At 34.4% G+C, this 144,179-nt stretch overlaps 2 protein-coding genes across 5 annotated transcripts; one reads left to right on the plus strand and one right to left on the minus strand.

The window, feature by feature from the left end:
• Positions 1-3,388: 3,388 nt before the first annotated feature.
• On the minus strand, positions 3,389-120,580 carry LOC112683505 (heterogeneous nuclear ribonucleoprotein C-like 3). Of its 4 annotated transcripts, XM_025554557.1 has the most exons (10): positions 120,461-120,580; positions 84,386-84,532; positions 64,872-64,979; positions 46,022-46,100; positions 33,550-33,567; positions 21,861-22,084; positions 19,552-19,698; positions 17,573-17,760; positions 9,392-9,733; positions 3,389-5,091 (listed from the first exon to the last, which is right to left on the minus strand). In XM_025554557.1, exons 1-9 carry the CDS (start codon positions 120,507-120,509, stop codon positions 9,503-9,505), a joined length of 1,191 nt encoding a protein of 396 aa, XP_025410342.1. In that variant the 5' UTR covers positions 120,510-120,580; the 3' UTR covers positions 3,389-5,091; positions 9,392-9,502. The 4 variants fall into 4 exon arrangements, with proteins under 4 accessions (XP_025410342.1, XP_025410343.1, XP_025410344.1 ...); XM_025554558.1 differs by lacking the exon at positions 3,389-5,091 and having other exon boundaries at positions 9,503-9,733; positions 120,457-120,519; XM_025554559.1 differs by lacking the exons at positions 3,389-5,091; positions 120,461-120,580 and adding an exon at positions 104,411-104,550 and having other exon boundaries at positions 9,503-9,733.
• Positions 75,193-78,943, plus strand: LOC112683504 (glutaryl-CoA dehydrogenase, mitochondrial). Its single transcript, XM_025554556.1, has 4 exons — positions 75,193-75,330; positions 77,328-77,674; positions 77,736-78,175; positions 78,252-78,943. The coding sequence occupies exons 1-4, from the start codon at positions 75,325-75,327 to the stop codon at positions 78,707-78,709; spliced, it is 1,251 nt and encodes a 416-aa protein (XP_025410341.1). The 5' UTR covers positions 75,193-75,324; the 3' UTR covers positions 78,710-78,943.
• Positions 120,581-144,179: the final 23,599 nt, after the last annotated feature.

Consider the following 144,179-nt stretch of genomic DNA (forward strand, 5'->3'; position numbering starts at 1 on the left):
CGTGGAGATCGAACACGTCAGCGTTGAGGGGTGGAAGAACTCCTCAAACGCTGTTCTCTACCTGGAGAGGTTGAGCGTGGGCGAGGGAGCGATCGAACCGACCGTCTCCGAAGTGCAATTAAATCCGACGTCGGTAGTAACGCCACAGAGACCATATGCGTAATCGCATGTTTAATCGGCAGTAAATGGAAGACATCGCGATCCAGAACGTTCTCATTTTATACATTTTTATACATTTTTTACAGTATTATTTACATTTTTATACTTTTTGTACATTTTTATATATTTTTTATATATATTTTTATACCTTTTTTTGCATGGAACTACTTTTTTCAACTACCTTATTTAGTTTGTCAATTTTTTTGGTTTTTTCCCCTCATAGGGTTTTTCTTCTTTTTTGCCATTGTTATAATTAAAGACTTGATATAATTGCATGAAAAAATATCTTAAAATTGCATTAAAGATGTATCGAAATTGTAGTATAAATATGTTGAAATTGCAATGAAATGCATTAAAATTACATAGTAAAATCATATCAAATATATAATCATTAATTACTTACTTAAATAATATTATGGTCATTTATATAATATTTACAAAATATATCATTTTTTTGAATTCAAATTTATAATTATATACATCATAAATTGTGTTCTTGAAAATTGTACCGTCTGTTACTTAAAATATGTTTTTATAATGAAAAAGTACGTTCAACGTTGACACTTGTTATCGATACATATTTAAAATAGTTTAAAAATTGGGTGTTATATCTAAATAAACATTTTGATTTCTTGCCATAACCTCAGAGTAAGTTTTAATAGTTATATATCCTTCATTTCTTTCTAAGACATATTTTAATTTATCTTTAACTATTTTTCCATTAGGACTGGGAATATTTATAGAAGTATTTATACTGAGTATATTTATTTAATATTTGTTTAGTATTTATAGTATTTATACTAAATATGTTTAAACTATTAAGTAATTGACTATTTTATTCTTCTAAACTTCTTGTGAGTTTTGTGGATAACCCAGATAAATATAATTTTAAAAATCCTAAACTACATTTAATTACATGTAAAAATTTACGTCGTAGTTATATTTTTTTTGTAAAATCACTTTGGAAATAATAATTTGTATAATTATCACGTGAAGTATACAAAAATTGCAATAATTGCAAAAAGTTGCAAAATCGTTCAAAATTGCAAAAAATTACATTATTAAATTAAATAGGAAGACTGTAATTAATCTGATTCGTATGAATATTTGATCAGACTTGATTTACTGGGTATCAATAAAAAGTAGCAATATCAATTAAATCCGCTCTTTAGTTATAATATATTTATTTTTTTAAACTACCAAGTTTTCTCTTTTTTTTTATATTTTCATAATTTTTACTACATAACCTTTTTTCTGTGTAGAAATCTTATATTTTTATGATGTCAATATGTTTTAGTAAATAAATTATTATTTAATGATTTGTCATTTTTTGGTTTTTTTTTCTTCACAGGGTTTTTTCCTCTAAATCTATAAACCTTTAATTTTAAGATGCTAATTTTTTACTACAATATTACATATTGTGTTATATATTAATAATATTACAATATAATTTACAGTATTACCGAGTTTTTACCTTATTTTTTATATTAAATAATTAATTTTCACTTTTTCTTAAACGTGGAGTTTTTTTTTAATATTTTCTTTACTTCTACTACCCTACGTTTTTTTTTTATATAGACATTGTTAATTATAATTGCTTTGTGATATTAAAAAAATAAAACTACGGTTATGATAAAAATTGAGAATAATTGTTATTTTGTCATGATGTTCGAATCGTGTTGTTTCTCGATTTAATTTTTTTTTCAGTTTTATTATTGTAAAACTTTTAAATGTATGCCAAGCTCATGTACCTGAAGTTGGCTTCCTGCCTATGTCGAATCGAATTCGGACTTATCACCAAATGTAATAACCTTTTAGTTACTCAAACAATTTGTAATTAAACAATTTACGAGAATATTCAATTTTAATTCTAAGTTTTTATTAACTTCCTATAGTAATACTTATTATAATATAAACTTAAAATAAAAGATTTTAGACTATTAAAATTACACATAAAATATGATTTGTTAATTATAATTTTCTATTATTATTATAAATACAAATGAAGGGTTATTTACAACCATATGATATAAATTAATGTTATTTTTCTGTGTACTTACATACCTATCATAGTTATTTATGACTTTTGAAGCTTTTTTTTTTTTTCTAAAGGGCTCTAAACCCAGGAACCCCTCCGAAAATAATACCACTGCTGTCAGATATTTAAAGTAAAGTTATAACGTACACGCTTTAAACGTTTTGTAGTTCAATTTTTAACATTGTAAACTATAAAAACTATATGAGATAACTAACATATGGTATTATTGAAATATGTTCTAGTTAACACCTGTACGATAAGAGTGTTCTTTTGGTTCAGTCTTCAGCGACTATTTTGAAACGGCGCAAACTGTGGTCGTTTGCGATTTTTTGCAATTCAGCCGACCACCGCCATTCGATAGCGCAGCACTGCTGTTCGAGTGATCCGTAGCGATACGGCAATATACGCGGTATAAGCCCAACGTGTTGGCTACTCAAACTGGACGTGCCATGCGAATATCCGTTCGACGACGGTACGCGCGACGGCGAAAACATATATTTTTTACGAACATCAAATAATGTCCGTTGCACGACGAAGAGATAACGGTGTGATAAGAGGATTTCGATGTAACGGGTAACCGTTACCGCGGGTTTCGGTGCACGTCTGCAGTCATTACCACCGGGCCGGGAGTGCATTACAATACGTAGAAACGTTGTTCATTAATCCGCACGGAGCAAAGGGCAAAAATAACCGACGAAGAATCTCAAGGTTTGTCGAATACGCGGTAAAACCGTTTAACGGTTAAGTGCCGAATTATGCGCGCGGTCGGTAAATCGTACTCGCCACTGCGTCTCCGTGCCATCCAGCCATCATCGTTACGAGGGTATTTCGTTGCGTACACAAAAATACAATTAATGTACACGATCGAACACGATAAATCGCATCGTTTTGAATGCCCGGCACTGTTTCCATTTTCCTTTTAGGCTTTTACGTAAAACACAGGTGATCGCAAAAGTCTCCCGCGGCGGTAGGAGGAAAAAAGAAAACGATTAAATATTGCCAAACAGTATATTAAACGTAATAGACTAAAATATTAGACCGCACAATGTATTTATGCTAAGTGGGTATAATATGTTTATATTATAGTATACATAATTATATGATATATAAATAAATTTGGATACATAATGGTCTAACCGTTATGCGTTTAAACGTAATGATATGTATTACTTAACATTATAAAAAAAAAACTTTTCACTAAAATATTATTATTATTAACGCGTATAGTATATGCTAGTCGAGTGAACACCGAAATATATTTTGATTTGTATTTTTTTTTTTTTTTTTCACGCGTTATGTGTACTATCGGTTACAGGGTACGGATAAGGGATGCACTGCGGTTATTATTGTTTTCCTTTGGCCAGTATCTGAACGAATACCTCTACGGAGATTACGGTGTTTCCTAGCACTGTGATTTGCGAGACCGGGCTTTTTCCCAAGATGCGTAAGTGTACGAAGAGATCAGACACGGGGACTGTTTTCTCGAACTCGGAAAACAAATTTAACGTTTCGATTTACTGACACTATTCGTGAAAAATCGGTAAAAATCTGCCGGAATCCTATTCGACACCACGACTAGTGGAAATATGACGTACGGATGGTCATATTTTCTATTCACAACAACAACGTATAACGTATTATTGTGAATATTTTTACGTGCGAATCGGCTTTGGACATTTCTTCGTTTGGTCGCCGACCAACTGATCGAATCGAATCCTCGGCACGCCGTCGAGAGCTCACCGAACGTATAGCACAACAATGGGATGGCTTAACTTTGATCGAACGTTTATTTTTCGACAGGAAATCGGCATGAAATAACAATGGTTCAACGGTCGTTATTGTTCTGTATTAGGCATTAAGCGATGTATGCATACGCTGGTGGCTGCAAACCGATAACAATAATTTATACGCGCGGAACACAAAAATGTGGCAGCCATTTTCCCAATAAATCATCAAGTCTATATGTTTATTCATAAAATATTTGTATGCAATGAGTTTTGTTTTTTATCCAATCTGTTTTACTGCGTGTCAAGTTAACATTTGCAACCGGCTAAAGGATTACTGGTTTGTAGTCAATTTCTGTTGGTGTCGATTCGTGCAACAACTAATATATTACCGAAATAACATCACCGCCAAGGCATGAGACGGACGGACGGTTTAAGCCACCGTCAACATGCATGTTGATGACCGTAAAGGAAAAACATTTGGACAAGCCGAATAGATAGACAATAATCGTGGTGATGGGAGGGGGAGACTAAGAACAACCGCAGGCTGCGTCGAAAATCGTCCGATACGGGTTTTAAGCACATATAATGTTTTTTTTAATATAACTATCGATTTTTTCTTTACGTATAGTGATATGTACTGTGTGTTCACGCGAACGCCATGATATTAAATGATATTACAGTATACAGTTATGTACATTTGACGTTCACTCTACAAACGAAAACAATGTGTACAACGTAGAATTTTCATAGTTTTACGGTGCATCGGTAAACCGTTTAAATTTAAAAAAACGAAACCATAAAAAAAAAAAAAAAACATTTACAAGGTTCTAAAGGAATACATTACATTTGTGTATGCATGATACAACTTCCGCACGGCAAGTAGGTGCACATCATAAAAATTATATTTTCCAACGGAATCTGATCAATCAATGTCGGTGTTTGTAGAATATCGTACGACAACAATATTACGTTAACGGATACAACGGAATAATGTAGTTTTCGAACGGAATATTGAAATCGCGATGCGTTTTTCCGTGCAGTGCAACAGTTGCGGCGGACGGAACACGCGTTCGACGATTGACCAACAGACGGACGTCGTGTTCCCGGTCGAGACGACGATGCGGAAGCTGTACCATTATTCGGGCGGTGTTAGTTCGAGAAGCGGATCTGAAAATATAAAACAGTCGGCATCAGTTAATGTGTGTACGTATGTACGTGCGCTCACGAGACCAATGCAATGTTCTCGGCGGGAAAACCTGTGACCATTAGGATACGTTTATAGTCTGGGACGTATTTTGCTTTGCGTTTATCACAACCAGAGACGCTGTTTAAATCTAGATCGAATACAAGTACATCACTTTTCTCCATCATGATTGATAACTAACCTAATACGTCACACTCATGGGCGTCCCCAGACATTTTTCTAGGAGGGGGGGGGGGGGCAACATTAATTAAAAAAATAAATGAAAACTGTTTTTATACATTTTATTTATAGTAAATTATTATATTTCGTCATCATTAAAATTATGAATTAAAACATTACAATCAGGTAGGTATTATTATTACAATTAAAACATTAAAAAATATTATTATACATCATTCTTTTTCATTAAATATAAATTTCAATCTCTGCGGACATTTTGAATTTTACCAATTTCTGTGGAAATAACATTATTCCAGGGGGAGGGGGCAAGTGCCCCGTCTTGCCCCCCCCCACCTGGGGACGCCCATGGTCACACTAAATAATTGTACGTTTCGCGCCCGAGGTTTATGATCGCGACGAGATTTATTCATTTTAACGTCCGCGCGGGCCCAAGAAATACATTAGAATCATAACATAATAAAACGTAAGAAATATAAGACAAAAAAATAAAAAAATAAATGATTTATTCATATTAACTTATGTAGACGCTAACATTTGTGGTGGTCGGAAGTGCAAACATAGGTAAATGTCGGTGGTTCAAAATAAGACACTATAGGAATGCCGGTCTTTCAGTAGTGAATATGTCGATATTTATTAACTTATTGCAATCGTTTCATTGTATCGTTATATCCATACGATGTTCGGTGATCTTTTACGGAGAAGAAACGAGATACGGTATCGAGGGACATGAGACTGAACTAGTCCGAGAAGGACACGATGTAGTTCCGTAGATGATACTGATGATATTGTTTTAATAATATTTTCATAAGATATTTGTGGAAAACGTTTCAGTCGGGCAATTATTGAAGAATAATATTATATTATTAGATATGTTTTACGGGAAACGTCCTACGATTAAATCTCTTGACTGTTTACCTGTTATAGAACTTCGCGGAAGTCGAAATGAATAACTAAACAAAAAACATAATACGAGAAGTACAAACCGTCTGCTTATGTTTATAATTGTACTCGAATAGTTTTACTCTGCACGGGTTTAATGTATTCAACAGCCCGTGGGTTCAGGAAATAAAAATAAGTACAAATGTTAAAAAAAAAAAGTAGCTCTTCTGTCTTCTGTACAACGCTTATTCAACGTATTGTAAATTATATCGTATTTGTGGGAAGCGTGGTTTTGTTTTTATTTTTGCACCGATGTTATGCTTAACCACCTACAGTTATACGCTATCTGTCGGGAAACGTCTGACACGTTTCAGAAATGTGTTCTCTGAATCGATGGGAAGGACAAAAAGGAAAAATAATAACAGTAATACGCCTATCAATATTATCCACGTAGAACTTAAGAAGTAAGGGCAATCAGATACTAAATCAGATTTCACGATGCACGCGTTTTTCGAAACGAACACATATCCCAAGCGGGTTAGTTAGTTTTAATCATTTGAAATATATTTATTTATTTTTTGAAATTTAAATTCCCAACTGGTGCAGTCTGTATTATTAATAATTACAAAAAAAAAACAACAGATGTATAGAGGAAACAAACAAAAACAACACTCCACGTAATGGACGGAAGCAACGTAGTGAATTATATCGTTCCGATCAGGGGTGCTTTTCTCGCGATATTGTACGGATTAATGGCGAATAAAAACTGTCCCGTTGCCTAGTGTCATATATAGTATTCCCGGATTATTAAGTTGCTCTAGAAGACGTAAAGCATTTATTCGGCCATTTAATTGTCCCCAAACAGATACATCCAGTGGGCCTCATCATATTAAATACAAAAGCATATTACTAATGTGACATGATTATTTCAAGATGTTGTTTTACCGATAGTAAAAATTTTACTTTTATTCGTGTATTGTGAAATAAGTATAGTACAGAATTCGTTTCTACAATTTACTCGTGTACCGCGCACACCGTATTATTTATATGGATATGGACGACGAACAGTTTATAAGGAGAACGTTTTAACTTCAATGTAGTATTTTGAAACGTTTTTGTAGTTGTTTTTACGCATGGTTGTACACGGTTTATAAGAGTATATACAATGCAATCCTGGTGCACGCGTTGTGTTTTTATCATATTTCATATAGCTTAAAGTGCTCAGTTTTACCTTCGTCAAAGAATTAGAAATAGAAATGAAAAACAGTTCAAATGAATACTTGTGATATTATTATTATTAATATTATAAGAATTACGTAAGCATGTAAACACAATAAATTGTAAAAGTACGTTTTGAAAAATTAGTTTCATTCTAATACCGGGCTTGAAGTGTATAACCGTATTAAAATCTTATCATTTAAGTGCATAATAATTTGATTTTTTTTTTTTAGAAAACAATTCTATCAGGATCTCCGTGACCATGAAGCTAACGATTGAATGATGTAGTGTTGGACGTTAAGTTGCGAATAAATTCAAACCAATTATATAAATTTAGTAGGTCAAACGACAATTTGACGGATCAATCATTTGGAGTACGACTATTCGAATAGAATATTATGAAACAAACGCTGTGTAATTGTTACAAGGAAAATATATGTACAAAGATATAACGTGCGCATTTAATACGATGATTATTAACGTCTTCTAAGTTATTACAATACTTTCGTTCAAAGGTGATTAACTTAAGGACAATGTATTCAAACTAAGATTCAAATAATCCGCGAGGTATATTTACATCATTTTCCGACCGGTTGTCCGCGGTGGTTTTTTCTGGCGCTTTTTATACCGTAAACGAATCGAGAAAAATGAATTATTTTTACTACAACAGGTTAAAAATATAACGCATACGAGAAAAAAAGTTATTTGGTCATCCGGTATCTTCACGGGACAGGTTTTTTTTTTTTTTATTTTATTTATTTATTATACTTATTTAGATAAATTTGTTCGGTCCATTCGAAAATTTTCCCCGTTACAGGTGCAACGCGCAGTCCAATAGATTACGTTGTAAACACTGACCTAGTCGGATAAAGAGTTACGGGAAATACAGGAAAAATTGTTTTTTACTCAAAAAAAAAAAAAAATGCTCATATTTTCTAAAATAATTATTAAGCATCAAAACAATCAGGTTTTATTAGATGCTACCGTGAAAGCTTCACAAATATTACTGCTTTAAAATCATTATACTGTGCACTAGTCCGATCATGCCTTGAATATAACTCCATTCTCTGGGCACCACATAAGTTCGGTTTAATTAAAGAACTAGAAGTTATCCAACATTGACTTTAGGATTTATTTTAATTTATTGTTATGTATACAGAGAAGTACACTTAATGGTGGGCCGAAGGGGTAAATTTTGACGCAGCTGCGTCAACTTTTTCAAAAGAGGTTAGATTTTTTATTTTATTAACTATGGATACTTTTACAGAGAGAAAATTGTATGCATTAATGTATTATACTTACACAATAGTTTTAATTTCAAATTCAAATGCTTATTGCAATTATTACATGAAAAATTGGCAAATATTTACCTATCTATTACGTAAAAAGTAAAATCTTATTTTTATCATAATACAAGTAAATTTGGAAACCGAGGGGGTGGAAAATAGCTCAGCAGATTTGTGAGGTTAGACATCAGGGTGGTGGTGGTGGTTGTGGTAAGTAATTAAATGTGTTAAATAAATTAAATTTACGTGCAGTCCGCCATCAGTACACATCTTACGTGTCATTACTTATACGAAATTACTTGGAATAACTTAAATTCAAATACTTTAGAAATAAAAAGGAAAACCTTGCTTTATTAATGTTGTATGAATCGCTTAATAATTAAATTGAATGTTTTGTATCGGTATGTTTGATTAGTTTCTGGTACTTGAGATTGATTTATGAATCGTTAATTTGTTTTACTTGTCTTTATTTCGATTAGTATCGAATGCACCGATTAATCGTTTAACGCGTTCAAGTTAATTCGTATAACATCGATCCTTTGGTCCTTGCGAATTTAGCTTTTAGCCGTGGGAGCAACAAGACAATGCGAATTCGCATCGCGATCGGACCGTACAGAACACACGAACGGACGAACAAATAAACGTGTACAAAAAAAAAAAAAAAAAACCAGTGCAAGGTGGACGAAATCGAATGGCTTACCTAAACGTTAAATGCGAACGTGTCGTACACAATACTAGTAACAATAATAATTATAATAACGGTATAATATTGTTATTATTATTATTATACAATAAAACTACGACGATGCGTTCAGTGTACGCCCATGAGCGCGTGCATGGGCTGCTGGATGAGGCACGTCTGACAGGACGAAGCCATCGGCGCGCCGTCCGCCAGCTCTTCCTTGTCTCCGAACCTGAGCGCCACCGTGTCGTCGGGCGCGCGATCGTTGTCGGCCGGCTCGTACTCGTTGCGATCGTTCAGCGACTCGTCCGCCGACCCGTTCGCGTCCTCATCGATGTTCACCTGAGCGCCCACGGAACACTGAAATCCGACAAGCACAGTGTATACATTGTATAATCGCATCGCGTAAGCCGCGCGCGTCGTTTTCGTTGTTTTTATCGAACCATTCGATCGACCGTCCTCACCCGGCTCCTAGCCGAAATCCCTCTAAACGTACCAGCCCACAAATCTTTGCTCCGCGATTGCACTTCATACGCGACCTCGAAAAGCAAACTTTAGCCGTTGCGCTCATCCAAACAGGATTATGTACAGTTATAACGAGTCTACAATAAAGCGAACACTACAAAGTTCTAAGACGTAAACAAATAATATTTTCAAGATAGACCCATAGGCTGTAAATAATTGTTTTCATTTTGTCTGCGGAATAACCATGACATCTATAAGAATAATCCATACATTATCCCTTTGGTATACTCATTTTGAAAGAAGGCACTGGATGTCAGTGGCAAGTTTAATACCTCGTGTGATAAGGGCCTGGCTGGGGCCCTTGATTTCTTTCCACGGCCTTGCCGGCAATTCCATTAATAACTTTGAATTTTTTTCGGTCCACCGATCGAGTAGGAAAAAATATCTATTAACCCATAAATTTGTACACGTCGCGTTAATATTTAACAAGAATTGTTCACATTGCATTCGATTTGCTTTTAACTGCTCACAGAAATCCATTTCGCTTCTCATTGAAATGTAATTTAATTTTAAAAAAAAAGAAACGTTATAATGTTCCCTGTTCTTCGGCACGTACGTCAGAGGTCCGCCACTCTTGAGCTAAGATAACCAGATAACTTTGCCTAATCGCACAGATGTGTTATGATGATGATCGAACATCCGAGGGTTATAGGTAAGTTAGGAAGTCACGAAACGCACGTGTTGGTTGTTATACTATACATTGGTGATGAGACGTAAAATAAATCGTTTGCGAGAACAATCACGCGTAGATCGTGTAGAGAAGTAGAAAATTAAATTTTATGTTGCATAATAATAATAATAATAATAATAATAAGAGTGTGAATAAAAATAATCTCTCAAACATTGAAACGGGGATCGCGTATACAACGACAACAAAGGAAACGAGTCACATATGTATATTCATGCAACGGAAATAATGTTATAACATGATATGCATTATACATATGTGGTGATCGAAAACTTGTTTCGATGTAACGTCATCGATTATAATTTATATTGAACGCCGAGTGAAAGCTCATCGGTAACATATAAATAGGTTGTATTTGATCAAAGCTTTCGGCGATGGAATAACTTCAAACGGCAAAAGCAATTTCGAACGTGTGTAAAAACGGTCTAAAGAAAAATGCTTTGATTATAAAACAAAAGAAACCTAGAGAAGACTATATATACAACTTAAAAATAGTTTCCGGAATGAGAACTAAGGAAAATTCATTGAGAACCCGTATTTCTCTTGTGGAAATCTCGAAGGGAAAACTATGGATAACTCAAATGTTCTGTGTTAAAATGTCGCTTTCAAACTTCAAGTCAAAGTAGGATAACAAATCATCTATTTTCAAGTTGCAACATTATACACATTTTTATTATATTTTTTAGTAATCATTTTGAAATAATTACAATAGTAATACACACTGAAATTAAAAACTCTAAACAATTTTTAAAAAATCTTTGAGTCAATGTTTTTTTTCCTAAAACCTTGATAACTTTAAAATTAAAGTAAATCGAAAAACTCTCGACAAGTCAAAAAATCGCATTTCTCTTAAATTTAAACTTATCAAGGTTCCACTATTGAACGAAAAGTTTTGTCATATATATGTATATATAATCACGTTTTATTCGCAATATATTAACGGTAATACAGTTATTATCATATCGAATACGTTGTAGGCGAATCGAAGTGAAGGTGTACCATCGTGGAAGAAGAAATAGCGATATTTTAGAGAGGATTTAAAGCGACAAATACGCGAATATGACGAGTGTTGGTTTATCAACGAAACGTATTAAAACCGTATCACCATAATGGTTAAAATATTTGTCGTTACGATGTGTACTTTATTTACGTCAGATTTGGCCGATTATCATAACATACATAACAAGACGCCAAACACAAAAGACCGCCGATACCAAATTTTCGTCCAGGTGATCTTATACATTGTTGAACCACAGATTTGTATCACTACAGGTTAGCGTGTTACCTATGGTTCGTAGGAGATATGACGGAGGGAGCTGGTGTTTTTCGAAGAAGTTCAAAGTATTTTTCCACGGACAGGAAATTCGCATCCGAACGACGTGCTATACGCTATATCTTAGCCGTCATTCGAAGAAAAACAATTTCTAAACTTCCATACACAGCGTACGAACAGTGGACGTTACTGCGAACGTATTTGCTACCATATCTGTGAAAAGTTGTCGTGACAACAGCGGTGTTGTAGAACCTAGGAAATTTTTTTACCGGCCGCGGTTACGAAATACTCGTGACGAGAGGGGGGGGGGGAGGGGAGCAAGAGATGGTATAAAAATTTTGGTCGTCCCGCAGAAAACGACCGTTGCAACGCGTGTTCGCTGCACGTAAACGCGCACGCACGGCACCGGTGACGTCAGTCACGGGATATTGTTTTTGTGTTCACGATTTTTTCCACCCCCTTTTCTCTTCATAACATTATGGTAATACAGTTGTGTAGTAGCTTTAATAACTTAATGTCAGAGACAAAGTTCTAGACACGAAAGCCGGTCGTCACGCACCACGCCCACGATTGATCACTTCCGGTAGTTATCATTCCTCCGATTTTCAGGGTGTGGCCTCTCCCTCGTTTATACCCGTCGCTGCGTTTGCTCGTGTTTATCTATACACGCACACACACACATTCGCGCACAATATACATAAACGTACATTTCCCAGAACAAATGCGTGCGTGCATGCGCCTATGGTGTGAGTGTGTGTTTTGATTTCGTTCCGTTTTAATTACGATTCCGAGCGACGGTGATAGTCGTGAGGGTTCCGAATGGGGGACGTATATTATCGCACGCGCAAAGTTCGAGAGGGAAAAGTAACGACGGCTACTTGCGGGGTGTAAGAGGAACGACGAGTGGAAAGAGTTCATGTAACAGGGACGGACGATGCGATGTGTATAAGAGACGCGCGACGTGAAATCAATCGACCAGAAATATGTTCTGCTCGTCGGCCAACCCCGCAGCAGTTCCCTGCGCTCCAACGGGTATACGGCCGCGTTGTTCGAAAATAATATATTTATATACAACATTTGTTTTCGTTGAAAGTTAGGCCGAAACAAACTTAGGTATTTAGTAACACTACGGTTATAAATGTAATCGTATAACGTCCGACAACATACCACGGTGAACTGGACCTTGATAGTAAAATCGTGTTGTTGAAATTTCGTAGGTTTCGAATTCTTTGAAACCTAAAGAAACCCGTGTCCGACCAGCTTCAATGTATAGTCTCAGCACCGAAAATCTGGTCATTTTCGTATATATATACACTTCGCTGTACGGCCGGAACGTTAGGCGTGTGGAGTAATGTTCGTATTAGGATGTGCCGCGCAGAGAGAACAATAGTTGACAAACGTGCGGGGAAAATATTTTGTGGGTGGATGACCAGCGAAATGCATTTTTGTCATATTCGCTATTCCTTAGGGTATGCCGAACAGGGAATGGCCATCACATTTCAGAACTATTATTGTACCGGAATATGATGGTCTGCATCTTGTTTCGATAGAACCGAGAGGAATAGAAAGACCGAAGAAAAGTCATTATAACGTAATATAATATCGTATACGTCTATGGTTTTAAAACGAATAGATTTTCAATAGTTTTCACACTTTAATAATATTATATCAGTGTCAAATGTTTCCGATGCGTTGTCCAGTGGCGTTTTGCCTCCCCCCCCCAGATAATCCAACAGTACAAATAGCACCTTTTATTTATGAACTTTTATGGATATTATTTAACAATATTGGTACCTAGTACATGCTACCTACAATTTATGTTTATCTAAACCATAAAATGAGTTAAAAGACTCATGTAAAATCAAACAATTAGATATAGTGTATAAAATACATACAATTAAAATATGTTTTAACTGGCGAGGGGGAAGGATGTCAGGGTTATGGTAATAATAAATATATTATATTGCCCCTCCCCCTAGGTTATTTCTCAGTTACGCCACTACGTTGTCCGAAGTTCGATTTACATTGCAACTAAACAAACATGTAATACGTGTGTACATTAATGGTGCCATGCTAACAACTAGTCAATATGTATGGCCGTTAAACTATTTTATACACCATTAACAGGTAGAGCTTGCAGGATGTACATCAAAGTTTGAACAGACCGAGAGGAATTTTACATTTCTTACCCGATAATAATTACGATCCGACTAGATGGGTGTATTTCAAATGCGAGGTTTATTCCAAGGGGACGTATCGATTGAAAAAACTCGAACGAAACACATGCGGACGCGATATAAACGGTACAACGTGCGAAGGGATGACGACTCGCTCCCACGAAAAACACGTAACGTACGCCGGACGGGATGCGATCGTACGGACGTTGGCAAAATCTCAAAACAAATAGAAACGAAACATCAGCTCGCCGAACGTGTCCCCGGGGGATTGGACTTAATTGACGTGTACCCCTTGCGCGTGCACGTTTCACTCGAACGCATTTGTTAAATTAGCTGCTGACCTTATCTGGGTCCGTCCCAACGAATCGGCAGCGCGAGCCGCAAGAACGGACGACGGACGGATAGCATACGTTTCACGTACGTGGACAAACACTTTCAGCGGTGTCTGACCACGGTAGCTTAACGGGGGAGGGAAAACGACGGTGAGAACGGGCCCGAAAAAGCGCTCGTCCGAATTTCAATGTTTCGGGAGTGCAGTGTATTGTTTACAGCAGGATAGCCGCGCGTGTGCACATCGGAAATGTTGTAAATATTTTTGCGTCAGCAGAGTTACGGTTACGGGCACGTGTTTTAATTGCCGTGGTCTCGCTCAAAAAGCGAATTATCGATTTGGAAAATTCCTCAGGAATTTCACCCGTCACATCGGTTGTATTGCACGTCCTTCGGTGAAACGCTGTACGTTCCGCGTGGTCATTATCCAGGATGAACCCGGATTGAGGCGGGCGTAAAATCATCAAATTTTTTTTTTTAACATTCAGCTGCTCTCATGGCAAGATCTGCGAAAGTCCACCTTTGGTTGTCTCGGATTTGTATCACAAAGTATACCGATCGCCGTTTGTTGTACGCGCAACTTTGGTGTAAGCAAAACAAATCGAAAAGCAACAGCGGGTTGTTCAAAAGTCCTGTTTAACACAAACGAGCGGTGAACGAATGTTTTCAAAAATGTAAATTTACAACCAGAAAATTCGGTTTTTAGAAATTTATCGGGAACTGACATCGCATCGGAACGGGAGCGTAGAAAAATAAGTTTCGCCCAAATCGAATGCTTAAACATCGGAAATAATGTACTCCCATGTATTTAACTGGTATTCTCGTGTGAGTATTCCGTACGGGCGACAACTAAGCTAGAGACAATGCTCTTTTTTCATATTTTCAATTTTTAAAACAAACACCGGCGAATACTACGTATTATTATCATTCTTATTATATTTCAAAAGTATATATATTGTTGCACTAATAGATTTTTGTAATTATAATCATTGGGCTACGTACTGACCGTACGTTTAATAAATAAATAAACCAATAGATTCTTCGTCAGTTGTACTCTAAATAATATTACTCGCATATTATTAGACCAGTTAACAATAATTGCAATCACGTAAGATATTACTATGATGTCGCAGTAAAAAAAAAAAAAAAATCGACGACCGATTGGAAATAATAGTCGACTTTTTGGGCTTGAAGTACACCGTTCTTTTCGTTATGATATTAATAATTATAACTTAATCAACCCATCTCAGAAAAGTAACATTTTCTCGCAATAATGACCAAATCTTTCTCGATAAAATATCTTCGATTTTTCGTTTATAATTCAATAATATTCTCGTATTATATAACAACAAATATTAAAAATTATTGCCGTTTTTGTTTATTAAAATTTCATTTAAGAATCCAAATTTAGTTGATGAGTAAAAATTAATTTTCACTTAACTCGTTAAAAACGTTATAACGACTTAACCCTATTTGACTACCCGAGTTCATTATGTACATCTTAACACTTTCGGTTCGAAAGATTCTAATACCTGCCCTTGCTTCCTATACATTATTCATGCGTGCATGAATTAATTGTCTTTCATTTTATTCTAGACACATTAAACTTTTCAAACGAGGAATTTAAATGCACCTTAAATACGCCTTTTCACGGAGAAAATTTAATTTCTTATTCTTTAATGATACTTTAGACAGAAAATGTATACAGCAAAATGATTTATAAATAATTAACATGCACAAATATATATATATAAGTCTAAAGATTTTTAAGAATATTTGAAAAGCTTAATATTGGTTTTGATTATCAACGTTTTAAATTTTGCAGATATAACGTATCTGGTTAAGCATGGACATTCGAAACAGGAATTATATAATATTGATTTCATGTTTTATTTGTTTTTGAATTCTCGCAAAACCATAGGCAGTTTATTTCGATGTGCAATTAATTGTTTTGTTTATAGCACGTTCGGATATAAAACGCGTTTTATTAAGGGATACTGTAAATGCAACAAATCGGTTTTTGATTTGGGTCGATGCAGTAATTGCACCACTAAGCTGTGCACACGCTTTTAATTTCTGATATTTTTCAGCAAAAACGGGCGATTGGCTTCGATTGCCGAAAACTAATAAATATAGAATTTTACCGCGGTGTCGAGCAATAATTAATGATCCGTTCAAATCCTTATGAAATAAGTCAAATAATGTTTTAACATTGGTCTCGAAGGAAAAACTAATGAAAATCGTTAATGGTTTTAGTCCGATAAAAACGCAAACACTAAAAATAAAAATAAAACACACGATAATTTATTAAACTCCATTATGTATATGAATCTGTGAACGATGTATTGAAATTTATATAAAATGATAAATGCCAACATCGAACCGTAACTACATGTACACGCATAAAGTATAAAAACTATCACCTTTCATCGTATATAAACTTTTTTCTCCAGATCAAACAGGTGTATAAATTATCGAATCCAATTAATGATTTTTAATTATTAATGCAACAGCCATCAATTTAACTATTAATGCATTTCTTTTTTACTTTTTCAGTTTTTTTTTTTTATGATAAAGATCTCATAACCTATAATAAATATTACAACTTGAGTATATTAACGTGGAAATGTTATAATTAGTTATAATAATAATCTGAAATTTTCGCGAAACCACGGTAAATAAATGATAAAACGTTGAGTAATAACGCATTGATACAAGCCATTTAAATATGTATGTCACAGGGTAGATAATATATCGTTTAGTCGGTCAAATGTCACGGAATTATGCTCCTTCCTCGTGATACCAGATGCCCGTGAACACGAATAACGAATATCACAGTCTAACGGCGTCATTCCCCTTTACAACTACTTTCACCCCTGCCAATAACGACCGAAATAATGCGTCTGAAAGTCTAAAAAAGGTAATACGCCGATTCGGTCAGATACGCAACTCGTTCGGAAATCAACAGCCAAGCATGAGCTTGATAAACACGCGGCTAATCCCATTTCTTAGCGATTCCGTTGCTTCCATTTAACTAAAGCACCACGTGTAGAGACGTTGGTCCTAGGAAAATATCATTGTGTTTATAGTAACAACCTGTCCAGGTCATTTTCCGTCGCGCTTCGTTCGGACTAACCGATTTTTACCGTTCGCAAAAAAAAAAAAACTATACGTTATAATTTATATCATGTGCGAAAGTGACTCACCGTCGATCCGTTTTCCGATTCTGTGCCCACGGGCGAAGCCGTCACCTGGTCCCTGGTGGCCAACTGATAGACGTTCATCATATGAGCCGCTTGCGCGTGTACCATGAGGTCCCAGGCGCTGTCAAACGATTCCTTGCACTGGACGCACATCAGGGACACGCAGCCGTCGTTCAAGTTTCCCGGCCATTCTGCAACCGTGTGCGGTGATTAGAAAGAAATAAAATAAATATCCCTGTTATACGTATCGTTATTCGACACACTTACGCGCGATTGCCATGTATCATATAAATCAAGAAAACGGTACAACGGCATTGCAATTATTATTGTTCACGCACATATACTTACACATCATTAATCGTTAATTAGTTAAACCACGAGTCAGATACATGCTGTAAAAATACAATAAAGTTTTCACGGTACCGTGGTTCGTAGCGATCGAGTGGAAGAAAAGAAAAACAAGTCCGCCTTTCCTCCCTCTTATCGGATCGTATTCTGTTTTGCCATGTTCGTTCTAGCCGATTGGTTTTCTTGAAATTATTATTACGTAATAATATAATGTTTATTACCGTTTTAACCATTATGACAGTATAAATATCGATCGTTTCGAAATGCGCTTTTAAATTAATGTAAGTGACTCGCGTTCCCCCTCAGTCGTAGAGTTACCATAAATGTTTTACGTTTAAACGTCGCGGGGGTATTTTCGCCATCTACAGGCGCGCAGATTTATTTAAATTTTTTTTAATTTATTTTATAAGAAGATTACGGTAAACGTCATGACGACGCAGTGGCACCGGAAAACGAGACTTTTTTCCTGTCGGATATCCACGACATAACGATAGTTGAGTGTGACGTTAAACGTAATGAAATTATACACGATACCACCGCCGCTACAGCTACGTCAAGGTTTCAGTCGCACTTCACTTTGGATCGTATATTTTTTTTTGTTTGTCTAATCCGGACCGAACACAAAATAGGTTAAGCCTGTTGCCCCCAACAGACTAAACCTAAGGTTTTTTTTATGGTTTAACCGTGCATGCAATGTCGTGACTTTGTAACAGTGTCCTACCGTCATAACAATAAATCTAAGTCTATAAGCTATCCGCATCCAAATGTCTGTTAATATAGTACACAATAATACATTCGAATACCCAATGAGGTTAAATTATAAAGTAAAGGTTAACTTTTGAGATGGACAATTTATTTTAAAAGTTATGGTTAAAATGCCGATGATATTTGTTGGAAAATTTCGGGTGTCGTCTTAAGCATCTCGATCAAAACTTTAGTCGCGGTATTATTTAAGAGTTTTTAGTCTCTGACAAGACTCTTTGTATTAGCTCTACAAAATGAGGCTCTACAAACTAGGCTCGAAGAAAGAAGCTTTTACCATATTAAATTATCAGTGTAAGAAATTTTATTCCTGCTCTCCACATATATTTTTTTAAATTTTTTTTTTATTTATTGGTACATACACAATCTGTGCCTTACTGGCACAATAAGAGTATTTGCTAAGTAATTAATGACACGAATAAACTTGATAAAGAAGCCACCCAGCGATGAAACTTTAATTTGAAGATTTTTTTTTTAGTTCTATATTTAGTTAACTTATTAGTTTTTTTCTCTTATTTGTTCAGATTAAGTTATAAAAAGTCTGTATACCAATTGTGCTTTAAACACCTTGGAGGATTACCAGAAATAAAATTTGTTGAGAAGCCTTTAATTAAGAGATTGGAATAAGAGGTTAGACAATTGTGTCCACATATATTTGATCGCAGTAGGTCAAACAGAGATGTATGTCGGTGTTTAAAGACTTGAGTTTCTTGGACATTTCGAATACCACGTAAACGTATTGTACTTAAAAATTACTAAAACTACACGAGTAAATTTAGTCGCTACGAAGACCGAGAGATATTACAATACCGTATTGAAAAAACGTTAATCACTGTTCTTACCCGGTTACTACATCGGCGCACTAAACTTACTGTTATTATTGTTGACATTTGGCTTGATCGAGTTGTTACATTTGCAGGTGAATCTAAGCTTGCAGTATTCCTTCTTGTGATCCAACAGGCCTTGCAGCTCGGTGAACATCTCTCGACAGTTGCCGCATATCAGTATGTCTGGATTGCCTATGCGTTAACGGAACATTATAATATCGTAATAAAAAAAATCTCAAAGTCGTTTTTCGTCCGAACAAATGCGCGCTATGGAAAACATTTCGAGTTTAAAAATATAATTGCAAATTCAAATAAGAATTGAAAAAAAAAAAAAGGTTAAAATCGAACAGAAAGATAAACAACCGTTTCGTACACGGTGGAAACGATCGTTATCGTTGTTCGAAACAATTGTTCCTATTGCCGGACGATCGGTAAACAATTGCTGGCGGTAAAGCGTCAGGATTGCGCTGCCGAAAATATGAAATCCACAGCGTGGTAACGTTTTGATCGTGACCGTTTGTCAATTTGTCAAGCGATCGGCTGCATCCGAATTGGGTCCCGAATTATTTTAGGTACTACACCAGTTGAGTAGTACCATTTATTATATTTATATAATATATTATATATAATAATTTTAATATTTTTACCAGCACAATTCTAATAATTTATATTTCAATGGAAAAAAACTATGAAAAACATTTTTAACCATACCTGTGGTCTAAATAGATCATAGACAGTTCTAAGTCTGTTAAAATAGGAAGGAAAATGTTAGTATAATATAGTACTTACCAAAAAATATTCAGGAACTAGTGTAATACATAAAATAATTCAGGACCCAACTAGTTTATTACCTATAATAATCTGGGACCCAACTAGTGTAGTACCTATGAAAATCCGGGATCCAACTAATACACTACCTGCGGTTAGCCCTTAGTACTCAGGACCCAACTCGGATACTTTGAAGCGATCGTGTGAGGCAGAGCTGTATTCAGTGCAGGACAAGAGGCACAAACTTTAACACTACTGACGTAATAATTTTCACAAAATATGAAAAAGATGTAGTTAAAACAATTTAATTTGATAATTTCGTTGAGAAGTTTGCCTTTATAAAAGCGAGAAAAGTGCCATTGTAATATTGTATTAAAATAAATTTAAAATCATCTAACACAATTGTATAACAAAAAAATTTGAAGAAAATTACATGTTTTTATAATGTATTGATTGAAGTAATACAAATAGTTATTAAAGTTTATTAGTAATTATTACCTTGTATATTAGATATGTTTTTGTATATTTTTTTTATACCTATCTAAAAAGATTTTTTGGAAAAATGCAAATTTCCCGTTGGGGGATAGGGGGGCGCAAATAGAGTGATTTGCCAGGGGCGCTACCAGACCTCAATACAGCCCTGGTGTGAGAAGTAAACTCAATCGTTTCCGGTGCGCGCGGACATAAACTGCGCTCGCGATTGATCACCTATGCAACACATGCGCGCCCAATTCACACACCCAGAAGAAGAACGATACAACTCAAATTGTCTCAATTGTCGCCAATACACAGTGTCGGCCTGGCCATGACCACTACCCAACGGTCGCCAACGTATCCTGGAAACCAGATGAATTTATGTCGGGGGGCCCTCATTTCTAAAGATTCATAAATCGTCAAAATACCTCTTTGTTATTGATATTTTTTTATGATCAATATTTATAACTTTAATTATCAGCAGAATTTTGTAATTTAGAAAAAATTCTATTGTACAATTTGTAAATCGTTTAAAAAAAAAATGAATTTTTACATGATATGGTATTATTTATATCATATAGTTGTGTTATAAATAATGACGCTAACTATGTAGTTAATTTAATTGTTTTTGCATTTAAAATAAAGTACCATTAAAGGGATTCTGATATTTTACAATATTTACGAGCACTTTTTTATCACTTTACGAGATGACATTTTTGTGGACCATTCTGAAGAAATGCATCTGGGTCCAACACTATATAATATATACTCTATAATATATATTATAGGTATATGATAACGAGTATAGAATACACTGTCATACAAATGTTTGGATAGTGATTTACTTTAACCGCCGGGGGAAAAAAATTAAAACATTTAATCGTATCGCGTTTCGCGAGCTAGTTGCATCCAGAGTTCTAATCATGGGCCAGAAATAAAAAAAAAAAAAAGAGAGAAAAAGGATTATTACGACTTATTAAGACTTGGGATCAAACAGTGGATAAATGTCCCTGTACTTGCGGGAACGATCAAGCACATATCTATTCGAACCCGTTGCCTCTCGGAGATCGGTAATTGGTGGGGTATTCGACGGTATATGTTTCGGTACTCACTGTAGAGTTTCAGCTGGTCCGGCACGATGGCGTGATGCGGCTGTTGCATCCCTTGACCGGCGGTCGGTTGACCTCCACCGCCGCCCCCGTTCTGACTTCGGCCGCCCTTCGCCGAGAACGCGTGGCTGACTTTCTGACGTTTCGAAGACTTGGCACCGCCGCCGCCGCAGTTGTTGACCGCCGCGGCTGCCGAGAGCAACGGCGACGACGAGGCTGCGTAGTAGCTAATGCGTGTGCGGGCACGCGGGAAAACAGGGCACGAGAAAAAGACGATATGTATTACACTGTCATCGTTGTTACCGTTATCGTTTTCATCATTATTATTATTATTGTAATTATCGTGTAAGACGTGCAATATTTCCCGATGCCGTTGTACGACGTGTATGCACGCGCGGCACGTCGACTGGCTGGGTTTCTTTTTTCTCTCTTTTTAGTCGGTTCCAATTATCCGACGAAATCGATTACACCGTATTCTCTGCCCCAACCCCAAACCCCTCGTACCCTCACCGCGTACACCACGGAACACAATGGGTTGTAATTCATCGGGTTTTCGAAATTGCACTCGGATATCACGTAGTCTGCCCCGTTTTCCGGATCATAACTCTTAGGCCCATTAAAAACAATCCCCTCCGCCCTCGCGCCCACCATCACTCGTATTGATTTAATTTCGTTAACGCCAGCTCCGAGGAGAATTTCATGTCCTGCTCGGCGGCCGCGTGTAGGTACGGACGACGGTCCTTTGCCGGAGCTCGACGGTTACTCGGTCGTTTTCTTATGGCCTTTAGGTGGATTTTTATCGTTCTCCTTTGTTCGCGCGAGATCGATTAGTGAGAGGAAACCGACCAGGGACTTGGTCCCGTCTAGACGTTTTCTAGATCGAAACCATAGTGTTCAGGATTAAGAAAAGAAAAAAAAATTCATATTAAAACACCGTAGGATAATATTGTTTGTATTTGTTAATATACATACGGAAAGAAACCATTCGACTTTCGTCGAAGTATATTTCGCGTAATCGTGGTATTTTTCGATGTACGAAATCGTAGTGTAAATAGTCGATTATTTAAATTTCAACAAATATTTCCACATCTATACCTCTACCTGACTCCACCCTATTTAAGTTCCTAAAACCGTCCCTGCGATCGGGTTTTACGTTCTTCGGGAGGTACCCACGGAGCGACGACGAAATTATACGTGTGCATGAAAACACCGCGCGCATTCAACCGTTGACGACACGCGATTTTTCTCATGACGCGCCACAGTTGAGACGTGACGGGCACCAAAGCTTAACCGTAATACCGCCTCATCGGCTTATGACACGCGAATTTGCATTTGATGAAAACGAAGTACACACACACACACACACACTACCTCGACACACCTTCGTAATATACTTGTGTAATACGAGATCAAACTTAGAGGTTACTGTCATCCGCAGCGTTTTGATGCGCGACGCGTTAAGTGATGTCGATGGGTTTTCGAATGATTTTTATTGGTCACGCACATGACGCGATCGCGATAATGTTTAATATGATTTATCGAAATCGCTAAATATTAATGCGACGTAACGAGCGTAAAATACAATATGTTTAAGTATTATGTGTATCAAATCACTTTCATGACCGTTCGAACATTGTTTTGCTGTTAAGCCGCGAATTGTGTTTCAATACGTTCGTCGTCACGTATTACACTACACTACGTTTTCCGTTGGGAATTTACAGTTTAATATTATTTGATACACGCATGCGCTTCCGTAGTATAACCTCATTGTTCACACACGTTACGGCACAGAAAATAACAACGTGACAATTTTAATACGAGTTAACCCTGTTGTGTAAATTGTCGAATAATAATAAGTGATACTACATTATGTACACGGGTTTTTTTTTTTTATTGACTTGAGAAGTTTTCAGACTTAACTCGGGTAGACACATCTTCTTTTCTAATTTATCAAGAATCAATTTTTTTAGCTATTGTTTTGTTTAAAATATCTGTATGTTCCTCGTTCCTTAGTGCACAACACGGAATAGTGTGATAATTATTATTTGGTTTATTTCCGTTCAGCAGTAGTTACGTTATTCTGGAGTTTTTCCTCGAAAACAATTATACTTTTTGTACTCTAATCGTGGCATATGCGTTTACTCATTACGCACACATAAAAAGCTTAAAATTAAAACACTTAACTTCGATCTATAACTACAAACAAATTAAAAAATATCTTAAGGTTATCCCGTAATGTGTTGGGTCTATGGTGTACATAACTTTTTTTTCGTTTGATTATCGTTCATAATACGCTGTTATAATGTTTGTGACTTCTGGCACGTGTTCACGTGGTACCTATTCCGCAGACGACTTCTGTTTAACGTAAATAACAATAGACGTTTTCGGAATTTTCGTTATGATTACCGTATTAGCAATATTTTCCTCTGGTTATACGATCTCGTTATAGCGATGGCTGCATGTACGTCTTTCTTTCGTCGTCGAGAATAATAGAGAGTAAAAGATTAACGCGTTTCCACCATGAGTAGGTGTACTGGTGTGAAATAAAGATGACTTGTATAAGAGGGGCATATAATACTCCAAGCTTATAAAATATTTGTCGTATTTTTTGTATTTATTATGTGTGCTGTTGCCCTGAATTGGTTTAGGCTCCCTCCCCCGGGATAGGAATGTTTCAACTAAAATCATAAACACAAAACGTGTACTGAAAATTTCATATACACACATGACACGTATAATACATACACATTTATTGTGATTTAATTCGTTTTAATTGAAACATACAGATCATTTTCGATTCAAGTTTTTTTTTTTCAGCGATCAATTTTTTTTTGATCGAGCAGTTCATAAATCCGCACCAAAAGTCTTAATCTGCACCACAGTGAGATCGATGATCGATATAATAAATCGTTTTTTTTTTTTTAGTAAGTGTAAATCTATTCCAGTTATAGAAATATATAAAACAACTCGTTTCGATGAACGCATGTGAAGTTTGGCGGACTCGTAAAATGGTATATAATAATATAATCGTTCGACCTTGTTCGAGTAATATTTAAAAAATGCCATACTTCGCTACTCGTTCGGAACTTGGACGTATACATAAAACGTGTAGCATATACGGTATAACAGGATATATCGTACATGACCCTTCGTGGTCGTAAATATCCAAAATCGTCAATAAATTCTTGTGGAGTTCATTACCTTCGGCTACGCGTGCGGTCACGACGGATTTCATCAAAAATTCTATTCCTCCGTCACATGTGTACGATACAGCGTACAATATTTAATATATAGTAATATTAGCAATACATCACACGTGTTATACGACTACGGACCAACACCCGTTGTACAGTTACTTAATTTTTAAATTATTTAAACAATAATGTATGCTCGTACAGTATGTATCGTATGTACGTACTTCCGACGGTGCTGTGATATCGAGGGTAATAATATAATCACTTGATCTGCACATTTGTCAGGTTTCACGTTGCATAGGATTTCGTTATTTTGTCCATCAACACTTTTCGAAAAAGTTTAAAAACGTATTCCGAAGCACCTCTGCGGGCGGATCATAGCTATGTCCCACCACGGTGAACCGTTTCTGTATACTTTGTGAGCGCATAATTGGATTTCCAGTCAAATAAATTTCGCGAAAACTGTTAATGTTAGAATTATATAGCCACGAATAAGTGTTGTGCTGTAATCAGAGCTAGAATTTGGAAAGGACTGCGATTACATTACGTAAACACCCCTCTTACCTATTCATTATTTCCCGACCACAATGTGTAAATCCGTCCTTTTGCGTTTTATTTTTTTTTTAATTTTCAAACTTTGACTCTTTCTTAAAAGTACGTGGAATTGGTAGTTTTTTTTTCTTGAATTTTAAAACTTTTAAAATTTAAAATGAACCGATGGCGCCGAGGAAAAAATTACCAGAACGAGCACCGGTAAACGAGTGTACCTACGATATTACTAGGTCGGTTATTGGCCATCGCGTCAAAAGAACGTTCTCAATAATATAACTAAATGATTTCGGTTTTCGTTTACTGCGATAATACTAGACTTGGAAATAATCGCAGTTTCGGTTATAAGACGACGCTCGAGTTGAAAAAAAAAAAATAAAAATATTTAAATTAAATTGAAATAAAAATCCATCATTCCTCGTGTAGTGACAACGTAAGATGAGTATTTAGACGGTGTTACTTGCACTGCAGCGAACCGATGTTCTTTGTTGTCGTTACACTCGTTCGCCCCGCGGCGGCCTTCTAATGCAAAATCGTCGTGGTCGTTAATAATTGCAGAAGTTGCACGTGCACGGTCGTATAATAACGCGAGTTTTAGAGTAAATTTGTGTAGAGTTTTGAAACGGTTCGCGCGCACCTTCATCGGCTACGGAAGAAGACACAACACGAGTACGTTATACACGCACTCTCTCTCTCTCTCTCTTTCTCTCTCTCTCTCTCTCTCTCTCTCCCTCTATCTATCTCTCTCACCACATACACACCTCACACATACACGCACACACACACACACACACACACACACGTACACGTATGTATGTACACGATGGTGCAGGATCCGCTAACGAACGTCGTTTATCTGGCTCGACAGTCCGTAACTAATGTAACGTAATAGCGACGGCGGGGAATTTCGCCGTAATGCAGTGGTGGGCCGTTGCTACCCCATTGTCGTCGAATCCACCGCGCAAACCCTTACGGCCGGCGCGACCAGACCCCTCCCCCCACTGTGGTGTTTTATCAATTCGTTTGACTCCGAACTTTTGTCGCGCACAAGTTTTGCCGCCGTCGAGTGACGTGCGCAAACAATGCGCGCGTACGGTTTACGATAATATTACACGCGGTAGGTGGTTACGGGCGGTTTGCTGAGAGAAAAAAAAACTAGCCGTCCGGTCGGAAACCGTAGCGCGTAGCCGGGAATTATTTTCGAAAGCCACGAGCAGTCAACACACAATCGGTTTCGTTCGTTCTCTTCAAAAATCTAGTTTGTTGCACAGTACACCGTTTACGTTACGCCTCGACAAAATTTATGATAATATGAAGTGGCGTGGTCAGGAGATAATATGGAGGGGCAGAATTATAAATTCTTTCCTACGCAAGTAACAACATTTTCATTTTTAGTAAGTCGATGGAACACATCAATGTTAAAATGTGTTATTATTTAGTATACTGAAATTGTGAAAATCGTTTAACAATATAACATTGTACCTATGTTTTACAATTATTGTATATTTTACGAAATAAGAGATATATTTCGGGTGATGGGGTATAGCCCGTTAATCCCCCCCCCCTGGATTTACTACCGACAATATGTGATCGAATTACAATGACCGACCCAACATGACTGAATCAGCATCACGGTATATCTTATACGTCGTACTTCTAACCGAATACGACAAAGCGTCACCAAAATCATCTTTAGTGTATCATCACTTGCAGTTGTGTGTGCGTGTGTGTGTGTGTGCGTTCGTTTACGTACAGTTAAGACAAATCATTTCTTCGCGAGCCTGAGAAAAAATAACTCAAGATCAGCTCCTCCGTCCGCCAGTACGTTTTTCGCTCGCGACACTTTTTGTAATTATGTATTGGAGAATATTCATGTCCAGATTTCGGTCCACGAAAAGTTTTTTTTTTATTTTTACCGCTTTTGGTATTGGTTTTGGTTTATTCTTCGCGACGTCTCCGGACCATTAATATTTTTATTTTTTTAATACGAATTTGTCCTGAAAAACTTCCAAACGACACTGCGCGGGATATTACTTCCATTCGAAAGCGTCCGTATGCTCTTAACGACAATAATTGACATTCAGCAGACCCGTCAATTTGAGAAATGCACCGTTACAAACTAATAACATCTCGGAAATATTAAAATGAAATATAATTTACTGGTACGCGTGGATCGATTTTCTCGCCCGAGAGTTGGACGATTCAGACGTTTCCGTTCTGCATAATATTGTATCATGTTTGACAACCGAATGAAAGTTTACATGGCAGAACCGACGGGATGTTTTCTGTGCATCTGTTAAAATGACGGCTCGCAATAAACGGCGAAATTTTAATTTACGATTTACGTGCACGTTCGGTCTGTTTAAAGATCGCGACGATCAGACTGTGGTTTTTTTTTTTAAATTTTCAAAACTTCTTATCTCAACCTTGACCCGTGCATATTAAGAGCTTTTTTTTATAAATTAATTGATTTTTTTTTTTTTTTTTTAACACAGCGGTAAACATATAACTGAGCACTTGAGGCCTACGAAAAAAAGAAACGTCAGTTGGAAAAACGGTTTCAGAATAAACGGAACACGTGATCAATACGCTGCTCTGTTCTGGTCGGCACACGTTGAGCGACGATTTTCTCGACGATTGTTGACTTCGTTCGTCCGGGCGATGACAACGCAAGGGTTGCAACGGGCAGAGACTTATTTCGGACGAACTTCGGCACCGCATCCTAGTCGGAAACGCTGTCGCAAGCGATTTAGTTTCGCAAATACCCGGATCGCGTTCTTGTTCCGGTGAACAATTCTTGTTCCGTGCACGGATTTCGCGCGCTCTTGGTAACGCGTCAACTATTCCGGAGGCCGCGAAATAAATCGCCGATCAGCCGGTGACATCTGCCGCGGTCATTTGTCGTACACGCGGCCAGCACTTCGTTTAGCCGCTAAACGTCCGGGACCGATTGACGGTCCGCCGGCCGTGTATGAGAAATTTTGTACATTCAGTAGTATTAGGCAATTTAGAAATATTAAAACAAATAAAACAAACGTGTATTCATGTTACAATAGAAAAATAGCTTATCATAACATTTTAGTGTATAAAAAGATAAATGTGAAACAACATTTTTTATCCTACGTTCGAATTAGCATGTATTATTTTCACACTGTCGTTAGTTTACGAAAATATACCGCACTAGATGATGATTATAATATAAAATATGAGGGCATTGCAAATTTACAAATTAGCGTGTTATCAATATGTGTAATTAGGTTATATATATATATATATATAAGAGAGAAGACAAAAACCAATAAAGGAGTTCTTCTATAGTGATCGTGTGACTCGGCCACGATAGGAAGCTTGTTAACTTTTTCTTTAAGTGTTGCCTTAATTTTTATATGTGATTTTTTGGTGTCTATGCGCACAAGTCAATCGGCGTATACGACAATTCGCTTTCGGTCGAGCCAACGAGAAATCTCATAACTCGCCGGTACTCGGACGTGCACCTCCGTCGACGAATCTGAACGCATACTCGATTTCCCGTCCACCGCGCGCGGTACTAATGACCGATTCTCGTTGACCATAAATCTCGGTGCGAGAACAGGTGCGCCTCGTTGTCTTGCACGCGTTGCACGTACGATTTATTTAATTTTTTTATTCCGCCGCGTACATTTGTAATTTAAAGCTGTAAAATAACAATTATCCCGCTCGCGATGTCGGTACCGTTAGATTAATGTAGTATAAATTATGTGTTTAACAACGCAACGTGATTGCGTACGTACGTAGGTAGAATTACCTACGATTCTAAACGCGTAGAAATGAATAGCAATTACAATTTATTCAATTTGAAACGCGGAATTCGATCGGAACTATGTTTTATCGTGTCGCAATTTCTAACTAAGCATTTTCTTTTCGAACATTAATTTTCGTATTTTCTTGATATGGTTTTTTTTCAACCTCAATAGTATCCCATAAACATCGCAAAATCACTAAAATGTATTTATTTCTATTCTTAAACGTAAACGTTTGAAAGATACAAAACTGATTTACAATATTAGTATAATTTATTATATTTGTTGTAATTAGATCGGTCGCATAGGTCATCCTATTTTTAAACGAATCGACCATGCTTCAAAATCTGTTTCGGAATTTAATTTCTTCGGACTGCTTTGACGGAAACTAATTCGAATCGGTCATGGTAATAAATGCTGAACAATGTGTACTTAAGTCTAAAACGTCATTGAGTCAAGTTAGGTTAGGTTAGATTATTTATCTCAATTTATGATTTAGTATCGCGATTTGAAAGTTTCTCGATATTTTTACGACAGCCATATTTTATTCAATAACCAGACTATAATTCGTTTGTAACGCGCTGGACTTCCGTTTTTTCGTACATGCGGTTCAGAGATAAGCTGTTTAGATTTTTTTTCATAAAATCCAAAACCACCAACGGTACCGCTTGTCCTCGGCGTGTGGGTATATTTTATATTTTCCTCGTGAATTCCAACAATGTTGATCAGTCACTCATCACTTCATCAGTTTCGTTTTAGCACACGATTGAACGATCAAAGTCCACACTGCAGCGCTGGACTCGGAGCGGCGACGGTGCGCGTTCATTATACGCATCGTAGTCGCCGGAATACATGAAAACGCGATTCTTATAAAAAAATAACAATGGCTCATTTATTTTCAGGTCTATATTGTTTCGTATGTGAAATTTAAATACATCGGAATCGCTAAGTGGAACATAAAATATATGGCACGGCAAAACGGTTGTATATGCAGTAATGTTTTTTTAAATTTTTCTTTCGTAACATCTGGTCGTCGTAGTAATTACAATAATATTTGTGCACTCACGCTGCTCCAACACACGTATACGACGTATCAATTTTCGTAGTCACACGGCGTGTAGGTACTTATTGGCGCAACTAGACCTGCAATATTGTTAACAGTGTACAAATCACGAAGAGTTTACGAATTCATTGGAGTCAAAAGTTTTCAAATCCACCACCCTCCACACAGGGCCGGCCCGAAGATGAAAATCAAAGGGGGTGAATAATATGAAAAATTCCGACTACAATTTTTTTACTCAATGTATGTAGTATAATTAACTATATGTAGCCGTATTATTACATTTTAACATGTATATATGTGTCAGTGTCGCACATTCTTAAAATTGACAGTTAAATTATATATATTGTAAAATAAGTAGTTATATACATTTTATTCGTGTATACACTGTATTAAAAAATATGTAATATTTGTTTTCCTTAAGTAAAATTAGATCTTTCTAGGCTATAATGAAAAGAGTCCGACTGCCGACTGGTGTTTTTGTTGGGGGGGGAGGTGAGACACCCTCCCCAAGACACCCCTTCAGGACCGACCTGCCTCCATCCATCACACTAAACCATTTTGAATACCACCAGAAGGTAGGAGAGGTGAGGCCTGCACATTTTAAGCTTGGGGATGCACGTCTAGTTACGTCGAAAATTATATGTACGCAATAAATGTATGTACGGTATACACCCTCATTGCAGTGCACACCTTTTTCCGCCGCACAAGGGAATCAAACGGTTTTTTCCGCAAACGTGTATCACTTAATATTTACATTACAGACGTCTCGATTACCACGGTGGCGTTTTTTGAATGCGCGCACGGACAAGTGCCGACCGAAAAGAGAAAACGAGGAAAAAAGTCGACACCTTTACTGCCGCTACCGCGCGTCACCACACATCCCCGCGTCAGTAGCGTATTATAATATCGGCTTCGATCCATTAGGGTGGTACAAAGGCGTCCGTCTTGCGAATTCAATTAAGTTTAAATAATGTCTCGTCAGCACTTGGAGCGGAAAAGACCGTTTTCGGGTTGTCTGTTTTGAATAATAGATTTTTATTATTTATTTATTATTTTCCTTCTCAAAAGAGAGTGCGTTCTCGTCCGTAATTCGCCCTTGGTGCACCCGCTCGCTCGCGCCCATAAAACGGCTGCTGATGAAAATTCAATGTGTTGTTTCCTTCACCTTTTTGCATATTTACCGACTTCCGCGTTCACACCCTTAACGACCGCATTGTTCTCATGGATATCCTAGCCCACATTCACTATTACACCGAACCGCCATACTCTTCTATCGTCTTTACCTTGACGTTTTCTGTGCGTTTTGCTATAGTATCTTTGTACAATATAATTGCGTATATACATTCACCCGAAAACGCTTTGTGACTTTTAAAACGATTTTACATTCATCGCACTTAAAATAAACATATTTTATGAACACACTTTACACACACTCACCTTTATATACTTGCAGGTACGTAAGTAAAAATTATGAACTTCGGGTTACGGCCCCTTGTTATTAGCTCGTAATAAATTATCTATAATTTTATCATTGAAGTCTGATATAAGCACTTGACAAATTTCGTATTCGAAATGTTAAACTGAAGAAAATTATAGTGCGAATCTTAGCTCCATAAAAGTACTTATTTATACAAATACTAGAAAAAATATGTGATTTTTTACAATATATTTTATTGGACAATATTGTTTGTTTGTAACCGGTTCGAATTGATGAATTCTGGTCGTGTCACACGGGCGTCTAGATTGGTAAGAAAGACAAAAGATTCGGTTTTTGAATAGTATTAATTTTTGTGACTTTTTTTTGACATCGCGCGGCAGCTATATATAATATTATCAAAATCGTAGTAAAATAATATTCATAGTATAAGTATTGTTAGAATAATGTTGTAGACGCGTCCCTTTGGACTTGCCGTCATCCATCATCGAACGAAAGAGAGAAACTCATAAATATTCATACGTATTTCTCAGGTCGACTTTTATTACTGACAGCGTATCCGCCCCATACGATTAACATCAAATATTAAACCTCTTGACATAGGTGCGGTGTACGGGTGTGTGTATGAATATGTGTGCAAGTGTACTAACGCATACTTATACGACAACAATCGTACGAGACTTATTGCCAATTTCTCATCTCGACATTACTCAAAGTATTTATTATTATAATGATTCTCTATATTTTTCCTTGTCGTCACAAACAAACTTAAACGAACAAGTTTTTGATTTATCGTCAAAACCAACTCGGTTCATACACCATGTACGTAGATGGTGGAGTAGGGAGTGAAAAAAATCTCAGAATGAAAAACAATTGTACCGATAAGCCACCACATAAGACATTTATACCAAAGAGTTGCTAAAACCAAATGATTTTGTAACTTCCCTGTAATTGAGTGGTGATGAAAATACGACACCATAAGAGGCAGTAACGTAACGATTGAATTTTGCAATGTGATTTAGCTATACAATGCGTTTCTTCTTCGTTTGCGAACTCGGAAAACCCAACGAAAATTGTTTGGTGCTCATTTGTTTCTATTATTATTCCCGGTGTCCATCAGCATCGTTTTCAATGCAATTTACTTATTTTTACAACGAACAATTTCAAAATTCAATTTAGCGTCTTCATTATATGACGAAAAAATATTTTCTTCCCCTTGAATGGCAAAAAAAATCTCGTCAAAAATTGATTTTGTTCTTGACAAAACGCCACGCGAGGGAGAAAAAAAAGTTAGTTGTATACGCGAGAAGTGCATGGAATTATTATTTTCGCTATGATAAAAAGTTGCCTCCGGAGTATTTTAAACGGGTTTGTGAAAAAAAACTACTCCTAACAGAGTTACTATTTAAATTCCTTGAAACTTATATTCGGTCTCTCGCTTTTTATTTATTTATTTTTATTATTATTATTATTATTTTTTTTTTTTTGTTGTAAAACTTCAATTTTATCTCGCTTACCAAGTCCTATGATACTTAGTTCTCTGTATATATAGCTGGTAAGCAGACCAACGATGTAATCGATTTATTTTAAACAGCCATATACACTATTCAAACTCTAAGATTAGGTTATTTTTATTTTATAAAGTATACAAAAATATAATATTATATCCTACCTGTTGTAATAATATTCCCTGAAACAAAAAAAAAAAAAAAACAAAATAATTATAATCACAAATCAATATATATATGGTATGTTTACATGGACTATATTATGTAATTATGTATTGTGAAAATTAACTGAGTGGTGTGTACCTATTTATAATTCAAAAGCTACATTTTTGTCACAATCAAATACGAATGTAAACTAGTGATGTATTATAAATCTGAATTCTTCAATAATCCAAAATATCAGGATTTTCAAATTTTGTATTTTTATAAATAATTGAATTTAAATTTCTGGAACTACATTATGCATAGGTTTTGATATTTCGTCGGTTGTATTAGATAATTTAAAATTAAATTCTACTAATGACTATTTTGTGAATTGAATATACTCACTTTAAATGTATTGATTTAATTTAAAAAAATGATTTATTTATTATGACTTTATTATAATTAATGCATAAACGAATAGCAATGCAATGTTTCAAAATTCGAAATCCGTATTTAGAGCAAAATTCGAATTTTGAAATCTAATCAGGAACTTGGATTTCGGAAACGTTAAATTTGAATTTTCAAATTTAGGTGAATCCGGATTTGTCCCATAAATAGTGTGAACATGATCAGCACATGACACGTTTCGTACAACGCATGTGATAATGTTATGGTTGTACTCAAGAGAATTACCACGTAATCGCAGTAAATTTTAATGGTGTGAATAGATGGTCATCGGAGGTTTACAAGGGTTCGCGGTATACAAATCATAAAATATCAGGCATATTATAAAGGTGGGTCCACATAGAGTGCAGACATAAAATACAGCACATGCATTTGAACCGTGTGTAATGTTTGTAATTATTAAACACTTCGTACATTGTAAGCATAGTGTTTGCTGTTTTTGATTTTACTGTTGTCCACGAATAAAGAAATGAAGATTGAAAACTTACAGTTCAATTTTGGTGTTTATGCCAAGTGGTCGTGTGTTATTTGTTCAAAATGCTCGATACTGATGATGAAATTATTATTGCTAGTGCTGCGTACATAGACTAGTATGTATTTATGAAAAGTATGATATAAAAAATATCGAAAATTAAAATATAGTCACCAATTTAGGGTCAGTGATATTTATAAAAATCCCGTTTGTTTTTGCCGGACCAACTTATTAAACGATTTAAGAATAAACGAAGCTGTTAATTTTTCAGATTTCCTTCGAATGAACAATAGTGATTTTGAAATGCTACAGAATTCTATTGGATCTAAACTTGTAAAAAGCGATATGCGCTTTAGAAAAATTATACCTGCAGACGAAAGACTCCTGGTTTTAATTTTAAAGTATCACCACCGGGCGAACAGTACGCAAACACGATTAACCCCGTCCAATGATCGTCATAAATATCTTTGATGTGTACCCGTTATTATCGCGATCATGAAATACGAGTGTGTGCTCTGTGCGTACTATTTGTAAACACGTCCGCATTATGATTACGCGATGAATTTGCGTATCTCGTGTTTGCGTGTTACGTGGACGCGCCTTTAAACCTGATAATTCGCACGCGAGGTTTACCTGTATTAAAATGGATATGGCCGCGGCGGATCTGTCAACGGTTATTGCATTAGGTAAGATGGTATTATGAAACTGTCGAATTGACGTGGGTCGGAGTTCAATCGGTTTCGACCAGAAAATTATGTGATAAGTTTGCACGATATATAGTTGCGTATATTATGAGTAAAGACGGTCGGGAGGTGAACAATATTAAAATCAGCTCGACGATTCATCCGCACGGGCAACGTAGGTGAGGTTGACGTGAATGCAATACAATTTCGCGCATTAATTCCAACGTATACGTTTAACATAATATTATTAAGGGTATCGATAGGCTTTACACGCGATCGCAATACACTTATAAATAAAATAAATAAAATATTGTCCAGTGCATACACGTAACTGCTGCACAATCATAATGACGTGATTTAGCGGGCCAAAAAAACCGTTCTAAACTGCATTTGAATATTATCATTATAATTACCATGCGATGCGTCCCATGGGAAGAACGCAAAAGCCGATTTCAGTGCCAACACGAAGTTTCGCGAACGGAACACTCATAAATCAATAGAAAGTATTCGAAAAACATAATAGTTTGTGTCTAAATGTATTTAAGAAGTTTGTGCTCAACGGTAATTTGATTTATTACTACGTGAAAACTACAGTTCATGTAAGCGGTAACCAATTATATCATGTCAAATCGAAACACACAGATAGCTAGTCAAGATTGAAATAGCGGTAAGCTATTAGAATACCGAATTATACCTAACCCATCTGGTCGAAGGTATCCCTAGTAATATCAATCACAGAGCGGATTGAAAACTACTCATATGAAACATGGTTGGATAGACCACTGTAGGTAAATTGATCAATTAAAACAGCATGCAAATGTAAGGTTTTTTCGTCGCTCAAACTAGTAAAATCATATTTACTATCTACCATGGGTGATGAAAGACTAAACAATCTAATGGTACTTAATGTTGAAAAATAAAAAGTTAACAATATTAATATAGAAGAAGCTGTAGATGAATTTGTTAACTTTAAAAATAATTTTTTTTTAACGCTTTGCTTTTACAAAAGTTAAAATTATAAAAAATAAACAATGATTTATAAATTTAGATGTTAAGTACTTTTTTTTTTATTTACTGATGCATTTCTTCTTTTAGTTTTTTATGCATCAGTTATTGGGTTTCACCGTTAAGGTAATTAATTAATTATATTTTAGTTTTTGAATTGATTTTTAGAGTTTTTATTTTGGTACAATGATTCGGTTCATGATGTATAGAAATAACTGAAAACAGAACAATGTACGTATACGTATATCTATTTTTATATGGCTTGGTGGAATGGCCAAAACGGCCCGCTTAAAACTTCACACACCAGAAAAAAAACTTGAGGTAGTGCTCCATTATGTCAATACGACTAATTATATTTTTATTATTTTATCACAACTCGTAGATTTCTTGGCTATTACATAGGATAATAGGAAAAACCTAATGAAAAACCGGCTCCTGCATTTAATTGTATTAGTTTACCGGTAAGTTAGGTTGAAACGGTAACGGCTTCGGGGAGTGAAGGGTTCGCGTATTGCGTTCGGACGTGCATTTAACGGGCCAACCATCGCATCGGGTCGGTTTTTCTAAAAGCTAACCACGAAAATCCTCGATGTTTTTCATTACGCATTATATTTATCACCTCACTTCTTTGCCGTCTGCTACATCGACATGTTTAGCTCGCGCACGTACCTTCATGCGAAATGCGTAAACGATAAGTACGTGACCGGGTGCGCTCCTGGTATGTGTGCTCGCGCCTACGTGCGCGCAAAGGCGTCCATCATAAAAAGTCCAGATGGGGGACATGTATGATCAGTGGTGTGGCGAACTCAAAAATTTTCAGAGGCAAGTACATTTTATCGATACTCACACCCAACCGGTGATACGCGACTGAGCACGGTCGTTATCGGCCGAACTTTTTGACGACCCGATTGAGCAAGATAAAAAAAAAAAAATTATGTACAACGTTGTCAGATTGAAAACTATTAGGCTGGAAACATACTAGCGTTATTTTACCGCGCCATAATTTTACTGCGCGTTTTGTTAAAGTACTGAATAGAGCTCAACACACGAGTGTCGTGCAGTAAAATTATGGCGCAATATTTCGAAAACTGTCGCGTGCACTTTGACTTTGAGCGGCCTAGCATTGACCGTAATAATCGCACGGCAGTCGGACGGTTTGTTAAAAACGGTTGATACCGTTAGTCGAAAAAAATTCTTTTTCGATTGATAAGTGCCAAGGAAGTAACGATAGTAACGGTAAAGTTATTTTAAAGTACCAAGGAAGTTTAAAATAACTTCTACCGTTGCTTTTCCGTATTAAATTACTTTAATAACCAGAATAATATCTACAACGATTGCACTGTTATTGTATGTACCTACGCTGTAAATAATAGCTAGTCTGTTCTGTTTCGTGTGCTCGTGTTGAATTAATAACGTGTATTTTGAATTAACCCAAACGTATATTTTAAATTAAAATGGAAAATAAAGAAATACAAATTATTTTATCCGAGAGAGGTAAAGAACTAGCTAATGTCGGGGCTTTCAAATATAGATTTTTGGAATAAGAAAAAATGATGAATTATTGAAATGGTAATGTACAAAAAACGAACTTAAATTAACGTAAATCACGTAAACCATAACAATAGTATACGAATAAGTATAAAATGTGTGTATTAAGACTGTGGTACACAGTTGGCTCCAAACATTGACGTGTAAGCGTCGGCCGAACAACGGGACCGATGTTTGACTCACGGATGCAACCACACGTTGTAGCCGACGTTGGATCCACTGTAGTGTTGGAATGTTGGACGCGTGCTTTCATCCAGAGTACGTCTGTGCGCGAATTCGTACGCGCTTGAAAACTTAATTTGACTTAAAAAATAAAGTAGAAAACTAAAACGGATGACGTGATCGCAGCAGCTGCCTCTGCGATCTTGCAGCGAGTTATTGATTCCGAGGGAACAGTAAAAAAATACGTGCGACGAGGCGGTGGTGGACGTCGTCTTTGAACAGACGTGGAGAACGGTGGTTCAAGAGGCAGGATACAGGACTGCACGCACGGTATAGCCGAACGGTAAGCGCGACTCGCTTCCGACGTGGCGAACGTTCGTCACCCGACGTACGGATTCAACGGACAATCCGAACGTATCGGCGCGATTCTCGTCGTTTTCGGGTTAGGTACGCGTGCGGTGAACGCGTTAAAACCGCTTGTGCGACCCCGGCCCCGATAACCGGTGCGCGCGACCCTTCAACCCTCCCCAGCCGTACGCTCGGTTTTATAACAGGGACGAACGTCTCGTCGACACTCCGCCGAAGCTATCCCTCTACCCTACCCTGGAGGCGTTGTCTGTCAACAACGGAGTCGCTTCGGAGCTGCTCGGGGCAGATAAGACGCGCAACGACGACCCGCTCCGGGGCGAGCGCGGGTCTCCGTGTGTACACACCTGGCGCACGGCCGTAACAGATATTAACGAGTGTCGTTTGTCGTGCCGGAGGTAACCTCGCGCCGCGCTACCGCAACGAGCAGCGATTTCATTGCCGTCACCGTAGCCACTGCGCGTTCACACCCCCAACCCAGCGTTCCGCAGAGAGATAACTCGGGACGCGTTTCCCCGTTCGACCCCCGTTACCTCACGGACTAATGTAAGAGCAATGTTCGACGGCGAGCGAGGTGGAAAAAATCACAAGGTAAATGTGTCTGTTGCCGTGTCGGACGTCGTGCGTGTGCGTTTTGAAATCTCGTCGGACGGCAACAACAGCGTACGTAATACAAACGATATAAACGATAGGAGCAATCGTCGAGTCGGCGGCGGCGCGAACGCGCGGGGAATAAATTACGAGTGAGATGGAAATGGTTTTTAAAAATTTTACGAGTTCGGAACGAGACTGGGGCGCGATAAAGACTGCGGACGAGTGAGTGTTAACGAAATGCGAAACAGCGGAATACATGTAAAATATTCATAGCCGAGGGGAAACATATATGTACTTACGCGTGTACCGCCGGATGAAATGAAATTTCTTTATCGCGGAAGATACGCAACGGCGTGCGACGAAAGGGTCGAGGAGCAAAAGAACTTTTTTGAAAAACTCGCATCGGCGCATTGCTCTGCCCGCGGTGCATGGCCGTAATGATGGCACGCGAATAATATCGAAGCCACGTACGAACGCGTGATAAGACCGAACACGGGCCATCACGAATTCATTGGCATAAAAGTACGGCGGCGAGTGTGTAAAGATTTGGTCTCCGCGCTCGTGGTACGGTGTACGGTGCAGTCGGGTTAGGGTTTAATGCTTTGATGACCCCGTGCGATCCCGTATTTAAGGCACTGACACTAACGATTTCATAAACAATATCGTTGATTGTATTTTTTTTTTTTTATATTCCGAGAGAAAACTTTTTTGTTGCCGAACGTCGAGAAAACTTTATGATGTTACCACAGCTGGTATAGGTACAACGGTGCACCATGTCGAATGTGTAGTGCGATTGTTAAGGATATGGCACGGTTACCGTGGCGGACATTATGAAGGAGCGGTATGAGACTAGGGAATGTGTCGCACTAATACAGAACCCGTAAAGAGTTCTAATGGTTTGGTAGTTGGGGAATCCACTAGGAAAATTTACCGAAAACTTCGTAAGACATATTGCATTGTTCTGCTTATATACGTGTGGTGTACTACATATTTATACGTAAATGTATTGTGCGTATTGGCAGCAATACGAATTCAATTAGGAAAAATCGTTCATGGAATGAATGACGTTCGTGGTTGTAGCGGTCGTTCGATTCGACAGGTTCCGGATACAAAAGTACGTCAAAAATCCTGAATGCTCGATATCCGATGACTTCAATAAATCGTTGAAAGTTCGTCCTTTTTAATCATTTTCAATTCGATATAGCAGAAGAAAACTAAAACATATGAATTAATACGTAGTATATAATTCTATGTGATCATGTACTCCTGTGTTTCGAAATCTCTCTAATTTCCTTAGCCAATTCATCAAATGTATATATTATACTTCAGAAGAGCTCACATTTTTCGACTTGAATTTCAACTGATACAAATTCGAGTAATATTGCACTATAACTACAAGTGAACATATTTTTGGCTCGCGCATTTTATCGAACAAATAAACAACTTAACGATAATTACTCATATAAATTCTAGCCCAATCATAAAAAATAATTATCTTTTTTATAATACGTTGTGTTGATATACTAATAACTATGACCAATCCCGTAAATAATCTTCATAGATAACCGTGCTTAATAATTAAAATAGATTATCTTAGTGTAGAGGGGAGGTGTTTTATCACATTGTTACATTTAAATTAAAAAAAAAATATATTGGCTATTCTATCAGTAATTGAAAAATTACTATCAAAATTAGTTATAAAAATACGTAAACTGACGTTGGTTGTGATGAATGATGTTGAACTACAAATAAAAAATAAAAATTAAATTTTTTTTATATTTAATAGTTTTAATGTTTTACTTCATTGACTTTATACATAAATTCATAAATATATTAATTTGTATATATTACCAAACAACGTAATTTTCAGTGTTTAAGAAATTTCAAAATTAAGTTTATTCATAGTTCAAGAATTTTAAAGAAGTATTAAGTTATTTTATTATTGTTATTACTATTAATATTATGTTCTAAAATATACAATGACTGAAAATAATTTTATTAAAAAGTGGAAAACGTCGACATTTCTATGGGATATGTTTCGTTGTCAAACATGTACGAATTTATTGATTTTAAATGTCAAAAGTAAGAACAAATGATTTATCGTTTAGCCATTAATTATAATTATGCACATTTTAACCTCATTTTCTTGTATGACTCATGTATGACATCAACAAGATCAACGTATTTCAATGTTTAATGAGCTAAAGGAAGAAACTTTTACAGATCTAAATGAATTCAAGTATTTCTTTCGTATCGTGGTATAAAGCGGCTTCGACTAAGTTTTATTGTATACATTATGCCAATCATTATTTGTAATATTATATTTCATATGCATTTTTTTTTTTTTATAATTTTGCAAAATGTATAAATATTCAATGTTGCATTGAAAAAAGTTTTTAATTGAACAGTCGTAGGATTTACGGTATAATTATAATTATAATTTACGTACTAATGTCCTAAAAAACCACGCGTACCAGTTGTTGTAAACATTAAAAACTGATTATCAAAAATGTCATATTTTATTTTTCATTGCAGATGGTTTCGACGAAAAATTTGCAGGTTTTGTCATTTCAATGTATTGAACGATGGACGACAACGAAATGACTATATTTATAAATAAAACTTCAAGCGTTTCAAAATGATGTATATTATATTGGTGTAAAATGTTTATGAAAGGAAAAAATTGACGTGTTAGTACTATTGAATGTTAAAATTCCGATAATTTCAAACCACGGATAATCGGTAAATATAATAGATAATTATTGTCCCGCAACAATAACCGAAGGAAAAATAATATCAAGCGATTCATGGCGGTAATTTGAATTGATAATAACTGATGATAAAAGAAAAACTTTTTAATTTATTCCGATTGATGATTGAACTCTTGACGGTTAACAAGTTGACATTTTGACGGTTGGCATACACCGAATAATGGAACTAGAAAACTTGTGCAAGTTAACTCGTTAATAGTTGTTTACCCTTGCACATTAAATTCCGGTAAAAAAAGTTGAACTTCGCTTATTTATTTATTTATTTTCGATTTTTCCGGCCGATGTGAAAACGAGACTTTTACGGAGCGGTTTTTCGATCGCTTGCACATAAACAAAAATGGATGGTTTTTTTTCCCAGTGTACTATTTAATAGACCAACGATAAATATTTGTAACTTCGAACGAAGATTTACCCGCAGTAAAGTTACAGTACGTCACATTTGTTCGGAAGAAATCGAGACTTTTATCACGTTCGATTTGTTCACGAGGAATTTTAATTATACGTACACGGTTTTTCGATATTTCGGACACAAACTATTTGGCTCGCAATCAAGTCACGGCGTGCAAATGACCTTTTGACAATACCTCGTCACTCAGCCGACGGTACCACGAATGTGTACGCTTCACGTGGATTTGTCGATGTTTCTCCAACCATGCAGGGTCGTGTCAAAACAACTTATGACGAAAATCTAAACGATAGAACCGCACAAAACGCGCACGTAATGCCACCCGAATTTTAGTTTACTGTCCGCAAATAGGTTACGCGCAGGATGTTAATCCGAATCGGTTAAATCATCCTCGTAGGTCTTCTCGCACGTTCGTTATCGCATAATTTGTTTTCCCGTTGTGCTCGCAGCGATAATAAACTATGATACTCCGGAAAATTCGCACTTGGAATGAAATTCAGTTATCCCGTTCCGGGTTTTGCAGTGTCGGTGCGAGGATTTTTTTTTTAAAGTTCCAGTCTTTCAGACTAAAACAAAAAAGGAAGGACGATGAATGAATTAAAAATCCCTCGGTACATGGCCTCGTGGGAAATCACAGTTGCCCTCGAAAAAAAAAAAACGGATTTTTATTTTTTATTTTATTTCATTTTGGAGGTTGGTTTTATCTTTGTTACATTATTTACCTATGGAATTCTGTTCTGCAGAAAACGCGCACCGCTCGCACAATGCCAGCCCGTGTAGTAATTACCCAATGTAATGACACCCATCCAACTCTCTTTTTTTTCCCTCCCAACAAGTGTATATAATTTGGACTTCATCTGAAATTGAATATACAAAGTCATCAACGAATGGACGGGATTTACACAAAGAGTTATCTGACCGCAAAATTATATCTCGGGGAGTATATTATACGTATACGGGAAAACCAAGGTTTTTTTTTCTTTTACGAACGCCTATTATATACCTACGATTATATTTTATTCCATAATATTTTTGCAAAAGGGTCTGAAAGAAGGGACTCATGTTGTTGATAAAATAATAAAATAGAACAATAGTAACGAGATTATACAGAAATTGAGTTGCAACAACCATGGCGTTCTAATCTTCAGATCGTTTCTATACATGTTATATTTATTTGAAACGTAATAATTGCATTTTGCATACGGCGCTATTATCACTACAAAACAAATACAGTCATCATAACGTTCGAAGATTAAAACGAAATGGTCACCGATAGATACTAATAAATATATGTACGGCGTTTATATGTTTATAATTACGTTGACTCGTTATATTGAATATACTTGTGTGTAAATATTTGAAAATATTTCAACAACTATAAAAGTATAAAAATTGATCGACAAAGCCAAAAAGTTATCATCGCTGGCAATTTCCAGGGGACGAGAAATCTATTAAAACTTTTGCCACCGATAGCGTCATATTTCTACGATGGTCTGAATGAACATCATTTTCATTAAAAGACAGTTTTTGCGACGACAACATGGTCGACATAACAATACATTTTTCAAAAAGTAATCGTTATTCGCGATGGAATATTTTTTCGCACATTCGAGTTTCTCCGTTTGTGACATAATTAGTGGATTCAAATAATTTTAGTATAAAGGTAGAGTTAATTAAACACTTATTTATAGTTGTATAACTAATGTGACCACCTACATTAAGATTTGGATTTACATCCGTTTGAATAATAATATCACACAGATAGGGGTAAAAGTTTTGTGTTAAGCTATACACCTAAATTTGGCGACACGTCGTTGTTAACACACAAAACTACAAGGTCGTATTATCCAAAATGTACACACACACACACACACACACACACACACACACATAGAGCCACAGTTAAGTTTATTATATGTATAAGCTGGTGTGTGTAAACGAGATGTGGGAGACCGAATCTATATAGTTGAGACAAGGCTTAGGCAAAGAAGAATATAACAATTTATACGTGTACATAAGATTTAATTAAAACTATCACATGCATTTGGTGTAAATGTCTACTTGGAAAAAATAACAACTAAAAATAAATAATGATTTCTATTAATATTTTTGATGATATAAGTAGAAATGATTCGTAACGTTAAACACTAAATTTTTGAGTGAGTTTAAGTGCATTCACGAAAAAATGAATTTCGTCTACTGTAATTATACAGTGTATATATATATATAATTTAATTATTTTTCATAATAACATTGAACTATTTGAACTTTTGATCTTTTAAATGGTAACCTTAATTTTTAATTTAATATTCTAATGCACAAAAATCAAACAGTGAACTAATATTATAGTTAATTATTTGCTGATATTAGATATTTATAAAGAACTATTCGATTCCGGACTATAAAGAAAAAATTATTGATTTCTTGGGGATAGCTGATCTCATCACAAATATTTAGATTACCAACCATAGATACTCAAAATACCATATATACAGTAAAAAAATCCTTATAACATAATAACTATTGTAATAAAATAACTATTGATGGCCAATGAACTATTTGTATTTGAAGCCTTAAGTTTATAAAAATAAAATAAAAACTAAGAAAATATTTATGCATGAGTGGAGTGCACAAAAGGCACGAATATTTTGCGAAATATCCCTGCGCCCAGGCTCAGATCTTTGTCTTATCTACCTATAAAGCATATCAATCACAATTACTCTAAGTGTTGAAAGATATCAGGACCCTTATAGGATTCGTATAATTCGAAACGATTAAAAATTATATAAATGCCGAGAAAAAATGGTTTTTCATTATCCATTCCACTGAGTATTAAGCAGAAATTTGTACATTTTAATCGGTTCGCTATTTGGTTTTCATGTATAAAAATGTTCAATCATGACCGATAAAGTGCATGTTTGACATCCAAAACTCATAATATTGTAACACGCACATTGACCGTATACTATAATATTTGAACTGTAGCATACAATAATCACTATTAAGTCAGTATGATATTGACACGATTGCGTTATTAATCGGGGAGTATCATTGGATTGCATGGAATAATTATATAGTTATGATACTCGAGTTAAGTTTTGATAACGTGTTGATTACATTATCTGCTTTTTATATTTCATGCATTCATATTTGAATCAGGTGCTGTGAACAATTTGAAAGATTCTGTGACTGAATATCGAATGCAGAAAATTGCATTATCCCGTACACACACACACACACACACACATATATATATATATATACATAATAGTCTTTTTTATGTTTCGGTGCGAATCCGATTGCGAATATGTATTTGTTTTTCTATCAGACGTTTTCTAGTCCGATTGGATCACATTTCACAGTCGTGAATACCGTCTCATATCCATGCCTACACATAGTAATATAATATTCACGATCGAAATAAGAATGATGAAGATTATTATTATTATCGTTATTATTATCAGTTGCTGTGCATTAGGGATGAGGAGGGGGGGAAACGCGCTTGCGTGAAGATTGGCCCTCGGATTTATAATGTGGATCACGGATTGCGTCCCTGTGGACGGAACCTCCACGATTTGATATAGGATATCCGGTATAATATTTCGCCGAGTTTATTACGTTGTCGGTGGGAGCCCGAGTTGGAGGTTTACTGTACAGCAGCAGGTCGATAAGCTATTATATATGGAGGGAAGGGGCAACTCCGTAGAGAACGAGATACTAATAAAATATCGTAGAAAAATTGGCCAACTTTTGTTATCGTTGCAGAAGGTATGTAGGGTGTATACGTCCATGTATATGTATACAGATACACGCAAGAAATTTATATTGCCCGTGATTGGGTTAGGAAAACATTATTGTCGACGGTAACCGCGGTATATAACATAATAATATATAATAGTATGTCGGTAATAATATATGACGTGCGGCACGTGGAGGAGGAAATAGAGAGTGAGTGAGTAAGTGAAGAGGAGAAAAATAATAATATGAAAAAAAGGACAAAAACCAAATTACTTTACTTACCAGTCGTTTCCGGTTTTTGATAAGTTTTGCCTTTTCCTACCGGTCTGATGTGGTTTCGGTTCGGCCACTAGGTTAACGTCTGAAAAAAAATCGTGAAACAGACACAAAAATATATATAAGTCTGTCTCCAAAACACGGTTTCGAGATGATGTACTAAAGTCAAAAAGACTTAGACGTTTAGTTTAAACAAAAACAAAAAAAAAAAAATAAAAAAAATAAAAAAAATACTGCAAGAATAACATAACAAAACAAATATTATGTGCATGTATTATACTCCAATCATTTATGATATAGTGCGAGCAATAAATACAAAATAAAAAAAAATATACTATTCATTCTATGCGTATTTGTCAAAAGAATTCTAACATAAAAAAAAAAAAAAATGTTATTCGTTTTTAATTTATTTCAAGTACATCTCATGTTTATAAAACGTTAAAAAGTATAAAATTCAAAGATTTATATGGTTCACCCAAGATTTAATATACTACCAACATTAAATTTTCAATTTATCTAAAAGTTCAAATGGATGAATTTGCCGACAATTATTATTTACAATTAAAAATAAAAAAAAATCTCGCCACATTAAGTTGAGGTTAAATATATTTTGTCTGTTTCTAGGGATGATGTTGGCTCTGCTTGTAACAGTACAGAGTTTGGTATCTCATTACAATATTTTCGTTTATTATCTACTTAGCGAAATCGTTTACATAAAAGCTTTGAAAATGATAAAAAAAATTATCATACTGCTAGAAAAAAATTCCCATATATAAAATGATGATATAAAGGAGTATAGTGAAGGGGTGGCAAATCTTTTTTTGGGCCAAGTGCCAAATTTTTCCTTTCAAGGTTTTGAAAATTGTTTACGTGCCCAAAGGAAATTATATTTTCTAAGAATAAAAATAAAATTACAGACTCATTACATTATTTTTATTAAGTAAGTACATATATTTTTTTTAAAATTAATAAATTATGTTTTATTAGGTATCTTTAAATTTGGTGTTTTATATACAGTTATTTTACTCTGTTTCTTAATGGATATAGTTTTTATTTCAGGAATGCACATTGTAATATTTAGTGAAACACAAGCCATAATTGTTTCATTGGTCAAATCATTTCTTTCCTTCTATTTAATTAAATTCGTTACGGAGAATAAGCTTTCATAAGCATAAACTGACGAAAAAATTGAAAGTATAAGTAATATTATAATTTTTAAAATGTGTTTGATTTGTTTATTCGAATTTCTTATAACTAAAATTGTATAAACACTGTTATTTTTTTTTTTTTTTTAGTGTACAATTTTTAATAATTTCAATTTTTTTTGCGTTCTATTGAAATTTGGTCAATAGGTTTGTCATTCCTGATATACTATATTTATAAGTTTCGTAAGACAGAGGGAGTGGTGACGTTTCACGTTATGTCAATATTGAATGTCGGTTAATGTTTAAGGTCAAATGAGTGCGACGGTCTTGCGTTCGCTAGTGGAGATGTAGATATGCACATGTATAATACTCACCTTTAATCACGTCCGCTTAAAATCAACAATAGATATTTCGCATTTTAAACCAAAATCACGAAAACTGCTGTGCACATTATACGTGCACATTTACCTATCTAAATATTTTTATTTTCAGCCGTCGCAAAAGTTTTATGAAAATCCCTTTGGTAAACATCCGTTTAACACGAAACGTCTTGTTTTTTTAATTAAATTATACGTTATGAGTATGTTGGGCACGGTCGACTTATCGTCGTCATTGCTTTTCCCCTTAAAACCACCTTGATACTTCCTCCCTTCGGTAGACGTACAACGACACATATCCTCTGAAGAAAATCAACGGCAAACACCGATTCATAGAAGGAAAACGAAGAATTCGATAAATGTGCTCGGGGGCTATTGGCCTTTTTGGATATTTTGGAAAATTCCGTAAAATCGTTGACGTATGAACCCCAAAAATGATTTTACAGAATATATAATATGTACGGTATCAACGGATGACTCGTGAGAACGTTGATATTTAGAATTAAAAAAAAAAAAATTTTCATCCCACCCGGAATGTTTCCATACCCATCTGTATATAATACACGAAGACCGAATAATTTAATACTTTTGTAAAAAGCCCTATGCACCGTAAAATGCACATAGATTACAGCTGACTGGTGTTCACCACTCGTCGGGATTGTTCGATAAAAAATATTTCTGAATAAAAAATATAAATCTCCCTAAATATATATATATATGTATAAATAAAAATGAGCAAGATCGTCGGGCGACGCGTTATTTGCACGGCGTCGCGGAAAATCGTATACGGCTGTAAATGCGAGGAGAAACCGTAAAAACTTATTTAACATTGTAATAAATTTGCCAGTATTATTACGAGGTCTTTAACGTTCTTATGTATGAGCTGATTTTCATTGAAACAAAAGAATATTATAATATGTATAAATAAACGGTGACGAAGAGAAGGGAAAGTAAGTGGGCATTAAGAAAAAATTCAAAGGATTACGAGGTTTTTTTTACGAACCTTTGGTAATAATGCGGAAATAAAAACTAGGAGGAGACCGTCATGTAATTTCACATCTCATTCTGATAATTCTTTGAACCGCGTACACGAACTGCTTTAAACAGCATATACGTAATTGTAAATTCAAGCGTCTGTTAAACCCATTTAAGTATACAAGAGCATCAAATCCCTTTTCCAGGAGTCCTCCTGCAAGAGACAGCAAAACATCAAAGTGTATACATATTATTATAATATTTTTTTTCCTTGGAACCGTAATTGAAATGTTTGTTTGTTTCCCCCTTTACTCATTAATATGCATTTTCTTTTAATTAATTAAACAACCTAATCAAAAAATAAAAGGGTCACGTTATAATATAATACTGTTACGACAAAAAATAATAAAACTGCAGGGCTTGTGAAGTAACAAGTGAACACGTGATTTTACAATCAAAACCGATGGACTTACAATTCTCGCAACGTGAAAGGAGACCGCGTTTATAACTTTGTATTTCGAATCGGTTGTGTTAATATTTGCTATAAGATAGAACGAAAAAAATAAATAAACCAATGGGTCTTGCGTTTCTACACTCGTTTGTTTCGAGGAATTAACCAGCTCCGACTTAAGTTTAATGCTGTGTTCAAGTAATACCACAACTATTACGTAGTACTTAAGGAGATTTTAGTAAGTCACGCATACATTTTGAGTTACCACACCACTGTAAACAATCGAAATCACACAGAAAACGACATAAATGTTTACCTTCTACTTTTGTAGTAAGTATACTGGTATATTGTTTAAGAACATAATCAAATCTCAATGTTCACCTAGTCCCAGTGGTTAAATTATTTTCATAATTTATTCTTACACGTAAGTATGCGCAATGTATACGCAGAATCTTCTATTCTAACAGTACGTTAGTAAATATATTGTAAATAATAATAAAACTGGTACGAAAAAAAATAATAAAAACGACTAAAATGCGTTTAAGTATCTAAAAATCCGACAGTGTAGCCCTCGTAATGTTAACATACCACTACATAATATTACCATCGAAGGTTTCATGCTATTTTTCCACGGTCAGCCAAATGACAAATCGACGTACACGATCGTGTCTGTGATTCGAAATAATAATTACTTTAACACGGCCATTAACGGTCCAATTATTCATGTGGAAATTGGCTCGAAGTTCAATCTAGTTTTTCAATTTGACCGAAAACGATAATAGCGGTCATCAATAATAATATTGTGCACGTAGTAATTAATTGTTTGGTGGTAGTAAACAAATGTTGGAAATATGGATTAAACAATGTGTCGGACATTCGAATAATTCGGCGGTCCGTATGCTAAAAGAAAATCGCTTGGGCGAATATAAAAAAATAAAAAAACACGTGCACGAGCCGCTGAGGAGGCGAATGAACGTGTTTTCTCGTGACTTTAGCAACAAGTATTTTTGACTGCAGAAAACCCGCACAAAAGGTCGAATCCAATGAAATACGTGTCCGTGTAAGATTTGTGCAAAAGTTGTCGACGAATTATTACAAGTGCGCTTAGACTAGAGGACCACCAACGTTACCACATGTGCATTAAATAAAACAAAACAATACTTAGATGTTTTCGATATATAAATAAAAAAAAAATAAAATTAAAAAAATCTACCTTAGAGAGTCGTAGACGAATATTAATAGTGCATAGGCTTGGACACTAAACACGGAAAATCAAGAGAAACAGTGTCGAATCGGCGTTGAAAGCCGTTTAAAAAATGCTAACAGATTTGCGGTCCACCGATTTGAGCTCACAAAAATCGTACGCCAACATTTCGCACGTAAAACTCGCAAAATGTGTAAATCCAAACCCCCGTTTCTTGCTGTATCGCAACGAGCATGAACTGAAAACGCAGGGAAACTCCGTTGCAAAAATGATTCTAAAACCGCGAAATCGGTACCATTTATGTAAGGATTCTGTGTCACTTTTGCTGGAGTATGAAAATCTCTTTTCGTTACAACAAGCAAAAAACGTCTACGAACTGGGCGCTCTGACTTTTGCAATTCTCGAGACTCACGTCGTCGGTGGAGAGAACGTTTTATTCGCGTACCGAACCGAACATTAAGTGACCGTCATAAGTAAAACGTTACGAAAATTGGATCTTCCGAGTAATTGTTCCTACCGTGCGCGGTGTAAGCATTGAAACGCCATCAGGTTCACCGCGAATACCTATAAACTATCACGTATAATGTGTGATTTATGACTCGTAAGTATATGTTCGGAGTGTCGTGCAATATTATGATTTGTTGGCCACGACGAATTTTCGCCGTTCGCCTTTTTACCTCCCTCCCACATATTTGGCTCGGATTAAGCACGGTACATTAATTTTCAATGAACACGTGTATCGGTCATTTGACCTTTTGATGAACAGCGTTTTTCGTCTTATCGAGGTGTCTCCGCGACGGACCGAGGAAACGCCTGACAAACGAGAAAATAAAAACCTGGCATAGAAAAAAAAAAAGAACAAACAACGAAACCGTCATTTCATTTATTTATTTATTATTATTTCTCTTTTTTTTTCATCCCCGTGCCGTTCTGGATCTCGTTTCGTGGATTGACGTTTGTTGTTGTTGTTTTTTTTTTCTTGTTTCTTAACGATTTTACCTGGCGGCACTAAATGAGATGTCAGTGCCAGAGACACTACTCGACGACGAGGAAAACATCCAAGAAATTGTATTTTGTTTGTTTTGCCCGGCTGTTCAATTAAAAACGCATCCCCGTGCCTTCTATGTACACTACATACCTCGAAAACTGCCGTCATTTACTTTGCGTCTGATAAAATGATTCACCAACATAGGGGAATTATTGTGACTTCCGAGGGCACGTTACGACGGATAAGAAACATATAGCACCAAACACGCGCTATAGTGGTTTTATTACGCGAATTGTTTGGCGAAAAGAAAAAAAAAAAAATAAACACACGCTACTCGAGTTATGTTCATCTCAAAAAGGGATATCAAGTATTTATCCATTGAATTCATTTGCATGTAGATTCATGATTATTATTATTATTATTTTTCGTTCAGACGTTTTGTTTGCGCGTTTCTTCCGTACACTGCCTACTTTTATTACTTAACCGAATGTATTAATTTTAAATACGCGCAAAACATAAATATGCCGTTCTTTGTCAATTAAATTACCTCCACATTAGTAGATACGAACAATTGTATTACACAGCGCACGATATTATAAAATGTCAACAATTTCTAAAGGACAAAAGTAACAAGTTAAACAGTTTCAAAGAAATATGATTAACGTACTAGAATGATCGCCCCTACTAGTCGTGCTAATTGCGAATACTAATTTCAATAATTTGTTGAAAATTGTTTTCATGGAAGACGTATTATATTAAATACGCTGTACTTGGTTCATTACTTTTCGTGTATCGATTGCACGCTATTTCTCAACGAGTTCAAATTTTTTTCAACGCAAAACGTTATTTAAACGTTAGAAAACATATCGCACGTAGGGTAATGACGGTGTACCAACTGCACTACTTTGCACTATCCTCAGGGGCAACGGGAAAGGCTGTTATTATTTGATATAGAAAACGATTCGCTAAACATATGGAAATAAATATATACCTAACCTAACGGCGTGCCGACGGGATTAATTAATTATAATATTGCGTTTGATATTACTTTTCTTTTTTTTTTCCATTCAAATCGATTACAGCGACGCCCAGCGGCTGCGCTCACGAGGCTAAACACCAATTTTTACCAATATGTTGGCCCATATAAATAATTATAAAATTGATCCATTTACATATCATAATGTCTGCGGTAAACAATGTCACTCAGTGCGACGCGTTTATATTTTCCATTTATTACATCAACACTAATAACAACACGCGGGTATACGTTTTTATTTTTTTATACACGTATCTTCGGGGCATCGCGTTGTATTGTCGCCATTCGCGTACGCGCGTGACATAAAACTACCCTGCCCCTACCCCATCGCATCCGCGACACGTAACATGACACTCGACGACGCGTTAAAAAACATCAACGCGCACACATTCGCACGTTAATTTTTTTCGACCGCAATGTAATAACGATTGCGCGCGTGGGGTGGCAGTGGTGGCGGCGGCAACGGGATTAATTAATTTACACATTTCAGTATTTCATTCGGAAAGTGGTGTGGTTTTCGAGTGGCGATCGTTGTCGGGGTTTTTTTCCCGTTCCTTCTCCTACCCCTCATCGCGCTACATCTGCATCGCGTGCATGCGTCAACCCTGTAACCTACATCGTATTACGTTTACACAGAAGTTTTATCTTAGGACCGGTGAATCCCGAGTTCAATCGGTGTTCCATGGATTTTTGCTTGTAATTTTTTTTCATATACGAGTACATTTTGTGCTGAACACGAAAACCATGTATCCAGTTTATCGGTTTATCGGTAAAATCTGAATAAACATTCTGAAAGCCTGACTGTGCCGATTTTTAGTTCAACACCAATGACAGTTTGACTGCTGGTATTTTTCACGCTGATTCGAGAACGCCTTCTGTTAAGGTTTTCGCACGACCACAAATGGAAGATGTCCAGTCTTCTGTAAATAGCCTGAGTTCGCTATAAACAACAAGACCGAGAGCTGGGCCTCCGCCCTTTAATCCTTTATAACAATCGTACCAACGGACAATCGTTTACTAATATTAGATACTGTCATTATCAGTTTCCAACACATGCCGACACATTGGCATTTGATCAACATTTCTCGAAGAAATCACCAAAAACGTTATCAATGTTTTCTTTTAAATGTATTGCTTTGTAGTGTTACAAAAACGTCTTGATCTTTACAATTTCCACTTCATAGTCAAAAATCTCTATGTCGAATAAAATAACCAATTTTCTTGTTTATCTTTGTTCGTTTTACTCTTATTTTCCTTTTGTACATCCTTAAGCCGTTAACGGCATTCGTCAATGGTTTTAATAAATTCTACATTGATATTTCGTTTTACCGTTGGCATAGTTTTCCAACTAAAATTGTTTCGGCAGATAGCTCTTAAAATCGAAATTATAAAAATTAAAACCCATTGGCATAAAACACCGTATATAATATAATACAAACGATACGAGTGCGTTGATATTACACCGCGTGTATGAACGTACGGTGAACATTTGACACGGTATTGCACTCGGTCGGCCGATCGTTAAGTGCACATATCGCGAATTTCATTATAACGCGCATGCAAATAATAACCTCGCATAAACAAATGCACGCGCATAAATGCATACTCTGCGGGCGGCAGGTACAGGAGGTACGTGTCCTGTATAATATCGCCGACAAACTATTAGAATTGATAATGATAATAATAATTCGACATCGTGACGCGGCGGTGATGTGCGGTGAGCAGGCGGCGTGCAGGGCGGAGATGCGATTGTCGTCGGGCGCGGAGGAAAATATAAACATACGATTCATAAGTTTTCGACCCGACGTCGATCAAACGCAAAAGTTTCCGACCGGACCCTTGTGGCGAGGACGGACCGTTTATAAAGAGCTGAAGGGAATCAGTCGAGTGCGGACGACTTAGGACTGTTATTCGACGACTGTTTTCTCTCCATGCACTCAACTCTTTGCCGTCGACATTATTCAAAGTCGTAAACCGGCTGCTCTATCTGTATACGTGTATACACTATGTGTGTATGTGTACGGGCACGCGGAAGCGGCAAAACCATTAATGAATAAAGTGTCATAACTCGAGTTTGGCCCGCCGCCCGTGATAAATAGACCGATGATATTCTTCGTCGAGGTCGAATCGTTTACTTGTCACCGGCAGACAAACTCGCGCGCTCGATATACTATATATATATACGTAGGAGCTGCGCGGCGAGTCGTCTTTTACTTTTCTCCTCCGCAGTCCTTATTATTCTTTCATTTTTACTTTTTCTTTCAGCCAACTCTTCTCCTCGCCGCCACGGGTACACCTACTGTTCGTCGTACCTTGTACTACTACTAACTGTCCAAATGAATGTTATGTATATATAAATATGCTGAAGATATTTTTTTCAACTCCTCTTCTTGCCGAACGATCGGCGAAGAAAGCCTTACACTATTTATTAAAGTTCATCGCGCGCGCCTTGAGCCTTCCGTTTCGATTTTAACTTTTCCCATACAACCGCCATCGCTGCAGGCCGCGGACGCAGATTTCTGTCCGTTACGAACGATGAGAATAACACACTCCCGTGTATTTAAAAATATTACTGAACTTATAAACGTATTTATGTAATACATACCAAGAGATTTTTTAAGTATATGCTTACGGTCTCGGCCCTTATTTTAATTTGGAAAAATGTTATGTACAACAACATGTTACTCCGTTAAAAGATACAGAACATCTGTACGCAGTGAAAATAAATACAATATTTTAGTGCATATGAATTTCTCGAAAATCACAATTTAAAAAAAGCGCTTAAAAAATCGCTCTGTACGTGTATTACGACTGTTACGCGATCGAAATAAAAAATAAATAAACGAACCGCAAGAGTGGCGAAGACTGCGCGAGTTTTTATTGTATGACGTATTTTCGCGTGCACGTGTTATGATATTAAATACGAGAGTCTGTTGTAGACTATAATCATTTTACTCGGCAGAAAGTCGAATAAGTATGTCGTCATTATGGCACTCTCTTCCACTCGGCTAGTTTTTATAAACACGCATTCAGACCACAGTGCCAATTTATTTGCATAATATTGTACGCGCATATATGAATACGTATTCACCCAATATTTATTGTATACTAAAATTTCGAAACCAATGTCTGCATAATGGGGTACGTACGTCGCGTGCGTGCTCAGAGATGTACAGTAAATAAAATAATCATAAGCCTTTATGATGTTATATTTATTATTGTATATACTCGCATCAACCACGCGCGATTCGCCATCGTCTGTTAATGGGTATATATTATATAAAGGGTGGTGCAGAAAGTCCCGACCAAACTTTGGCATAACGTTCGTGTACGATTTATTGCAGAAAACCTCTTGGTTGTTTATATATATATATATATATATATATATATATTGGTTTTTTTTTAATTACAAACTTCTCCCCGTATTAAGTACCTATATATTTAATTTTTTGTCTACATAAAATTTTAAATAAATAATGTCTTAAAGTTATAAAATAAAGCTTCTGACAATAAAGAATATTTTGCTCTTTTAATTAATTTATATTCTGTAAATACTGATGTTGAAATTAAATTGAGTTGAAGATGGAAACAAATTAGAAAGCTTTAACGAGAGAATTCACAGCGTTGTACTTCAATCGTCTGTTACTATATGGCACGTTGTAAGTTTGATCTTAATCAGTTGTCAGCATATTTCAGGTGAAAAATACAGAACCACTAACGATTCAATACGTGGAATACATATATACAAGTGATATATGTATCAGTGTATTAATTACAAAACTCCAAGCGTATGAATAATTCCAAGTATATTTACATGTAAATATATTTTAAATAAATTGATTAAACAACAAGTTCAACCCGATTGCAAAAACTTAATGATAGTTCAGAAAAACTCGATGTAATCGTCTTATTTTTAGATGCTAAATATGAATTGTATAAAAATACGTGTACACGACCAAATATTCTATTCAACGAAACTCTCTACCTAACGAATTTTTTTATGGAACCATAATATATAATATAATAATATTTGTATTCCGCAGTTTTTAAAAGCATGACAAAGTCAAGTTTCAAAAATTTCTCTGACAAAAATGAACAGAAAATAATTTATAAAGTACACGAATTCAATGTTGTACACACCAACGTATCTATTAATATTATTTATGTACGTACATAATTATCAAACATATGTGTACGTGTATGCTTATCGTTATTTGAATACATTTCGTACGGTGAGATGAGTTTTCAAGCGAAAAAATATTGTACCTATAACAAACGAATTATTTATTTATTTTTTTTTTTTTTTTTCGAAAAACCGTAAATTTTTTAAGCGGAGGTTTCAGGTCCGACCGAATATTTGTGCACACATACGAAGGTATATAGGTGTACGTATTATGACCGCGTTTGTACCGTACACTCGTCACGTGTTTCGCCTAGGCCACGCGGGCGCGTGTATTATACACTACGGTTATTATTATAATAAGTTATTATAACGTAATATGTGTACTTGTACGCATATTCGCACCGCGCCGCACACACCCACGCCGCACGTAACCGAACAACCCTTGCACGAGTGCGCGTCGTCGGTTGTTTGGACCGAGTTGCCATTAATAACACGACGAGCGGTTGTCAGTTACACGCCGGTAATTATTGTGCAGACGTTGCGGCTACGGCCGCGAAGGGATCGCGGGCCGGGGCGAATTCGCCGCGCTGAGGGTGCGCGATGTTACGCAGTGCCGGCGACGGGCCGGGCTCGTTCTCGCAAACGCCAAGTCGTCGTCGTCGCAGTCCCGGTTTCGGATGATACACGTGCATGAACCGATGCCGCTGCGTGACACGCGCGGGTGTACCTGTTGTGGTGGCGCGACCGCTGTGTGCCCATACACGAAACGATTTCCCAACGGGTTTGGTCCGGCGGATTAGCCCGCCGTACACGAGCAGATTTCATGACGGATTTGGTCTGACGGACTAAATCCTTGGGTTCTCGACGGATTTGTTCTTTCGTACTAGGTCCTTTAACGTGTCCACGAACGTGAAAATAAAAGTCCGCTGGTTAGTGGAGGAAATCCGTTATTTTTTTATGCTGAGGATCGAGTCCTCTGGTCTTTCAAGACGTTCTGAAATATCTGCGGATTTATACGACGGAATACAGCTGGTTTATCAGTTATTATTGTTATGTTATCACTCATCTATGAATTCGTGTTGATTAAATGTTATTTTAAAAATATACATTTTAAATATAAAATTGTTATAACATAATATTATAACAATTATGATTATAATATTTATTAAGACTATTACTATTATATAATATATTTTAATAATAAATAAACATAGTAATATGCCTCCGAGAAAAAAAAAATTGATAGCCGCTGTAGGATTGATGGTCGAGTACCATTATATCTCAAAAACAAAAATGAGGCGTAAGTGGGTCAAAAAAATGGCTTGCTAGAATGAACTTGTTTGGTCACATGCCATTATTAAAAGAGTTGAATGAAAATGACCCAAACGATTTGAAAAACTATCAATAAAATAAAATAAAAACTTTTCAATAAAATAGAAATTTCTTATCAAGGTCCATCGGATCTAGTCTTTTAACCCAATTTTAGTCATTTTAGGACCTCAGGTTCTCAACGGATTCAGTCTGTTATACTAGGTGTTCAGTTGTGTCCACTGATGTGAAAATAAATGTCCACTACTATTTACGAATCGAATTCATCTGTGGACCAAGTTTGCTGTTTAGCGGGAGAAATTCGTTGACTTTTGTGCCGAAGACAAAGTCTTCTGGTCTTTCAAGCCGTTCTGAAAGATCTGTGGACTTACATGGCGGATTGCTTATGCTTTATCTGTTATTATTATTGTTATATTTTATACTCGTACATTTTAATTATTCAATTGATTGATATGATAATGAATAAAACAGTTATGGATAAACATAATAATTTGCCTTTGACAAAAATTTAAAAATTAATAGGCGATACCGAATTGATGATCGTTTGTATTTTAAACAGGAAAGTAGAAGACGTAAGTGGATCGAAAACTGGTTCACAAAAGACTAGTTTGGTCATATGCCATTATTCCATAAATTGAGAAAAAATGAATCGAATTATACTTTGTGATAATAATAAATAATAATTTCTTATTAAAGTCCGGCGAACCAGGTCTTTCTAGTTAGTGGAGAAGCGTGAAACTTGATCCGTAGGATTAAGTCCGCCGGATTTTCATTTGCAATGGATTGAATCCGTTGAACACCACACATAATAGAATACTTTTTCGAGGATTTAGTCCATCACAGATCAAATCCGTCTTAAAATCCTCTCATATATGGGCACTTAATAATATGTGTATGGAATCGTTTCGCGGGTGAGGGAACGGTTTGATAATATTACGGCGGTCGTCGGACGACGATCGCCAACGGGGTAGAGTCGGGACGCAACTACGGGAGTGCCCGGGAAATGACGGACCATATGCCAATCCGTTATTAAAACCATTCCGGTGCATTAAACGTGGTCGAAATGTCCGAAAACGAGCTCACGGAGTGCAAAAAGATTTGACGGTAAGTTAGAAGAAATACAATTTTAAATGTGCCGTGAAACTGAAGAACCGTTAAAACGTTGGACGGAAATGTAACACTGAACGTGTAAAATCGTTGATTCGTAAACATTTGTTGTAGGAAATGTAACATCTATTTTTCTTATACCGAACAATAAAAATATGCTAATGCATTAAATTTAATCTGTCCTGAAGGCATGTGCGCGAAAGATGAGAGTATCTGCTGCACCTTAGCAGTGAACACCAGCTATTAAGGACTGAAACGTGACTAAAAGGATTTGTGGTGTGAACTATGTGAGTTAGCACAAGAGTAATATAAGTTATCCCAGAAATTCGCTAGGTTATCTTGGTATTTTTGCGTTCAAAAATATAGTTTTCAACCCCAGAGATTCCTGACGTTTTTAAATGTACAAAGTTCGATCACAAGTGGTTAGGCACGATTTGCTAGTGGGTGAAAATAATTGAAAAACCGAACAAAACGCGGATAACAATGTTGTTGAACGGTCAATGCAAAGCTATTCACGTCCGGAAATCAGTGAATTGACTGACGGATGTTTAAGCGAGTCCTGACGGATCGTCGAAGAATATTGTCTAATTTATTTTCCCCGACGAACGTGGACCGGACGGTAAAAATAAAGCACGAATCATTTTTCGTCACAGCGTCGTTAAAGAACTCGACTGTTCTCGCATTGACGCGAGCTAAAGAACCGAAAAGTGGTTCTTGAAAGCTATAACGGAAAAATTATGAAAAACGATCACTTTCCGTTCGTTGTCGACTACCGTACGCTACTAATAATAATCTATTTGAAACCTTTTTTTTCCCTCTTCACGTCGCATGCCGCAAATGGGTTGCTGATAAAACGCGTTATTTATAATGTATACAAGCGTGCTTTAATTAATTAACTGCCCCCTGTTTTCTAGTGTAATGAAAAGCCTCTCGTCCGAAGTTAAGTAATTAACAAAACGTACACTGACTCATTAGTCAAATAAACCAGACATCTGTACATTTCGCACGGTTTTGTAATACACGTTTTATAATGTGCAACACACTTTTTTTCCTCATAATTTTCGTTCATTTTCAATTCAACTTAATACATTGTATTATTATGCCGATGAAGAATTTGCGTTCTAAAAAAATACAAGGATTGACGAAACATATTTCTCATTTATATAAAGTATATCCTTAAAAATTCGGTAAAAAATTACAGACAAATTATTTATTAAATAATTTATTTATATTTCCTTTATTTATTTATTTTTTTTTTTGTATTCAAGTTTAACTGGCCAACCCCAAATAGTTGGGAGAAAGGCGAAGGAGAGGGAGAAGATTCAAGTTTATCAAAACTTTTTTTCGATTTTCAATACACGAATAAAACTTTTTTTTTTATCACGGATGATGTATTAATTTGATTTTTAAATAGGGAAACTCATTTTTTTAAAATTGTATTCTTTAGATTGTTAAAAGTTAACTAACAAACAATTTAAGGCTGTGTTAAATATTTCAAATTTTTGTATATAAATACTTGAAGCTTTTTTTTTTTTTTATTGAAAACAATTTTTTAGTAATAATCTGGAAAAAAACGATAGAAGTACATCAACTATCAGAAATGTAATAATAAATCGTATTATTATTGTTCTTATCGGGGTCGAAAACAATATTCAAAATAAAAAAAATATTTTAAACATCCTTTGTCCGATAATGCTTGTAGTGTTTCATCTTAGGTAAAATGATATTCAAAAGTATTGTAGGTTCAGTACTTTATTAGAACAATAGTACTTGGGGTATTTCATACCAACGTTTAGAGTTCGTATATCATCCTCTTGCTGAATAGAAACGCGGTAAACTCTCGATTATTTTTGCGGCAAATATAATGTAATAATATTGTGTAAATAAATGAATAATTTATAAACGAATGACGTGAAAGGAAAACCACTGAGAAATGACCAAAAAGCTCTTACCAGGACGTCTTGTTTCTCGACTAGAATTCCGCCACGCACAGTGTACGAAATCTTCGAAGCAATTGATACGAGCGGTAGTGCAGCGCGAGGAAGTTACGCGAAGTCGTGGAAGCATGCTACAGATTTTACCGATATGAATAATATTATGTACGAAATTAAGAATAAAAAATAAAAAATGCTCTTGGATAGGTCGAGGAAAGAAAAAAAAATTACCAAAAACACTCACAATAATAATAAATCTTTTTAACGGTAAAAAAAAAAAAAAAATAATAATAAATATATACACACTATACAGTGCGGTAAACGATTTATAAACTTTGAACGCGTTGTGCACGGCGCGTGTGTAAATAGATTTTCACGGGACCGTGTGTGAACAAGATATTCCGTCGAGATACGGAACTTCCAAGCGGGCCCGTGCACACAAGCGCGTGTGGTGCTTATCGCTGTAAACTAATCCTCCTCGATTTAACGTTGGCGTGTGCTCGGCCATTTATTACAATGTCCGTACACACGGAATGACAATACACGCATACACGTGGAACAGACGCGCGCGCACGAGCTGCACGAGTGTGGTAGCGGTTGCGGAACGAGGTTAACCAGCAATCTCGTTTCGGTTTTGGAGTGTACCTGACCGGGAAAAATAATAACGATAATTGTAACAGTAATATCAATATGTCTTGTTGCGCGTTCGAAATGAATGACGTTCTTGGGAAAGAAGTGTATAAATCTACCGGCTCGGCTGGGAAGATTGAGTGCACGTTGCGCCTCCGGGCCTGCCCGCAGTTGGCACAAACATGGAATGACCATTAAAACGAAATAACGTCAACACGATGCGAATCACCTTTATCTAGGAAACAACGAGCGCGTATTATGTAGGGGAAAAAAAAAAATCAAAAACAACCTTTTCCTCGCCTTTATCATCCGTTCACTTTTTCTCTCTATCTCTCTGGATACTTATTTTTTCCACGGGACACATTATTCCTCTCCCACGTTCGAGATTAAAAAGCAATACATCCCTCAATTTGGAAAACGTTTCAGAACTTCAAATTCTAGGAATTCTATTTTTGAATATAATGTATTAAATTTTTACAATATCCATCCCCAGTAATATAATCGTAATATACATGGCACCAATAATTGTATTAAAGTTATTTTGAAATCCTACAAAACACGTTACAACATTTTTACATGCACATTAAGTCTAACACATAGCTTTTAGCTGTGATTATGCAATTACTAGCTGTTATTATATTATATCACTTGAATATTAGTTTTTAAAATTAATTAATTTTCTTTCTTTGAATAGTCATGGAAGAGTTTTAAATGCGTTCTATGAATAACCAACACAAAATTTAACATGTTCTTAAATTATATGAACTAATTATAATAAATATAGTTCGTCTTATTGATAATTTTTTTCCTAGTGTTTAGATCAGTGGTTCTCAACCGGTGTGCCGCGAGATCGACTAGGTGCGCTATGAAAAATGCCTAATATTTGAAAATACCGTTTGATAAACTATGACAGTTAAATGTCAATTAATTGTGCAGATAATACGGTACATATGTAGTTAAACTATACGCTTTTAACCCAACTGGATATCTTAGTGCATAGCCAAAGTTTTTGTTGTTGTCAAGTGCATGAGTGTGCCACGAAAACTTGTGATGTAAATGGTGTGCCGTGAACAAATGAAGGTTGAGAACCACTGGTTTGGATAAAAGATTCAGTTAAAAGTCTTTTATCAATTTCAAAATCAGTTCAAAATTCACATTCGCGTTCAAAACTATAGCTTCAAACATATAACTACTAAATCAAATAGATTATAAATCAAATGTTTGGTTTTGATCGTATCGAAAATCAATGTATAATCATTCGAAGTCGATTGTACCTGCTATACAAACCCAATCAATCAATTTACTCAAACCGTGTTATTATAATAATTTATAATATATTATTGCAATGTATTGTAATCGGTTACTTGATTAGCACATTGGCTTATAAAATTCTAAGTGGATTTTTAACTGTATTTTTGTTGTGAAGTTTAAAATAAATAATGTATAGATTCCAATTCCGTTTCTTTGTATATATTGTGGTGTATACATTTTAAATATACATTATGAAAGTTTGAGACGTTTTCGATAAAACCACAAATCAATTCAGGTAAAACATGTTCGGCTTCTCCGTTTTTTTTTTTTTAAAATTTCATACGCATACGGCCCCACGAGGCCAATTGAAAAACATGCGTTCGTGTGTCGAATCAGCGAGAAGCCAACGTAAAGACGATGGGAATGTACAGAAGACGAAAAAAGCGCAATATAATTTGCTGCAATGTCAAAATGAACAAAATTATCTTCGGGTACTTTCTAGGCACTTTGTTGCCCCCTAACCTCTTCTCTTACTCTTTCGCCCTCGCGCCCACGCCCACTATATATATTTGTATAAAAAAGGGTGGAGTTGTAACGACTTCTGAAACTTTGAATCGCTTCTGTCATGCACAACGCCAAACTGTTTAAATTCTCACGGGCGCACGGTCGTGCCTGGTTCTCTCATGTGCTATTCATCGAGCGTGAGAGTAAAAATGAAATAAAAAATAAGAAAGAAGTAAAATTATAACGGTTTCCTTTTTTTTTCCTTCTTAAACGCGATATCGCCTATATTATCTTATCCACTAGTAATACAATTTAATTTCATCCAATTCATTCGGAAATGGTACAATGTGTATGTATGTGTGTGTGTGTGTGTGTGTGTGTGTGTGTGTGTGTGTTTACATTACACTTTTCGGTCTATCCACACACCATCCTCTACCCACAGTTGTGGCCGACTAACGTTTAAGGAGCAGGTCGAACACGGGCAGTAAAAAAGAATTATGATTTTATTATACCGTTTCTGCCCCTGTAGTCGAGTCGATCTGACTGCGTACGTATACAATATGCATGAAATTGCGGGTTTGCCGGAATGCCCTACTTATATGCGCTCTCCACTCGATTGCTAATAGAAAAGAAAACAAAGGTGCGCCAAGGGCGGAATAGAAAAGGTGCGAACAAATGAATAATAAAACGGCATTATATATCCGATTGATGTACGCGCATGTACAGGGTGAATAATGTTCAGATAACTCTGCGGTTGATCCTCGACAGGCACTCCCGCGCACCATTGAGAGCAACGAGGAATAATCAAAAACTATTATAAAAATGTTCAAAAGTGTTGGGCTATAGATGCACAACGGCTTAAAAGATTTTGCATATTGCACAGGAGCAGTACCAAAAATAAGACATACAGGTATAAATGTGTTTTATGGTAAATGCGACCGCGGAAGGAATAGTTCAATTTTCAGTTAAAATTTTTTTTTTATATTATTATAGATGACGGAATAATAATACATATTTCTTATCGAAACACATTCTTCTCGAAAATTTCGATTTTACGATAGGAAGTATTAATAATCAGTATTAAATAATAATAAAAATAGACAAATAAATTCATACCAAAAGTATTTCCTATTTTCAAACAACCTATGTAAACTATTCAGATACAGGACGAACTATATATACTAAATTCTCATTATTATTATGACTCTATATGTTTTCTCTGAGGGGGAAAAATTGTATCACTAGATATTTATGATTTGAATGTATAAATTATACAATAATTTAAACTATACGAGTATGGTTTCTCTAAAGAAGAAGCCTTACAGTATTTCAGTAGGTACTTTGTGAGTTATTTTTCAAGCATCAATTTTTTAAAATATGAATCCCTACAAATTACGTGTTTCATCATTTATAATTTATCTATAACATAAGTCAAAATAACATTGTTAATAATAAACGGACTCCAAACAATCCGAGCCGAGTACAAAAATATTTGAAAGTATAATAAATAAATAATTAAAAAAATAATGACAACCGCATGCATGTAATCGTATACACAACGTACTGCTACTGTGTAACCCGATCGAATGTTCAAGCGCAAGTGCAAGTAAACACATAAGACACGTCGAGTACGCTTTTATTATTTTATTTTTGTTTTGTTTTTGTTTTGCCAAACCTCAAGAATGGAAAAAAACTTTAGATAACAAAAACGATGAAAATAATAGAAATAAAAAATAAACCGTAAACACATGCCATTTAAATAACATGTGCGTATTATTCTACCATTGTGTTACAATAATTACCCAGTGTCTGTCCCAAAACTGTCCTCGCATCTTCTCCGACACAAGCGCTGCGAGCGTCAAAGGGATTAGTAAACTGAACGAAAGCAAATCCTTTGTGCATCGATATACCTGGAACATAAATGACAACGTATTAATGGTACAACGTTAATTAAGCAATAGCGTTCGGGACCTCCTCATTTTTTGACATAAATGTAAACCTTACCGGTGCGAACACCGTGCAGCTGTACCAATGATTCCAATACAAAAATTTATATTGATGAGCGATTATTAACGTCTGCATTGTTTCCCTGATGTCAAGGTATAGAACGTACATGGTATTTCACAGGAATATAATAATGTACTCTGAGGTAATAATAGTAAAACTGTTCGAGATAAAAAGTGTATAGTATATTTCGTTACGAAATAGTTTTCTCTTACACGAAATTTAATGGAAATATTAATTAGGATCAGGCATATCAGACACGAGGTAAATTTTTTTTTGTGGACCGCGGGTATCAATTTAATTGAACAAAATAAAATATGAGTATTAAAAAAAATTATAAAATACTATTGTCGTATCGCGGTTATCTTCGATTTTTAGAAAATATATACATTATTGTACCTTATCTACTGATAAACTGAAATCGAGTAAGTTTAATTTTAAGTTTAAGTTATGATTTAAACGTATATATATAATAATATAATTTTTTTTTCGTTAAACGTTTATGTGCGTAGTAAACTATTTAATATATTTCGCCCATTTGATACTTTGCATTTTACATGACTCGTCTGAATGAAAGTATACGAAATAATTCATCTTAATGTTATTTTGATTTTAAAATAAAATCATATATATATATATATGTATATATGTATATATATTTTATAAAAAGTTTCTAAAATCTTTGTAGATATCGATTAGGTTATTGTTTTTAAAAATATTTACAAATTGAAATTATATTACATACTCTTTAATAACAATTTGACGAACTATACCATTTATCGGTAGGCAGACTTGTAAAAAATACTTTTGAAAAAGTATTAAAATACTAATACTAGTATTCGAATAAAATAGTATTAAAAATACTTATAAAATACTATTATAAAAATGTATTTCACGAATACTCACTAAGTATTTAAATAAAAATACAAGTATTTTTTTTTTTAATTTTATATTATATAATATTATAGTTAACCACCCCCCCCCTCAAATAGAAAAAAATTGTGTCTATGCCACTGATTATATATTAGTTTAGATACCTATATTATGATACTATTTACTGTAGATTTAACAATTTGAAAAATACAAAACATGTCTGACTATTTAGAGGTCATGTTCACATATTTCATTCACATATTATATATATCTATTAGTATTAATACAATTAAATGACAAAAAAAATGAATAAAAAATGGTATTAACTATTAATATGGAACTATTTGAAGAAATGTCCTTAAAAATTACAATAATAAACCCATATAAAATTATTCTTAGAAGTAGGAACAATTATTAGGATAGAGAATTATTATGATTATACAATTTCTTAAACGAACTTTGTGGTATTTAAATACAAGTATTTACAAATTGTTAAAAATACTTTTAAAAATATTTCAAAATACTTAAAAAAATACTTTAAAAAAATTGTATATAGAATACCAAAAAATACTTCAAAAAGTATTAAAATACATGTATTCAAATTAGTAGCGCAATCAGGAATTTTTCATGGGGGGGGGTCTGACAAAATAAACTAATATACAAATAATAAAAAATTATAATATATATATCTAGAATATGATATTAATATACTATTATACGTACCAAGGGGGGGGGGGGGGTCCAGACCCGAAGTCCACCCCCCTGGTTGCGCCACTGATTCAAATACTTGTATTCGAATACTTTACAAGACTGTCGGTAGGAAATAAATTAAAAATACATTATGTGATGAAATTTCGTGTAAAAAATTCGTCAGATATGAATTTACGTTTAGCATTAAAACTATTAAAAATTTTGTTAAACGCTTTACGTTTAAAATTTAATAAATTATTTATTTTTACATTTATTTATTAAGTTGTATACCTAGTACGAACAATTGAGTGCCTATTTTGTAAGTTCATAACACCGACATGTAAAAATTATACTTTGAATTATGAATTATAAAGAAAATAAGATAAGAAAGATAAGAATAAAGATTTAATTTTATTATTTTGAAATAATTGTGGTACTGTGGGTTTTCTACCAATTCGATTGACGAATAAAGGATTATTATTTTTGGTAACTATACAAATATGGACATCTCTCAAATACAGATGATTTTGTAACCGTTAAAATTTAAGTATTTATTCCAGCAAGTATACGATATTTACCAATATTAACATTTTTAAAAGTCTCATGTAATTGGCCATCTATATAATAACACATGTATGTAATTTATAAAACATAGGTCGTTCTGGAAAATTTAAATTCCGGACGTTCGTACAGTAAAATTACAAAATCGATTGATTTTCAACATACTTGTTCTTTATTATTATTATTTTCAAGTATTTAAGAAATATGTACTCAAATATCTAACATGAGGTAATATTGCAAAAATATTCTAAAAATTAAAGTGCCGGAAGAGATGTTGTACAGAGAAAAAGAAAAAATAGCTGACTCGAACAGCAATACATGATATGGGTGGGTGATGGCCGCCAGAGGGTGTATAAACATAACTCAACAACGTACGTTTGAAACGGGCAAACTCTAAGCAAAAAAATGTAACAAAGACTTCTAAGAAATCACAATAAGCTTTTTGATAGTAATAAAAATAAAGAATAAATAACTTTTTGATCGTGTTGTGGATATAACCCATGGCTGTATAGTATGGCGCTTTGGTGTCATTAACAGTAACGTACGTATGATATGTAAAGTCTGCAGTTAGGTTCGAAGTCTCTGTTCTCAACTCACATAATTTACATTATAAATAATAATAATAATAATACTTGGTATTTTATAATTTTATTGAAATTCCTTTGTGCATAAGTACATATTGTGCTTTTACGGTTTCTCTATTAAATTGAAAATGCTATAATCTGTACTCGAATCTAATTAAAACTGTACGTGAATCTGGCATATTCCCGAATCCTTTATAACAGAAAACACTTTTCAAAATGATCAAAAAGAGTTATTATAATAAACTACCATAAACTCTGGTGGCAAACACACCACAAACATACACACACACATTATATATATACATATATATACATATAAAATATAATTTATATATACAAAAAAATAATATATAATAATATATTGATATAATATATATTATAATTCATAGATAACGTACTATAAATAGTACAATATTAAAATTTAATAACTATATGATTGCACAAAAAATACAAACACAATATATTATAGAAATTACAGAAATTTATCACAGTAAAAATGTAGCATATCATTTTTCACTAATTATATTATACAACAAATAGCTGATGAGTTTCATTACATATTAACATTGCATACTTCGTCAAAATAAGTTAAAGATTTACCAGCTCTCAGAAATCTTAGTTTCCCAAAAAAATTAATAGAAAATATTAGAAACACATAAATGAATAATGCAAAATATTATACGACGCAAATAAAACATGTATCAAACGAGAGAATCGAAATTATTGATTGAGTAACAGTACATCGTTGATGAACATGAAAAAAATAATGATACATTGTTACTTGAAGCTCTTACAGAGCAGTGTAACTCAAGAAAAATAATACAAAATGAGAATAATTTATTTTGAATAAGCTATTTATATTTACGTAATTGTTTTGTACGAATTTTCGATTACTAAACAACTATCAGTTAATGATTTTTTTATTTATATAGTGATTATATTACGTTTATGTTAAATAATAGTATAGTTATACTTCACAATTATTCATCGTCATCAATCATCAAGCTCTTGCTGTTACTACAAATATTTTATCTTTTAAAATTAAACGTACCCATAGTGTTTAAAAATACATTTAATAGCAAAAGAAAAAATATACATTAATTAGATTTTTACCGTTTAATTAAAAATATAACATTTTCCTTTCGTAATTAATTTTTAAATTAAATTAAATTATCAAATTCATAATTTTAATAGAAGACAGTTCATCCTTATGCTGTCTTATATATTCTCTTTTTCAAATAATTAGTGTATAAAGAACTAAACTGTCAATAGTAATTATATCATTTTAAATTTAAAGCTGAATTATTTTACTGACTAAATTATAATAATTAATGATTACTTAAAATATAAAGTTAAACCCATTAACGATTATTTTAAACACAAATATCATGTATACATTTAAAAATATACTGATATTGAAGTTTTAAATTTTCTCCGTGTGAGTAGTTCGTGAATATTCTTTTCTGGTACATAATACTGTTAAAAATAAGAAACAGGGATCAATTTATTAATAATATAGATAGTTTAAAATAGCCAGATTTGCATTATTTAACAAGCTTTAACCTTGAGATTTTTAATATATGTAGAATATGCAAAATTATTTTTAAGAAATTTAAACTAAAAGTAATGTTGTCATATAAAATGTAAGGAATTTTCTATAAAAAAATATAATCTGAATTATTTAAAAAAAGAAAGTCACTCAAAATATTATTAAATCTAAAGTTTTTTAAGTATAATAAAATAATATTATTAATAATGTTCCCAAAAATGTATTAATCTTGTTTTACATTTATAATCCGTTAAAATGAAAATTGCAAACGTTATAAAATAAACATTAGAATAATAAAAGTATAAATTTCCTTAGTTTTGATTATTTTAGACAAAGAATCACATTTAATAAAAATCGTAAAAAATCTCAAACAAACACAAATAGCTCGACATCGACAAACATAAAATGTAAACATAATATTAAGCATCCAAATCTTCTCGGAATTCTGAGAATCGGCATCTTGTAAATACAAGTGATAAAAAATCACCAACACAATATTAACTCGATGATCAACAATAATAGAATAAACAAATATTACTTTGATAAGTCATAAGATATTAGTATCTGTGTAAAATAAAATCTAATTTTTTTTAGCCTTTTAAATAATAGAGAATAGTAGTCTTCTTGTTTAAATAAAATAAAAATGATTATAATATGAGTAGAGATTTTAATTTAATATCATTGATTCGAATAAACAGCGCTCATGGGATAAAATATTGTATACGAGTATATAAGTAGTAATATATACATATATATATATTACCGGCAATATGGATAATTCAGGTATTTTGCGAAATGCCTAGGTATTATGCAAATTGCCGACCCATTTTAAGCAATATAAATAAAACATGATTTTCATTATTATTTTACATATAACCTAGGTATTTTATAAAATACCTAGGCATTATGCAAAATGTCAATTTTTTTTAGGTAACATACAAAACATTTTATTATATGTTATAATACATTATTACTCATATTACAAACAAAATTGAATTTTTATGCATTATTATATGATAACTGTTATATAAATATTTTACTTAAACTACTATTTACTTATTATAACATGTTGTAGAAAAATAAAATTTTGAAGTCCATAAAATGTTATTTTTAATGCAAATACACTTTTTATTTTGACACTTGGACTTACAAACATATTTTAAAAATCTTTGACCAATTTCTGTGGATTGAATTTTTATCAACTCATTTTATTATTCATCAGATAAAAAACTAGTATTAGTGGCCAAATTTTTAAAAAAATGTTGTAGTTTGTTATAAAAATTTGACTTCATATAAATCGTATGCATAGTTGTAACACCAAAACGAGACATGAAAATGACGAAAAAAATTACAATATTGTAATAAAATTATTAGTACGTTCATTATTGTACCTCTGATTAATTATTATAGTAGTAAAAGTATTAAAAAATATTAATCTTTATTGCGTTTAATCGTAGACGCACATTTATGATAGACGATAACTAAAGTCGTTGGTAATAGGCGATGCTCAATTTTGTTAGTTTTTATCATATTGCCTACTCCACGTTTGGCATCATACATTATATCTAAGCAAAGCTCGTATTATGTATATTGCTGAGTGATTTTTGGCATTTTGCAAAATACCGGATTATCCATATTGCCGATAACACATATAAATATATATATATAAAAAATGCATTTACTTAATAGTTACGAAATTTAAATAATATATCAACAAAGAGTACGATATGTAATTTAATTAAATGTCTGGTACGTTTCCCCGAATCCATTGTATTTAAATTATATCATTCCTATTTAAATGTTCATGGTATAGTCATAAATAGTCGCATGTTATACGTATACATATTTTCGGTATCGAACGGTAGAATATTAAATAATCACATAAACCAATCGGTACTGTAAGACTTTACAGTTAACCGCGTTTGATCCTTTCGTATTTTAATGACATTATGTTTTCTTTTTGACATACATGCACATGTAGGAGAATGAAATACGCTGAATAAATCCAGTTATGATTAGTGCAAATAATATTCTACAGACAATGAAGAAAAATTATATTTAAAATATTATATATATATTTATAATTTATCATAGGAAACACTTATTTGGATAGTAAGTTAAAATAGTTTATAAAAAAAAAATCAATATTTATACAGTTTACAAACAAGGTATATCTTATGGAACATGAATTCCAGATCTATATGCTTAAAAATCATAATTTGTTATCCAATGAAAACATTTTAGAATACGGATTTAGTAAAGACGAAGGGTAGGTAGTTGCTTAAATATAATTGCAGCTCTGGCGTATAAAATATTCTGCGCTATAAACATTTCAATCGAAGATAGACAAATACGATATAACTGTGCAGTTCAAGATCACATTATTAGAGTTGAAACGTTCAAGTTATATTTTAAATGTACTCAAATTAATATTCGATAATGCAAAAGAAATACCACAAATACACGTGTTCTACATAAAGTCGAGTAAAACATTTGTTCTCTAAGTTCGCTTGAAGGGTTTATACATTTTTATAGGTTCGTATTACCAGCACGGTCGCTTTTGAAAAATAGTACCAAACCTTGACAATATTTTGTACTATAGTCATGACTATGTTATCTTAACAATGTTGATGGGAACATCGCCGTTCAACAGTGTCAGAAAACGGTAGTTACTTTTGCAACGACGCAATCAATTTATGTATTTTTTCCCTTTAAACGTACGGTTTTCAAGTGAGCGACTACTTGTAGTTTTGTTGAAATTTTATGAATTGGTTTGCAAAGCGCGAAGTGTCATCGCGACCAAAGTTTCAGTCGCCGCAGCCGACGACACAACTGTTCCACAACTCTGTGTCTTATATGATCTTGCAGATTTGAATTATAGAAGTAATATAATCAAAGATGGTATCTGGAAAGATATTACAACTAAAATTGGAAAATCCCGTAAGTAAATAAAAAACAAAAATATTATCAGATTAATACAATATTTTGGTTTTTATCTATAGCACTAATTACTAAAATATTTAATAGATACTTTGTTTTAATTTATTAATTAATTTTAATAATCTTAATGGGCGATACTAAAAAACGATGGAAAAAGATTGGTGATCGTCTGATCACAAAAAAAAAAGCAAATGAGTCGCGATTTGTCGTGCTTTGGAAACCATACGTGCAACGGATACGAATGATGTTTTTTTTCTTTTTTTTTACAGTCCTTTTGAGCATAATCTTATTTCATAGTTCTCGTCGGCTGCACTCCGCGAGACTTCCATTATTATATCGCATTGTCTGTAGTAATACGTTACGGAGTCGAAAATGTAAAATATTACGCACTATATGATTTGGTCGGGCCGACAAATAGCTTGACCAATTTGTGTTTTACTTATTATCCAAGTACAGACCACTATACGGTTTAGTCAGTCAAATTCGAACAAATGTCACTAACCACAATCCATAATGGTTCCGGTATCCGGTATAACAGAAATTGGTAAATGAACAGCGTTATTGTTAACATTTACGGAGTAAAAGTAATGAATGATTTGTATAGCTCTAAAGTAGTGTCGGTCTGGCTCATGATTGGGCCTCCGGCTAAAAATTTACAATTCGACCCTAAACAATATAATATTGGTATGAGATTTAATGAAATACCTACTAATTTTTTTTTTTTTTTATATATTTTTCCAAAGCCAATATTATCGAATTATCATTGTGTTCGTATATGTGACCGTTAATAACCCTTACCTCAGTTTTTATTTATATTTGTTCGATTTTGATCAAAAAATAAAAATGTATAAACTTTAGCGGTTATACCTAGTTCTATATCACGTCAACAATATTTCAAGATTAAGTCAAGAATAACATAATTTTAATTTAATTCAGGAAAATAATTACTAAGATTTTTCATGGTTGCTTTAAGTCCGGGAGCGGATTATGAGAGGTTCAGGAGGTTAAATGATCGACAATTAATATTTCTTGACAAAATTGACCTGTAGAAGACTTATATTTTTTAAGTGTGCCGACTATAAATTAAAGTTAAAACTAAACTGATAAATGCTCCAGTTTCAACCTCTTCCCCCAAATGATATCACTGGTTTAGTATAGTAAAACAAAACAAAACAAAACAAAACATCTGTATGTCAGAACCCGTGAGGGATTCCATAAAATAAGGTAAATGTTTACAATGATAATTATGAAGAAACTTATAAAACAAATATTATATGATCATATTGTTTTTTTTTGTTTCAAGGAATACATTTATAATCCACTTTCAGCTCTAAAAAATGGGCTCTTGAAATAGTCTGACCTATAGTTCTCTAACTGTGGATTCATCACAGGTTGGACTCCTATTTTAAAAATAAATCTCAGAGCCCCCGGCAATTGCCGGGTATCCGGATGGTCTAGACTGACACTGTTTTAAAGATTCTGAAATCACTTTGCTCTCTATAATAACAGCAACCATTGTAAAACGTAAAACTTTTAAAGAAAACGTAAAAACAATTCAACACTGGCATATTTAAACTAACGGTGTCGAAATTAGGAACAAACGTGTTAAAACGCCCGACAGTGCTACGTACCAAAAATTATTTGGTTAATCGGTCGGGCGAACAGATGGTCACCTGACAAGATCCGACGGGATCGAAGTCGGACGACACTTTTACTTGATATTTCAAGTGACCTTATCAATTTATCTTGACGGTCAAATCATATGGTGCGTAACGCTCTCGGACGGATTTCAGTTAGTTTTTTGAAATGTGTGCGCCGACTTTCGGCACGTTTCTTAAACTTTTTTATCCGTGGAACCCTTTTTGATATCCACATTTATCGTGTGATTCCTACTTTTTTTTTTAAGCTTTTTAGATTTTTTTTTAAGATTATTTATAAATAAATTATAATCATTTAATAATATTGTGTTAAAGTTATTTAATTAAAAAATTATGTTAAAATAAACATTAAAATAATAATAATTGTATACATATATATTATAATACTTTAATAATTATTACTTTAATTAGACTAAATATAAATTTAGACTATTCTATATGACTTATACATTGTTATTTAATATACAAATATTTTTTTCTATAATGCAAACAGTTTTTCACCGTTATTAATCTTTAGTTGAAATTTTTAAAGTAGTTTTCTTAAGAATTTTTAAAAAGTTACTTAAACTTTGCCGAACCCTGAAGTGATCTTTGTGGAACCCCAGGGTTCCACGGAACCCAGTTTAAGAAATGCTGGTTTAGATAAATCAGTTCTACTATCCGTACAACTAGTGACGTACGCACCGGGGGAGGGAGGGGGCTCCGAGTTCAAACCCCCCCAGGGCCAAAAAAAAAAAAAATTGTTTTATAATTGATGACATGTAATATATTCGTAGTTTCATTATTATGATTTGGACTTAAAATATACAGCTATACAAATATTATAATAATTAAATAATTATATTGATAGGTGTTTGAAAAGTTTTGTTAACTATGCTGTTTTTATATTCCAATAACTATTAATTTACTGTAATGTAAAAGTAAACCGTAAATTGGTAAAAAAGTTGTATAAAATGATATCTATTTATAGCATCTTATTTATCTGTGTAACGAAAAAAAAAGATAACGATTATTTTTGTTATCCCTCCCCCCAGAACAAGATTGAATGTACGCCACTACGTACGGCACAAAACGATCATGGGAGTCGTCCGTTGGTCGCACATCGGCATTTTCGTCCGCACGAGCAATGACCATAGATAAATATATATCGTAGCAGTGACGGCGGCCGAGTCGTTCAGTACGTTGGCGACACTGAGCCGAACACACCGGGCCGCGTGTACCCGTTGATCCACCGAGAACGTCCGTGATAAGCGACGATAACGGTTATCTGTGACAACACGATTCCAATGTTTTGATAGTTTGTCCGTCGCAGTGAACCTTCAGTTCTACGTCCGCCGCGTAAATAACCGAGTACTTTCTTCGGCATTTACAGCGGAATTGTTCTCGACCCGTCACCATGCAGGTAAATGCTCTTTTCACGGGTCACTATGATCTCGTGTACGCGTATGCAGACTCCGGGTCACAGGTGTTCTGCGACTTTGCCACTCGAAAGACACACCTGTCGTTAGAGCTTCGCCAAAACCTTTGTTTTCGATGAACGCCGTGCCCGAGAACTGATCCGTTGTTTCACTAATGCGTAATATCGTGTTCAACGATGATTATTGACTTCATAATTATTTTTGGACTGAACATGGCGGTTGCAAAAACATCAGATTGTTCGATTTGCGTTTGTAATTCAGTGATTATGTAATACATTTCAAACGTCACAGATTTCCAGTATGACGTCCCATTATTACGTACAGTTTGGCGCTAATCTCGAGGAATTTTCGTTTGTCTCACTCGTATCGTATCGTGTTCGGTTAAGATGTAAAGTTTAAACGTTTGTCCATGACCTATCTGTGACGTATATCGTACTATTAAACCGTTTACGTTTAAAAAAAAAAAAAAAAAAAAAAAAAAAAAAAACGATAAAACATTCGAATGCTCGTACTCATGTCCTTGATGATTTCTATAATACTTAAATTCGCGATGAAATTTATAATAATTTGTTCGGCACTATTGTTAGTCATCAAGTTGTTCTTTGACAAGACCAATTACTTCGGTAAGGATTAAATGAAAAATATAGAAACTTTCAATATTATGGTATTTTTTCATTAACGATGGTACATCGATCGATATTGTATTTTATTTAAAGGGCTAAAATTACGATGTTCCCTCATATTATTCCCGCTTCTTCCTGCGTTATAATACGTTCGGTATATTAAATCCACTGGAAGACAAAAAAAAAAAAAAAAGAGGGCAATGTATATCAGTGTTTATAATTACTTTTACTAAGCATGTATAAGCATGCTATTTTATAATATTTCAACAGGATACAATATGTATATGTTTTAACTGAGATGACGATGTACGTATAACCAGTAACTTAAATAATTATAATCGTTCATTGCACTTTTGACATTTTCAAATAGGGTGAAGTTTTGTACTTAAATAATTCCATAAAATATTTAAATTATAATATCTATTCTTGGTCATTTCATATGTTTTTATTTTTATTAACTACATTTTCTTATAGAATAATTTTTGTATAAAAAAATACTCGTTTATATATTTATGTATTATTTTAAGATATAGAAATATGTAACACAATTGCATTTAAAATTTATAATTTTAATACCCAATTTGTTTTACCTAGTTTATAATCAGAGTGTTCGTTATAAAATTTATTGTTTAGTTATACTTAAAATATATACGGGTATATACATATATATATAGGTAGGTACTCTACTTGTTTATCAGACTCTTGATTGTTATGCTAAGTGTAAATATGTTTGGTGATCAATAATGTGGTATTAAAAATATATTAAAATACTACAAATCGTCACTAATTTTATCAAATAAATTGTTTAAAACACAACTCGTGCAAGCTTTTTGCGTGTTTAAGACACATATTTTAAATATGTAAAACACTGTGGGCAAATAAATATGTTTCTGACGTTTCCATTTTCTGCTACAAACCGTCTTTTTTTTATTTTTGGCCATATAGCCGAAATCATTCGTTTTTTATTTAAGTTGAAACTTATCATATTCAAATTAAGTAAAAGTTATAACATTTTATTGTATTATTTTGTCAAACAACGAATCGTTCTCCTTTAAAATCGTATCAATTGTACTTCCCAAATGGTTCATATTTTATTTCAATGTATTATAAAAATTCAATAAAATCGTTTATTTAAATCGTGTGTAGATTTTTCATAACATTCATTAAAATAAAAATAAATTTTAAATAAGCTTTGAGTTATAAATTTGTATTGCCCAATGAGTCAAAAACATACTTTGTTTTCAGCACATAAATATTTGAATAAAATACTCGGTAAATCGTCATAATTAAGTTTGAACGCGCAATGTTTTCAATGTTTTAAGTAGTTAATATCTTTGATTATTAAACTTGTTTTTTAGAAGCTAGCATCGACCGCAGTCATAAGGCGATATTTACTGCGTTGTAACGCGCGTAACGCGTCAAGTACAGCAAGTTTCGATTGGGAAGACGCGTTAAATCTCGATCATAATTTAACATCGGAAGAACGACAGTTGAAAACTTCATTCAGAGACTTCTGTCAAAAAGCTCTTATGCCCAGAATTTTGAATTCAAATCGCAATGGTGTGTACGAAAAAGAAGTGCTAAAAGATATGGCTGCTATGGGTGCATTAGGATGTACTATTGGCGAATATGGGTGTGTCAAAGTGTCCCAGGTCGGATACGGTCTCATAGCAAGAGAAGTAGAGAGAGTCGACAGTGCTTATAGGTTGAATCAATTTATTTTCAGATAAACCTTGATTAAAATTTTACGATCGATGTCGTTTTAGATCGGCGCTGAGTGTTCAGTCGTCCCTTGTCATGCACGCGATTCACGCGTACGGCACCGACGATCAAAAGGAACGGTATCTACCGCAACTGGCCACTGCAGATTTGGTCGGAAGTTTTTGTCTAACCGAGCCAAATGCCGGCAGTGACATAGGAACGATGGAGAGCAAGGCCAAGTATGATTCCGAAACGAAATCGTACACGCTGAACGGTGCTAAGACATGGATAACGAATGCCCCGGTAGCCGACGTGTTCATAGTTTGGGCCAGATGCGAAGACGGACGGGTGAGAGGGTTTGTGGTGGAAAAAGGTACACCGGGGCTCACGACGGCCGTCATACCGGGAAAACTATCGTTAAGAGCATCCAGTACTGGATCGGTGTACATGGACAACTGCGTAGTGCCCGAAGACAGTCTGCTGCCCGGTGTCGTGGGCATGGGAGGTAAGAAGTAGTTTTGTCACTGTGTTTATCGTTAGTTTTAACTCTAACTTGTTCGTATTTATCATTGCCCGCTTAGGACCATTCGGCTGTTTGAATCACGCCCGTTACGGAATCGCGTGGGGAGCCTTTGGAGCCGCCGAAGCTTGCTTGTCCGTTTCCCGATCGTACTGCTTGGACCGTAAACAATTCGGAAAACCGTTGGCCGCCACACAGTTGATTCAAAAAAAATATGCCGACATGGTCACGGAAATATCTATTGGTCTGCTGGCGTGTTTGCAAGTGGGGAGGTTGAAGGAACAAGGATTGGCCACCCCAGAAATGATATCGCTGATAAAGAGAAATTCTACCGGAAAGGCGTTGGACATCGCGAGGTTGGCCAGGGACACACTTGGGGGAAACGGGATCAGCGACGAGTACCACGTGATTAGACATCTGATCAATTTGGAAACTGTAAATACGTACGAAGGAACTTATGATATTCACGGTCTGGTATTGGGAAGAGCGATCACCGGGTTGCAATCTTTCAAATCGTAACCGATAGTCACAAAACGACCTCACCGAGCTTATGTGAACAAAACGAATACGAATTCTGCTGCATTGCGCGTTACTACGTTACCAAACTTAATACATGTTATATTTGCGTCGTTATATATGTTTATTTATTTCATAAGTACTGTTTTCGAAACCACTAGATGGTAATCAGAATACCGTTTGGCTTCATTCTGGAAATATATACGTGTGTAATAAAATATTTTTTCTGATTTTTGATTTAGTGTTTACAGCTGGTTACTGACTTTATATGACGTGTTTAAATTCCAATAATCCCTAGGGTATCGCTATGGTATACGTGACTGTGGTAGTTTCAAAGGAGCGTAATATTTTTTACGGTCGCTGACAACTCACGATACTCAAATTAATAATTTTCTTCCCGTCTTTCCCCCTGTATTATATGATTTTACAGGGCCGACCGGTACCATAGCGTGTGCATGCGGTCTAGAAGTCTATCAAGGAGGGATGGTTTTCCGCCTTTACCTTTTTGGAAATGCTATGGGGATGTTAACAAGTTTTGTCGATCCATACATTCGAAATGAGCAGAAAGTGTTGGCCGATCGCAACCCTCGACGAATACATGAATTTCATTCCGATTATCTTCTATGCGTGAAATTGGTCTTTTGACAGCGGTTTCAAAGTTTTAAAGTACTTCTTTATATAAATTGGCGAGATAACCTCCTTTTACCTAGTTGTATGTGATCAATATCGAATACTGCGTTACGTTTTGTATCTTCTTGATTATTCATACTTATACTCGTACGATTGCGAGATGTTTTATAATAATATTTACATTAACATTGACTTTGAAAAATGTTTTCTGTCGTGCAAATTTATCATATTAAATCGTTTTATGAAATGATTAATTATTTTATAATTAGTTCCAATCGCTATTTATTTATTATTTATTTAATTACCAATTAGACAACTAGATAATTTTATTTGATCAGTATACAATGTTATTGTGGTGAAGTTAACAACGCACCGCGAATCGTCCAAGTTGTTTACAATATTGTCAGTGGATAAGGGGAAATCCCATGTTCTAGAATATGCGACGATTATCTCGTTAAGGTAATTTAGAGAATGTTCTAGACAATCGACGCCGATATATATATACCGGCTGGTCAGACGGTCATTCAATCAGTCCGTGAGTACAATCCGCGACACACCGTGAATTCCACTCCGCGATATATTCGGCAATTCCTCCGCAATTGTAACGCGTATCGATATTTGTACATACATATTTATATAATATAGTGTCTATTTTAATTAAATTAAATTGTGAGTGATTTTTATTACTTAAATCCCACATTATAAATATTTACGCACAATTAATATTTATTCCGTTTCACGAAACTTACAAAATATGATTGGTTTTTTTAAATTTTGTTTGTTACGGCAGAACCTTTTTTCGCTGAAAATTTATTGCAATTTATTCAACGGTTATTATAATATATAATGTTATGAATCGAAAACGGTTAAAATTCAATAAACCATCATTTATTAGGAATAAAAATAACTATACATTCTTCTGATTGACATCATAGACATATAATAATTCCGTAACATTTTTAATAGAATATCATAATGTCGCTTTTTTTAAACGATTGAAAAGTCTGTTTCTCAAAACTAACGGTTGTATGAAACGAATCGTTTTTCAGAAACATAGTCGCAGTTCTTCAATATAAAAATAATAATTGTACTGTTATAAGTATATTCACCTCAAAGCATCAAATATAATTTGAAAAACTAAAAATTCACTCGGTTTACTAAAAAAAAAAAAACACAAATATTTATAAATTAAAATCGAAATTTTTTAAATCAAATAAATTACATAGAACAAAATAGTATAAAGTTTATCATCTATTTAAAATTGCAGGTAACCTAAATAACAAGAAACTTATAAAAAAAAATATATTAATTTGTTATGAAATATGAGCGGGGTTGGTAACTTGGGCTTAAAATGTATGTAGTTATTTGTATAAGACACTGTTAACCAACAGCAGGTGTGTATACAAACGGGGGTGTTAAGGTTTCAAACCTGTCATGACATTTTAAGAAAATGTTTTTATACACCCACTTAAAAAATCAGTAATTTTCGTCTACGTGATGTTTATTAGATTGGCAAAGGTAACTAAATCAAATCGTCTGTCCGCATATTGATAATCGTTAACCGACAATCGTTGCGATCATAATCCTTGGAGTCGCTCTTAAAACGTTCACCAAAATATTTTTCTGTGTATGCGCCCGATCAGCAGAGAATGGCGTTTCCTTCGGGTACAAAGTTTTTCCCAGATTTCCTTCCCCCTTCCCCCACTAAAAGAGTGCAAACTGAGATTGTCAAAAAAAAATCCTATAGCCGCGCGTCGTAGTTCTTTTTCTCCTTAACAACGCAATACATAAGGCCATACCGAACTAATTGTCACGTATTACCAAGAAAAAAAGCATCGCGCTTTATGATTACAATACACGTACGTGTAGCGGTCATGGGCGCAACTAGAGCCCAGTGGCGTAGCCAAGGGGGGGGGAGGGGCTAAGGAGGCTATAGCCCTCCCATGGGCCGTGTTTATATGTATAATGTATCTTGACTATTTAATAGAATCAATGGATGCTCGTTTTAATCAAAGGCTTATTGATGTTATGCCACTTGAAGGACTTATTCCGGCCAATTTAAATATGTATGACGATAAAAATATTATAAAACCTGTTAAAATATATGTCCAAGATCTCCATGATGATACCTCATCTACAATCAGAGCTAACCTGTTCATATGGCGGCAACAATAGAGTCAAAATACTATTCCAAAACCGAATTCTGCTCTTGATTCACTCTCTCATCGCACCAATCTTCGAACTAACATTAAAATACTTTTACAATTATTCGCCACGTTACCAGTTACCTCTATCACTCCGGAAATAACGTTTTCAGCACTTAATCGCTTAAAAATTTTTTTAAGAAGCACCATGTCGGAAAACAGACTGAATGGGTTAGCTATGGCTAATATAAATAAAAAAGAGCAATTCGATGAAAGTGAAATAATAACTGAATTTGCCAGAAATTCGCCTAAGAGGATGCAGCTGTCAGAGTGAAGCAAGTGTCTGAATACTGAAACCAAAATTATTATTATTATTATAAATTATATATTAATAAATATTTTTAAAACTAAACTAAAATGCTTGAATTACATTTAGAAACTTGGTGGTAGATGGTGAGGGGGGTTAAGGGTGAATTCTCATATCCTATCTTACCTTACTTATCCAAAAAAGTAGTTAGCCCCCCCCCCTCATTTAAAAATCCTGGCTACGCCACTGCTAGAGCCCAGATATTTGGGTCGCTGAAATTGCTGAAAATAAAATTTATTGGTATTTAACTGTAATTACTATAGATTATATAGATCTGATATATATATTTGAACTCAGGTGTGCTAAAAACCCTATTGCGCCCTCCTAGTTGTGCCTTTGGTGGCGGTAACACTATCTTCACGTGTAAACGATTATTGCATGGATACGACCGGTATATGTGTATGTGTGTGTGTGTACGGGATGAGTGGTGTGCGCGTGTGTGTGTGTGGACGGACGCCGCGAGATACGATATATGAATCGGCCAAACGTGGAAACGAACGCGGCCGACTCGTGGAAGGGGGTGACTTTTTCGGGGAGGGTGGACGGCGGTGATGAGCGCATTATCTTTTGTGCCGGCATTCGTGGGCGAGGGTGGGGGTAGCGCGTTTATCGGCCGCGCGCCCCATTGTGCGTCGTCCGACGCCGCCGGCCGTCAAATCGCTCAACGCTGCTCCATATATACATATACGTGTGTATATTGCCCAGTTTTAATTTAACGCCGCATTGTGTTCGGAGCGTATGCGCGCGCGACGTATTAAAACAACCCACCCGTCCGTCCGACCACCTTTTCCGCGGACACGGTATACGGTATATAAATGCGTACGTACATATAATAGCATTGCGCACACGACATCGTACGTTCGTATGCGCATACGCGACGACTGAGGATAAATTATTGTTTCGCAATGATAGTAGTAATATTGAAACAAATATAAATAAAAAATATAAAAAAAATTAAAACGGTTTCCCTCCCCGGGATTATAATAATAATAATAATAATAATAATAATAATAAATAATAACAATAATAGTAGTATCATTTCGACGAGAAATTCGCGCTAAATATTCGAAACGTCCCCGCGATAGATGTTCGGTGCGAGGTTGTCTACGTTATATAAAACGGCCGATGCTGGTCCCGTCAAATTTATCAATAACTTGCTCCGTTGCCGGGAGCACCGCGAGCTTTGGACTATTCCATCATGCGAATTCCATTATCGAAACTTCGGAACCCAAAGAATTCGTCATTATACGAGATAAACTCTCCCGAAACTGTACTATACGCGGCGACTATGTACAAACAGCTGTACCGACTCGGTGTACTACGAGCGGTGAAGAACAAATCATTTTTACGGAGTTCTTAACGTTTGCCGGAAATCGTCCATACGAACAACAACAACAACAAGTGCGATATAAAATAATAGTATTAGTCGACAACGGAGCGATATCGAATAAAATAATTAAAAAATAACATGTGTTTTAAAGCTCGGTTGTTTTCCTTTTCCCGACCGTTTATCGGATACGAAAGGTAATAGGGTAAATAATAAACAATAGGGTTCGCACGCTCGACTTGTCGAACGTCCGCACACGTAGATGCGAATAACTTGAATTTATTTTGTCGGATTTCAGATCCGATATAAATTCGGTCAGGTAAGGAATTATAACGGTGCACGTTTAAAACGTTACGTGTTAAAGATAAATTATTAAAAGTAGTTATAAAAATGGTGAGCAAACAAACTACACTTCGAGATGCGTTTTAAAATAGGTTGCACGGAAATCGGAAGTTTGTGTTTGATAATATTTAATAGAAAAATAAGTTTCACGCATGAGGTGTGTCTTGGGTGTGGAATCGAAACGAAAATTCAATGTACGTTTACAAAATGTTGCCGTCGTAAATTGGTCTTCATGTGGTATCATTATGTGTTGAAGACAACGCGTAAAAAAATTACGACAGAGCCAATTTTATTGTAATTATGCGAATCGCGAAAAACAATTAAAATTAAATTCTAGTAGTTCACTCGAACCATGTACGATAATTTAATGAATTCTTACGTTGCATCGCGATGGGATAATACAAATTATACGTGTACGTGTATAATATACGACGCAAACCAAATTACGACATCGGAGTATGACTGTATAAAATGTTAAGAATTTCGGGTATCTATGAGCAATTTCACTCACCAACTATACCTGCCGGCTGAAATATTTTCTAAATTAACCGGTCAAAGGCATAGTTGTCACTGTGCCCGATACGTGTACCGTAATAACACGTATGCTTTGAACTTTTTATTATCAAATATTAATCACTCCATATTCAAATAATAAACAACGTTAAAAATATTAAATTAAATACATATAGAAAAAAAAACAAAGTTGGTTATGTGAACATCGTTTTCACGTGTTACCAGTGAAAATCAATGACAAATCGTTTAGTATAAATATTTGTCATTTCACGATTCAATCATCGTCAACCGATTTCCGTATTTAGTATTTATTTTCGATGAAAAGCATTCAAAACAAAAATGTGAACATTACTCACCCACTAGACGACCATATCGCTGAAACATTCGTTCGACGTCGGTTTTACTACATTGAAATGTGTTGAGATTTCCCACGAACACCCGAGAATTTACTGCCTGCGGATCTTGCGAGTTGGTTTGGTTGCCCACTTTGCTCATCTTCATGTCTACAAAAAAGAAAAAAAAAATGTATAAATAAACTTCAGTTTTAAAATTCAATTTTTCACAGTCGGACGCAGCTCTTAAGTGTCAATCCCTGTATTATGCTGAACTATACCTACGCTGCAAACACTTCTCTAATGTTATGTTATATTATTACATTACTCCTCGCGAAACTATGAATTATACAATCGTTACTAAACAAACCCTTACATCACAACCTATTTCATTGATGTTTTAATATTTATGTTGTAACACTTAATGTACACTACGGGATGGACTTCAAGTGTTATTTACATACCGAGGAATATTTATTTTTCTTTCGAGGTCCATTCACTGTTTGCGCGTTTTAAATTAAATCGCATTTTTGCATTTATTGACGGTCAACATCGAAATCGAATGATAATATTAAAATATTAAACAATATAAATTGAAAACAAAATGCGATTATAGACTGCTGTATAGATATGGTCGTTGTAGACTATGCATATGAAAATAAATACAAAGGACACATTTTCTAAAACGTTAAAACCATAATAATTTTTACATTTCAAAACACCCAAAAGGATCGTGGACATCAATTGTACTTCTGATTGAGCGTAATATACATTAATACATTTACAATTGTCTATTCTGAAACTATATAATATATAAACATGAATGTAAATTTTTGTTGGTGTGGGATTTTAAACCAGCATTGGGTGTACGGTAGATATTTGATGTACGTGTTTTTCGCACAATTGTACGTGTTTGTTTCGTAAACACATTGCAAAATGTTGGCGTTAGATATGAACAATCGAAAATTGAATACGGTTCTGCAGAGGTCGTCGTCGCGCGGCGCGACGGAGGAAACGGTAATGATTAAAAAAAAAAAACACGAAAAACAGAGTTCGAAGGATACTCGATAAGATCGCGTCAACGGCGTAGGCACGACATCTTATGCACTCGGAAAACCGAACGGCGAGCCAAGGAGGACCGTCACTAATCCTTGGACACAACGTAATTGCCACGAGGCTTAACCCGTCCGAGAAAGGGTTTCGCTTATTAGTTTATTTGTCCGCGTGCATTACCGTAAGGGCGGCGGCGGCGGCGGCCGTGTTTGTTGTGGGCGAATCGCGCGAGTGTTTTCCATGGGATTACACCAGAACTTGACCCGGCGACGTCTCCGAACGGTCCGTGGCTCGTCGTCGTCTTTCGGCCGCTGTCACATTAAACATTGACGAATCGGTTATATTTGTTATTCTCGCGCGCGCGCTATCCCGTCACCGGGAGACGTACCGTCGACCGCATCCCTCCAGGGCGTCTCGCCCCTCGTTTATAAATAATACATCATCGCCGCGGTTACCCTCGAAAGACCTTTTCCGACGGACGTGTACGCGCGTGTTTCGAAACTATCCGCCATCGACGTGGTGCCAAAAGTCCGTACGATTCGACGGGACGAGAACGCGGACGTTGAAAGTACGGATGTAATTGTTCGAATTATATTTTTTAAACAGAAGTACAATGTAAACTATGTATTTATATACATGTGTGTGTGTTTACGCCGTGGTGGCTCTTACGACTGTGGTGGTTAACCGTCAAGTTTCGGGTTTGGTAGCGGGATAGGTATATTGAAGACCGATCGTACGATTCGACGTTAATGATTGAAAAACAACAACAAGGCATACTTTGGATGCGTGTTGCGCTTAATAATTATAATGATAAATAATAATATACAAATATTGAATTTATGAGGCGCTCCAGAATGGTAATAAGTCAACAAATATTTATAATATAAATGACCAGAAGCTCATTCGCTGATCATAGACTTGTTACAATGATAATAATAATAATTAGCGATTTGACTATCACCCGACGATGGACATCATTCTTGACATCATGAGATGGGAGTTGCAGACAAGCAATGATCAAACAGCACACACGAACCGGGTAACAACACAAACGTACCCGCCGTTTTGAACAGCGGCGGCGAAGGCGCACACACGTTAATTAATTACGGTGGCGGCGAGGACGCACTTATGTCGAATGTAACGACGATGACGAAAATGCTTGATTAGCAGAAAAACAAAACGTACACAGGTCAAAGCAGTACCACGACGCGAAGAAAGAAAAAGTAAAAGACAAAAAAAAAAAGGAATTGAAAATGAAAAGTGGCGAGTCACCGTTGTACGCATCATCGATGTCGTCGCGCACGATAATCGGTGAGACTCGAGGTCGGGATCAGAATGGACCGATATCAAGCCTCCTTGGACACGCGAATCATGTGGAACGAGTGCCAACGGTGCGAAGTATGTGTGGCTCGAACAATGTGTATTGTTATTTAATTATTAATTGTGTATTGAAAGCTATAAAATTGCATTCAGGCGATTTAACCATTTTTGAGTAAAATACAAATCCTCTTGATAATTCTGATAAAAACATTGAAAATAATATTAAAAAGTTAAGTTCTTATACGAAAGTCAATGAGATTATGTTGTGTATGAAGTTTATGACTACTACGATTATAAAATATATAATTCGCCGAAAGTATTAGTCTGGCGTCGAGTTAAAAAGTATGTGTTGGACAAACGTTGATCAATATTTTACAATTTTAAATTTATGATTTTTGAGAAATTAATTGTCACATGGATATAACTATAAAAGTCATTAATCCAATATGTCACTCTCAGAAGTTATTTATCGAAATCAAGTTATGGTCTTGAGGGTCCTTTGGTCACGAAAAGGCTAAAATAGATATGGTAATAGGCTATAATGTAACAGAAATCGTTGTTGTAACCAAGCAATATTGTTCAAAGCCATATATCATACAAGACATTGTTTTTTCGTTTTTTTCACGACGGTCATCGATAATAATTATTATGATACTGGAAAAATATTCTCAAATAATAAAAATTGTTATTTGTTAAATACGGTAAATACAGTTATAGAGACTTCGATGACTCCAACCATTACGTAAACATTTTAAATAAAAAAAATAAAAATAGTATAGAAAGGCCACGGAACGCTATCGGATATTGAAACATTACTTACACACAATTTTCTTTTTCGTCCATTTCGTATAGACATATTTTATCGATAACGATGTCAGTGTCTTTGTATATTTATAATATTTATTATACACACCATCGATTTTCTATGTATAACCTAACGACTTAGTTTGGATTAAATATTATGTCCTATTACATCTAAAAAAAAAAATATACTTATTAGATTTGGCCGGGAATTTAAATTCTAAAAAAAAGAAAAAATTAATATCGAAAATGATCGTCCAATGCACTATCTCAGCGCGTATATTATTATACTCGTAACACCGTACAATACAAAAGCAATAATATGCATATATACATGAAATTGCTGCCTAATTAAAATCTCACGTGATTTACGACACTTGAGCGTGGTTGAATATTTATATATATTTTTCTAAGACGATAAAATAAATAAACGAATATTTAAAAAAAAGAAAAAAACCTGTATCGTTAACGGTATTGTACGAAATAATATGTCGTTGGTTGTTGGGAAGGACGAAAAGCGAAGTGGTCGAAGGACCATATCGAGGAAGAGAAAGACGAAGAAGAACTCTTGGATGAAAGGGTTGGGGGTGTATACTTTTTTCCACCCGAGATCTTACATTTATATTATATATATATAAAAGTGTATTCTGCGGCACGTTTGGAATGTTCCGGTCCGCGCCTGCCACCCGATGAACATCTAGGAACGCGTCGAAGAGACGCGGCGGGGCATTCCGTTTAAATTAAAACGCACCTGCGCCCTCCTTCCCCAGTCACAATCCTTCCCTTAATCTTCCACCCCCAACCCCTTTATCCGACACGTCGACCGAACTAAAACGCCTCGTGAACACACACACAGACATATATGTATATGTATACACGTCTATGAATACACGCGCGGCTGCGGCACCTGAAAACGCGCAATTCACATCGTTATAAACGATTCGACCGCAATTTTCTGGTGCAATCTTTACCCGTCGCGGGACTTGTTTTGGGCCCGCAAATTTGTTTGAAACAATTACGTTTTTAATTCAACTGTTCACTATGCCCGTTCACGGTCCAAATGCTGTAGCCGCCTTTCGTGTGGCATTTTGCGAGATCCCGAAGTGTACACGTCGACGGCAACAATCGTCGGAAACTCGTGTGGCGACGAACAACGGGTGAGCGCGCGCCGCGTGTAGGTGCATAGGTATTGTTTTTTCTCGAACGTACGTATCGTGTAACGTGTTTAACGCGTTTGTTACACTTCAACCCACGATGCACCCTTTCACGTCTTCTCGATCGACTGTTTATCCAGGAATCCCCGTTCCCTACCAAACCCAAGGCAAGTTCTTATTACACACATAGGCGTAGCTCACGTTTGAGGGGGGTGGTAATAAATATTTAGATAACACTGACCCTCCACAGGGCTAAACCCCCAAGCCCTCATCTATATCGTACAGATGAAGTTTGCTATTACTCACTACATAGGTTCAATTTTAATCGTATAGCCAACACACGAAAAATCGTGATTTTGTGATCCAAATTTTGATTTCAGATATTCCTAAGTAAAACGAAAGCCATCATATACTGAACAACAACTTCACAGTTATTTTGCGTATCGAGATTACAGATATAGATGATCATCTCAATATCAAACAAAAAACTCGGGGCTCATCGTTTTTGATTTGGGAGGGCTATGAAAATATTTAGGGGGCCTAAACTCTCTCCCTAGGCGCGCTTATGTTTACACTTACAAGTGTGCGAGTGCGTGCGTCTACGTGAACACGTATATGAATGTACGTGCAGAATATACGACTCTTCCACGAGTACACATAAGACGATATTATTATTGTTATAAAAATTATTATTATTTTTATTATTAAACATCCGAAATAACGCTCGTCTGTTATAAAAACATAAGTAGGACCGTTTCATATAGTTTCAAAATTACGTTACGAACCCATGATGTAAATGCTTCTAGTTAATGTTTAGAAATGAGAATTATCGTTACGAAAAAAAAAATAATAATAATAATAAGATCGAAAATGTACTACGCGTGTGTTGTCTACAAAAAATATATTAAAATTATTTACACTAGTTTCAACGGAACGTATATTGATTTTGCAAATGCTTAGCTTTTCGCGTGTGCAACCATGACGTGTGTCGTGCTAAAAAGCGAAGCTTCTAAACATTATTCACGTAATTACAGTGAAGGACGGAGGTAGGTTTTATTTTTCATAAATACTTTGTTTTAATTTAACCAACACAGAAACGTTTTGTAAATAGTTCATTTAATGTCTACATATGGCATTACTGCGTTTCTACCTACATTTAACGACGACAGGGCTTATACACGTGCACTTTCCTCATGCGTATTTCACCCTGTTCTACAATCAGAATTTTGTCATTTGAGGAAGGAGTTGTTAAGTTCTAACGGTTAACTGATCCTTATACAAAGCGCACTGAATATATAACTACATTGTACTCACTACTAAGTAAAAGAAATATATATAAAATCATTGGTTTGAAAATTAAATAAATTAAGTTAATCTGATGACATGTCTAATCTGCAAACCAGCTTTTAATATAAATTACTTTTCATCTTACCGGGAATAATTCATATGAAATTTTATACAGATTTTGATAAAATTTAAACACACTTTTACAATACAAGGTAATCACTTATGAATGGTATAAAACATAATTCTGCTTATAAGTCCTTAAAATGTATTTTTAATAGAATAATATTAATTAAAAAAAAAAAAAAAAAACTTCAGAGACAAATGCTAATTTAAAAATCATAAGACGATTATCTTATAATTTAAAAATGTTGTCACATTTCCGGAATTATTATTTAAAAAAGTTACATAAAAAAAAAATCACCTTATTTGTCTTTCAACCAGTTATTTACGAGCGAACACAGTAGTTATATTTTCCGACAGAAAATTAAATTTCTTTACGAAAATACACCTACCACGATAGACTTAATTTGATACAAAAGAAAAGGTCAACACCAGTAAGCTAACTGAATTCAAGCATGCCGGTTAGTAAATAATAATATAATTCGTTCGCCCGTTCAAGGAACTGCGCTCTCTACTTGGTATATAGACAGAACCGTACCCTTCGAAATATGATAGTCTTAAGTTGTATAATAAATTAATTTTATACGATCGGTATTAGTCGCAAAACAACGAACGTAATTTTGAATAATTTTCTGCCGAAGATTCTTAAATCAAAATCGTTGCAATAAAACCAGTAAAGTTAAAATAAAATAAGAAATTTTTTCCTGTCTAATTCATGAAGTAAATGTTGATATGAAATATGATTATACATCCTAATTTTAGAACGTTACAATTAAAAAAATTCTCATTTTACATGCGGATATTAACTTGCGCTTTGTGTTTTAACTCCTAACTAATTTGTTACTGCATCAGTAAATAAAACGTTTATTTAGAAGTCAGTGCTTGAAAGTAACATGATATTATCAAATAGCTGTCCTCCACCAGGTCGATGTAAAACACATATATTATAATATACACACATTTTAACATGATTAATAAACATTCGGACGAGCGAAATCCAACTGCGGTAAATCTCGTTTTACCATCACTATGTACTCATTTCAAACAATGTTGGATATGTTATATTGTTAAACATTTTAATTACGAAGCGTTATTAATACTATTAGTGTTGTAAATATACTTTTTCAAAAATCGATAATTACGTGTTCCGGTGACACGAATGTCTGCCGCGGGGCTTCAGTACTCGCCCTATAATCGATATACATACTCCCTAGCACGAAAACCTTTTTTTTCTCTTTCCACCCTTCGCCTTCATCGTACTATGATTACGCAATTGCAACAAAATCATCGCGAGACCTCCGAAGAGTACCGAGCGAATTTTACGTGTAGATTTTTTAAATGCAATATCCGCCAGTACGGAGTAATATTGTACCATCCGTAATAGGTAACATGAACATTCAGTGAACTCGAGTCATTAAAATCCAATAGAATCTCGTATAGTTTTTGATTATATTCATCGATAGTTAACTCGTTATTAATTTAAATTTTCTCCCTTGTAATGCGCATAAAATATAAACGAATTCTCCATAGGATACCGAACTACCCATTATAACTTATTATCAATTGGATTATCATTAAAATAGGTTCCGACTATTTCTAAACTACCATTACGATTTACCTTGTTTTATTTATTTTATTTTCAACAGCGCAATATGCGATATATTGGATTTCAATTATTTGAATTTATCGAGAATACAGAACTAATTAGAATAATCTTGGATCGCTGATTATTTGTTGAAAACTAACCTTCCACATTAAGTACTACAACGCAGTATATAAACCGAAAAAAACATTTTAATTTACGTACAATGATTCGGCCGACATCAATATTGATGATGAAATAATATAATGCAGTCATTTTTTTACAGAATTTCATAAATAAATCAAGTGGAAATATATCGTGTTTATTGATAACTCATTTTAACGGAATTCATCGTTTTCATTAATAATTATAAATTAATTATACAACAATCATTCTTTATTGAAATTAAAATACAAGCTTCTATCAAAATTATACTATTGTGATCTCACATTTTTTTCGTAACGCACAGTGTACCGTTAGATTCATTAGTTTTTATAAAAAGCATTTTTTGTTATGAACATTTTCAATACGTGCACCTGTATTCTTTTATTATTTTTCAAAACTTCGTATCTTTTAATCAATATCATATAAGAACTTCTTTTTAGATTTTAGAGCACAGTTTCGAATAAAAATGATTTTCCTATGAAATTATTACCATCATTAATTTACAAATCTCTAAAATAATAATCGTCTTTATTCTTAATGATTACGGAGGAAGTATCCTATGTAAACGCAATTGCTTTGATATCAAACAATTATTATACGTTACACTACTATTTTCAGCTACTGCCAAAGTATTTTTGCTTATGCTTTCATCCCCCCCTCAGCCGTTCATTCTTTCTCTCGTCGTTCCTTTAACTTGTCAAAATTTAATTACACGCTCGTTTAATTAATAGCCGTCGATTCCTTTGAGCTGAAGGGCTTCAAAAGAAACGCCCTCCGGATAATTTGATTAAAGAGAAATGATAACAATAATAAAGACCCCGTCCAATACTTGACACCGCCGCCGTGAAATCGTTAATTGGTAGGAACTGTCGACGGCACTCGTCACGTCGTCTTGCCGCCGTTAACAATTTTTTCCCCCCGCGGAAATTCGCGGACAACGGACTCCTGTTTCCGTGCAACAAGATTAACGTTATTTTTGATAAGGGTCTGGACTTACAGCAGTCATGTGTCCCACGCGAAAGGGAAACCCGGTGATTAGGGGTGGGTTTAATTAGCGCCAGGTCCTTGTATACATAATGCTTTCACGTTCGGTTTAATTTCAAAAACCTTTTTACCATTATTATTATTACCAGCTGACATTTCCGCGGCCTTTCGCAAACGCCATAAAACAACGGGCTGCGCACATATAATATCCGTTCCCCTATGTTTTACATACACAGCGGACTCCCTCCGCTGTGGCGTGCGATATTATCAAGAGACTTAACTGAAGGTTACGGTCGGAATACTAACCGGCTCGGGGCACACGATAAGCCCCGCAATAGGAACCAAAACAAACACGTCTCGGCATCGGCAAACACTACTGCTAAGATGCGTACGCGGTTACACCGTATTACGCACGCGCCGGTAACAATATCCGTATCGCGGATCGTATTCAATACGATCCAGTGTTCAAAGGATTTGAAAGATTGAAAGATTTTTCTTTCCGAAGAGCAGCGTCGCGAAACATCGAATGAACCTAACTTGTGTACGATTCGATAACATATCTTAACAATCGATCCTCGCCGACATCGGTACACTCGTGTGCCGTACAACGGACGTCGAACCATTACGGTTAGATAATAATATAAATCTCATGTGTGTCTCGATATCGACGATTGTTATACAGTTGAAACGATAGTTTTTTAATTTATTTTATTTTTAAACGCGGTTCGAACCCAACCCAGCACGTTAGATCGTGCAGGTTTATCGTATTTTAACGCTACTGAAATAATCACTCGGAAAGGATATTATTAACGTTATGACGTCATCGATTTTTCAAACTCAATACTTTCGTTCGCGTAAAATGTTTACCGATTTTCATCGGTAAACATTTGAAGATTATCTAGGGTCTAGACAATATTTTGGTGAAACACAGAGTAGTAATTTTCTTTAAATAATTCAAACGGATTATTCGAAATTCACGATACATAAATACTGACAAATAATAATTTTTAATTAAAAATAAATATACCTATGTTGTACCCTGTTGTTGGTCGTTGCACTTTACGCAATCATTGTTGTTATCTAAACAAACAATCAAGTTCCATGTATATAAATATACATTATAAATATACGGATTCAATTACGTTGTACGTGCATAAGTGCAGTGCACGACTAAATAATTATGATTAATTATATATCGTAGTCAGAAACATTTCCATCGTTAGTCGCATTTATGTATCTGCGTACATTCCGGTAGACCACCACGCCCGATGAATTCCAAACCGTATACATTTGCACGCATCGTCGAGCTTTGGTTGCATGCTTATGTCCGTTTCGCCCATTATTGAATTTTACATATTACCAATTTGGCGATACACGTTCGGCTTCGACAATTGCATTTATTGCGATTAGATTAAACGCAAAATGCCCTTTTTGTCCGACGACAATAATGTTCAAAACGTACACCTCATATCGTATCAGTACACCGTTATGTACGAAGTATCAATGTCTGTGTTTAAATTTTTTGTGCCATGTTTATAGCACCCGAAACACATATCGTTTACAAGCCGTATGTTAAACCCGACGAAGATCACGGTATATTACTACGCGTACCCAAAGGCGTACGCTAAAGGAGATGTTCAAGGTACACAGAGCCTTGTTTCTGAAAACACAAAAGATTAATAAAAAGCACGACATATTCGGTCTTCAAACGTATACCATATGATTTTGTACCGCACTATAATAGTTATTATATTTTTATGTTCAGTCACATAAATTTTTATTTATTTTTGCAATACACAAATTATGTACTAATTTAATAACGATTTAATGTCCTGACGAAATTAAGAAGTAATATGCGAGAAATGATTATAAATGTTAATCCGAAAGACATTACTGATGACTTCAAAAACTTAATTGAACGCTGAATTGTGTTATGATTATTTAACAAATTTACTTTGTTTATTCATTGAAGTATACGACTATGTTTTTGTTCATCTATACTATTTCAAGTGTTACGTATTTAATTTTTATTTTAAATTTTATTTATGAAGACAGTTATAATAATTAAGAAATGGCTCTTTAGTCAATTTTATTTTTAAGGAAATAATTAAAATGTCCAATCAAACAGTTATTTAGATATTTTTGTGTTTATTCCAAAATAATATAAATGTATATTTCACCAGGATTTCGAACGCTTAAAATAACTTTTTGTGGTTGAGAGGCAATGGCAGCTTTTTTTCTTTGCGAACAAAATTATATTATTATTGTCATACATTTTATTGTTATTTTTTCTTTCTTGATCGACGCTTAGATTAATTAACACTTTAAATACGATTAAACGAATAAAGTATTCAGTAAAGTGAATCATCTACCGAAATACGCACTTGATCTTGTTCCATCCGCATTGCATAGAAGTACATCAGTCGATTTATTAATCCTTAGAATGAGTGTTTCGCTAAACAGTAAATAGTCATCGTGAGGGTACCCGAAAATATGCGCACATATGTTGTGGTGACTTTTGTTCGGTCGGAAACGTCAACGAGATTGTTTTTGAACGCATTACGTCTTCATTCAGTCTCATTTTAAAACGTAAATGCACGTAAATCACGAAAGTGCAGTCACTCGTTGCGGTAATTTGATCTCTTACTATAATACAACATTCGAAAATCGATGCAAGAAGTTTTTTCTTTTCATTACAATTGAAGCGTATACAGTTCGATTAATGAAAATAAATTCTCTGAAAACCGAACTGTCGATTCTTTTCGTTATCATTCCCGAAACATTTACTCAATAATCTGTGTCGAATGGCATACGTTAAACGTCCCTCCGGTTTGCGTTAGTAACGTCATTTGGAGGAGGATCCTTCGTACGTTTGCCACAGCGCAAAGTTTAGTTCTTCCAAAGTCACGGTACATCATCAAAACATGAAGTCTTTTTAAAGCCATTGATGTTTTGTAAATCAAAATAAAACGATAAAAATCATTATACTTTTTCACTGGTTCGACGTCCCCCCCCCCCGTTGTTAAACGGCACTTTGGTAAAATGAGCCGTCGAATCGGCGATTTAATAAGAATGCCGACTGCTCTACTCTGGAAAAAAAATTAAATTATGTCCTAATGGTTCGCTTAAACAAACATTGTAAAAAACACAAACGTTGTATCGGCCGTCATTATTGAGATGAATATTTGCACACAACAATTAAAACGAACAAACAATTTTTTTATAACCCGCTCTCCAAAAAAAAAAAAAATAAATTAAAAAAAAAAAAACAAAACCTGCCGATCTCAGCCAAAACGGAACGTCGTTTTTTAACGCCGATGCAGACGCATGCCGTAATCACTCATCCGAATAAAGTTTCGGCGTGCGCATCGTTATTCCGATCATCCACGAACACGAGATACGTGTCGGGTTCGCGACGAGACAAACGGTCTGTCAAATCGTCTCTGATTTCGAATCTGGCACATACATCATCTCGTGAAACGTTTTCGAGCCCGTACTGTTATTGTTTAATATCGATTCAAAATAGCATCGGTGCACTCGATGGATCGTTAATCATACGGCGTCGTGGCCGCGCCACCACGTGTGACCCTGTTCCTGAAATAAACTCCCGAGACGTGTCGCCGCGCGAGATGAATCGTTCCGAACCCGCGAGTGATTTGTACACCGCCCGGATCGTCTGATATTATTATATTAGAAGGTTAAACGCGTAATGCGTTGTCGCACGTACATGATAATAATCATAATAATAACATTATAACATCGTGAGCGCCCCTGTTCCGCGGGAAACGGGACTTTTTAAACAATATTTCTTATCTCGTCCGGTTTTTTACCATACCGCCGCCTGCCGTACCGAAAAAACCGCTTCCCAATCGGTTTCCTAACGGGGAACGGCAGTTTTGTATAATTACTCGGGCAATTAACCGAATCTCCGATTACGACTTATCTCGACCGAAACGCCGTACGACCGCTGTATATAACACTTTGTAACTTTTCCTCGACAGACGTTTTATAGTATTATTTTATCATCGTCGTTATCGTCATTACTATTATTATTATTTATTGTTTATTATTATTGTTTTGTGTTTCCGCGGTATTGCGCGAATCGAACGAGGCACCGCTAACCTGTTTATTATACAACGGAAGTCGGTCCAGTCTGTTCAGAGCCGAGTTCACCGGATGAAATTCAAAGACGGTGTGCGGTTTTTTTTTATTTTTAAAATTTTATTTCGCCCGCCGAAAAACAATATTCGTCTGTGCCTGACAGATGTCAAAACCGGGGTGGCCAAGGCATGTACAAGTACGCGAAGAAAGGGAGAGCCTCCGTCTTGAATATACGTTTCGCACTGCGGTGCCGGTTGTTTTTTCAGTTGTTCTCGGTGTCAAAATAACATCAATATCGATTCCAGAGAGTTTTTATTTTCGTAAAATATACATTTGAGTGAGCTGAACGGAAATGCTGCCTGTGAAATATTTAATATAGTATACTGGTTTTACGGTTTCCTTTTCAACCCGGTCTCGAATGGTTTTTTATTTTCCAATAAACGCATTTGCGCAAATTGTTATTATTCTATAAACCGTATTTAGCTATTATTTGAATATATTCGTGTGTCGGTCGGTTGAAAATGTAAGTTCCTCTTTACCACGTTTAAACCCGATAAAAAATTTAATCCGCTTTCGCGTCGAAAAATATTTGAAGCACTCGTATACATTTCTATTATTAGGTAAATAATTTTCAAAACTAGAACATTTTAAATTAACTAGACAATATTTAAATACCATTAATCACTAATATTGTGCATACATTTTTAAATCATAAATTCAATAGGTGAACAAGTTATGGTTCAATAAAATGTTTTTCAAGTGTTTTTAGTTCGACCAAGCGCAGTCGACTTCATGGAATAGAGCAGTACAATATGTACTGGGTAATTATTTAGTTAATGGTCCTGACGAACACCTATTCGGGTAGTATCTTGTAAACATCTTGTAAATCTTGTAAACATTTAATTGAGCTCAAATCACTTTACCTGTACTACGAGTAATGATTGTTCGATTACCTATTAAAATGGGCCAACGTGAATGTAACCACATCGTTGTTGTAATGCCCAGACACGTACAGTTTATAAACAACAACAATTACAACTTGTTTAATAATTTTGCTGTCAACTGTCCGTTTCAACGCTAATGTACGTGAAAATTTGAAACTATTTTTAATCCCATAGTGATACTCAATTTCGCGCATTATTTGTATGCTGTTGTTTCGTAAATATTATCGCACGTCCAACGAAATTGTATTTTAATCTTGCGAGTCAAAAGTAAATTAATTTCAATTGCATTAATAATTTAAAAATACACTTTGTTGTGGGCATAATATAGTACATTTTATCGTTTCGCATCTGGGTTGGTTAAGCGTGTTTAAATATTTAATATATCTCAGTACAACGTGTGAAACTGAATACATAATGTTAATACAGTAATTTTATCTCACATGGCATAAATCTAATTAGAACAGAAATAAATATTAATAGCTATTAATTGCATTTATTCGTTTTGCATTCAATCCCAACGTAAAATAATTATTTTTTTTGAATAGGCGAAAATATTTTTAATCAAAATATTACACGCATAATTTTATTATTGGCAACAAAATACCTAAGCGCAAGAACCAAAATAATAAACTGGTATTCGTTTGATCGTCCCATCAAAAACATAAGTATGCAAACAAAACTGTGAGCATAAAGCCATTTTTTTTCAACCCATGAATATCACGAGGAACCAAACTCATTACTTCATCGTTAGAAGTGGTGTAATAGACATTAGATAATCAAATGCGTACGGAAAATATTTAAACATTTTTATCAGACTTGGATAGTAAAAACGATTTCGAAATAAAGTTCTTTCATTAAAAAATGTTAAAAAAATACAAAATTTTAATCAATAATAAAGTATCATATTAATACGCTTAATCAGTTCAATTAGTTAAAACAACAGTTCAAAATCCTTCATTCTTTCCTGATGGGGTCAAAAATATCATAATTCGAACGATAATTTCAATGCATTAACGTGTATGATAAATAACGTTTTTTTCTTCGTAATTTTACACGAAATTGTAAATACATAAACTTACATAAAATCACTTGAACCTACAATGGTAACACGTTGGATGCAATTTCAATATTACACAGTTTTATATGTCTATAAACTATATCTATAAAACTTATATGGTTTATACGAGTTGAATAGAAATAAAGTAGTATAAGAATTTAGTATAAGAAATAAACTCGGAATAACGACATACAACCAGGATAATACGAAGATATTACGTCCTTTTGTCTCAGCTTATAAATCATCCTGAAACATGTCGCTACATGTTTTGGCATAAAACTCCAAATAAATATAAATAGGGCAATTAATTGTTTTTATTTTTTTTTTGTGTTCATTATTATTTAGTATACACGCAAAGTTCAAAATTACATTTAAGTTTGAATTCAAAGTTTCATAAATAATCTTAATACGTCCTGCAGTATAGTCGTTAACGTTATTTGATCAATTATTTTTAAGCGTTAGTAATATCGCAATAAAGTATTCACTCATTAAAGACCAGTTTTACCATAATTTAATCACACTTAAGTATATACTGTAATGCTATTGAAGTCTGATACAATAATAGGTATACTTATTTTTCCTAAAGCACAAATCATTTAGATAACCTGTGCCTATGGGTGCACTTTGTTTATGAACATTTAGCATTTAGAGACTGGTCTAGACACCGAAACTCCATAAAATGATATCAAATCCTGCGGGTGCACACAAAAAAGCTTTTAGGTCCGCCGCATAAACATAATAGCGAGGACAAACATAAAGCTGTTACTATTTGTTAGGGCATGTAATAAAGTCGGTGCACTTTTTTGACCTTTCGAGGGAAGAGTGTTGTCGTAAAAAAAAAAAAAACACATTTATTTCTCCAGATTTGTTATTACGACTCAATTACGCTGTGTCGAATAATTAATGGTGTATCCGATTCCGCTCTTAATATTATTAGAATTTCATATTATTTCTCATAGAGCTGTCAAATATACGTATACCCGTAAAAAGCGTTTGTACAAAGGAATAATAATCCATAACAGCGTATCGCAGAAATAACAATAATTAGTGGAACGCAAAAGCAATCAGCAATTGTGTCTGGCTGATCCGCTCGTTATACCCCGGGGCCGTTTATTTGTTCAAAATTAGAGACCTGACCCTTTAAATGCACAGCGTTACAGTTCTGAGAGACACAATTAGACGCAATTGTAAAGAATCGAAAAAAACAATTAAGAAAATGGTACATTGTCTTAATCAAGTCTTTATGGAATCCAATGTAATTTTTTAAATATTTAATTATCTATGTGATTATTGACAAAAGGATTTTGATCCAAAAAATAAAAAAATATTTTTGTGCAACCCATATTTTGTGATTATACTTGAATATATCAAAAATTATAATAAGCACTTCTTTTTAATCGATAGATAAGAAAATTATGGATTCGGATTGTATCCATTAATTGTTGTGTAGGTTCATATTATTACAATTTACTTGTAACTTTCTTAAATTATTAAGTAATTATATTCATTTACTTAAGATGACATAATTGTACCTGATAAATCCATTTCCTGACTGTTTCTTAAATTTAACATTATATTTAATAACACTTTAATAAATCTATATACTTTGCTTTTATTTTTGAAAATATTTTACTTGGAAAATGTTTACAGTTTTGAATCTAAAAAAAAAACAAATATTGGCAAAAATGTCAAGAAAATATCAAGAACAAAAGATACGAAAATAAAATATTTCATTAAAAACAAACGACTACGTAGAATACGTTTTTCTTACAAACCCTTTTGCTATTATCTACATTTTTTTTTGTTAAAATCCCAATAAGTTGATCTAATTGCATTATAACGCACCTACTATAAAATATAAAATAAAAAAAATCAACTTCAAACCAATCGTTTCTTTTGTTTCGTTAAAAATATAAATTAAATCGTGAAAGATTAAACAAAATTAAAAAAATAAATAAACAACGGTGTGATGGGTACAAAATGTTTACAAAATTAATCGAGAATTATTTATTATCATTCGATTTAGCCTATGTTGCTGTTTACATCCTCTTATCAATGGGGTTTAGGATAAAAATAATAAGACTCTGGGCATGAGCTTATAGCAATTAAGGTTTTACGGATTGTCACCGACTTGTGATGATCAACAAATTCCAAATATTTTTATGGATGGTATTTTAAATGACAAAGCATGTGCACGTTCTTATGGTCAGAAATAAATAACAAACACAACATTTACACTGTTTTATGAACGTTTGCAACCACTTCATCGTCGATTACAGCATAGTGACGGAACATAGTAAAACCATCGGGATACATTTCACCACGTTGCAACGTCGAACTGGTATTACTAATTTTTATGCGACCACCGTACTCGAATGTCAGAGCTAAATATTGATTGGGGAGAGGAGGGAGGTTATAAATATAGAAATTAGCCGACTGCGTTCTAAAACGATATTCTTCAATACTTATAGTTATTACTTATAGTTTGTTGACGATTGTCGACTACACTCGTAGGTGGTGGATATTGCACCACCCCCTTCTAACGGTGTTGCGAATGCCATCACAGCACACGACTTAATGGTCGTCTGCTCGAATCAAACCGACAACGTTTAAACGTACTGTACCGTACCGAAAAAGCATCCACACGACCATTCGGAAATGATTCGTCGGCGGGCGCGAACCGTGTCCGTCCGTAGTCTACAATATCCGTCCGTGCGGTATCCGTCGCGGTCCGCGGGGACGGTGCGTTTTGCGCCTCGACCGCGAAAAGCCCGCGGTGCGGTGTGGGTAAAGGACATATACTAGTTACGGACGAATTTATTCAGGTCAATATTATAACATAAAAATTGCGGATACAAGTTTCGTTGGGCACATACTAGTTGCGGATGAAAAATAATGGTACGTAAATACTATTTTTTACGCCATGAACAACGAATAATTGAGTAAATAGAGATGGACCGCTTGAAAAAGTACATTATACATTAAATTATTAAAGTACATTATCATATTCATCAAACAATCATCCCACTTTTGAAAAAAATATTTTCGTAGTGAAGCACACAACATTTTTATACAAAAAATGAAACACGCACGTGTAAGGTCGTCGTTAAACCGAAAAAAACATACTTAATAACACTGATAAATAATCAGTTTAATAATGTCATTTGTAATAATAAGACGTAATTTCTGAACGTCCACAACGATATTTGTCCGCAATTCATGTATTACCTTTTTAGGTTTCGTCTCACTCACATGGTTTATATTACTTTATCCGTAATTCGAAAACATTGTGCCAAAACGAGCACCAATGGAACGTCTCTCATTACGCGAAGTCTTGTGCGCTGCACCGATGGGCGCGACGTGGATCGACGACGCGAAACGCGCGAGTGCTACCGTCCGGTACCGAGGATCGCGGGCGAGCACCGTCGTCTCGAACGACCTTTGTTTTCCCACCTCTCTTCCGACGGTTTTTCGGCGTAAACGTTCGGCTCGGGATTGATTTCGGACCCTCACTACCACCCCCGTGGATCCCGTACGGCGGTCCGGCACGACGTATCACTGTTGCACGTCATACCTTCGGCGTCATCTGGCCGCGCGCGCGCGACGTTTAAAAGCGTCAAATTGCAATTTACAACGGTCGGGGCGAGCGCTGTCGTAAACGGATTACCGAAGAGCGCGACACCGTTGGTTAGTTGTCTGCCGATCGGCTCCGCAAATTGAATTTGAACCGACACGCACACGTGCGTGTGTATGCGTGCGTATACGGGTGCGTGCGTAAGCGCGTGGCGCGGGTGAGCTCGCGGCGTGGACTGCTGAGCGGCGTGGACGGGGTGAAAACGGGGTGCTGTCGCGCGCCTGCCCGTCCGCGAGCCGCGCGCGCGAGTTTAATGCAATAAAGTCCGGGTCCCGCTAGGGAAATGTACTACCACCACCACTACCACCACCACCACCGCCACCACCACCACCGCTGCTGTGCTCGGCAAACGGTTTTAACTTATTCATAGGGTTTGTCGGTGGGCGCAAGAAGCGCGCGCGCCGGTAAAAAATACGGTTCGGGACGACGGAGTCGGTGGCATACCGGCGCGTCTAAGGGCTAGTCGAAAAAAATCATGTCCGTCCGTTCGTTTCGTTTTCGTCTGACAAACGTGCATAAACATTACGTACCGTACGGTCGACGTTGCCCACCCGTACACGTGTATAGCCGGCCTACCTTTGCGACGACGACGGAACGCGACGAGGTCACCGTCAAGCGTGAACATCACATCGTTCCTGTTAATGTCAATTACAATCGTTATCGTTGTTGAGCCTTCGCCACGTCGCAGCGTTCGAAACGAGTTCGCTCCTCAGCAAAAGACATTGGATTTCCGTCTTACACCTTTTTTCTCGTGCACGCGGGATATATATTTTTTTTTGCATAATCATCCGAGTACCGTTTAAGCTCCACCGATTTATTTATAAACTCGGACACTCGAATTATTTACTATCTCTGTCGCGCTAGAGCAACATTGTCAGACGCGCGTTGGTCGGTGTCCAAGAAAAACGGATCGAAAAAAATATATAATAAAACATGCGCGAACAGGGAATAACGCGCGGGGGCACGCTATACAATAAATACTGCACGAAGTACAAAACGCGTACGTGATTTACAACTGTTATCGTTATTATTACGTTTAATAAATCCGTTGTAAAGTGATTAATGCCGTGTATAAATTATTGTACGCGCGCGACCGAAACGTTTTATCAATCGGTGCGTGCGCGGTTACAACCCGACCAAATGTTCCGTGCTTAAAATAATCCGTACGCACGTCATTTACGATATCATTAGCCAATAAAACGTGCGTCATGGTGTGGGAGGGCGATGGAAAGCGATCCGGTTCCGGGGAGAAAACACTCGGAGAACGTGTTTTAAGGAGATGACGAACTCGCGAAGTCTGTACGGCGATTCAAGAGGTTGCATTTCCGGTTTAGCACACCGACAAAGTATTTTGATCAAGCCTGACTAGAAGGAGGGGGGAATGAATGATCCCCCCGCGGACCCGGAATTTTTGAAAGGGCTCGGAAATTTGGGACTACAAATTATTAAAAATTAAGTTAAATTAATAATAAGAATATAATGAACACTGCAGAAAAAATTAAGATATATCCCCGAGATTGGGTTTCTCTCTCCACGGCCTTGTTTCGAATGTCCGTGACGACGTCGCGATGATCGACGCCGGAAGAGCTGAGCTTGAAGTGAGCGAAAGTCGCGGAAAACGAAACGTATTGCGTTCGAAACCAGACCTCAACGATTTGTGTTTTTAATGCGGACGAAGAGACTGTGTAGCGGATAAATTATGGCGATTCAAACGACGTAATGTACGAAATACGCGCGCATGTACGGAATGTTCACGGAATATCGTTATTAGGGAAAACCATATTTTTTAGGCAATAAAGGAATATATTTATACAGTTAAAATAAAAGAAAATAGTTATTCCTATTACCTGTATATAATCGTTGCCTTTACTAGAATGAAGTAGGAGTAGTAGTGACTATAGTTGGTAGATCGAAGCGTCTAAAAATGTTCGTTTACGCTAATGGATAAGACAAAAACGTTAAGCCCCTCCAAGGATGTGACTAAACATCCGCTCACGAGTATGAGTGCATGTATCGCGATCGTACGCACCTGGTGCAGTGACGAGAAACGAATCGGCTTTTTCCCGATATGTCCGAAAACTCTAAGAACGAGAATGTTCCGCGCGGACCGTAATGTTGCCGTACGAGATCGTACGACGACGTACTGTATGCGTATAGCGATTTCGAGTGGCCGTTTTCGTTCGGAAACGAATGAAAAAACGACGACTAACCGCAACTGGCAAAACTGCAACGAACACTGTGGCGTTCGCACTCGTTTCGCAGTAGTACATATGCTTATTATTATTATCCGGCCCTGCCGTTAAATTACGCGCGAGCCGCCACATTCGAATCCGTTGAAATGCCGACGGGGACGCGCCTACAACGATCGGCCTTACGCGGTGAAACATAGGAATCGATGCGATGGCTGTTGCGCACATCGGGGCCCGTATTACTACGACTGCAACGGACCCTTTAGTTGCTGATTAGCAGGTTTTGTTAATTAACAAATGGCGGCCCGATGACGCGTGATTTTACGGACGATACACGGACGCAGGCGGTAAACAATGGACGTTCGCTTTATTTGCGAGTCAAACAATCCCCCGACACGTCGCGATCCCGAGGAGATGCCGGCGCGCTCGTTGATAAATCGATTGTACACAAACACCGGAATCAGACTGCTGATTACGGTACGTACACGCGCGCTCCTGTTTACCCCCTGTGTCCGTTTCCGATTCGTTTTTAAACTGTTATCCTGCTGTTCAAAGCAAAATCAAAAATACCAACACCGCCGTACCCGCCATGTAAAGTCGGTTCCGCGGATACTATAATGATGCACGTGCTGCTGTACGATGCACTAATGGGCATGCACCACGAGAAAAATGTGAAAAACGATTAATACGGTATGTAAACGGCCGGCGACTTCTCGTACGCTGTCGTCGTCCGGTTGAAGTTTCGCTACGTTGCTGGACGATCATAATTATTAGTTAGTATCAGAGGCGCTGAAGTCCTAAACATTTGGTTAAGCAAAAAATATTAAAAAAAGGCTTCAACATCTAAATTGGGCTCTTTATTAAAGTATATAATATTGATGGTAACGCCTAATTTATTCGGTTTTGATAAATGGTCTTCTCATTGGTCAACCGCATCGTATGGTTTGAGAGATTATTTCTGTCATGATTATTAGTGTGCATTGGAACTACGAGAGGAACGTCGATATCTAGTAGTGCAAAAAGGAACTTTGAAACTGACCAACGAAAGAAGTGAGGAAGCATCAATACGATTTTGCACCAATCTTTTTAAGAACTTTAAGTTAGCGTCAACTCTCTTGTGACGAAGTTTTCCTACGTTTTGGCAGCCAAACTTTGGCCAAACATGAAGCAACCCAATCTTAAATTTTCAAAAGATGTCGGACCAAGGCCCTTTCAAGGGTTCAGCGCGCCACTGGATAAAATAGCATTTTATATCGACGGTATGCGCTACAGATGTGAATAGTTTGTTTTAGGATTAACAAGAAAAGGATATGAACGTAATAGTATTGTTTTCGTTCTCCCTCATGGTGCGATGTCGCAACAGAGTGCTAATCCGGTGTTGCAAAATGACGAATCATTAGAATTATACGTCACATTATTATTACCGTACGAGTTGTATAAATGGCAACCGACGCAAAATATAAAAATAATATTATAATATTGGTATACTGCACACGGTGAGAAATAAATGAATCGCTTACGCGCAGATGACACTTGTCGCCGGTTTCGGTAAAGACCAAACAAACCGTCGAAATCTACCAAGCCTTTCCAGTGTTCACTTACATTTTCTGACGTTTTATTTTTTCCCTAAGCCTACTACACAGTAGGATTAATAGTCGAAAATTTGGTCTTTCAATGAATAATGATTTTTATTTTTAGTAACTTTTAAAATTTGCCATGCTACTTTGAATAGTCTCACTAAATAAAATAACACATCTTCATCAGTCCTACGACGAACGCTATTTAATATCTTTCTGAAGGTAAAATAATCACAAGGACAATCCGTTACGTTTATCATTTAAAGCTTAACTGTATTGTCTTATTGATACTTTAGAGTATTATGAAATTGGGATTTTCTCATGTTTAAACACTGCTCGAAAGAAAAATGTTCTAACTTTGCTGAGTTTTTAACAAAAATTGGAACCATTAGAAAAAAAAATGTGTAGTACAAAACTGTGAGAAAATATTGAAAAACAATTATTTATTATAATAGATAATTGAAAAACAACTGTTGTAGAAAGTTGTAAGAAACTGTTTTCGTATCGAGATAGCTGTAGAGAATGTCAACGATTTCTCGTCAAGTTAATGGTCCCTATCAAGTACATTCTGAAATAATCCGTTACTGAAAAGTTTGTCGTTCGAACTAAGAAAATTCTTTACGCAACAATCGTCTTTCCACATAATATCGACATCGATCTTAGAACGTTTTCTCGGCAAACTTTTTTGCGGTTCAAAGTTCGAAACTTCTTCGTATTATTAACATGTTAACTAATATTAACAATATCACGAGTGGTTTTTCAAACCAATTATATGAGTTGTGTGAGTATTGGGTGTACGATAATTATTTTCAAAAGTCGTCGGTTTCGCGATTACGATTTTATTTAATATTTGTATGCACTCTATATCTGTAAACATATATATATAAATCGTCCAATATTTTTTATTACACTGAACTAATCTTTTACGATTGCTGTATGTATTATTTTCTCTATAAGCGTATTGGATTTAGGGGAGCTGCCGTTCCGGAAATAATTGTGCACAAACGATCGGCCCGAGCGGAATGCGAATCAACAGAAGACCGCGGAAATCAAATCCGTATTTGTACGTATATATTTCAAGCTGGTATTCTTGATAAAACATTTAATGCTAGTTATTATTATTATTATTATTATTATTTTCTTATCTCACCGATCAGTTTTTGTTTATAATTCTTTTATTATTATTGTTATTGTTATTATTTTTCGAGTTGTCTCGGTAATCAGAAACGGTTATGCGACAGCACACAGCAGGACATAGCGAGGTTATAGCATTTCCAGCGCGACAATAAAATTAGCATCATCGCGATCGTCAAAGTTAGGTGCGCGCGCGAGATGCGCGGTAAGCGACGAGCGCGCGCGCGATCTCGAACTTTCGGCCGAACTTCTCGTCGGACGTCTCCGGTCGTCGGGGTATCGCTCCGGCGAAAAAAACGACGAACCGAACGCGGTGTACAACATTGTCATGCAACGCGTTGGAAATCGTGTTCGGACCTTACGAGTCACGTCGCCGACGCCTCCGCACGTTATTATTACCATCGTTACGGCGCCGTTATGCGACGCATACCGCCGGGCACATTATTACATAATAATATCGGAACGATGTGATGTACACCCGCACGATGACTTCATTACACCGTTCCGGTTGTCACGTACACTGCACTCGGAAACCAATATCGCGCACGTCCGTCGCGAAGTAATACGCGCAATTCGTAGCCGGGGAATGTTCGAGTCGTTCGCGGCGCGTAAATCAAACGGCATCATTGCGGCACGACGAGCTTTTTTTTTTTTTTTAACGCTTTTTTTCGTTTAATTTCCCCGTAACGCGGTGTACGTACGCGCAGGGACGTATTTAAACTTACTTCTAGTGGGAGAGGGGGGGCGACTCAAATTTTTTCTTTAATTCAGGTTAGATTTTTGTTGATCTTTATATCAAGTGAAACCTTAGTTTTTTTTTTTTTTTTTAATCTAATGCCAGGTCCACTTAGAATGGTCTTTTGTGTGGTTCTTTTTTAACACCTATCTGTGTTTTGAATGTTTCGCTTGTGTTTTACCTAATTTTTCACTACGTATGGACTGGGTCTTCGATCAAAATAATATAGGTATATTATTCATCGTTACGGGACATATAAACGTTATAAGCAATTGAGCGTTTAACGCTATAAGTAATTTAAACGTTATTAAATTTAAGCATTTAAACGTTATACAAATTTAAACGTTTTTAAAAATTTTCCATTTACCGTTATTGACAGTTAATTTTATTAATTTTATTGAAAAATTAAGCGTTTTGCGTTATTTAAATTAGTGTAAAATTTGAAACGTTTTCAAACGTAGTAATACTATAAAATAAATCATAATTTTTGTTTCTCAGTAAAATACCGATAACTTATATAAAAATTGTCTTGGTCTAAAAATTCTCGGGGGGGAGGGGGGCGATTGCCCCCATCGCCCCCCTCAAATACGCCACTGCGTACGCGTACGAGTAGGGCGGTATGCGATTCGACGTTGAACACGGCCAAACGTCCGAAAGTGGAATGGAAAACATTTCACGGTTAAACGGCGCAACGGCAACACGAAAAATTCGAAAAAAATATTTGCTCTAGTTTGCCGCAACGCTGTCTTACGTTTATCGCATCCGAACACTCTGCAAACGCTGTTAAATTATCCGGTAACACTCGTGTTCAAGCGGAACTCGTGCGCGTAATCATTTGCTCGTACCGTTTAATGAGATCAATACGATCAACAGTTTTACTTACAGTGTTATTTTTCTTCGCCTGGTAAGACGTGTATCATCATCCGCCTTAGGCTTCTCTACGATTCGTTTTTTTTCACTACAAGCAATTATTATTCATTTAGGTTTATATTAATTTTAACATTATACTTTAAACCATCTAGTACTGTTGCACGATGTGTAATAGATAAAATAGTGTATATGTAATATAAGATTAGCATTTATTGGTAGTTAAATGTTTTTAATACATTTTAATACATTCTAGGATTCCAGCTCTAACTAGTGACTCCGACGAAACTGTGTTTTGTTCTTCTAGAACTTTTTAAATTTTATAAACGATTAATAGCGCATCACGTTAACAGAATTAATTCATTGAAGAGCTCTATGAACATGTACGGAATACTGTAATTTCAGCCATAACATATTATTTTCCCTATCAATTAATTAAAACAATTATTAGTACTACTTCGAGTCAGCGTTTATGTTCTCCCTTCGTACGAGTGCAGATTATATTATGATAGACAATACACTTTACGCTGTATAAAAGTTATGCTATTGTTTTATAATGCGAATTTATACCACTGTCTCAAACGTGCAATTGATATTAAGCTTTATTTTCAACATGCTATTAACAATAGACAATTAAAAATCGAAGTCCGTGCTGCAGAAATACAAATAAATTCATAAAACAATTATCATTACACTAGTCATCGTGTATTTCAGCGGCTAAATCGTTCGGGAATGATTATCGCTAAAGTAGATTTAATCATATCAAATCGAATTCTGTGACCATTTCGTGTGCAACGGATGATCTCCAAGTGTTATCGATACATCTGCCGTGAAACCTATATAAATCAATATTTTCCGATGAAGGGAACCTCTTCTTCGGATCGGATATTTTTAATAAAAATTCGTTTAAAGAACATCGAATTAATATCCATTGGCTGTTCCAATAAATTCTTAAAAATATTTTTTTTCTATAGAATATATTCCAATTGGTTTGAAACGTTCACTTAAACGAATGATAAAATATGTATATTTAAATTGTTTTTTGACTTTACGCGCGTAATCGTGTGTTTAAACTTTAAACAGTTTAACGACAATCGTTGTATGGATACAATCGAACCGGACGATATCTCGGCAAAGGACCGTATCGATGGGTGAGTTTCCCGTCACGATCCCGTCCGATCTCTCCGCGTTAGATTTCAACGTCCGGATGGATCCAGATGGTTCAAGTCATGGACGGTCAAGTCCGATGCCTGACGATGACGAGACGAACGGAGCTGTTCGCGAATCGTCCGGGAGGAAATACGATCAAACGGCGAAAATCATATTTAAACATCGGAAAGGACAAATCGGCGTTTCGTTTACAAACAACGATAACTACCATCCCCCCGCAACCACGCCGGAATGATAAATTAAGTGCGGCTAACAACCACGCCGTTGTCTAATCGGCTATCAATCATCCGGACCAATATGGTGCTCGCGGCACGACTACAAAACCGTAGCCGTTACCCGCAACTATCACCCTCCAGTGCGGTTCGTTATATCCGACGACGGTACGTACACGAAACGCACATGTTGTGCTATCCAATACGTATTATACACGTACGTGCAGAGGCTGCGGAACGGAAAATCTCTGCGGTGGACCCGGGGGTGTGTGTGACAAACAACGGTATAATGTCATTTTCAATTATTATTGTTATTGATGTGCGTATACGTGTGCACGGGGAGGGGGGAGTGACTGTCCGGTCGAATAATATAATATTCGTGGGGTGTGTGCGATCAGCTTTCGAATAAACATACGCCCGCGCGCACCACCGCGAAGTGACCAATTGTCGCCGCCCGATGCGTTTCAATTCGTGAAAAGCATTATTCCGAATCCGTCCTGTACACCCCACCAGCATGTTCTCACCCTTTGTGCTCGTCGCTCTCCAATTATGATCAATGTTTTTTATATCTCCTTGTCTCTCTCTATCTCCCTTTAGACCGTTCCAATACGATATTTTTTCGCATGTTCGACGCGAACGATGACGATGACATTCCCGATCTGGTGTCGCGGCGGACACCCGTCCGTCGTTGTTCGACACGTGACGACGGAAATGATAGCGATTCGGTTTTTGTCAAAAATAAAAATTCCGCGCGTCCATCACGGACACCGAGCAACAGCAATAAAAATAGAAATAAATCCCTGTTGAAACGTTCGTGTCGAAACAGCCCGCGTCCCCGGCCGGATTCGTCGCGTCAGCTGCCTTTCTTTTTTTAATTTGTGTAATTTATTTATAATCGACAATCGCGTTTTCGGTAACTGTGCTCGTACGGAATATTTTAAACTTGTGTCTACCGATGGTTGATCGCGGTCGTAAGACACCGAGCCTTACGGGCGTTTAATAATATTACACCGACGCATTCAACACAGAAGTCTTCTTCATCTCGTGTCGGTCTTCATGTACGCAAGTAAAAACGTAACAACATAATTGCAAACATACTTCTTCCATATCAATACGTTATTAACATGAACTACGAACGAAAACGATCGAGTTTATATTACATTCAATAAAATATTTATTTTCCTTCGCAGTGTATTCGAATTCCTATAGTTTCTTTTAAACGGCTAAATTAAAAATTCAACAGTATTACACGCCTTGATAAGATTCGCCGAAAAGTTTATCTTTTCAAATTTTACATTTTTTCGTCCGTGTACGAACACTATTTTATGTATGATGTAGTATTAAATAAACTTTAATTAAAATATCATTGTTGAATTATATTTGTATAGCCTACGAGTAAAATATAAACGTATCAAAATGCAAAAAAATAAGTTGATTTCGTGACTTATTAGCAACAATATTTTCATGCTGCGTTTAGAAGCAAAACTTCCAAAAACCTCTCGACGAAACTTCGTTGTAATTAATGAGAAGACAAGTCCCGTGCTGTCCCTGTAATATTAATGTGTTTTAAATGAACCTTCACAGACACCTGTAAACTAACGACTTTTTAATACTACACAGAGCTAAATGCGAATGTCCCATGAACCCTTCGCAAGCTTCATAACGTATAAATTTAAAAATAAGCAAAAACAATTATTTTGTCTAGTCCAACTCTATATAGTTTAACTAAAACATTTTTTTTTTTTCATTCAAATGTCCCTCGATTATAAGACCATTTTAGCATTTTAAAAATCACACACTCAATATTAGAAGCTATTGAATTAAATAATATATTACATTAATTGTACATATACAAAACACCAAAATATATTGCTTATAACAAATTATATTTTTCACGAACTATGAACTCATAAAATGTATAAAATATTTAATTTTTTAACATTGAGTTGAAGTAAGTCCTAGTTACATTTTCTTAAATTCAAAATGTTTTATTTATAAAACGTTCGTATTACAAATGTTTTTCCGTGTTATGAATGTATATTTTCCACTCCACTTGATCTCAATTTGTTGAAACATGTTTGAAATTGTGTTTATTTAAAATACACGTTATTTCATAGGTCCAATCATTAGGTTAAAATTATTATTAGTATATTTGCCAAGAATTTATTGTCAAATGTTTAAATTAAACTTTCAGACATTAAACAAAGTTATAAATTTTAATATTTATAGCACAAAAACGTTTGAAGTTTCGACGACGTATAAGATTTATCTTGTTAAAACCGACTAGAAAAAACGTGTAATTTACGATAACGGTGGTAATAAATTGATAACTATGCATGTCTAACTAGATAGTAATTAGAAAACAATTTCTAATATCGTGGAATAACTAAACACTTAATTCATAAACATTTGAGTTAAATACATTAAGAAGGGCTAGTTTATAGGTTTTACCATTTAATCAGTTGCTACCATTTAAATCGAAAATTACGTAAATTGTAATAAGTAGTGATAGTTTTTAAAAACAGTTAATATATTTGAGGCCAAGCATCGATTAATAATTCATTGAATGTAGAATGAATTTTTAAAGTATTTTTTATGTCGAAGGTATGCCTTTTATTGGAGCGGATTTGAGGTTTTTAAACTATAGATGACCATCGTTCACGTTGCTTCAACTTAAACGCTTTGTCATATCGACTTTTATATCATTCATATATCAATATTTATTTTTATTGTCCATAATAATTGATTGTTATCTATCGAACTCTTTGTATCGTATCGTAACAATCTGTAATAAAGACTGGCGTTTATTCAGTGTTTTAGATAAATGTTTAATAAATATTTTTAAAAATCGATTTTAATGATATGCGATTAAAATTTTCAACGCAATATCATTATTAATTGAAAAAAAAACGTAATGGCAGTAACTTTTCGTTCATTCATAACGTATATTACGAACGAATTGAAGAAATATAGGAGTCCAAAAGAACTCTATCTACGGCCGACAAAAATAAATGTGCAAAAGACTATAGGAACATGCGTAAGTATAACGTTATTGCTATCAATTGTTAATATCGTCTCATTAAAATTATGGCCAATGGTACGGAGAGTATACGTTGTGTGGAAAATGAACAGCTTTTCGATATAAATTATTCTATACATATAGCAATCGGCCATGGAGGCTGCGACCTACGTATGATCAGTGTCGTATTTAGTAATTTTGCACCCCGGCAAAAAAAAAAAAATTGGTGACCCTCTAAGGGGCCTATCTACGGAATATATAGGAGATAGATATTCTAAAATCAATGCTATTTTTGTGTAGTAGGCACGTCACCGCACGCCGCACGCAATAACATAATACGCCGTATTATTATAAATAAATTATGTTTATTAACATTATCACAACAAATTTGGGAACTGATATTAGGTATATTAATAATATTCTAGATCGCTGATAGCCATATTCTTATAAATATATTAATAAATTAAATACATTAAAATTAATTTATGATACTGTTATTAAAAACAAAAAAAAAAAAAATTTAAAAATAATTTTAAAAGTTCAATAATTCTTAAATGAGCAAATTTCCGACCACAAAATTTTGGCGACCCCAAAAAACTTGCGCCCAGGGCAGTTGTAGCCAGTGGCTCCCTTAAATACGGCCCTGCGTATGATGATTGAACTTAAATTAAAATATGCTAATATCATAAATGAAACAATAATGGTTAACCCTGTTGTGATAAATAATAATAAGTAAATAATAAATAAATATTAATTTATTTAATATTTTAATATAATTGCAATATTTAGAAACATTGCCCTTTTTTTTTTTTTTTTTTTTTTTTGGGACTAACATCAATTACTAGTCATTTATGACGATTCCTTACTAAATCAGGTATTGTTGTCATTGATTAGCCATTGTCGACATTAACTAATTATCATATTTTCCTGTAATATATACACCGCACGTATAGAATTTAGGTTGTACACGTCACACTGTAACAATAAAATAGTATAATGGAGTACATAAATGGTATGCGTTCGTGAGACACGGATTCCCGTATATTGCTTTACAACAAAATAATCGGCGTGGGCACGTGAGTGTGTTTATGTGTGTGTATGTATGTGCACGTGTTAAAAGCGTAAACGTGCGTACACAAGCCGATGCTAATGATTTAGTGTACAATATTCCGTCGCAAGACTTACCGCGATTGATGTTAATCTCGCCAGATATATTTTTACGTTTATGCGCAAACCGTGGTGTTGACACACAACCCTTTTTTTTTCAGTGCCGTGGCCCTGCGTTTTTTTCCCGTCGAACTCCCTTAATTACTATGCTCAGCCATGCAGGCGAATATTTGTTATTTGTTCAGTCGGCGTATTATTATCCGACGCCGCATCGGAGGCTCAGGCAAACTCACGTCTGGGCGTGGTTAATTAATTTATGATTAAATCCTCTAACCGACACGCACGTAACTGTCGCAAAGATAGTTTTGGGCTTGTTTCGATTGATAAACGTAAAACATTAACAATCAACGATAGTAAAACCATAATATTATTTAGGTTTTCCTCGCCATCGGTACACAACAATTTCGAAACGTTTACATCGATCTCGTCCGATAAACATGTACCACGCTTCACCACGTGACCATCAGGTAATAATTATAATAAAAAAAAAAAAAAAAAAAAAATAAGTCTATTAATTTTCTATCGCAGAGCGTATAAACCTACCACAGCCGATACCTGTAATATATGTATATGTGCGGTTGGCGCCAAACCGTCGTAAAATCGACTCTTACGACGACCAATTACAGCATGGCCTGAGTAAAGAGAGTGCACATTGTGGTGTGTGTAGATACTCGAGGGTTGCGAAATGATATTTAAAGTTCGCGAGGTGATCGCCGGGTCGGTTTGATCCTAGCGAAAAGAGACGTTGGTCCGGGTGAGTAGCCGATATAATGCGAATGCAAACCCGTCAAGGGAAAGTAGAATGCTGTTGCCTCCAGATAAAATTTCACCACACTTGCTTAATCAAAAATTTAAAAATCTATCGTCTATCATCTGATCATCTGGCTTGTGAATCACATTGACTAGTGGACTTGACATTTAAAAATTTAAAAACAATTCAGATATATTCCATATTGATTATAATTTTATTTAATTATAATTAAAAGAGTTATTCTAAAGAAAAAAAAAATACTTTTATATGAAAAGTTATAGATACGTGGTTTATATATTATCATAGTGTAATTAATTTTGTATTTTTCAATACCCTTTTAATTTTGATTAGAAATTTGTCACGGAAACAACTTTTACATTCAAATAAATACAAGAGTTGTATTATAAAAAACAATTATTTTTCTCTTTATTATTATTTTTATTAACTATTATATTTATGCATAAAAACGTTTTGTGAATTACGAACGTACTTGATAACATCTGATTATGTTTACATTTAATTTAATAACATATTAGATACGAGTCTGTAAATATAACTCATACCTAAAATACTGAAATACTGATTTCTAATATTTAATTTGTTTAATTACATAGAACACTTTTTCGATAATACAAAGAAGAACAATCAAATTTTTAGATTATCGTATAATAATTTTATAAAAAAAAGTATATTGCATATTTTAAAACTATTATTATACTATATATTCATATTTTAATCATTTTTGTAATTTACGATTAAGGTTTTTCACAATAAATAAATAGATAATTTGTTCAATAATCAGTATTACAGATTAATAACACATAAATTACGGAAAAATGCAGAAAGATATTTAATTTCATTGAATTTTAAATTTACGCTTTCAAGTTTTAGAATAAACTGTGTTACAGCAGCATACAAATGTATAACTAAATTTTCTAAGTGATGAAACGAAAATTCGTTGAATCCGTTGGTCAATCTCTGTGTCCGTGAATGCTTACGACTCAAAATATCTTATGTCCTATAAATAACGTTTAGCTGTCGCGAGTCAAATTTTGAGATACCAAATCGGAATGCCAAAAAACGTTCTACTTATGGTAATCGGTATTAGTATTAGTGATCTTAGTGCAAATAACGAAATGTTATTGAAGACGTTTTATTGCAGTAATTCGACATACGGTCGACGAACATTCGTTTACCGATAAGTTACCTATGGTTGAGAATTTCTCGGAGTGGCGCCATAACAATAAAAAATATTTCAGGTACACGAATAAATAAAAGGCAGTTCGAAAATATGGATGCAACGTATCAGCTGATGTACACTAACTGCAAATGCTTTTGTGAGATTCGGATAATAATTTACACTCAAAATACGGGAATATAGCACGGCAATGCATAGAAAACTAACGTATACATTGCACAGTTCATATAATATTTAAATTCCGCGCGGATACCTCCGGTGTATTTCGATCGTATGCATATTTAAAACAAACTGTGTAAGAGAGACCGATTTCGTCAACCGAGAATCGTTAACATTAAAAATTAATTGATTCTATTAATGTTAAAATGTTTTATTTTAAAATTAATTATTCGCTCCGAAAGTTAATCCCGTAGCGTCATCACTGCACGTTTATACTGTATTGCTGTTAAACCTCTCAGAAGCGGACTACCATTTCGAGTCTTGTCACAAATACGCGCGCGATTGGCGAACCTTCAGTACGACTATAACGTGGTATGATTTATTATTTTTTAAAGTTTATTCGCAAGTTTAATCGTTTGATTTTCGAACCCGATGTTAATCAAATGCGATTAACATACTGGTACTAATACTGTGTACATATATCATATTTATAATATTATACTTTATTGGGTTATCTTAAAATGGAAAAAAATTAATATAAAGTATGCAAAGTTATCAAATGTTGACGATATCCTATTATAACATCATGTTTACACGGCAAATGGATAAATATTTATAAATTTTTCGTTATTTGTGAAAGTACTTTTTTTTTCTTTTTTTTTTTTTTTTTTAGCGTTGTAGCCGAATTAATTAAACGCCATTTCTCGTGCACTCTAAGCGTATTTTTATACGTTAAATGTGCATAAAATACGCAATGATTTTTATAAAATTTCACGTTTTCTAGTGTTAAAACATTATTGGGGTATACGATTAATTGAAAATTTGATGCTTACATGGATAATAATGAACATGTATAATATTATATGGGGTAAGTTTTATTTTTGAACATTATTTTATTCCAAAAATAGGCACTTCTCAATATCGAGAACTGTTCGCAAACACTCACTTAGGTGTCTATAGAATTTAAAAGTTTCATTGTGATTATTTATTCATTTTTCCACATGGACAAATTATCTCTGCTAGTTCATGTAAAAATCATCGACGGACTTTAATACGGATCGGCTCCTAATGCTACAACATTACGCACGTAAATTGAATTTTGTTGTATTTTTAATTTTTCAACATTTTACCAAGTCAAAATTCAAAAATTATTCTGATCTTGTTTTCAATTTCTCTCTCTCACACTTTCACTGTTATTCGACTACTATTCTTACAATAAACAACGAGCGTCGCTGCACTAGTAGTTTGTTTTGAATTTTAGTTGAATTACGAAAGTTCACTACGCCAAACAGTCGCAATTAGTCATCAAAACGACCGCTTCCGTGACGAGCTATTCTTTTCGTTTCATCCCCGTGGCCGTCCAATTAGAATTTTAGAATAAAAGCAACTAATAGATATCTACATTATGAATGTTGATTTTTTTGTACCGAAAACCTTATTAAGATGTGCGTATAAATTTAAAATTCATTTATAGTCTAGTGGCCAAACCAACACGGACAGTGTACATAAAGTTTTCGTGCAATTAGATAACTTCGGGACTTTTGTAAATGCACGTATCTACCCGTGAAATGACATAACTACTATTCTTGGGCAATTGTCGAAATAACAAATTCACCGAACTCGCCCACTGCCGTATAATTAGGTTATAACACGCACATATTATATGGATGGTAAAAGCCTGTTCGAATGAGTTAAAAACACAAAACATTAAAACAACCGACAAACCGAAAATATTGATGTATATTAGTCAATATCGTTATATGTCCTATCAAAGGAAATCGTTAAGGTTTTTTTATTTTATTTTTTTTTCACCATTGTAACATAGTAACAGCATATTATTCGGTTATACTTATCGGGAAAACGTTGAATAAGGTACTGTATTATCATAAGATATTAAACTGACATAATATTTTTAATAACTAATTGCGGTTTAAAAATATAACTTTTAAATTCTTCGGAAAATTGTTTGAAGAATTAAATATAACCATATAACGTTATTTATTAATTTAATAATTCTAATAATAATTGTAATAACAACTTGATTTTGTTTAAATTTACTGAGGATAAATGAATAGGTGTAAACGGTTTTCCTAACAACCAGATCTGCAAGAAAATTGAGAGTACTAATATTGAATTTCACATATTAATATTAAAAATTCCAAAAACCGTCGGTGAATTCTTTCGATATTGAACCCTTAGTTTTTAATAAAAATAAAAAAAACGATATTTTACAATCAATCTTTTCTCAGCGATGTTTTATTAACAATATTTTCGAAGCACATAAATAATATGCAAACATAATCAAAGAATGAACGCGTTTAATTTTAATTTTGTTATGAAAAATAAATTGCTCATGAAATTTAAAGTATTCTCTTTCTCTATTTATTATTACTTAAAACTCCATAATTGGTAATCGTCAGAAATTGAGAATAATTTTGTCAACTGTATTTAAGTATAGAATTCAGAAGTTTTAACTCGCAATAATTTTACAAATTATAATACCGTTTTCAATAATAAGTAATACAACGAAATTATCACATTAATTTTATGATTTAAATACAATTATAGGGCTACTTTTATTTTTAATAAATGTTCTTCATTTTTATCGTTTAAATGGCATATAATTATTATGATATTGGCATAACTATATTTCCATTTATAATGGATAAATTATTTAGTAAGCATATAGTGATAATAATTAAATCAAGCAGATTTATATTGGAACACGATGTTGTACTCACATTCTAAATATTGGATATATTTTATGAGAATAAAGAAATACACGACTAGTTAACTACTATTACTGTTATTCGAATACTCTGTTGACATAACCTTATTGTACAGTGTGAATTTATTTAGTACTAAACGAATCGCATATCGTTGAAATAAACCGACCAAACGTTTTTCCACTCGAAATATTTTTTATACTTGTAATTGATTTCAAATTGTTCATCGTTCAGTAGAATTTAATGGTATAATATAAATTCGATCGTTTCAAGTCGAACAGTCGGTACTAAAATATCTACGAAAACCGTATAGGTATTTACCCGTAACCTTAACGGTTTGAAAAATACTCTATAATCGTGCTTTCGGACTTTAAAACATACAGATTGAAAAAACATTCTGTAGAAAATACAAATACTAGCGAATTTAGATGAAAAACATAACGTTAAAAATATTTTACCACAAAATCCTAATGATTGATTGGGCACGTTAAATTTTGAATCGAATTTTTCGGTTGACGTTCGTCGTGTGCGTCTCGAACGAAAAAAATGAAAACGGAAATCAGTCGGTTCTCAACGTAAACGATTACGACGTCTGCGACCGATTTTTATTTTGCGAATAACACAAAAAATCCCGAAACGAGACGGGACTCACGAAGGAGTTGAAAACGTCCGACCGCCGAGCGTCACCGACGCACACAGTCGGTTCGTCTTCTTCGGGTGTAGCGGAAAAGGCTGAGAATATTATACGCGCGAGTGCCGCGTGGAAAAATCGCGAGCAAACCGATCAACGCGATCGGTACCGCCGTACGGTGCAGACGAGGGCCAAGGGCAGAAAACACGAAAAAATAATAAAAATAATAAAACAAAACGAACAGCAAACGTGGCCGGGTAGGAATTATAAAAAATAAACATTGAACTGAACCGTTATATTACTATGATTATTTTCAAACGTCTATAACGCAATATGATATCATCATGCAATGTGTACCTACTTGACGGTCGTCGGGTGCGAGTGTTTCTCGTCGGGCAAACAGCGTCCATGTACTGAACACATGCGAGACACGCCGCGCGCCAGCCGACCACGACCACCCGACGATTTGGCCGTGGAAGCGCAAGCGCCGGCCCAAAGCGGCACACCGCCTTCGAATCCGTCGCGCCGTGCCCGGTCAACAAGTCACCTAGCGCGCTCCCCCCTCACCCTCACAACGCTCCCACACCCCCGCCCCGAACGAATAGCCTCGGACTCTCTCCGCCCTCTTGGTCGTCTCGTCGTATGGACACCTAACGCCCATCCCCCCTAGGTCAACCCCCTAGGTGACACGTCGCGTTGCCCCCTCGCCGACAAGCCCCCCGTAACTTGTGTTAGGCGATCGTGACGACGAAGACGACAGAAGAACAATAAAAATTATATTAATAGCAGTACGATAATCTAACACTATTCGGTAACCTAACACATCAAATGAGCCAAACACATCGAATGGTTTCTATTTCGTCCGTTAATATTGGTAAAATCAGCCATGAGCCACGTGTCCGACGTACTCTTGTTGTACGAGATCGTCGTTGAAACAATAACGGATCGAGAGAGAGCTCGATTTATATGAAACACTTCTGTTTGGATCCAGGTAAATGTTTTTTCGGTGTTCTCGTGGTGATCAATGACCGCAATTGGTTTCAAATGTGCCACTTGCGGTTATACCGTTGATCGACGAGTTTGCAAAGTTCATCTTATTGACATAACGCGATATTTTTCAAACTACAATATTAACAACGGTACACACGATACAGTACATATTTTAGTATTTATGATTTTTTTTTAATTCCATATTAAAAATGTCATGCATTTTACGTTTTTTTTTTTCTATCAATGCTTTATTGTAAAAATATACCATTAGTTATTAGTGACTTTTATACAACTTATAAAACCAGACAAGGATTAGACACTTAAAAAATAAAGAATAACGCTTCTTTCTATAATCATCCTAAGCGGTGAGTAAAAAAATGGTTTGATTCCTCCGATCTGCATAATTCTTCTTTGTTATAACTTTGATCGAACAAGAAATGTTTAATACGTGACATTTTAATAAGACACGTTTGGTTATATTTATATTTTTAATAACAATTTTTGATATTAAGACATTCAATTATATTTAAATTGGCCAGTGTTAAAAGAAATAAATATTTAATATCAATAAAAAAAAATAAAAAAACTTAATTGAAAAATTAAGATATACCATTTATTAGGTTTTATATACAACAATAATCATCAAGTTACTAAATATTAGTCTAATAATATTATTATTAACTGATGAACGAAATGAGTATATGATGTTATGTCCAAAGTTATGTTAAGCACCTAAAATAGCGTTAGTAATGACTTATAATGGAACGAAATATTTGTTTCTCTTAAAAAATGTATTCATTCAGTTTAAGGTACTTATTTATTATTATTTCCATACTATCTTTAAACATGAACATAAATATTTTTTATCTTCATCATCTAAGAAATTTTAAATATAATGTGTTACAATTACACATACTCTATTTTAATTGTAACATTAACGTTGAAATCTCGTAATTCAATATAAATTTATTTATTTTAATTAATTAAAAGGTAAATTATTTTTACACTTACATTGTTGGTACGCCAAATTGTATAGTTTATAATATTTATTTGGAGTAAATAAATTAAATGTAAAATATCATAAAAGTCTTAAAAACGAATGTTATCACGAAACAGTATTACATTTATTATGTAGTATTCAGGACCCGAGGTCTAATATCGAAAGAATTTTTGACGTTATACGGAATTTTTAATTTATATAATAACTGTATATTATGTACAGCTATGTACGATGTTCATAGTATACTATGTACAGATACTCACACGTATGGTATACTAGTAATTTTAGTACTTATACGCTCGTATATAACCCTCCTCACTTCATCGTAGTACATTTGCAAAATGACCTTTTTCTATACTCTCGTCCTTTAATATGTAGTGATATATTATGCGTTTTAATATAATAAATAATCTAAAAACAAAAATTCATATGGTTTGGCTATTTGAACCATCGAAAGCCTTAACAACCACAAGATATAATTTATATTTAACTACAACGTTCCCCAATTCATCTAGTTTCGATCTTGTAGCCAACAACTTGTGAATATGATACACTTAAAAAATATTGTCATGTGTACAATTGAATGAACAATACTTGACATATTTACCTTTTCAAAACGAATATCATTGATGCAGCCCCGCGTAATACAAATTCAAAGTCTTTATGACCGTTTGGAAGTATATAGTTATGTTAATTGTTTTTTTTTTTTTTTTTTAACAAAAAGTGACCATGGTATTTAAACAAACTTTTTTTTCATAATTAATGCACTACCAATATTTTTTCTTGATAACTGTAATTGTGTACAAGTTTTAAATCTGTCACTAGTCGCGCGAATCCAATAATCTACCAGTATATTTATTAATACATGTTTTACGTCATCATCAGTAAGAAAGTTTTGTTACTCCGATTTGCTTATGGAAATCAAATCATAATTCGGTTATTACATTAACTTTAACAAAAACTATTTTAATATGTTCGATACACGTGTGTTGTATGTAAACAAATTCTCCCATTTGAAAAACATTTCACATTTGTTTTTATTATTTATTTCTAACTAAATTCTAATTATTTTAAACATGGATGAGATTGAGGGACGACGGACTAATTCTTCATTGAAGAAAATTATCAATTAAATGTTTCGAATGATGATAACGATGATAATATTCAAACATATGAGCCGTATCAATGTCAAGTGCAAGTCCTATTGGTAATATTTCGAATGAATTAAATTCAAAATATTCGTATCAGAAATCCGATGATAATTTACCTGTATCTGTGAGTCGTTCATTTTTAACCAGAAAATATTATTCAAAATGGAACAGCAGGTCGAAAATTCTCGTAAAAAAATCGCAAATTATATAAGTTACATACAAATCAGAAGTTAAGATTATTGTAAAAAATTCAAAAACAAGTCTTTGGAATTATTTTCTTCAAATGAAAATTTTTTTCATTTTTATTCATAAATTATAAGTTATTTTAAGTTGCAAAATAAAAAAAAGGTATAATTTTTAAAATATTTCATGTCATGGAAAATTTTTGCCCTAGGCGAATAAATTAAAAAAAACAAAAAATATAATAATAAAAACATGTAGCCAGTGACAGGTTGAACGACAACCTTTATAATTATTTATATTTGAGTCCAGTTAATGCGAACACGATTTTAAAATTGAAAAGAAATTGTATCTATTGGAGGATATCATAAGTGAGATATTTAGTAACGTAACGAATTTATTATTCCTTTGCAACTGTTTTTATTTTTATGTGAACTTTCTTGGGTATAATACAAGTAATGCATAACGAGAAAAGGCCAGTCGCAAAAAGCGTTAATTATAGACGGAAATGGCAGATGTTATGCTTTGTTCTTGCCAACGTATTCTCGGGAGACTACCTCCTCGTTGGACTATAAACGTAATACAAACTTGTTTTATATGACGTTACTAGAAAAGGGTTACCAAAACCACTCAGACAGTTTCACCGGATTCGAAGTCACAGATTCATTTTCACAATTTAATGTCTATTTTTTTCTTCCTCTTAATGAAATATTTAATGTCACAAAAATATCATTACTTATATATACCAGCATCCGCATAATCGAAACTTTCTTACTTCGTAAAATTCTCTATGGAATTAATATCAAAAAAGTTTTTTAAAAAAACAATAGTTTGTCCATTTTAACGTTCACCAATGGAGTGAATGTGAGAGTACATTAAAATGCAACATCCCAATTCAATAGCTTGGTCTAATGAAATCAATTTTTTTTTAATATGTTATTAGAAAAAACTAATAAAGAAATTAGAAATTCATTCTCTACTATATTGAGATAAATATTTATGATTTTTGTTTTATAAAATTATTTTAAAGAACGGCGTCTTGTATATGTAATTTCAGTACACTGGTGTATAGAAAATCACTATAAATTAAGTAATTTAAATCAACTTAGAAAAAAAAAATGGCTATTGGCTAAAATTTAATATAATAATAATACTAATTTGTATTCATCATTTTTAACTTTGTTAATATGTTCTCGTTTTCTTTGTTAATAATATGAACACGAAATATTATATTTTTGCTGCAAATGTTTACTTATCAATAATTCAAAAAATAAATATACTCATGTATTAAATATGTTTTACGTAAATTCAATTTTAGTAGATAGTAATATTTCTCTAATAAAACGAAAAAATAAAATAAAAAAAGAAAAAAATAACTACTGCAGGTTGCCATAGAACCAAATAAGGGTAATCTGGCAAATGCGCGTGACAAGGATATAAGGATTATATATACTGCGTGTTTGTCTGTGTTAACAGAAATTCAATACTGGGTAAGTTAATGATTTTTATTATTTTTTATTTGAGTTAAGTTAATACACATTTATAAGAAAAGTAAAAAATGCATTTAATTTTTGGATAATTTATTTAAATAAAATTTAATAATCAATTTCTTTAAGCTTTTTATTTAAAAAATGTTTATTTTTTTTTTTTAGAATACAAGTCTACTTTAATTTTGATCAACCAAAACAAAACTATAATATTAATGTAGTAATTTCTGAGTTAATATTTTCAATAAGTTATTTCTAACTATTTTCAATTCACACCAAACCGGTTCAATTTTGTAATACGAATACGAAATCAATCGAAATGCAATAAAATAATATTAAAAATAAAATAAATTAACTTTTTAAAATGAAAATTTAATTCGTTGATCTCGCGTTAGTAAAAAATAAATTAAAAACAATTAAATTAAATTAATCGTTAAAAAAAAAAATAGAAATCCAAAAGTAAATAGTTACGTTTAAGATTTAAAACCAAATAAATTTTTTAACTTTCTGATTCCCAGCCTTGCAAAAGTATTCTCGAAATGTTCGTATAACACCGTACTGTATTATTATTTTCAATTGCACACGCTATATTGTATGGGTACGCAGTGTGCATGTGCTTTTGTGTCTATGGAAATCATCGAATAATTGTGTACGCGCATAAATTATGTACATAATTATTTTTAAAAAATAATCGTCGCAGGTTGCTATATATACTAAGGAGCTATTGAAAACAACCGAGTTCACGCACTGCAGAGATAAAATCGCGATCATGACGTTGTCATTCATGTTACGCGTTATGAAATGGCGCAATAGAATATTAGTAATAACAAACGAGGCCTTGGCATTCATATTCATTATTTAAACGGGAGGTTTTTTTAATTGCCGTGGTGTTTACATTATCGTTTTTGTATTGATTATTTCTATCGCTTTATCAAAAAAAAAAAAAAAAAAACTACAGAACCTTCAATATCGCTCGCTCACCGGAAACAGCTTAAAACAGTGTTTTTCTTATCGCGCGCGCGTTATCGAAGTATACCGTGTGCGCCAGGAGAGAATGTGATTTTTACTTTTAACCCTCGTTTTTACACTCGGTACCTACGATTTTTACACTTACTCCATGATACCGAAAAACATCATTGAATTTTGCACGGTTTCAACTCTGATTTCCGTTGTTTATCACTTGCGAGCGTCTGTACCGTTTCGCCACAATCAGCAGATGTAAGTCGGCACAAGACGATGCCGGTAAGGAGAAAACATAAAAACCGAAACATCTAAGGCTCTTAAGATATGTTCGTTGTACAACGTTTGACCTTGCGACTCGACGATGAACAACCCTATCGCCCAACCCCGTTTTAGAACTGGAGCGGACGCTCCTCGAAGTCTTATTCCACGCCGGCGTACACGTCGATCCCACGTTTTCACCCGACGATCATTCGCAGACTCTCGCCACGTGTCGGCGGGAACGGAGTAGGTACTCGCACGAATATTCAACACTGGCTATCCGTCCACCTCACTGTGGATCGTCGGTAAAAGCGAACCAAAGGAAACCGTTTTACCGACACTATTGGATCGACTCGTTCGGGGTCACTTGTTTTGCACTATAGTATACTCGACAACAATCACCATTGTTGAAACGACTAACTGTTCCGATCGGTCGCACGATCTTTGAAGTGACCTACCGCGCTAACCGGAACCGAGTACGAGCTACTACCACGATCAATCGACATAGCTCAACGAATACCGGGTCCAGCATCGTTTGTTTACCGTCCGATTAATTTCGTTCGCCCTTGATCGTTCCTCGGCGGTACAGGGATCGCACCCCGATCGCGTACGAGTGCCGTCGCAAACTCATGATAGTAGCAAGTGCGTCCTGCACCAATGGCGAGTGCCAACGATCGGCTTAACCGCGTGCGAGTAGTGCAGAACCGGCTTAAACAGACAATTGTTCGAATGTTCGCCGAATGTGAAGACCCAAGTTTACGAACGATCTGCCGGTTTGCGCTAGACCGCAGACCTTCGCGTATCGATCACGTCAGGATGTTGTCGTTTACGTGACTCGTGTACACGCATGTAGTTCGTACGACCCGGAAAGCTAGATCCCGTTGCGACCAGGAAATACGACTTGATGTACAATTAAATACGCATAGATAAATATGGATAAAAATCTTAGATGCGCTACAACACGACAAGTTGTTATACGCTAGTAAGGACGTAGTGTACATCGCGTCTTAATCGTATAACTCATGCGATGCAACAACAATGATGTACGTGCGACTTCGTACCTCGTTCGTTTTGATTTTTCGTTGTTTTATAACCATCTCTTGTCTAGATCGCGAGGCTCACGTTCGAACCGTTATAAAGCAGCTTCTTCCACCGTGCGGACCTTATCAATAGTGAAACGCGGTGCCGACAACGGTAAACGCATGTGGGGGTCGTGCCCTCGAGCGTCGTAGGACGAAACCGAAATTGATATCCGAACGAAACCCACCATCACGGCAACTCCCAACGGGTTCGGTATTCCGTTAAAAACCCGTTGGCGAAACGTCGCCGCGTGCCTCGACGTCGTGTAGAACGTTTGCTCTCCGAATCTCGACGTTTTCTAATGGGGTTTTAACCTGGCGTCCTTTTGCAGTGTGTACGCCACCGCCGGTATCCCGAAAGTTTCGCTTTTCGAAAAGGTCAAACCCGGAGGTGTTAATTAAACCACTTGTACCTGTATACGGACCCGGTGGAATGCACGCGCGCAAACGTGTGTTATACGTTCGTACGATATCATCCCTGATTTATCCGCGCACCTTGTTTACGTAACGGAAGCGGTGAGTGTAATTATAATAATAATAATAATAATAATGATAATTATTATTATAGTAATATTATTAAAATACGGAACGAAATGCGTACGAATAAATGACGAGCGGGAAGTGGTAGTGGTGGGTCGTGCGTACGCGTATACTCATCGAGCGAGCACACGGAGTTGTGAATGACCGACCGCGCCCCTATGCTCGATTGCACCCCCTCTTGTGCTGCAGGAGCACATCGTCGAGCATATATAGCGTTATAATTTAACTGCAGTCTTGAAATACGATTTTAATTAACCCATTGGTTTTTACGCAACCGAAATGGCCAACTGACAGCGCGCGTCTATAGCATTTGCGTACAATTCGCGCAAAAGTTGAACAAATGCACGGGTCGTATGGTAGTATATGACCAGTCCTACGGTAAATTCGTTTTCCTTGTGCCCATAAGTTTTACTATTCGCTGTAAACCAAAAACATTTCCTGGTCAATGCAAATGAATTGGTTGAATCATATTTTATAATTGCGTGTAAACGGTGCGCCTACAACACGAACCAAAATAATACAGATCGCACAGTGAAAACAATTGTTTTATTTTGATTTATTTATAACTCACGTGTTTAAAGCGAATAAAATACAATGACCAATGTATGTAGCTATACATTTTTGTTTAATATCATTCGGATGCAAAAATCTTTTTTTACATTTACTTTAACTTTTGGTAAAAAAAAAAAATAAATAAAAAAAGACAAGTAATTTAAAATGATCAAGCTAAAGCTAGTGACTGTATTAAAAAAATCTCCCATTCCATTGCATATCAGGTAACTGTTATTAAATTTCACTTAAATTTTTAATGACTTTTTAGCATATTTTTGTTGATAAATGTTTGATGTGCTGAACCGCTATGATTTTCCTCCGTATTTATTTTATTTACAATGTTCCCATAATTACGTGGTACGCATTGATTTCATAAGATCAAAAACAGGATAGGGAGTGATAATTTGAGACGAGCAAAACAAAACGTTACAAAACAACAAATTATCGAATTAATTAAATTAACAAATCAATCGTGAACAATATCTCGAAAAAAAAGCGATTTCGATTAATATAAGATTATTATTAAAATCAAAGTCCAAACGATTATACAATATTAAGTATATCCATGATCGAATACAAACAATTTTCACATGCAACACATGTATGTAAAACGCACATTTATTTTCCAATGCGCACCGATTCGATTGAAAACAATATTTAGTATGTATGCGAAAATCGTTACCGATTAATTTTGCTGTTTTTTCTTTCCTTATGTGCAGTTAGGGGTTTGAAACAATGTATTTTCTGGTATACATTTGTATATGAAAAAAGTATTAGAAAAAAAAAGAATATCTAAAACATTTCATCTGCTTGGAATTGATAGACAATGAATAATGCGAGACTGAAAACATTACATTCTCCGCTAATAGTCTATGACACAGGAATCGCGTTATACTCTAAGTAGCAATAATAATATACTATTATGTGTTTATTGTTTTTGTTTTTATTTATTGGTGGATCGCGTAGTTATCCTTGGTAAGTTTGGCTATCCCCATTCGGCCCGGTATCAGCGGAAGAAAAAAAAAAAAAATTTTAAATTGCTTTATTTAAGAGCAAAATAGTGTACATTGTCTGGAAATCGTGCACTTTGTCCGTAACATATCCATTTAATGTACGAGTGATAATATTGCTGCAACAGTGTGTGCAAACTTTACGCCACTAACAGAATGTTGTAGCGTAACAAACTCTTACGTAAAAATACGTAAATAAATCCGTTCGTGTTTTTAAATGCGCGCACGACGAGTTTTCCCAAAGAAAGTCTAAAATGTTAAGTATTTAAATAATAGCCACACACACACAAAGCGCCTGTAATGATGTTTATATACGCATGGTGTTCTGTTTTAACACGAATCGAATGTACCGTCATCGATTTCGTTGTGAAATCTTTTTATGAAGTACGTACAGTGAAATCAAGTCACCGTATCCAAGTACTGATTTTAAAAATTGTGTGGCACGTATCAATAAATAATCTTAAACCAAAAATGTAGTACCATCAACACCGTACGGATTAAAAATGGAAATGTTGCGTTTGCTATGCGGTTTTCGTTTGCTTTTGAAATACAAATCTATTTGACCTATAGTCTCTGCGACTAAATGTTAGAGTAACTAAGCAGAGTAAGCAAGCCGAAATATACGAATACGAAATGAGCATCTTATTTATATTGAAAATAAATTTAAGAATCATTTAAACTGGTTGATAATGGTAGTCCGAAAATGGATTTAAAAAATGAAAACGAGTATCATTTCTTCTAATGCCAAAAAAACTATTCCGGTAATAATTAAACAGAAATCACACATTTATTGATATTCAATAATTTGATATTTGAATATCTCTATTTTTTTTTTAGTAATTCCTCCGTGGACTAAATGTAATTTGTAATGTAATGTAATATATATTTGCAATTGAATAATTTTCACAAAACCTAATATAATGTTCGTATACCGGAAAATAACATATCTCACGTCCATTCATATTCATTTCCCTCTATTAAACATATCATTTTGGTCGAGTAAAACAAAATGATACCTACCAGACTTTGTTATATTTTTATTAAAAAAAAAAATCACTAATAACTTCGTTAGATCACATTACACATTAGACAAATATATCATACTCATAATTGTTGTTCATTGTTTCAGAACCCAGGCGCGTACTGCACCACCGGGATACCGGCAAAATCCCGGTAGGTTCTCACAAAAATTATAAGACCTAGGCCCCTTACCAAATAGGTACCTGTAGTTTCAATTGAATTCAGTCATTTTATTATTTTTAACAATTACAATACAATACTGATGGAAATTCGACTTCTTAATTTAGTATGGGAAATAAGTAAAACACGCAATTTTTTCGAATAATTGAATTTATTTGCTTTTAGTATATATGTCTATTACCATTATTTTGATTATTAAAATAATTCGATTATTTTGATAATCGAAAAATAATAATTGAATGATTTGATTAGCCATATTTCCAATTTTGTTTATCCAATAACCTGGTTGATGCATTAACCATTTTTATAACTAAAAAAAAATCTATCTATACATTTGTGGGTCATAAATCCATGTATTTCTTAAAAATATCATATAACTCCTCTTTAATAGTAAATGATCGTGAACAATTTGTTTTTGAGTAGAGTAGTTTAATATGTAATATAAATTTCACTATTGGATATTACTTATATCGTAATAAATGAACGGATAATGTATATATATATACAAAACAATTTTATCTCACCTACCTTTTTACTAAATATTGAATATCAAGAAGCTTCGTAAATGCATTTTTATATCGGCTGAAGTCAAAACTTTGGAATTTTTACTTTTAATTAATTCGATTTTCTCTTTAAAAAAAAACTTACAATTTTAAATAAGTACCAACGTTAATATTATGTTTCGTATTTTTCATGCTTTTAAGCATTGAATACATAGACCATAGAGTTGACAGTTTAATTTCTATAGATAATTTGTTAAAATTTGTAAGAAACACATTTTCCGACAACGATTTGGTTTTATTTATTTTTCTCAATTTTAAAAGTTTTTCATAAACCATTATATAACTTTCTTTTGATTTTTCAGGCAATAGATTCAGTGAAACAGCATTTGCCGTTTTAATTATGTGTGGTGAAGTTAATGGTTCACTACAACTATTGTAATGATTGTCATCTTTCGTATTTATGCTTTTTTGCGCGCTTCGCAGTCAAACCATTACTGTTTCGATTGTGTGACGTGCTCGCGTCGATTGCAATAAAAAAAGAACACTTAACAAGGATAATTAATGAAATTATAACAAATGCCGGGATAAACGGGCCAAAAGCGCCACAGTAATATTAACAAAAAAAAGTAATAGTAAATATGATAAATCTAAGAATAACAATAAAATCACATATGCTCCAAACGCGTTGTAATAATATAACAAGACGAATCGTATAAAAATAAATATAATATTTTTAACAAATAAAACGGAAAATACCTCGGACGGTCTGGCGTTCGAGTGGTTATGCCCACGCGACCGTGTTTACACGTGCGACGAACGCCACAACCGGCAGATGAATCGTTTGATCAGCGGCGTCGGTCTCGATTTACAACAGTTGGCTTCTCCGCACACGGCGATAACCGAAAGAAAATTTCGCGGACACGGGTCACGACTACGGTTCGAACAGTCGTCACACAAACGAAGTTTTCCCCGGAGATGGCGACTCCACTGTGCTATGCCGCAACCACAATAACACACGGCTGGTGGCACGGGAAGAACGACGAGTCGAACGTTGTGTCGGCGGAAAAAAGTCCCGGCAGTAATGGCGTCCACGGACCAGTGATAATCGGACCTCGATGACGAGTCGATCGATAATTCTCGAACATTGCACCCCGACACCGTTGTCAGGTGCTCCGGTTAACACGAAATGGCATAATTTTAACGGCGACGTGACACTTGCGCGAATGATCTCATTTTCTAATTCGAATCATTTATAAAAATCGCGCAAAACAATTTTATCCGTAACGTCTAACGCACTTGTATGGGAACAGTGAAAACGAAATATGTTTAAATGTTTATGCGTCATGCAAAGAGGTTGTGTATAAGATTTAACCGACATTTTATGTTTTGTATGGACCGCGGTACACATTTAAGTTTCTGATTGTGCTGGGAATACGCGGCCAGCGCTCTTGGAAATTTCCACTTTACTACACTGTGTTACAGGGATTTCCACTTCCCCCCATTTTTTGGGATTTCCACTTTATCACTCGTCACTATGGGATTCCCATCTTACCGCCCGCTGGACGGATTGTAACGTTTCAATGCTTCGACCGTGGTCAAAAATCAAACTTTCAGTACAGGTGTGACAAAAATGTTATACCTAGAGACAGGGGCGGATCCAGAGTCTGAGAACTGTGGGTCAAGCCATTTTAAGAGACCATTTATTAGAAATGAAACTGAATTCGAAATGAATACCTTGTAAAAAAAAAAAAAAAACACAATATGCTCATAAAAGTGTACAAGTACATTTTTATTACGATTAATAAATGTAATCTAATTTTGTCAGCGCAACAAACGTACGAAATAAAATATGATTTGCTTAACTTTCTATTAAAACGATATAATTTAAAATATAAATTATGAATTGAAAAATTTTAAATTTTGAATATACATGGCATTCATTTTTCAAGTAACTCCGATGGGCCAACTGTCCAAGAGTTCAAATCAAGGTTTAAAGAGAGAAAAAAAATTTCCAAGAGGCCAATTTTGTCAACAAATATTAACTGCGTGTCAGAAGACCTCTTGAACCCACCCCCACCTAGATCTGCCACTGCCTAAAGAGTCATGTTTTAATTTCGATTACCGTTTGTATTTATCATTTCGATTTCTTTATTGTATAGCACTTACGAGTATAAGTATTTACGAGCTATAAGATTACCTAACCTATATAAGATGCAGGCAAATAAGGGAAAGGAAGTATTGAGTTCCAGTGTTGGGAATATATAATACAAAATTTATCTAGATAAAAATGAAAGATAATATGTCCAAATTCATCTAGATAAAGATAAAAGATAATTTCATTTTTATCTAGTTAAAAAAAAAAGATATTTTCAAAAAATGTTATTTTTGGTTAATATTTCATATTTGTAATAATATCTATGAAGACTCAATTATAATCATTATTATCAATAGGCACCTAAGTGTTTAATGTTTATCGTAGTAATGTAGTGTACCATTAAGCAGTATTTCTATATAATTTACAATATTTAATGATAGTTAATCATTAAAATGTGACACAAAAAAAAACAATAAAAAATTTCTTAGTATCAGGATAAATACAGAATACATAAGAGATTATTTTAAGTTAACAATATTGTTTTCCGTATAATCTTAATTTGATAATTTTCATTATTCTATAAGTAGTTACGACTTTACGGGTTCCAAGAGTGAAATAATGACTATTCAGCGTATGAGTTTCATGTGTATACTAAAATAAAATATCTACTATATTTGGAACTTCCATGGAAAAATTAGAAATTAAGTTTAAAAATACCAAAAAAATCTTCCCGACACGAAAATACAAACAAAATGTCATACCAAGAAGTAATAATTATTTATTAATAATACACGAATTATAATTATGAATACAAAATCTATATATATAAAAAAAAGTCGGGTTAGTTAAGAATTTATAATTCAAGAACGGCTGGACCAATTTTGATGATCACTGATTTATTGGATTCGTCTCCATACAAGAATAAAATAACTCTAATCTTGACAAGAATTCAGATAATTATCTAGATAAGTAAAAATTTTATCTTAGATAAGTAATTAGATAATTTAGCGTTATTTATCTAGATAAGATAAAAGATGACAAAAAATCTATCTAGATAAGTTCCAACACTGTTGAGTTCATCCTATTTACAAAACAAGGCTTTCTTTTAGTCTCACAGTATTATTACATTATATTTATTGTTACATTATATCATAAACTAAGACAGCATCATGACAAATTTTTCAATTACTTTAGAATATCCATTAAATCATTTGATGGCATATTGAAGATAATTGAAAACTCCTTAGAAGCTGATCAAAATGTCCCATATGGCAGGACTTTTTTCTATTTCATTAATTAACATATCTATTTCAATTTCCATATTTAAAAAAACACTTGTTTTCAAAAATGATAGATGAAAATTCGATCGTTCGCATCGAAACGCGCGTGTCAACTGAACGGTCCGATAATAATACATGTTATTTCAATCCGCGGTGTCAAGCGCGTGTTCGAGCGGAAATAGAAACTTGCGTCGTTATCACGGTTAACGCGCGTACACGCGTGTTGATTGCGCGCCATGTGAACGATGATTTCGAGACCCGTAATCATGTTAGTGAATACTGACAATAGCAACAAGGTAACAGTAATCACTTATTAGTTATTGGTAAATACGTACGGTTAAATAAAATAAATATATCGAATATGGAATAGTTTTAGAAATGTTATGAATGTTGAAAGTTTGGTTTTCAAACATTTTACTGAACTATTTATATATTATTTTACTTTTATTGAACTATTTTTATGAACATACTATTCATATTATATTATAAATACGACGTTTTAAATTTTTTTTTTTTATATTTAATTTACAATTTATTCAAGATCACTTAAAAATAATTAAGTTCCTAAAAGTAAGTTTATATCAATGTTAATTTTTAGAATATTTTCTAGAATATTATCAAAACAGTAACAACTCAAAAAACGCTTTTTTTCAGTAATGTTGGTTTTGTTAGTGCTACCTTGGTATCATTCATTCAATAAAATGTACTTACATTGCCATCTGACGGAGAATATTAAAGATAAACCTGTTTTGTTGATTTATGTAATTTCGTTTGTAAAATCCGAATATACGTTTAACTAAAAAAACCAACTTTTTGAGTTGTTACTGTTTTGATATGGATGTGCAATATGTGGTACTCAATTAAAAATAACATGTATTAAATAAAAGTGATTGATATTTGGTAAAAATAATTTTTTTCGATTTTTTCACAATTATTATTATTTTATACAATATATGTACTCGTACTCGTATATGTGTAGTTTTAAAATTGAAAATATTAAAATAAACTTATTCTAAAAGGTACCTAGGTATATATTATAAAATGGATCAAATTATATCCGTATCGGCCCAATGACTCCATACGGAATTATAACTTCAAAAATTTTAAAAGTTGTGAATATTATAAAATCAAAATTGTTTTTTCTTATTTGATGTTTCTTTAATCTAGTTTCAAAAAAAAAAATTTCGTAAAGGTATTCATATAGTAGGCATCAAAAGGTTAAATAAAAATAATTATTTTAATATTGTTATGTATATATTTATTTTTATAGAACTTAAATCAAAATGTAGATTTGGTTTATTATTTAGGTGTATGGTTATTTTATAGTATTGTGTAAGAAATGTGTAGACAGCCTATTGTTATATATAACGATAGGCTGTCTACACATTTCTTACTTTCTATAGAAAGTTATACATGAAACTCATTTATATTGGTATTTATATTAAGTGGGCCCTAATTATATACAGTTTCCCGGTATGGACCCAGTACGCGCCTACCAGAACTTACGTATTATTTTATGCTTTATTGATTTCGTAATAGAAAATTGATAAATAAACCAAATTATAGTTCTTTTATGCATTATAAATACGTTTCAAATGGAATCGAGTGTACGTTATAACGGCAGTTGAAAATAATTTTATCTAAAGTCTATCGATTCTTACGTGCTTATCGTCTAGCTTCGATTTAGATGAGCAAATATAAAAGTAAAATAATTCGTTTTCGCGCGAACTTCAAATACATACGATTAATTTTTATTTAATTTTTTTTTTCAGGTATGTACAATGAAAAAAAAATGGTTCGAATCGTTTTTCGTGCAATGATAAGATAGCACAATATTTATTTAACGGTTCGTTCACGAGTATCTTCTTTTGCATTTTTACCAATATCTTAATGAAACAAAATATTAAAAATCCCCGGACTTATCTTTTCGTGTTCTCAAACGTAATAAAACATAGACGTCCGTATCGTAACGGCGGTCTCCGACGTGGCGCAAAACGCTACTCATTCCATGCTAACAGCCGATAAAATTATACAAGGAAATATCACGTATACGTCGTTGTCGGCGTCCCGGAAAACACCAATCTTACACGCTTTTCCGCTATCAACAGCAAACAACGTTTTTGACCCCACACAATATATTACACTCTGTATCTGCTCCCGTACATCTATCCAACTTACATAACAATTACGATCCTATAATTATACGATAGCATAAATCGTCAGTTATTTAAGCAAATAGTTGTGTTTTTTTTTTTTTGTATTTTTATGCGTACAGTAAATAGACTACATTTGTGTACGAAAGTTCTTTTCTGCCCACGAGTACTTTTGATCAATTTTCTTTTTCTTTTTTTAACTGCTACAATTCTTGTAAATATTCAAGGAAGTTACGTAACGTTTTGATTTTAGAACATTTACTGAAGCTCAAACATATTTTTAACCATGAACTGGTAAACTGTTCGTTTAATTATCAAAGCGTAATATACATATAATTAATATATGTATATTATAAATATTTTTTACACGAAGTGCGACCATATGTACATACATATATAAAATTTATCTACGTTATAACCTCGTCCAATAGCAACTTGTTAATAACCATAACAGTAAAATAAAAAAAAGAGTAAAAGCAAATAGGATTAAACTCTGATTTAATTTTATAATAAAAATATACACTTTTAAATTCTAAACAACCGAATCGATTTTTAAATTGTTTTTATTTTGTTTTTATTTTAAAAGTCACTTCTATCTTGTATTTTACATTTAATATTGCTCCATAAATTCCAAGCCCCGAAAATAATACATCGCCATCATCATCATCATCATATTGTTTTATAATATTACACTTACGTAGTAAATAACGTCGAACTATATACGTTGCATTTGTTGAAGTGTTAATAACGTATATAACAATGGGTCGTTTTTTTTTTTAAAAAAAAAAAGGTCCATGTGTACGTACGTGTAAAAACCTAAAATACGATTTTTATTCGCAATGAATTAAGTTTCACCGTGGCATGTATAAATATTTAAAATTGCGTTAATAAGTGAAAAAGCGGAAATATAAAATGTCATAAAAAACTATGTGTACACAGCAGACCGTCTCGAAGGAAATCTATATTATTCGTGCGTTTCATTTTTAGTATCGGAACGAAAAAAAAAAAAAGAGAGGAGTAGGAAAACGAGTAAATCTAAGGAGTACGGATCGCCTTGGTTATAAACGATCATCACTATTATTCGTTTGCATCATAGGCTTAATTTCATGTTAGATTTTACGATCTTTGTCGATCCGGCGGCGTTTCGATTGAACATAATAAAACTTGACTCGCAATACAAATCAGTACGAAATAAAAACGGTTCGAGTGAAAAATTGCCTTCGAATTTATTTGGTGTTGGCATATTCTTATTGTTTATACATCTTTCAACAAAATTGGTACGCTATTCAAACATGAATTTTAGTTAAATTATGCATAGACGAAATGATGCATTTTGGAGAAGAGGGGAGTACGTTTCAAAAATTTTCGAAAATTTTAATTGGATTAAAATCAAATCAAAACACTTGTCGAATTAATAAATATTTTTATTTTTATATCATGGTTTATTGACTTCAACCGATAACAATATTAATTATATAGCGAATTACTAACGTTTTTCGTAATAATAATAAGGTTTGAAAATATGAAGCTAATGTAAATCTTGCATAATAAATATGGTATGAACTGGTTAAAGGTAGTGATTGGCACTGTTGATTAGTTAGTACCATCGAATACTATTCGATAGTAAGTATAAACTATCGAATTTTATTTTCAAATGTTATCTTGTATCATGGCATAGTTTTTCATTGAAAAACTATTCGAATATACCGAATAAAAACTATTCAAATAAACTGAATAAAAACTATTTCGAATATGCCAATGAAAAATATTCAAATGCACATACTGAACCATCTAAATTGGCGTGTAATTACGACACCTACTGGATGTATAGTTTTAAATAACTGTTTTGAAGTTTAACATTGAACATTAATATGTCACTACGGCTGTCATATAATTTTATAGTACGAATTCCATTCGCAGGACAAAAAAAAAACAACTCGTGCTTCATTATAACTTCTCTAGTGTATTTTAGTGAAAAAATGAATAGCTTTTAAATTGTGTGATTGACTATAACTCAAAAATGTTACTTAACATCTGTCAGTATTCAAATCGGCCATTATGATTTAAAATTATAACAAAAATAATCGTAAAAAAATGTTTGTATTTTTATCGAAGTTGCCCATACTTCATACGTATCCACAATCGCATGTATTTAGTATAAATCTATAGGTGGGTAATCGTCGTATGTAAATAAAATAACTTAACAAATATATACAGATAATATATACACATATATATATAAAACGATTTTAAAAAATTGGTTCGTTTTGATATAACATTTTATTGTATGAAAAATAATGTTTCACGATATGATAATAATTCTTTGTTATACGTTCTGAACACTTTAAAACATATAACACACACCATATTAAAACAACATTATATTGCGCACATTTTTATTTTATTACACAGCATATTTCAAAACGAAAAGTAGTAAAAAAAAATGTGTGTATCCTTGAATTGTAATATATTTAATAGGTACACAATATTATTATAAAACTTGGTGTACTCATTATTATTGTATATCCCTTGTATCCAAAATACTAGGTATATAAAAACTGTATTAATTTCATAGAAATGCACATTAGCACAATGTTGATGTGCGAAATACTTTTAAAAGTTTAAAAGTTGCACCCAGAAACAAAAATAACTATATTTTCCGTTTAATGAAGTATCCAACTTGAAGGAGTCGGGAACACTAGCTTTTAAGGTCCTTGGTTCTCAAGAAAGTAATGTCCATCACACAATATTATTATATGACATTCGTTTACACAACTTTTCACTTTATGTAATACTCGGGTTAGACCTCAAGCCAAATACTTTTTTCCTAATGAAATATTTTTCCACTCGTTTAACATTGATCAAAATAAAAAACCGATGTTCTAAATATATGATTATTTAAATCATGCAAAAAAAGTTGATCGTCAATCACAAAAATAATTCTGTTTAATATTTATTGTATAATTATTTTTTATGTTCCCACTGATCCTTGTTTTTATAGTAAAAAAAAACATAAACACAATTAATTAAACAGATGACACATATCAACACACTTTATGACTTGTAATATTAAAATTTTAATTACTACTTTTTAAGTAAAAATAACGGTTACAGTGTACTTAACATTAACATAATCATATCGAAAATTAAACTCAACATTGAATATTTTTTTCATATTTCAGATCAGGGTTATTTTTTCGGGAAATAGAAATGCGTATTTTTAATTTTTATCCGTTGTCACCCATAGTACCGGAAAAAGGTAATATACTTGGAAGTTAGATTATACTATTCTAATAGTCAAACAATAATAAACAACAACATGTTGTTAATTAGTTTGCAAAACGAATTATGCATAATATATTTTTGAATTTATTTTTAATAATCTTTACCGTTTTCACTTGAAATTTTATCATTATGATAGAACAGTTTCAGCTTCTTTCATATTTTATTCAGTTGCCTATCAACAGCTTGTTGGTTTTTATACTGAAATAATTTACAAAATACATTTTTATTATTTTAAGATGTAGTAAAGGAGAAAAAAATTAACTTTTAAATTATATATTGATTTCATAAATTTTATGATAAAGTGACAGTAAAAAATTGTGTAGAGCAAATAAGTACTTGCAGTTGAATAATATGGTGGTAACAACAGTGAATATGACAGTAAAAATAAGTATTTCTATTTATGAAAAAATACAAGCGACCTTCAAATAAGTTATTGTTTGGAACAAAACTATTAAGATCAATGTAATAATAGTAGCACATTTCAAACAATAACTGATTACAATATACAAACAGTTAAGTAATATCAATAATACGTACGCATGGATTAAGATGGTTGCGTCATAATATTTGTTTTTCAACATTAATTGTGTTATATTATCATTTGTAACACATCCTATTGATATAACGTGATTTTCGTTGTTTAAATTCTTTAGTATAAATCATACATGTCGAATATTGTAACTGCTTAAGAATTATGTTGTCACTATCATCCCTATCCGTTCACCCTGCGGCAGAGTTGGGCAAAAACAAATCAAAATTATGAATAAAAAATAAAATCACGAATAATTAATTATTTTGTGAATAAAGAATAATATTTTATTTTAAATGGTTTAGTTGTGAATGAAAAATAAAAATTATTCTGAATAATAATTCAACTTGTGAATAAAAAATAAAATTTACCACGAATAATTTAACTTGTGAATAAATTAATAAAATAGATAATGAATAATATCCAATTTTTGTGTGACAAAATTATGATAAAAATATAATATTCATAACAAAGCAAATAATTATAATAACAATAATTTATATAATATTAATAATAATCATGACAAAAATAATAATAGTTAATACTATATTAAATAAAATGTCAGCACCTATAATATAGCTACTTCAAGTTATGTCAGACTTTATTTTAAATTAATTATAAAAATGTTACTAAACCAGTGAAACCCTATGTGCAGATAAATAACATAACGATATTGAGTGCTAAACCAGTAAGATTAGCCCTTCATAGATAAAAATACTATTTATGATTTTTGATTTTGAAATTTTCAATATCAGATAATATAACAATAAAAAAAAAATACACACCGGTTTCAATTTTCAATAAAGTTAGCATTTTAAATTATCTATGAATCATTTGAGATAAAAACGACTATTAAGAATAATGAATAACGAATAATTGAATAATGAATAATGAATAACCAAATAATGAATAAAAAAATCTAGAATAACTAGTTGAATAATGAATAACGAATAATTGTAAAAATTAAAATGATGAATAAAAATGATCTAGAATAATCAAATGAAAAATAAATGAATAAAGAATAAATTTTTATTCAAATAATCAATGGAATCATTTTTTATTCGACTAATGCCCAACTCTGCCTTGCGGTCATACATTCTCAAAATGACTTCAGTGGTCTGTTTTATGTTTTTTTCAACGTTTTTCTTAGACAACGAAAACAGTTTTAGAATATTAACAGTGCACTTCAATCGTTACATAAACATTCTAAGCACACCATGTCCTAAGTTCGTAATAATAGATTTTCTAACAAACCGTTCATTAAATGGCCAGTTAGTTAACCTAACCGAGATTTCGTTCCTAACCCATAGCGACGGGCTCGACGAGCGGCAGGATGACCGCGCGGCACAGGGGATGACGGCAATTTTCGGAGCATAATAACAGGCTCGTACCGCGATATCGTAGTGCTATAAACGCACGTACATATTAATAATAGTACCTACGTACGTATTCGCGTAAAATAATAATAATAATATACATTCGTAATCGTCCGTTGCCTCACGCGTTACGGGACCGAACAATCGGTGCTCGTTACACGGTCCTCGTTCACTACCACCGCCTACTTACCCGGGACCATAACCCGATCACCGAGGTGCCCCGACTTATATCGTTGTCGAAACAACCACTCCGATTTTTGATCCCATAACATTAAACCGTGCACACTACACCGTGTACACTTCCAATAGTATTTAATGTTTTCGGCATCTTTCGATCGTTGTCCGTTATTGCATTATCGTACATACGTACGACATGGAACTATTCTGTACACAATTGATCCGCCATCCGAACACGATTCCGTCGTGATTTTAGGTTTTTATGTGTTCTTCTTGTTAAACCATTCTCGGGGCTCGTGTTGTGAACTTATCATGACGTGGGAGGGGGCAGGAAACGACGATAAAACATCGGACTTCAATCGCCCGTCATGTTCATTCCGTGAACTGTAATATTAAACAATGTACGGTAATAAAAAAACATGGATCATTCCCTACGATTGCAATGCTAATTTTTTTTATTTTCATCCTTGTGATATTATTTTCATTATGTCGTCAGAAACGTATTTTTTTGAGGGGGATCAAAATCCAAACGGTAAATTCAGAGTTAGGAAGAAGGGTGCAATACCTCCTATGAACGACCTATTCATATAGTCAGCAACTATCAACGAATTAAATAATATTAATATTGTGAAATTTTGTTTTGGAAAGTAGTAGACAAAATTTGTATATTTTTAACCCACCCACCCTTTTCATCAATGTTTAACAGCGCCGGTCCTGGGTAAATTAATAAGGACGTTTTAATTTCCCGTAGATGTTTATTCGTTTCTCGTTCTCCGTGGTGTTCGCGACCCGTTGGATTCGTCGAAATAGTATATTACATTATGGTACTCGCATATTACGTTTTGTTTTACAATCTACTGAATCTCCGCCGGTATAAAAGGGGTTCCGTGCCTGTAAAGGTTTTGGGAACATGAAATTTTCAGCGGAGGATACCCGCACCGATGTTTAACTGATAAAGTGTGTGTAAGTACAATCGGCCGCAGAGCGCACTAATGATAATTGTTTTTTCACTCAAAAGTCCCAAAGGAAAACGGACTCGTCAGGTAACTCGCAACACCAAAACAAAACTGACATTTAATCCTTAGGGTATAGTGTTAGGTGACTTTCCGAACTCGTTACAGGATAATGTGTCCAGTAATATTGTACCCAAAAGAGGCGGATAGGGTTTAGCACTAGTGGTACAAAACTATTACATAACCATTATTTGTATGGCTATAATTGTATAGACAAAAAACACGTTTCGTTCTATGTCTAATAAAACTCGCGGAAAAGAAACATTAATGGATTTCACCAACTACGTCTATAACGTTCAATATTTTAAACAATTTTTTTTGTATAACAACATCATACCGATCGAGTGATCATTTCGTTTTAAATATTCAAACAGTGAATAATCCATATTTTGATGTTTTATTGCGTAATAATTATATAAACAAGTATAATTGAGTGTTTTAACCGAATATCGAATTCGACTTCTATAGATATCTCAGGTATACTAAATATTTTAAAATGAAAGCAAGAACCATTTTAATAAACAATTTAAATATTACTATATTTTCACCACACCAAATGTAAGTAACAATATTCATCAAAAACTTTTTAAAATGATAAATAATTTCGTAGCGCTTTTACCACTGTAAACCACTGTATACCACTGTATTGTTATTGCCAAAGTCGAGTTATAATGAAAAAATCAATAAAAATGATCTTCTTTGTTCAGTTCAAGTCGTAAAAAGTTTTTGTGTCTAATATTATAGAGGTGTAATGTTCAGCTTCGGAAAAAAAAATTGACTTGTTCTTGTACTATAGAATTTAAAAATATATGATCAATATCGAAACACGATGTACATTTAGTCGTTTTTTTTTTTTTAATTATCAGTTTTTTCACGATTTTTTAAAGTTCGTTGTTATACATCGAATACACTTATGACTTAGTATAATTTCATAAACTTTTCGTACAGATCAATGAAAAAATCTATCGACGGTAGTACATTCGCGGCTTCGTAGTCTGCAACATAATCAACTTTTGCGTGGTCTATCACAGAACACTGCTTCACTAAAACGTGTCATCGTTAAATTCTACCCTATGAACACTGTGCAATTGTCGTCGGATGATTGTCTGTCTTCCGTCTCCTAAATGGTAAGACCAATCAGGACAGAACCATGCTTAAAATGGCCTGTGCGAATAAAGAAAGATGACCAATTGTCTTTCGACACTTAAAATGTCGTTTTTATCGTTCTCGTTAGAAGCAAACGATCAAGCGAAATCAAA

The sequence above is a fragment of the Sipha flava genome, unplaced genomic scaffold (genome assembly GCF_003268045.1).
Source record: "Sipha flava isolate LNK unplaced genomic scaffold, YSA_version1 228_pilon_pilon, whole genome shotgun sequence".
Taxonomy (NCBI): Eukaryota; Metazoa; Arthropoda; class Insecta; order Hemiptera; family Aphididae; genus Sipha; species Sipha flava.

Coding starts and splice junctions, on each gene's coding strand:
- LOC112683504 (XM_025554556.1), top strand. Junction 77,675..77,735: donor AGAGTCGACAGTGCTTATAG/GTTGAATCAATT, acceptor ATGTCGTTTTAG/ATCGGCGCTGAGTGTTCAGT. Junction 78,176..78,251: donor CGGTGTCGTGGGCATGGGAG/GTAAGAAGTAGT, acceptor TTGCCCGCTTAG/GACCATTCGGCTGTTTGAAT.
- LOC112683505 (XM_025554557.1), bottom strand. CDS start 120,509: ATGGACGCTGTTTGCCCGACGAGAAACACTCGCACCCGACGACCGTCA. Junction 46,101..64,871: donor AGTTTTGGGACAGACACTGG/GTAATTATTGTA, acceptor ATTTTTTTTCAG/ACGTTAACCTAGTGGCCGAA. Junction 17,761..19,551: donor AAATGTCAACAATAATAACA/GTAAGTTTAGTG, acceptor ACACGGTTGCAG/AATGGCCGGGAAACTTGAAC.